Source organism: Bos indicus, chromosome 2 (genome assembly GCF_029378745.1).
Source record: "Bos indicus isolate NIAB-ARS_2022 breed Sahiwal x Tharparkar chromosome 2, NIAB-ARS_B.indTharparkar_mat_pri_1.0, whole genome shotgun sequence".
Lineage (NCBI taxonomy): Eukaryota > Metazoa > Chordata > Mammalia > Artiodactyla > Bovidae > Bos > Bos indicus.
In genome coordinates this window covers 89,758,036-89,881,217 of record NC_091761.1, presented here as the reverse complement: position 1 = coordinate 89,881,217, position 123,182 = coordinate 89,758,036, and the positions used below count along the sequence as shown (strand labels likewise).

Below are 123,182 nucleotides of genomic sequence, written 5' to 3'. Positions count from 1 at the left end.
GACTGGTTCCAAATGTGGAAAGCAGTACGTCAAGGCTGTATGTTGTCACCCTGCATATTTAACTTCTATGCAGAGTACATCATGAGAAACGCTAGGCTGGATGAAGCGCAAGCTGGAATCAAGATTGTTGGGAGAAATATCAATAACCTCAGATATGCAGATGACACCACCCTTATGGCAGAAAGTGAAGAAAAACTAAAGAGCCTCTTGATGAAAGTGAAAGAAGTGAGTGGAAAAACCAGGCTTAAAGCTCAACATTCAGAAAACTAAGATCATGGCATCTGGTCCCATCATTGCATGGCAAATAGATGGTGAAACAATGGAAACAGTGAAAGACTTTATTTTCTGGTGCTTCAAAATCTCTGCAGAGGGTGACTGCATGTGTGAAATTAAAAGACGCTTGCTCCTTGAAAGAAAAGCTATGACCAACCTAGACAGTATATTATAGGGCAGAGAGATTACTTTGCTGACAAAGTTCCTTCTAGTCAAAGCTATAGTTTTTCCAGTAGTCATGTATGGATGTGAGTTTGGACTATAAAGAAAGCTGAGTGCCGAAGAATTGATGCTTTTGAACTGTGGTGTTGGAGAAGACTCTTGAGAGTCCCTTGGACAGCAAGGAGATCCAACCAGTCCATCCTAAAGGTAATCAGTCCTGAATATTCATTGGAAGGACTGATGTTGAAGCTGAAACTTTGGCTACCTGATGCAAAGAACTGACTCATTGGAAAAGTCCCTGATGCTGGGAAAGATTGAAGGCAGGAGAAGAAGGGGACGACAGAGGACGGGATGGTTGGATGGCATCACCGACTCGATAGACATGAATTTAAGCAAGCTCCAGGAGTTGGTGATGGACAGGGAAGCCTGGCATGCTGTAGTCCATGGGGTCGCAAAGAGTCGGACACTACTGAGTGACTGAACTGAACTGAACTGATGGAGTAGAATGAATGGATGAACTTATAGCAACGTTTTAAAAGCTTTGGCGTATGACTCATCAGCAAATCATGAAATCAATAAGGTGGATTTATAATCAGCTTTCATTTTAACTAGAAGAATTGTTAAAAATAGTTAAAAGAAGGAATAGATTGGGAGTTTGGTCTTAACATGTACACACTACTGCATTTAAAATAGACAACAAGGACCTACTGTATAACGCAGGGAGCTCTGCTCAATATTCTGTAGTAACATAAATAGGAAAAGAATTTGAAAAAGAATAGACATATGTATATGTATAACTAAATTACTTTGCTCTACACCTGAAACTAACACAACATTCTTAATTCTGCTCCAACATAAAATAAATTTTTAAAATAATTTTTAAACATAAGTAAAAATTTTAAATTATTTTAAAAAGAAAGATAAAATAGTATGTAATAAGGGTATTATTTCATGCAATTTTTTAAATAAAATGTGTAAAATACAGTGAGGTGCAGTAGAATAAAAATAAAAGCTACTGGTCTTTGATAAACAAGCTTCTTTTTTTGTGTAATGAGTAAAAGCAGTTTTCTTTCCGGGAAAAAATCTGAGCTTCTTGGTAACTGAAAAGGTCTCCTGCCCCGGAGGACTGGCGCTTTAACAGATTTCAAAGCCTGAAATTCAAGGAAGAAAGTGCCTGCTTTAGAGTTTTAGGTTTCTGTGAGCAAATGATAAGAATCTAAAACCCATCACAGATCCTGCCACAGCCTACTAAGCCTAGGAGTGCTACTTAATTCTGTTTCCTCTGGTAGTATGTCTTAATCATATCTTGTCTCACGTCTTGGAGAATTTTTTAATGGCTGCTTCTCCAGCCTTCTCTCTTAAGAGCTGAGGGCCTGAGCCAATGAGATGCTGCCGTTCTGTTTCCATAGCAATAAAAGAAACAAACCTTCCCCCACCATCTGCTAAGGAAAAATCTCACAACTCTAACTCTCACAAGAGAGTCTCAGTGAAGGGGTGACTCTCTCCTCTAGTTTGACTTACATTGCAACACTAAAAGACTCAAACTGGGCTGTCTTCAGAAGGGAAATTCATGCTTATGCCAGGTCAGCCTTTGTGAAAGACTTTGACTGGATTCCCTGGAAAACTGTGGATTTTCTGCTCTGGCATTTCAATCACTTGGAATGACCACTACAGTCTCGCATCCTGGAACCCTCCAGAGTTGACCTAAAATTAATTTTGATTTTGCATTGATGAAAAGAGTTTATCTAACCTTATGGTGACTTTAAGCCTCTTGAATTGAAAAGAAACTACATGGGGAAAACAAATCTTTGGGAAGTCCAAGGTAAGCTCTTTGGAAAGATGTTTCATAAAAATTTTTTTCTTCTGATTGTTAATGCTAACCAGTGACCTTTCTGGAGGCTCAGCTGCTCACTGGTGACTACAGGGTCACCAACTGGCACATTCGGTCCACTAAGTCTTGGGTAAAATCATCAGAAAGAGATATAGGAAAGGAAAAGAATGAGGAGCAAGATTCTAAAACACACACACACACACCCCTATAGTCTTAGAGCCATAAAATGCACATCTAGCCACTGTGTATGCATTAGATCTATCCATGTTGATATGGAAATATCTATTAGATATCCTGTTGTTTAGTTGCCAAGTCATGTCCAACTGTTTTGTGACCCCTTGGATTTGTAGCTTGCCAAGCTCGTCTGTCCATGGGATTTCCCAGGCAAGAATACTAGAGTGGGTCGCCATTTCCTTCTCCAGGGGATCTTCCTAACCCGGGGATCAAACTTGAGTTTCCTGCCTGGCAGACAGATTCTTTACCACTGAGCCGCCTGGAAAGTCCAGATATACATACACCAAAAAAGGCAAGGCATGGTGTAGTGTGTAAAGTGTGTTCTTGTTTATGTAAAAACTTTTTAAATATTATAGAATATTTCTGGAAAGATACCCAAAAAGCTGTTAACAGTGATTCCCTCTTGGGGGAATATGAAGGCAGAGGGCTGACATTTAGCTTGTATGCACAGTTATTGAAATATAAAAATACTGCCATACTGGCTGTGCATATACATTGTTCAAGCCCCTCAAATGTCATGCCTGCCTCCTTGGTTACCTCCACAATTCTCCTGGCACCCCCAGACTTCCTCAGGATTCAGTGAGTGGTTACTACCTGGTGTGGGGATGGGAGTGGGGTCCTCTATCACCCTGTTCCACCCCATAACCCTCAACTATTCTGCTTGTTCCATAGCCTTGTCTTACTGGTTGTTAATAATTTGGAGTATCATTCCCATGGGTATTTGGAGGCCTTTACTTTTTAAGAGCAAAAGAATATGCACCAAGTCATTGCTCATCATCGTGAAAAAAGGAAACAAGCAAATGTTTATTAATACAAAACTAGCTAAAAATACAAATGGGTACATTCATAAAAGAGAAATTTACAAAGTCATGATAATATAGAAACAAATTTCAGGCTTTTGTTTGTTTGTTTGTTTTTGGTTCGCTTGAGTCTTTGTTGCTGACGTGGGCTTTCTCGAGCTGCAGTGAGCGGGGGCTGCTCTCCTGCTGTGCAGCGTGGGTCCCAGGGTGTGAGGGCTCAGTAGTTGTGGCACGTGGGCTCAGTTGCCCTGCAGCACGTGGAATCTTCCTGGACCAGGGATGAAACCTGTGTCCCCTGCTTTGGCAGGCAGATTCTTAACCATTGGACCACCAAGGAAGTCCTCAGCCTTGTTTAAAAGGTTTGTTTTAAATAATTAAAAGTATAGATTTGCTTTAAATTTGCTCTAAAATAATCTAGTGTTAGAAAAGTGGGTTAACTCAGTTCAGTGCTCTGTGATGACCTGGGGGGGGGGCGCTGGGGGAGGGGAGGGAGTCTCAAGAGGGAGGGTGATTCACATTGTACAGCAGAAACCAGCACAATGTTGTAAAGCTATTATTCTCCAATTTTTAAAAAGGTGAGCTAAGATGGAAGAGACTAGCCATAAATTGCTAGTTATTGTAGCTAGGTGACAATACGTGTGAGCTCACTGTACTCTTTTGTCTACTTCTGTACATTTTAAAAATTTCTCCACATTAAACTTAAGTTTAAAAATAATTCTATGACTGTATATGTATATAGTTACCGACTATGTGTTTAAAAAGGCATATCTAGGATGTAAGTAGAATTTGCTTTCATTTATGGAAAATTATGCATCTGTTTCTCTAGGCTAGAGAGAATTCTAGAGGGCACTCACCAAAATATTTTCAGTGGTCATCTCTAGATGCTAGTATTTTGGGTTATTTTTACTTAGTTAGGCTTTTCTGTGTTATTTTCTTTACAATGAACATAATTTAATTTAACACATATTTTTTTAAAAAGACTATTCTCCCACAAATTTAGAAATAAAAGCTTCTGTAAACAGAATACCTTTTTCATAATGTTCCTAAACTCAGTTTCCAGTTTTTGAAACCCTAATGTATGCAAGGCAGTGTGCTGAGAACTTTCCTGACATGGTCTCATTTCACGTGTCTGAGAGCCCAGTGAGGAGGCATGAATTTTTTCCCCATTTTGCAGATGAGGAAGCTTTCACTCATACAAGTGAAAGTACATTTATTGGGGTCCCACAGATGATAAGCAGATTTCCTGTGCAAAATCAGACCCAACTGATTCCAAAACCCAAGGGAAATTTTAGTAAAGAATGTTGTGAAGAGGGATATAATGGAATATTACTGAGTCACAAAAAAGAATGAAATCTTGCCATTTGCAATACTATGAATGGACCTAGAGACTGTTACGCCAAGTGAAATAAGTCAGAGAAAAGCAGTATGATTTCCCTTATATGTGGAATCTAAAAAACAAAGCACCCTTTTTCATTTTTGCAAACATTCCAGTATATTCTAGTATATCTTTAGTATAAAATTTCTAATTTTAATATAACATTTTAAAATATTTTAGTTATTTACACTCTCTTAAAACTCAGTTTCCTTTCAACTTTTTAACCAGCCAATCAACTCTGATTTACTGTATTCTGATAACACACCATATTGGCCTTTCCTTTTGAATGTGAGTTATTTTCAACAAAAACCTTAATAATGACTTTTTAAAATTAAAAAAAAAAAAAGCAAATGAACAAACAAGACAAAACAGAAACAGATTCATAGATACAGAGAACAAAGTGGTTGCCAGAGAAGGGTAAAAACTTGGGCAAAATATGTGAAGAGGATCAAGAGGTACAAATTTCCAGTTATAAAATAACTATCATATGTATAGAACAGTCTTATGGACTCTGTGGGAGAGGGAGAGGGTGGGAAGATTTGGGAGAATGGCAATGAAACATGTAAAATATCATGTAGGAAACGAGTTGCCAGTCCAGGTTCGATGCATGATGCTGGATGCTTGGGGCTGGTGCACTGGGACGGCCCAGAGGGATGGTATGGGGAGGGAGGAGGGAGGAGGGTTCGGGATGGGGAACACATGTATACCTGTGGCGGATTCATTTTGATATTTGGCAAAACTAATACAATTATGTAAAGTTTAAAAATAAAATAAAATTGGAAGAATAAAAAAAAAAATAACTATCATAGAGATATAATGTATAGCATAGGGAATATTCTCAATAACATTGTAATAACTTTGCATGTGACAAATGGTTACTAGATTTTTATTAGCTTATAATGTATATAAATGTCAAATCACTGTGTTGTATACTGGAAAGTAAAATATTGTATCCCTTAGAAGAAATGGAGTAGCCATCACAGTCAACAAAAGAGTCCAAAATGCAGTACTTGGAAGTAATCTCAATAATGACAGAATGATCTCTGTTCATTTCCAAGGCAAACCATTCAATATCACATTAATCCATGTCTATGCCCCAACCAGTAATGCTGAAGAAGCTGAACAGTTCTATGAAGACCTACAAGAACTTCTAGAACTAACACACACAAAAAAGATGTCCTCATCATTATAAGGGACAGGAATGCAAAAGTAGAAAGTCAAGAAATACTTGGAATAACAGGCAAATTTGGCCTTGGAGTACAGAATGAAGCAGGACAAAGGCTAACAGAGTTTTGCCAAAAGAATGCACTGGTCATAGCAAACACCCTCATCCAACAACACAAGAGAAGACTCTACATATGCACATCACCAGATGGTCAATACCAAAATCAGATTGATTATATTCTTTGCAGCCAAAGATGGAGAAGCTCTATATAGTCAGCAAAAACAAGACCAGGAGCTGACTGTGGCTCAGATAATGAATTCCTTATTGCCAAATTCAGAATTAAATTGAGGAAAGTAGGGGAAAACTACTAGACCATGCAGGTATGACCTAAATCAAATCCCTTACAATTATACAGTGGAACTGAGAAATAGATTCAAGGGATTAGATTTGACAGACAGAGTGCCTGAAGAACTATGGATGGAGGTTCATGATTTTGTACAGGAGGCAGTAATCAAGACCATCCCCAAGAAAAAGAAATGCAAAAAAGCAAAACAGTTGTCTCAGGAGGCCTTACAAATAGCTGAGAAAAGAAGAGAAGCTAAATGCAAAGGAGAAAAGGAAAGATATAAACATCTGAATACAGAGTTCCAAAGAATAGCAAGGAGAGATAAGAAAGCCTTCCTCAGTGATCAATGCAAAGAAATAGAGGAAAACAATAGAATGGGAAAGACTAGAGATCTCTTCAAGAAAATGAGAGATACCAAAGGAACATTTCATGCAAAGACGGGCACAATAAACACAGAAATGGTATGGACCTAACAGAAGCAAAAGATATTAAGAAGAGGAAGCAAGAATGCACAGAAGGACAATACAAAAAAGATCTTCACGACCCAGATAATCACGATGGGATGATCACTCACCTAGAGCCAGACGTCCTGGAATGAGTAGTCAAGTGGGCCTTAGGAAGCATCACTACAAACAAAGCTAGTGGAGGTGATGGAATTCCAGTTGAGCTATTTCAAATCCTAAAAGATGATGCTGTGAAAGTGCCACACTCAATATGCCAGCAAATTTGGAAAACTTGGCAGTGGCCAAAGAACTGGAAAGGGTTAGTTTTCATTCCAATCCCAAAGAAAGGCAATGCCAAAGAATGCTCAAACTACTGCACAATTGCACTCATCTCACACACTACTAAAGTAATGCTCAAAATTCTCCAAAGCCAGGCTTCAACAGTATGTGAACTGTGTACTTCGAGATGTTCAAGCTGGATTTAGAAAAGACAGGAACCAGAGATCAAATTGCCAACATCTGTTGGATCATGGAAAAAGCAAGAGTGTTACAGAAAAACATCTATTTCTGCTTTATTGACTACGCCAAAGCCTTTGACTGTGTGGATATCAGCAAATTGTGGAAAATTCTGAAAGAGATAGGAATGCCAGACCACCTGACCTGGCTCTTGAGAATTCTGTATGTAGGTCAGAAGGCAACAGTTAGAACTGGACATGGAACAACAGACTGGTTCCAAATAGGAAAAGGAGTACGTCAAAGCTGTATATTGTCACCCTGTTTATTTAACTCATATGCAGAGTACATCGTGAGTAATGCTGGGCTGGATGAAGCACAAGCTGGAATCAAGATTGCCAGGAGAAATATCAATAACCTCAGATATGCAGATGACACCACCCTTATGGCAGAAATTGAGGAAGAACTAAAGAGCCTCTTGATGAAAGTGAAAGAGAAGAGTGAAAAAGTTGACTTAAAACTCAACATTCAGAAAACAAAGATCATGGCATCTGGTCCCATCACTTCATGGCAAATAGACAGTGGGAACAGTGAGAGACTATTTTTTTGGACTCCAAAATCTCTGCAGATGGTGACTGCAGCCATGAAATTAAAAGATGCTTGCTCCTTGGAAGAAAAGCTATGACCAATCTAGACAGCATGTTAAAAAACAGAGACATATCTTTGCCAACAAAGGTCCATCTAGACAAAGCTATGGTTTTTCTAGTAGTCATATATAGATGTGAGCGTTGGACTATAAAGAAAGCTGAGCGCTAAAGAATCTACGCTTTTGAACTGTGGTGTTGGAGAAGACTTGGACTCACTTAAATTTGGACTTGGACGTGCTGCGGTCCATGGGGTCACAAAGAGTCAGACACGACTGAGCAACTGAGCTGAACTGAACTGAATATATTGTATGTGAAATATACTTTAATAAAAAATAAAAACTAGAAGGAAAAAAACTATGGTTGAGGTGAATCCTTAATCACAGCTACAAAGCCCCTTTGGGCATGTAAGGTAACATATTTACTTAGAACGTGGGGCAGGGGAGGAAGGGGAAGGAACACTGTTCGACCTATCATGTGCTCCAACAGATGTCGAATACCCATCCGAAGCATCAGATAATCTACCAGTTCCAACCGTGCATCTTGGGGGGCTTTCTCCTGGAAACTGGCTTCCGCTGGTTTGTACGTCCTTTGCAGGCTCATAAGCTGTAGTTTCCTACGGTGTACTAAGTGAGGGAGTCACAGTGCCGAGCCCGTATGGACATCATTGTGCAGTATAATCTCCTCTCTCCTTCTCTCTGTTCTCATGGAATTAAATATCTCTTCATCTGTAGTCTCATTTTAGTGGAATTCTGGAAAAGAAAGAAGATAAACAAGTATGATCAAGCCTCCATGTTTATCTGATAGTTTTTCATGCAAACCTTTGTTACAGAGTTTTTTGTTTTTATGAAGCCAAGAAGGAAGGGTTTTGCCTGTGCAATTCAGGCCGGTGACCAGGAAAGAGAACCTGAAAGGTTCCCTTGCACTGTAATTTGAGTAACAGAGCTGCTTTTCTAGGAAGGGCTACGCATGACCTACCTGTTACAGGCATTTAGTGTGACCTGATGGAAGAGAAAGTGCTCAGGAGTCAGATAGACTTGTGTTTGTTTCCACCTTGCTACCTCCGTTACCTTTCTGAGCCTCACTATCCTCATCTGTAAAGTTGGCATAACAATAACTGATCACTTATTGTGGATCTGGCTCATAGTAAGCACTCAGCAACTCCTTCCCAGGTGGCTCAGTGGTAAAGAACCCGTCTGCCAATGCAGGAGTTGCAGGTTTGATCCTGGGTGAGGAAGATCCCCTGGAGAAGAAAATGACAACCCACTCCAGTATTGTTGTCTGGGAAATCCTGTGGACAGAGGAGCCTGGTAGGCTGCAGTCCATGGGGTTGCAAAGAGTCAGACATGACTGAGCGACTAAACAACAACAACATCAGACGTTAAACAGCTTTCAAGTCAATCTCCTGGGTGGCCAGAGGTGAGGTGTTGTTCTGTGTTTGAGACCCTGTATCACACTGACAGCTTCCAGAATCTGTCATCTGTGCTTTGGGCTTTCCCTGGGTTCTTCCCAATTCATCTCTAAGCGTTGCTGCTCTGACTCTCAACAGTGTAACTCTGCTGCTGTTTTCCCACTTCAGTGGGGGCCTCCTGACCAAGCAGCCAAGACAGCCCCTGACCTGCCATGTACCCCAACCCCCTCGTCTACTGCACCTGCTGGGATCCCTGGAACTTGGGGCCACGAAAGCTAATCAAGACCCCTCAGCCACCAAGCAAGACCTCCTCAGTGAAGCCCAAGTAAGGATTATCCAGGATGGAGTGTGGCCTGAGGGCTTGGGTTCCATGGAGTGGGGCAGCCATCTTTCTCTCACAAGATTTCCAAAACAGTCAGCTTGGCAGCAAAATCCCAAAGCGGCCAGAAAGCCCGGCTTTACTCACCTGTTGGCTGCACAGCACTCTGGACAGGGCAACTGGGGCGGAGTGTGGTTTCAATGAGGAATCTGCAGAGTAAGCACAGGAGGGAAAGGGCCATGGCAGGCCCCCCCCCCACCCCAATACAGGTCAAAGAGCTTCTAGAACTAGAGGACTTCAGCCCAGGAACCCCTGGTCAGTGAACAAGTGCCAGGGTCATTGGCCTGAGGTTCCCCAGACCATCCTGATTATAAAGATTCCCATTGGCAGACCGTGTCTTCCAATTTGGGGTTACTGTGGGGGTCTCCCTTACCTGAGAGTGCCAAAGCAAGTTCCTGAATTTCCAATTTTCTCTTTCTCATGATTTCCTTTTTCACTGTCAGGCTCTCTCCTCTTCCTCCAGCTGGAAAAAAACAAAATTATGCCCAACTGATAACAAAACCTGTTGTCTCCCCAAAGTAAGTATTTTCACGTCCAAGGGACAAGAATGGTTTGAGGTATGTGAATAAAATAATCCCACTTCTAGGCCTTTACAACGTTTCCTGACTTGAGGTAACTGCTCCCAAGTGTGCAAGAGAAATGCCGGAACGCACTGGGATTTCCTCCAAACCTCAGCTCCTACAGGTGGATTCTGTGGCCCTTTGCCCTCACTGCTTTCAAAGTCACTTCCAAGGAATTCTTAGCAGGGTGCCCCAGAGAGCCCCTCCCTGCCCTAAAAGCGTTGAATGCACGTCCTTGACCAAAAGCCTCCCACGGATTTATGGCGTGCACTCATCCTTTTCTTGATTACTTTACTATGTCTAAGGATTTCTGTAGATTGCAGCTCTGTTTTTATTCACCAATTAAAATTTTCATTCACATTTATAAGCTTATCTAGTGTAATTTAGGTTTAGGCCTTTGCATGAAACTTTGTGTTCTATTTACTTATTTATTTGGAAACCATTTACTGAGCACCTACTGTTTGCTTGGAGAAGGAAATGGCAACCCACTCCAGTATTCTTGCCTGGAGAATCCCATGGACAGAGGAGCCTGGCAGGCTACAGTCCACGGGGTCGCAAAGAGTCGGACACGACTGAGCGACTTCACTCACTCACTCACTCACTATTTGCTAGACTTTGAGTCAGGTGCAGGGGGACAGCAATGAACACGGCCAAAGTCTCTGCTCTCCTAGACTTGCATTCTAGTGGGGAGGGCTGGGGAGATGACTATGAACATGTAAATCCTTCCAAAGACTGCAAGCACTATGTGAAAAAACAGTGCAGGCATAGGGAGGAGGGGATGGTGAGGGTGGGGTTGTAATTTTGCACAGAGAGATCAGGGCAATCCCTGGGTAAGAGGTCAGCAGGAACTGCACTGACCATTGGAATCAAGCACTCCTGGCAAAGGGAACAATGAATATAGAGGCCCTGGGTGGGAATTTGCTTGGCACATCTGATGTTTTCCTGGAAAGCAAAGTGTCCCACGTGGGGCTAGTGGAGGAAGGGAGGAGAGAGTGTAGGGAAATGAGCTCAAAGAAGTTGCAGAGATGCTGAATGCAGTCAGTAGAGTAACAATCGCCCCCCTACCTCCCCGAAGAAGTCCATGTCCTAATCCCTGGAAACCATCACTTTGTTCTGTTAATTGCTGAGGGGAAATGAAGGTGGTGGATGGAATTAGGTTGCTCAGCAGCTGATAGATCATGCTGGATTATCCAGGATGTAATGTAAAGGTGGACTTAATATAAAAGGAAAGTTCCTTTCCTGTGAAAGAGGAAGTCAGTGTGTCAGAGAAGGAGACGTAACAACAGAAGCACAGGTTGGAGTGATGACCTTGTTGGCTTTGAAGACAGAGGACGAGGCTACTAGGAGTAGGGGCAGCTTCTAGGATCTGGAAAAGGCAAGGAAATAGATTCTCCCCCAGAGCCTCCAGGAGGAAGACAACCGGACCTCGATTTTAGCCCAGGAAGACCCGTTTCAGACTTTGACTTGAGAACTAAACATAACAAGGTGTTGTTCTAAGCCACTAAATTCATAGTAATTTGTTACAATAACAGTAGGAAACTCACAGGGAAGTGTGCTGGCCACTATAAGGACTTTGATTTTCACTCCAAAAGGGATGGTGTATTCACTGCTGGGGCTACCACAGTGAAAACCACAGACTAAGTGGCTTAAGCAGCGGAAATTTATTGTCCCATAGTTCTGGAAGCTGGAAGTCCAGGATCAAGATGCTGGCAGGGTTGATCTCTGGTGAGGACTCTCTCCCTGGCTTGCAGATGGCTGCCTGCCTGCCGCCCCCTCACCGGGTCTCTCCTTTGTGCGTGCACATCCAGGGTTCTCTCTGTGTGTCCTAATCTCTATTGCAAGAACACCAGGAAAATGGTATTAGCACCCACCTTAATGGCCTCATTTTAACTCAGTCACTTCTTTAAAGTTCGTAAATCCAAATACAGTCACATTCTGGGATGGCAGGTGCTAGGATTTCAATGTGGTGGATTATGGGAGGGACACAATTTAGTGCATAACACATAGGAATCCAGCTGAGGATTCTGAGAAGAGTGACACAATCCAATTTGCGTTGCTGCCACCATAGCAGAAGTTAGTTACTCTTATACGGCTCTTCCAACATCCCTGGTAAGCTCCCCTGTAAATACTCTTACGACACTTGAGTACCTGACCCTCTGCTCATGTTTCTGTATCTGGAAAAAAATATTAATTATAATCAGGGTTAACACCAGGTCTCAGAACAGTAACACTTTGCTTACCCGGAATTTATTTAACCCTGGGCACTTTCAGGTTCCCAGAACACCAATTCCCAGTGCAAACAGGAAGAAAGGCAGTTGTGCAGACACAGCAAGGATGTCACTAAAAAGCATGTGCATTGAAGTTTAGGCACCGGCTCATAGGAGAGTGCTTGGATCTTCATATCAAGTTTCTAGGCCCTTGTTTTCGGAATGGTTCTACTATTAGGCTAGTGATGGATTGATTTCCTACTTTTTTTACTACCCATCATTTCATCGCAATCTGTGTACCAACCTTCCTTTTTACCCAACTGCTTTCTGAGCATGCCCTTCTCTTACAGAATGAAAGTCCATTTAGGAAAACAAGAGGAGAGCAATAAATTACCTAATGTGAGTAAAACTGGGAAGAGGGCAGTGGGGCTAACATGACCTGCTATGTGAAGACATAGATCTTTTACACACACTCACTTCCTTGAATCTGTGCAATGATCCCCTGAGGAGCCTCTATCAAGATCACATTTAATGTGTCGCTGGAGAGGGGTGGAACCAGGACTCGAACTCAGCTCAGCTGGATCCCAGAGAAGGCATTTAATTACCACTTTCTGCTGCCTTGTAGGGTGTAGGGTGAGGCGAGTCTCCCACAGAAACCAGATGGTGGCAATCAGTCCAGGCCAGGGAACAGCTTAAGCCCAGATGCAGGAAACCCTCTGCTGCACTTGGGAACCCACAAAGACAAGGGGACAGACCACTAGGGCACCTGAGAGGAGCCAGGATGGGAGGATGAGAGGAAAGAAGCAGGGACAGGAGGTGCTGGAGAAAGAGACGGGACCAAACCCAGAAGGACATGACACCTGCCTGGGGGTTTAGACCTAGTTCTCTTGGTGTCCGGGAGCCTTTAGGGGTCTGACACAGGTCAGGTTTACATTTTTAGAAAATGCCCTCCCGTGGGGTATTATTGGCCCTTTTTACACTCTCTGCTTATATCTATTTTCCTTGCCTCTCTTCCCCTGCTCCGCCTGTCTTATATGAAGATCACACAGTCTCTTAATGGTCAGGAAAAAAAATAAACCAAAATACAATAGCCCTCTAGGTGGAGAGGATGATGAACTTCAGGGGAGCCAGACTAAAGGCAGAGAGGCCAACTGAGAAGAGATCACCAGAGCCAAGGAGCAAGATGCCAGTGGCCTTGGACCATGAGGGGCAGGCGTGTGGTGAAGACAGGATGAGGTTGAGGTAGAGTTAGCAGATAACAGATGCTACAGGGTGTCCTGCACAACTCAGGACAGTACATCTGGGACTAGCCTGTAGTCCAGTGCTTGAGAATTCGCTTTGCAATGCAGGGGGTGCGGTTCAATCCCTGGTCAGAGAGCTAAGATCCCACATGCCTTGGGGCCAAAAAACCAAAACATAAAACAGAAGCAATATTGTAACACACATTCAATAAATACTTTTTTTTATTAAAAAAAAAATGACCACATCAATAAGTCTTTTTAAAAAAAGACCGTACATCTTATCCTGGTCCACGCTGGTTGGTAGATGAATGATTTGGTGGAACTGACTAGATTTTTGAGGGTTTTGTTTTGTTTTGCTTGCAATTGTGCTAGGTATTTTCTCATGTGTTATTTTGTTTATTCATCAAAAAAGCCCTTTGATGAAGAGTTATTATCTTCATTCTCTGATAAGCAAACTGAAGCTCAGAGATGCTGAATAACTGTGGCTAGTGGCAGAGTAAGGATTTAAACTCAGGCCCACCTAATTCCAAAACCTGAGCAGCATCCACAACGCCCAGCTGCCTCCTGGCATCTGGAAGGAGAATGCAGAGGGGGGAGCAGGGGTCAGCGTTTGGGTTTTGCACATGTTGGATTTGAGAAGCCTATGGGGACACCCAGGGACCAGCTGAGTCATGCAATTTGGTTTCAGGAGAGAGGGAACTGGGGGAGGCTACAGGGGAACACCCCACCTCATGGGTCTAAGATGTGAGTAAGGCCCTAGAGGAATACTGGAGCAATCCCAACACTACAAGTCTGCAATATGACCTCACATTCCACCTTGATGCCCAGGAAGTGATAAACGTGTCACCTGGCTACTGCCTCATTCGGAACAGGGAGCAGATTTCTGTCACCTTGGGAGATGAGATGTTTGATAGGAAAAAACATTCAGAATCGGAGGACGTGGGCAAAGTCAAAATTTCCAGGTAATGCCCTTGAACTCCCTCCAGCTCCCCAGACTTCTCCCCTCCTGTCCCAAGGACAAACCCTCACTTGACGCCGAGTCCACAGTCTCCCTTCGCTCAGCCCTGTGCTGGCGTCTCTCTGCACCCACCTCTCTGCTCAGAGCCCACTGGAGTCAGGAGGATGGACGGACAAGTCAGGCAGCTGATCTGGAAAATGACTGGGTTGGTGTCACTCATCCTAAAGGAGAGTAGTTGTTCCTGAAGGTAATGAGTAGATGAAATACTCATACAATGGTCTGAATTTGAAGAATGAGAACTGAGAGTAAAGTCAGGACTTCTGGGAGGCCCGAGTCTGCATCTTTTTCCTTATGTCCAAAGATAACACTCACTAATGCCTCTGAGAGATGTGGTGTGTAAGACTCTGGCCTGATTCCATTCCAGTTGAGCCTATGCCACCCCCTCTGTCATTCAAGGCTCACCCACTCCCCATCCTCCAGGACCATGTAAAGTCAGTCCCCACATCCTTTTCATTCTACTTCCTGAATCTCTAACTCATATCTCCTCTTTCCCCATCTCCTCCTACATCCTCTCTTCTTTTCTCGACCTGTTGAATTAAGGACCTCATCTCTGCTGCACTGCCTGCCACCCTGTTTACCCCAGCTCAATCAAAGAGAGCTGAATAATCTTACAGATTTCATGGAGGCCCAAGAAACACAAACATCCATAATCTATTCTGAAAGCCACACTCTAAAATCCCTTCTTTGTCCTGTTTTCAGCCCATTGCTTGTCTGTGAAGACCATTCAGGTCTTCCCTTAGTCAGTAAAGAGTCTGCCAGCAATGCAGGAAACCTGGGTTCAATCCCTGAGTCAGGAAGATCCCCTGGAGAAGGGTATGGCAACCCACTCCAGTATCCTTGCCTGGAGAATTCTGTGGACAGAGGAGCCTGGTGGGCTACAATCCATGGGGTCACAAAGAGTTGGACAAAACTGAGTGACTAACATTTTCACTTTCTTCCAGAAACACAAAAATCCATAATCTATTCTGAAAGCCACAATCTTAAATCCCTTCTTTGTCCTGTTTCCAGTACATTCCTTGTCTGTGAGTCACTGTCAGCATCAATTCTATTCTCCTCAACTCATTTCCTAATCCTCTGATCTTCTCCCTCCTCCATTTCAACTATCTTTACTGAGTCAAGGTCAAACCCTAATAGATTTCTGACATCCGGCTCTTTCTCTTCTAATCTAGTGAGTCACCAAATTACCCCTACTCGCTTCTGGCCAGTCTACCCAAAAGGGCTGTGTTTGAGCTCAACAACCCTACTGCCAAATTTCCTTCTCCCAGCCCACCCTCTGCCCCTGCATCCCTACCCCATGATGATGGAGGAAGTGTCCAGAACACAGCCTGGCTCTCACCAGGCCAGCAAGCCATGCTCAGGGAGAGCCCTGGCCGGCACAGCCTGGAAGCTCTGTGGGTGATGGGTTACTTGTTCCGCAGGACTGATATCATTGCTGACCTCAAAGAACAGATCTCAGAGCTGACAGTGATCATAGAGCAAATGAACAGAGACCATCGTTCTGCCCAAAAATTGGTGAGTGGTCCTTGAGTGAGCTATGGGAAAGGGAAAGACCAATAGCTTCAGATCACCTGCTATGTTCCAGGCAAGGGGCCAAGTCCCTGGCTCATGGGAGCCAGGTTGCCCAAGCAACAGCTCTTCAGATAAGACTGTGGTCACCCCGTCGTATTTCTCTGACTCCATCCTCATCCATAACTGCCAAGAACTCAAGTCCTTCCTCTAATTGTTGTTCAGTTGCTCAGTCATGTCCGACTCTTTGCAATCCCATTTATCTGCAGCATATCAGGTTTCCCTGTCTATCACTATCTTCCGGAACTTGCTCAAACTCATGTCCATTGAGTTGATGATGCCACCCAACCATCTCATCCTCTGTCGTCCCCTTCTCATCCTGCTCTCAATCTTTCCCAGCATCAGGGCCTTTTTCAATGAGTTGGCTGTTTGCATCAGGTGACCAAGTTATTGGAGCTTCAGCTTCAGCGTCAGTCCTTACAATAAATATTCAGGGTTGATTTCCTTTCGAGACTAACTGGTTTGATCTTCAGGCCTAAGTCAATTTCCAGGAGCTCCCTGGGCATCTCTGGCATGCTCAATGCCACTATCTTTTCCACTAGGAAAGAAAGAAAGTGAAGTTGCTCAGTGGTGTCCAAGTCTTTACGACCCCATGGACTGTAGCCTACCATGCTCCTCCATCCATGGGATTTTCCAGCCAAGAGTACTGGAGTGGGTTGCTCCACTAGGGGGCACCAACAGTTTCCACCAGAGCCCACTATGCCATATGGTGAGATTAATTTCAGACCTTGCTGAAACTCTTGCTAATGGCACCAGCATGACCAGTACTTTAGTTTTGCTCAAAAACTACCCAGAAGCCTCCAGTCCCACTTCCTGTTGCTGTTGAAACTGCTGAAGCCCACTCTCCTGAATCAGTTGATTTCACTTTGCACTCTTTGTGTCTCCTGGGGATTGTGGTGACACTCCCTTTAGATTTTACCATCTGCTTTACCAAGGACTCTTCTTCCCCACCCCAAGCAGGGGTGCCTGGTGTCCTGAGCTGGAGTGATAAACCAGAGCGACACTTACATCTCTTTCCCATCCGCTCATTCCTCCCCCCACCCCCAGCCTGCGCCATGCTTGCTGTTACTGGAACCCACGTGTGAAGGGTGACTTCCCAGCAGGCAACCCCAGGTGTGTCTGAATCCTATAGAGACCCAGCCTAGGACTCAGGCTGAGACCTTCCCTTCTGGTGATTCATCTCTGTATTTCTCTGAAAACCTTTTTGTGGTTTTGTTTTTGTGGTCACCTTCTACAGAGAGGAAATTGAGACTCAGGAAGTTAAATAATTTGCGTGAGATCACTCAACTCAACCTTGGTGGTTTATTGGGCAAAACACAAGCTTTCAAAACACTGGCCCTACTGAAGACATATTTAGAGATTATTTCGATGGAGAGACTTCACATTGTAATTCTCACATTCCTCCTGTCACCCCACATTGTTGTGTGACTGCACAGAGGGGAGAAGTCCTGGCCCCCCAACCCTTATCCCAGCTGGCAGTGTCCATTCCTCCTGAGACACCAGCCAGAGGACCCAATGTGTTAGAACAGAGGGTCACCTACAACTGAGCACTCCTTGCCTCTGGAAACACAGTCATTCTGCCAAGGACTTATTAACATGGTCTTTAAGTTCATCGAAGACAGGGCCTGAGTCTTAGGCCTGTTTGATGTTTCCAGGTCAAGCCTTTTGCACAATAAATGATTGCTCGATTGAGTTACATATCCCCAGATCCAAAGGCCATGACCTTATAGAGATTCGGTTCAGTTCAGTTCAGTCGCTCAGTCCTGTCCGACTCTTTGCGACCCCATGAATCGCAGCACGCCAGGCCTCCCTGTCCATCACCTACTCCCGGAGTTCACTCAGACTCACGTCCATCGAGTCAGTGATGCCATCCAGCCATCTCATTCTCTGTCGTCCCCTTCTCCTCCTGCCCCCAATCCCTCCCAGCATCAGAGTGTTTTCTAATGAGTCAACTCTTTGCATGAGGTGGCCAAAGTACTGGAGTTTCAGCTTCAGCATCATTCCTTCCAAAGAAATCCCAGGGCTGATTTCCTTCAGAATGGACTGGTTGGATCTCCTTGCAGTCCAAGGGACTCTCAAGAGTCTTATAGAGATTACATCCAGTCAAAGAGAAAAAAAAAAACAGCTAAAGGAATGGTTTCCATGCAACCAACTGACATAGAGGCAAGAATTGTTTCATTCCTTCAGTAACTATGTGGGAGAGATCAAGGGAGTGGGGGGTGGGTACCCCATGAATGAGAAGGCTTCTCAGAAGTTGCAAGTTGAAGTGGGAGGGGGGTCCTCATTCCTGTCTTGTTAATACTGGCCTGGCCTCATTTCCAGCTCTCTAATGAAATGGATCTCCGCTGTGCCGAGATGCAGAAGAACTTTGAAAGCAAGACAAGGTATGCTCTCTGGCACAAGTTCCTGTATACTGCAGGTCCTAAGGTTCCTGCATCCTTGCGAGATTTCAGTTCACTGGGATTTCAGACAGTGGGGTGGCAAGTGGGGGTGGGAGATAAGAGACATGTCTTTGGAGAGCAGGATGATTCGATCTGAGGCCACTGAAACAGCACAGAGGTTATTCCTGACTTTGTACTTTATCATCCAGTTATTTCAGTTATAATCTCCCTTTCAGTTGATTGCTAAGAAGAAACAATTTGCAGTTCTCTATGAGATTTCCGTGGTAAACTACTATTGTTCTCAGCCCAGTCTCTCCCTGCCCCCCTCTTCTTCCTCCCCTCTCCTCTAACCGTCTTGGCTGCTAGCTCAAGGCTGGACAAAATGGGAAGAAAGTATGGGAGGGCAGGAGCCAGAGCTGCAGAGACAAACCAAGGGGAAGAAAAAGGAAATGTGTTGTCTGTGTGAAAGCGAAGACCCACAAAGTCCCTTTCTTAGTCCTGCTGGAGAGAAGTCCTCATAAGTGTTGCAAACTTGCTTTTAATTTTTTAAAATTAATGACTTAACTTACTTATTAATAGACTATTTTTTAGATTCACAGTAAAACATAAAGGACAGAGAATTTCCACATACCCCCTGGCCCCACACCTGCACAGCCTTCGTCATCATTGACGTCCTGCCCCACCACCAAGGGGTATTTGTTACAATCAATGAGCCTGCTCCCAAAGTCGTAGTTTCTGTTAGGGTTCACTCCTTTTTTTTTTTTTTCTTTTGGCTGTGCTGGGTTTTCATTGCTGCATGCAGGCTTTCTCTAGTTGCAGTGAAAGAGCCTCTCTAGTTGTGGTACTCGGCCTTGATTTCCCCAAAACATGGGGGATCTTAGTTCCCTGACCAAGGATTGAACCCGTGTCCCCTGCTTTGGAGGCAGGTTCCCAACCATTGGATCATCAGGGAAGTCACTCTTGATACTGCAGATTCTATGGGTTTTGATAAATGTTTAATGTCATGTATCCACCATTACAATATCATACAGAATAATCTCACTGCCCTAAAAATCCTCTGGGCTCTGCCTGTTCATTGCTGTCTCCCCACTAATCTCTGGAAACCACTGATCTTTTGACCACTTCTATAGATGTGACTTTTCCAGAATCTCATATAGTTGGAATCATACAGCCTGTAGGCTTTTCAGACTGACTTCTTGTACTTACCAGTATGCATTTAAGGTTCCTCCAGGTCTTTTCTTGGCTTGACAGCTCCTACAGCCCTGTGTTTTAATGCCTTTCTTGAACACTGCCAACATCTGCCTCCTGGAATGGAGCCTGGCAAGAACTTAGGCTCTAAAATTATCCTGGGTGTTAATCAGCTCACAGTTTCTTTGCTGTAAGCAAAGACCCTGTTGTTGGGGGTAGTCTATGGCCCCCCGATGACTCCATTCAAAATAGTGGATGGTGAAAACAGAGGTCTCCTCAATCGTTTCTGGATGGACGCCAGAAGAATGTGTCAGGAAGTGAGGGCCCCACTGCCTGCCCACCAGCTGCCTGCATGAGGAGGGGAGCTGAGATCAGGTGAACCTTCCGCAGGTGACTGTGGCCTTCTCCTGGGGCCCCACAGGGAGCTCGAGGAAGCTCACGCAGCACAACTCAGGGAGTTGGAGAAAAACTACAAAGCAGCCTTGAAGGCAGAAAAGTTGGCTGCCCAGGACAAACTAGGTAAGGTTTTGGGAGATGACCCTGGTAAGGGGGCAGAGGCTGACCATGCAGATCCAGGGCAAAGGAATTCCCGTGGCCATGGCTGCACTCTGGGTAGACTTTTGAAGTTTGCTTCTAAAGCCCAGGAAGAGGGAGTGATTGAGAATGAAACTGAAAAAAGGCAAACCATATCAACAAACAACCTCTCTACCCCAAGAAGTTAGAAGGATCTACAGCCAAGTTTTGGGGTTTGAACAAGTCCCTTCACCTCATTGAGTCTCAGTATCCCCACCTAGGAATTGAGGACAATAATACCTGCCTTTATCACAGTGGTAAGAATATGAAAGCACTTTTTAAAATATATTTAAAAGTTCTACAAATATAATACTGTTCCAATTCAGCAAGTTTCCTCACTGGTAAAATAATGGTGCTTCATCAAATGCTAACAGGCACACTGTGATTTGTATGACTTTATAACCTATAAGGGTTGTGCGGGCCACTTATCCCACTGTTTATGCTGCCCTTGGGAAGGGCAAAGTGTGCATCATTCAGAATTCTGAGTTTATAGAGTAATCTCTACAGGGAGAAGGAGAAATTTTTCCCTTTTTATGTTATATTTTTAAAAGATGATATTAGTCATAAAAGAAATGAATCACCAGTCCAGGTTCGATGCAGGATACAGGATGCTCAGGGCTGGTGCACTGGGATGACCCAAAGGGATGGTACGGGGAGGGAGGTGGGAGGGGGGTTGAGGATTGGGAACACGTGAACACCCGTGGCAGATTCATGTTGATGTATGGCAAAACCAATACAATATTGTAAAGTAATTAGCCTCCAATTAAAAAAAATGATATTAGTATTAATACCTTGCCAGTTTTCCAATTTTCTAAAGAAAAGATTTTTGTCTTAAATAAAAGATAATTGTTTTCAAAACCAGGATACACTAGGAAAGTTATTTTAAAATGACAGAAGGTTTTGCTTCTCTTTTACCTTCAGTTGTAGGTTTGCCCCCAGGGATTAGTTCTCAGATTTGGGGGTGCCTCAGAATCACCTGACATCATATTATCAACAGATACTGAGCCTTGCCTCTGAGACCTTGACTCAGTGGGTTCAGGGTGGGGTCCAGGCATCTGATTTCTGATAAGCTTCCAGTATGCCTGCTGAGGCAGCACCATGGTTTCACCACTGATGGGATGAGTTCAAGGTGTGGATTGTGTGCAGGAGGGCTCTCACATGAATTTGAAATCATGTATTTCAGAGGAATAATGATGACTCGACTCTGTTGTTTTCCTTTTGTTCTCAGAGGAGATGGGAAAAGAATATAAATATTTGAAGAATATGTTTCATATATATCAGGTGAGATTCAGAGCTCCTTGGTGGATTATGAGAGAGAAGCAAGGCTCCTTCTTGGCTGATGATGTTGAGATGAATTTAGAGTGCTTGCCCGGAAAATAATTTCCTGAAATCCCCAGTCTCCTTGAACCTAAGTGGCCCTCACTGCACCCAGGGAGAAAAGTGAACCTACGGACTTTTATGGCATCCTTGCAGGACAGTTTGGCCTCTGGACCCTAAAAGAGTCCATTGATGAATATGTTTGTCATGAACAAAGTAATACCTGCTTGTTGTGTTTTTTTTTAAGAAATTCAAAAATCAACAACACCAACAGCCAAAAGAACTATCACCACTCTAAAGAAAACCACTTTTTAAGATCTGTACTTTGTAATATCTTTAATTTTAGCAGAACACTGGGTCAAAAGGAAGAAACATTTGAAAGGTCTTCGACGCATTTGACCAAATTGCCATCCAAAAAGGCTGTATCACTCTGCACTAACTTCAGCAAGTGGAGCAGGGGGCACCCCACAACACAGCCCATCCATTTGTCAGCTAGTTTGATGGGAGCCCAGGAAGCCAGAATTAGGGCACAGTTTCATTCTAGGGGGATGAGAGAGTAGGAAACGGGAAGTGGACGAGGGAGGGCTGGGGCAGCAAGCCCCTACTATGGGTCCTGGGTGGCCAGGGACTTCCCAATGTTCAGCCTTGATAGTCTGGAGTCCCAGGAAACAGCTCAGTCCCAGGCAAACAAGGACAGTTGATTTAAAAAATTAGCATCTTGATATTTCCCTTGTTTCCTACTGTGCTATTGATGAGTAATTCATGATTCAGAGGGAGCTGGCATGAACACATGCAGTGTGCTCAACTGCCTGTCTTCAAAGGAAGCCCCGTTCCAATAGGGCAAACACCACACAGAGTCTGCTTTGATCTTTAGGGTCTTGGGTCCCAGGGCTGGAATCAAAGCCCACCAGTTAATGTATGGAGGCCCACAGCCAGGGCTGCGGTAAGGGAAGCTGCAGAGAGCTCAGTACTGGGCCTCAGGCTGGGGTGCAGCCTTTCAGGATGCTTTTCTTCATGGTACCTTTGTCCCCTCAATAGGACAGCATTTATGATGAAATGGAGGACAAGTGGTCAAAGAAGAAGGCAGAGTGGGAGAAGGATGAGAAGTTGGAACGGGAAAGGATACTGTTACAGCAAAGTGAGTTCAGAAACTTTGGACTTTTTGATGACAGATGCCCCAAGAAACTGGCATTAATGTTGATCTCGACTTGAGAAAGGTGGCCTTGGAGTCTTGAAAGATGATGTGCTGCAGGGCTGGACTCCTGAATGGAAAGTGTCTGGAGACTTCAAGTGCAACAGGATGGAGTCTTTTAGAGTGTTTAACCACCCAAGGGACTAAACTGTACCATCCAGAACTCTCTGGTTGCAAGTTTGGCAATCATGAGCTGGACTGAGCTTGGGGACATCTGTAGGATTGCAGACTTGTCTGAAGTTCCAGGAAAAAAAAAAAAAAAAAAGGCTCCTGAATTAGTTCCAAATACTCACTTTTTGGGAGAGGGGCAACATGATCCATTACATGCAGAGTCTTTATACTGCCATGTCCCCTCCAAAGGAAGCCATGTTTGATGTATTTTTCAATTGAGGTATTTTTTTGAGATTAAGTGTACAGCATGTTGATTTGATATATTCATATATTGCTGTGTATTCTTAACATTTCCAACACTTAGTACAGAGCCTGGATCACACAAAGTGCCCTATAGGAGACTCTCCTACCTGCACTGAGCTTTTTCATAAATGGAAAAAGGAGAGGGAAATCTCTGAAGTTTCTGCTTCCTGACCTAGAGGACTAGTTGAGGCAGAAGTGGGGCCTCTATAAACTTATTCCACATCCTAGCCCAACTCAATTCAGATCTGATTTAGCTGACTAGTGAACCGCTCATTAAATGCAAATACTCCCTGGGAAAGCTCATCCTCAAGTCCCTTCCCTCCCTGGATAACCAGGAGATAGCTTGAAGACCCTGGAGTCAAGGCTGGGAAATGGGGCATGGGGGCTGCTCCTGCTTGAGGCTTTCCTGGAATCTTGGTGTAGACCAGGTCGTTGGAGAAGGCAATGGCACCCCACTCCAGTACTCTTGCTTGGAAAATCCCATGGAGGGAGGAGTCTGGTAAGCTGAAGTCCATGGGGTCACTAAGAGTAGGACACAACTGAGCGACTTCACTTTCCCTTTACCCTTTCGTGCATTGGAGAAGCAAATGGCAACCCACTCCAGTGTTCTTGCCTGGAGAATCCCAGGGATGGGTGAGCCCAGTGGGCTGCCATCTATGGGGTCACACAGAGTTGGACACGACTGATAAGATGCAGCAGCAGCAGCAGCAGCAGCCCAGGTCATTGCCCAGACTCCCAGCTACTCATACTACAACTATGCCATGTTGTCAAAGTCTGTGCTAAGATGCTACAGCTGGTTTTGGAAGACCAGACATTAGCTGCTCACAGTGTACTTTAGTCCAGACTTATCTTGTGATCCCATGGTTTGCCTCCCTACCCAACCCCAGCACCACGATGCTGAAGAAGAGATTTGTGTGAGACCTTCACCTGTCCATCATCCTGTTTAGTATTACAGTTCTATTGGCAGCTCTTCCAGCCCCTCAAAATGATTAAGCCTAGCTCTGCCTCAGGGCTAAGTACAGAATACATTTTATTGCTGGAAAAGTCATGTTACCCAAGAACTGTATTTTAGGATTCGCGTATCCAAGAAAACATAGTGATTAATTCAGCAGAGGCAACGTTTAAAATAATAAATAACAGATCCAAAATAAACTACACAAAAAGAACCAGAGGTATTAGAAATAAGGGGCTTCCCAGGTGGCTCTAAGGGTAAAGAACCCACCTGCTGATGGAGGAGACATAAGACACAGGTTTGATCCCTGGGTGGGGAAGATCCCCTAGAAGAGGGCATGGCAACCCACTCCAGTATTCTATTCTTGCCTGGAGAATCCCATGGACAGAGGAACTTGGAGGACTACAGTCCATACAGTCACAAAGAGTCAGAAAAAACTGAAGCAACTTAGCACACATGCATGCACTAGAAGTGCATGCGGCTGATGTGATGGAGAACCATCGCCATATCCACCTCATTCTCAGGCATCTCCAGGTGAGTGTCAGAGGTTAAACACCAGGCTGAAAGGACCTGGATCACACAAAGACCCAGTCTGGAATTTCTACTATCTTCAGATATTCTGGTTTTCTTTGTGTGTTTATTTTTCCCACATTTACCCATATATATCATTTCCTCATCTCCACAGAACATAAGATAACCAGAAAGTTTGAGTTAGAATCAGAAGAAGAAAGGAAGAAAATAAACGAGTCCTACACAGCTATCTTTGAGAACTTCAATCAGGAGAAGGAGGTAACTCAGTGCAAATACATCAGTGGTTGAATGTGCAGTCTGGGTGGGATGTCCAGTTCCCAGGGGTGCCTCTGTAATGAGGTAAACTCTTTGTTTTTGGGTGGGGTATGGTCCTACTTTTCCAGCTTCCCTGGAAACTTCTGCAAGCAGACTGTCATTATGTGGTTCTTTATCTAGACAGTCTTACCACAGGATTATTGGAATGAAAATTGTAATTTATAGGAAATAATAGAATGCTAAACCATATACAAAGCCCACAGTTCCCTATTTGCCAAAATCTCAGTTTCTGAATGATCTTCTCATCCTTGACTGTAACTGAAGAGAAATGGCAGTGTTGCAAACTAAACTGAGCAAGTCTGGACACGTACAACTCATGTTTGGTGAGTTTTGACAAACATGTTCATCCATGTAGTGAAGTCAAGTGTTAGTTGCTCAGGCGTGTTCAGCTCTTTGCGACCCCATGGAATGTAGCCCACCAAGCTCTTCTGACCATGGAATTCTCCAGGCAAGACTACTGGAGGGGGTAACCACTCCCTTCTCCAGGGGATCTTCCCGACCCAGGGATGGAATCCAGGTCTCCTGTATTGCAGGCAGATTCTTTACCATCTGAGCCACCAGGAAAGCCCCATGTAACCAACATCCAAATCAAGACCTAGAACATTTCATCAACCCAGAAAGCATGCCTGTGCCCCTTCGCAGCTAACCCCTATCTACCTCAAAACCTGCCCCAAGACAACCACTCTTTTTATTCATATAACTATAGATTTAGTTCAGTCTAGTTCAATTGCTCAGTCATGTCCAGCTCTTTGCAACCCCATGAACTACAGTACGCCATACTTCCCTGTCCATCACCAACTCCTGGAGCTTTCTTAAACCCATGACCATCGAGGTGGTGATGTCATCCAACCATCTCATCCTCTGCCATCCCCTTCTCCTCCCACCTCCAATCTTCCCCAGCATCAGGGTCTTTTCTAAGGAGTCAGTTCTTTGCATCAGGTGGCCAAAGTGTTGGAGTTTCAGCTTCAGCATCAGTCCTTCCAATGAATATTTAGGACTGATTTCCTTTATGATTGACTGGTTTGGCTCCTTGCAGTCCAATGGACTCTCAAGAGTCTTCTTCAACACCACAGTTCAAAAGCATCAATTCTTCAGCATTCAGCTTTCTTTATGGTCCAACTCTCACATCCACACATGACTACTTGAAAAACCACAACTTTCACTAGATGGGCCTTTGTCAGCAAAGTAACGTCTCTGCTTTTTAATATGCTGTCTAGGTTGGTCATAGCTTTTCTTCCAAGGAGCAAGTGAACAGGCGAAACAACTATGGATTAGTTCCACCTGTTTTTAAACTTCATATAAATGGAATCATACAGTGTATGCGCTTTGTTGCATAGCTTCTTTCCCCTCAATTATTTCTGTGAAATTTATCCATTGTTCGTATCAGTAGTTTTTTCCTTTTATTGCACAGTAGTATTTATTTGTAGGAATATAACACAATGTGTTCACCATTTTTCTGTTTTTGGAGATTTTGATTGGTTCTATTTTTTGATTTTTACAAACAAAGCTTCTATAAATACCATGTGTAACTATTTTTGTAGACTTACTCTCTCCTTTCTCATGAATATATACCTAGATGTGTTATTACTGGACTCTAATGTAGGGATTTATAACAAAGTTCTAAGATATTTTCCACAGAAGTTGTGACATTTTTCTCTTGCACCTCAACTATATGAGAATTCCAGTTGTTCTATATCATCAACAACAATTAATATTACTAATCTTTTCCTTAAGAAGCTTTTTTTTTTTTAATTTTGTTTTTTGGTTGCACCATGGATCTTTGTTCCCTGACCAAGGATTGAACCCAGGCCCTCAGGCCCTCAGTAAGTGTGGAGTCCTAACTACTGGACTGCCAGCGAATTTCTGAGTATTGCTGATCTTTTACTTTTGGCTATTTCAATGCGTATGACCCTGGAAGAGGGCATGGAAACCCACTCCAGTATTCTTGCCTGGAGAATCCCATGGCCAGAGGAGCCTGGCTGGCTACAGTCCATCAGATTACAAAGAGTTGGACACGACAGAAGCTTCTGAGCACAACACAGCACAGCAATAGGTATAACGTGCTATTTCATTATTATTTTAGTTTCCCTGATGACTAATTATGTCAGGCAAATTTTCATATGGTTATTGGACCATTTATATGTCTTCTTTTGTGAAGTTCGGTTCAAGTTTTTTGCCAGTTAAAAAGAAATTGTGTTATTTACCTTTTTATAATTGGTACGTAGGAGTACTTTTTATACTATGAATACAGTTCTTTCTCAGATATACATGCTGTGAATTCTGTGGTTTGCCTTTTCATTTTGCTCACATTGTCTCTCCACATGCAAAAGTTTTACTTTCGATGAAAAGTTGGTTATCGACTTTTTCCTTGTATGGTAATAGCTTTTTGTCACCTCTGAAACTGTTGCCTATTCCAAGAACATGAAGATATTCTAGTTTTTAAAAAGTTTCATAAGTTTAGCATTTATGATTCTGTGATCCATTTTGAATAATGTTTTTTTATATTAAAGGTCTTAGGTCATTTTTTCCATATTTATATTCATTGTTTCAGAATGATTTGGTGAAAAAAATCTCCCTTTCTCCATTAAGTTACCTTGATGTCTTTGTTGTATTTGAGGGAGTAGGGGGCAAACTCTCTCCATTCTGTTCCATTCAACTATCTGTCTATATTTAGGCCAACAAAACAATGTCTTAATTTCTGTAGCTTGAAATCAGGGAGAAAAAAAAATCTTCCAACTTTGCTCTTGCTTTTCAAGGTTATTTTGGTTCTTCTTCAGCCTTTGAATTTCTATATAAATTTTATAATTATCTTGTCAAGAAAGCCTAGTGGTATTTTAAGTGGGATTGCAATGAATGTAAAGCTCGGTCTGTGGAGAATTGGATATTTAACAGCATTAAATCTGTACCCTAACAAAAGAAAACTCTTTAATGAAAATATGATTGCTTTTAATACTTCTTGATACACTAAGGTTGAGAAGGAGTAAGATTTTCATCATTTAACTTCAACATGTCATGTCACTACTTTGTAATGTGTGCTTTATTAAAGCAACATCTGAACTTTTGTGAATATTGCATTCCTGAATCATATTCTGGCTTTCTTAATTTTCTGAAAGAAGTGCCAGAACCCCAGTTGCTGACCTTTTCTAAATAAAATTCTTTTTAGGAGCTCTTAAAACAACATGAAAGGGATACCTTGCAATTAGAGGAGCTTAGAAAGACAAAAGAGGTAAGCTTTTTCATTTTTCCTGTGGAATTAGCCTCTAACAAATACATTGCTAAAATGATACATTCTCAATAAAATGGAATCTATGATAATTTTCCTCAAACCATTGAAAAACAAAAGAGCTAAAGCTGAGTTAGGGCTTCCCCAGTGGCTCAGCAGTAAAGAATCTGCCTGCACTTCAGGAGCCGCAGGAGTCACGGGTTCAATCTCTGGGTCAGGAAGATCCCCTGGAGGAGGAAATGACAACGCACTCCAGTATTCTTGCCTGGAAAATCCCATGGACCGAAGAGCCTGGCCGGCTACAGTCCTTGGGGTCATGAAGAGTCAGACACGACTGAAGCAACTTAGCACACATACACACAAAGCTGAGTTTGCTGGATTCACTGTCAAAAAGGATTTTAGAACTCTCTGAAAAAAGAAAGCCATTGCTGTCTTTTTAGAGCCAGATCTGAACAAATACATGAACAATATACTGTGAGATCTTCAGTGTTAAATGCCTTGCACTTCTCTTAAGGCTCTAACAACAAATGGGCCTTAAACAGTAAAATGCCAGATTCTTCCATTTAGAGACCCTGAAAACTACAATACTGCCTCTTGGGAACTGTGAGTTCAAGTCTTTCCTTAAAACTCTGAGTGTATTTACCTCACCCTTACAGCCTCTCTAGAACTTTTTTTCTGGAACAGATTATAGCGCTTCCATAAAGGAGGTATCAGAAGGGAAATTGTTCAAACCCCCAAACTGCCTTGTGGTTCTTCTTCCACTGTGAATTTAATTTGGATTCAGAATGGACCTGTTTGGGAAAAGATTAGCCATTCTGAAAGCATGGCATGACATCGTAGAGCCCAGGCAAGACATCAGCTTTGTTGGGCAAGCAGTCATAATGTCCTACAAGGTAAACGGGTGGACTTTGGTATGATGTAGACTCAGTGTGTTGTAAGAATGGCTTTAATGAGCTTGACTACTAATTCTATCACTGTGTCATTTCTGGGTCCATTTCAATTAATTTATTTTGCTCCTGATGCATGGTCATATTTTCTTGCTTATTTGCATGTCTGGTGGTTTTTTTATTGGATGCCAGCCTTTGTGACCTTTACCTTACTAGGTGCTGAATACTTTTGTACTTCTTTAAATATCATTAACCTTTGTTCTGGGATTCAGTAAAGTTACTTGGAAATGGGCTTCCCTGGTGGCTCAGTGGTAAAGAATCTGTCTGCCAATGCAGAGGACAGGAGTTCAATCCCTTACCCAGGAAGATCTCACATGCCAAGGGACAACTAAGCCCATGTACCACAACTACTGAGCTTGTGCCCTAGAGCTCAGGAGCCAACAACTACTGAGCCCACATGTCACAACTACTAAAGCCTATGAGCCCCAGAACCCGTGCTCCAAAACAAGAGAAGCCACCGCAATGGGAAGTCCACGCACAGCAGCTAGAGAGGAGCCGCCACTCACTGCAACTAGAGAAAGCCGCCTTGCAGCAACAAAGACCCAGCACAGCTGAATAAACAATAAAAACTAAAAAAAAAAAAAAAACACACACACACACACAAAACCTTTTTTTTGAAAAAAAGAAGTTACTTGGAAACAGTTTGATTTTTCAAGCCTTGGTTTTTAAGCTTTCTTAGGCAAAATTATAGCAGTCTTGATCTAGGGCTAGTTTTCTTCCACTGCTGAGTAATCTCTGTGTATTAACAGGGTTTTTATATTCTGGCTGGAGCGTGGCAGGCTACAGTGTATGGGGTTGCAAAGAGTTGGACACGACTGAAGCGACTAACATACATGCATGGTGGAAACATGAATTTCCCCAGTCCTGTTTTGGGCTAGGGACTGTTCTGCCTGCTGGTGGCTCTTTCCCCTTGCCTCGTTCCCTCTGTTCCTTCTCGCCATCATGTAGCTCCAGTGACACTGGACTGCATACTGTTTCTTAACAGGCCAGATTTCTCCCACTTCAGGGTCTTTGCACTCCGTCTTTTCCCTTCTTAGAAAGCTCTTTACCAGATATCCACACAGCTCACTTCCCTACCTCCTCCCAGTCTTTCTCCAAATGCCAACTTCTCAGAGCCTGCTCTACTTAAAGGCTCAACAACCTGCCTAACACTTTATGTTTCTACACTGACTTATAATCATTCAATCTGATAAGCTCAGTGAAGGGAGGGATTTTTGTCTGCTGCTTTCCTTGCCACTAATCCTCAGTTCCTAGAATGGTGCCTACCATATCACAGACATCCAGTAAACTGCAAATTTTTAAAAGAATAAATAAATTAATTTTGTTCATTTTTAAATAAATACTTCAATGAAAGAATGCCAAATGACCTGGTACAGTGCTTTGCCCAATGCCATTGCAGTAAAAGTGATGGTGCATGCATTCTCAGTCACGTCTGACTCTTTGGGGACCCCGTGGACAGTAGCCCACCAGGCTTCCATTTCCATGGGATTTCCAAGGCAAGAATACTGGAGTGTGTTGTCATTCCTTTTCTAGGGGCTCTTCCTGACCCAGGGATAGAACCCACATCTCCTGCATTGGCAGGCAGATTCTTTACAACTGAGCTACTGGGAAGCTCCTTGATGAATCCATATCAATACATCATTATTAACTAAAATCCAATTTACCTTAGCATTCCTTCTTTGTGTTGTACAGTAAGTCCCTACATATGAATAAGTTCCATTCTGAGAGTATATTCAAAAGTCCAACAAAGTTAACTTAAGTACCCAACTAACACAATCGACTATATAGGACTGTATTCTAATAGGTTTGTAATACCTTTCATACAAATAATATGTGCATAAAAAACAAGCAAACACAAAAAATAAAGAAAACATGTTTAATCTTACAGCACAGTACCTTCAGAAGCATGCAGTACAGTACAGCAGCTGGCATACAGGGTTGGCATGCCTGTTTGCATCCCATAGGTTTTGTCACATGCATCATGCCACGCAGCCTCCACTGCAGCATCATACAGAATGGTGTCTCTGCCCTAAAAATCCTCCATCCTCCTATTCATTCCTTGCTTCCCTTCCTAACTCCTGGCAACCACTGGTCTTTTTACTGTCTCTATGGTTTTGCATTTTCTAGACAGTCATGTAGTTGGAATTCATACTAGATATTTAATAAACCCTTGTTTAATGAATGGATAATTGATAGCTGTTTTGACAACCCATGTGAGCTCTGGTGAGGGCTGTACCAGTGAGGCTGTTGAGAGGGGTATAGACTAGTGAGACATAGAGGGGTAGAATGAACAGGGCATAGTAACAGAGCAGGAGAAGGAGTGGCTAAAGTTGATGCTTTCACATTCTAATCCAAATGTCCTGAACGAGGGGATAAATGCGTAGACATCAGTGCAATGTCCTGAAATAATTTCTTCTTACCCAGGTCATAGAGGAAGAGTTGTATGCTCAAGCTCTTATCCTAGAATCACTTAACACAACCCTCTACCAAACCCAGATGGAACTCCAGAGAGAGGTGAATCTTGGCTGGAGTGGGGATGGGAGCTGGAGGGAGGAACCCCCTGCCATGTAGCTCTGCCCTGGGTGACTCTAATTTAGGAAAGAGGGCTATTAAAATGTACCTGTCTTTCAGAAAGCTGTGGTAGCAACTCTGGAGAAAACACTCCAGATCAAGCTTACTGAAGCTGAAGACAAGTTTAAGTACACCATACACAATCTGACAGAAGAAAACATTCATCTAAGGTATGAATGATGCTGCTCAGAAAGACGTGGCTGAATTATCTTCAGAAAGTGATAACAGGAATTCCCTGGCAGCCCAGTGGTTATGACTCTGTGCTTCCACTGCAGGGGGCCTGGGATCAATCCCTGATCAGGGGACTGTGATTCCACATGTTGTGTGGTGATGGGTGAGGAATGGGGGGAAATGAACCTAGGTATTCCCTCATGAAGTCAAGGCACAGGCACTGTCAGGAGGGGGATATTCGCTGGCCACAGAAATTACCTTCTGAGGTCAACACTTTTAAAGTGATGTTGGGAGACTCCTCTCCCTTTCCTATGTTAGTTTTTAATGCAAAATAATACATGAGGTTTATCTGAGACTCTCTGGGTTTATTCAGTTTTATGACTGAGAATTATTTTTAAATCCGTGGCCTTGAGCCTTGTGATTTTCTATTAAGGGCTTTATGCCTTGAAGGCCTTCTTTACTTATGGGGTATTAATAAATGCTAGAAAGAGGTTCTAGCAGAACCTCTTTCTAGAGAAGGCAATGGCACTCCACTCCAGTACCTTTGCCTGGAGAATCCCATGGACAGAGGAGCCTGGTAGGCTGCAGTCCATGGGGTCGCTGGAGTCGGACACAACTGAGCGACTTCACTTTCACTTTTCACTTTCATGCATTGGAGAGGGAAATGGCAACACACTCCAGTGTTCTTGCCTGGAGAATCCCAGGGACGGGGAAGCCTGGTGGGCTGCCGTCTATGGGGTCGCACAGAGTCGGACACGACTGAAGTGACTTAGCTTAGCAGAAAGAGGTTCTGAGGGATCTATTTGAATATCTTGATGGCAAGTGCACTGTGAATTTTTCCAGTATCAGTTGGAGAGTTTGCCCATAAGGAAGATAGTAGTTGATTCAGGAGGGACAGATGATCAATGTTTCCAGAATAAGTTTTAGGTCCATGACAGATGGAGCAAATAAAAGATGTCACAGGGCCTTTTAATTCACCTAGTTGGTTGTTTTGATGATTGTAGTCAAATTCTAGAATTATTTTATATAGGGAGAAAGAAATTCCAGCAAGAAACTTACCTAAGAAGTCTCAGCTTAATAAATGGGTAGAGATGGGAGAACTAAGGAGAAAGGGATGTGTGTCTCAAAGGACCTAAACAAAAGGAAGTAAGTGCAGAGACAGGACCCTCTTGTGGCTCATTAGAGATCCCCACTCTTTGAAGTGTTTTAGAACTCTGAGGCGAGGGCTGCTTTATTGTAGTGGGGCTGAGCACTGAGAATGTGGCTCTGATGTCTTTTAGGACTGAAAGAGATTCATTCCCAACTTGGAGAAAAGTTTCTTCAAAGCAGTTGGGAGGGAGGATTGGGAAGAGCCCTGGAGTTCCTTGGAGCCCTATCACTGAGAATTGAAAGGATGTTGGAAAGGCTGGTTAAGAGAGCTGAAGCAACCTGAAGTGCTAGACTCTGTAAATCTCTTTTCCAATGTCCTGGCTCTTTGCAATAACAGGAGAAACTAGGAGGATTCTGGTCTGGCTTAGGAAATTTAATTTGTGAAATTGAAGATAAGAATTTTGGTGGTCTTCTTTATGGGTGACTCATCCATGAGTGTCAGAGAGCTGATTTGCCAGATGAACTAAATCTGGAGTGGATGTAAATTTACCATTCTGTTGGGTCCTTTTAGCAGGGGAAGATTTCAGTTCAGCCCATTAATAAGTAGAGTTAAAAGCTTCCTGGGTAGAATCAAACTCTTTAGGAAGACAAGAATTTTCTTTAAAAACAATCTGAAGTCAATTGTAATTTGTCATGAACAGGTTTGTTACATTTTTATGTGCAAGCCTGAATTTTCTTCTAATCAACAGGCTTTGGAAAAGCCCTAGGAATCATGGGATGAAGTCATCTAGCAGTTGCTCAAGCCATATAAGTTAGTAGGTCTCCTGGTTGTAATTTTTGAGATCTGTTAGGATTTTCTTAATTAGCAGGTTTCATCCAATACTGTGACTGGTCTTCACCAACAAGCACATATATGAACTATATAAGTTAGAAAAACAAGGTCAGTAAGTTTGAATGACTATAGTAAACTCCTAAGCAAATCTGTGAAGCTCTTTGGTTACTCTGAATCTTTATGGCTCACAGTTCAGCTTTAGTCCAAGGAGTATGAGAAATTAAGGATTTGGATTCTCAGACTGCTTAATTTTAAAAGGACAGGTTCTGACAAGTTCAGAGGAAGAGGGAGTGGGGAGAATTTCAGAAAGAAGGGAAAGTTCAGTAAAGGAATTACTGTAGGGAAACAAAGGATATAAAAGTAGTGTAAGCAGCATAGGAGGGAAGGAGGGAGATGGTGCCAGAGGCAGTCTGGTCACGAAGAGCCAAAGAAGAGACTCAAGATGGAAACAGAGATGGAGCCTGAGACAAAGAGGCCAAAGAAGACAAGCCAGAAGCTTCAGCAGCCATTTTATCTTTCTTTAATTATTTGCCTCAGTTAACCTTAAAAATCTTATTTCTGCAGAGAGACAATTTTAGAGTCATGACATTCATCAGGTTCAAAATAAGCATTCCACTCAGTTCTGGAAATTTTTGAACTATTGTGGTCTAATTTGGTTTTAAGAAAATTAAGTTTGGAGTTTTCAAAAGCTCCCCATAATGGCCGTTGAGATCCTAACTTGCCTTTGATTTGGACTAGTCCATTTAGCTAGAAATGCACATGAGGAACGACCACAGTTTTTTGTTTTGTTTTGAGGACCACAGTTTCTAAACATAAAACTGGTTGGAATCCCTGGGATTGGGATTTCAAAATATCTAGGTAACAGGGGTCCCCTTTCTCAGAGGTTTCTCTCTGGAATAAAAGAATAATTTTCAAATAACTGACAGCTCAAACAGCTCAATTCAAACAGCTTTCAGCTTAAACAGCCTACCAGCTAATACCAGCCAGTTCTAATGAAACAGCTTGATCCCAAAGTAGCCAGTCCAGAGGGTTTTCAGCCAGTTTCCAGGAAACAGCCCATGTTCCAAAGGAAGGGGCCAACAGCTTCAGCTTCAGTGAAGCAGCTCCTGTTCCCAAAGGAATGGGCTGACAGCTTCTCAGCTAGCTTTAGTTGAAGGAGTATAATCACAAAATCAGACCAAAGTGCCAAATGAGCACTCACAAACAGAACAAGGCCTTAACCAGAAACACAAAACCTTAAAGTAGATTCTGAATAAAGTCAGAGAGCTTCAAGTGCAAAGAGGGCATGGGTTCAGATCCAGGAGAAAGATATACCTTCAAACTCCAGGGTCATTGAGAAAAACAGTGAACTCAGTGGGCTCAATTGTGAGCACCACACCTGTCTGCTCACCAGTCCCAGAGCCATTGAGGATCATCTTTGGTCCTTGTATAGGCCACCAAATGTTGACATAAAACAAATAGACTGCCAGTTATTCTCCAGCAATGATGGGTTTATTTGGAATCACCAAAGAATTTCAATTTGGGGTCTACAAACATGGTCTACACATGGATATCACCAGATGGTCAATACCAAGATCAGACTGATTATATTCTTTGTAGCCAAAGATGGAGAAGCCCTATATAGTCAGCAAAAACAAGACCAGGAGCTGACTGTGGCTCAGATCATAAATTCCTTATTGCCTAATTCAGACTTAAATTGAATAAAATAGGGAAAACCACTAGACCATTCAGGTATGAGCTAAATCAAATTCCTTATGATTATACAGTAGATATGAGAAATAGATTCTAGGGATTGGATCTGATAGACAGAGTGCCTGAAGAACTATGGACAGAGATTTATGATATTGTACAGGAGGCAGTAATCAAGACCATCCCCAAGAAAAAGAAATGCAAAAAGGCAAAATGTTTGTCTGAGGAGACCTTACAAATAGTTGAGAAAAGAAGAGAAGTGAAAGGCAAAGGAGAAAGGGAAAGATATAAACATCTGAATGCAGAGTTCCAAAGAATAGCAAGGAGAGATAAGAAGCCTTCATCAGTGATCAATGCAAAGAAACAGAGGAAAACAATAGAATGGGAAAGACTAGAGATTTCTTTAAAATTAGAGACACCAAGGGAACATTTCAAACAAAGATGGGCACAATAAAGGACAGAAATGGTATGGACCTAACAGAAGCAGAAGATATTAAGAAGAGGTGGCAAGAATACATAGAAGGACTATACAAAAAAGATCTTCATGACCCAGATAACCACGATGGTGTGATCACTCACCTAGAGCCAGACATTCTTGAATGCGAAGTCAAGTGGGCCTTAGGAAGCATCACTATGAACAAAGCTAGTGGAGATAATGGGATTCCAGTTGAGCTATTTCAAATCCTAAAAGTTGATGCTGTAAAGGCGCTGCACTCAATATGACAGCTAATTTGGAAAACTCAGCAGTGGCAATAGGACTGGAAAAGGTCAGTTTTCATTCCAGTCCCAAAGAAAGGAAATGCCAAGCAATGTTCAAACTACCACACAATTGCACTCATCTCACATGCTAGCAAAGTAATGCTCAAAATTCTCCAAGCCAGGCTTCAACAGTCCATGACAACATGTACTGTTCAACAACTGTGAACTTCCAGATGTTCAGGCTGGATTTAGAAAAGACAGAGGAACCAGAGATCAAATTGCCAATATCCACTGAATCACTGAAAAAGCAAGAGCCTAGAAAAACCTCTACTTCTGCTTTATTGACTATGCCAAAGCCTTTGACTATGTGGATCGCAACAAACTGTGGAAAATTCTTCAAGAGGTGGGAATACCAGACCATCTGACCTGCCTCAGATATGCAGACGACACCAGCCTTATGGCAGAAAGTGAAGAACTAAAGAACCTCTTGATGAAAGTGAAAGAGGAGAGTGAAAAAGCTGGCTTACAACTCAACATTCAGAAAACTAAGATCATGGCATCTGGTCCCATCACTTCATTGCAAATAGATGGGGAAACAATGGAAACAGTGAGAGACTTTATTTTGGGGGGCTCCAAAATCACTGTGGTTGGCGACAGCAGCCATGAAATTACAAGACGCTTGTTCCTTGGAAGAAAAGCTATGTCCAATCTGCTGCTACTGCTGCTAAGTTGCTTCACAGGTGTCCGACTCTGTGCGACCCCATAGACGGTAGCCTACCAGGCTCCCCCGTCCCTGGGATTCTCCAGGCAAGAACAGTGGAGTGGGTTGCCATTTCCTTCTCCAATGCATGAAAGTGAAAAGTGAAAGTGAAGTCGCTCAGTCGTGTCCGACTCTTAGCAACCCCATGGACTGCAGCCTACCAGGCTCCTCCATCCATGGGATTTTCCAGGCAAGAGTACTGGAGTGGGGTGCCATTGCCTTCTCCTAGACAGCATATTAAAAAGCAGAGACAAGCCTTGTTCCAGGCCCCCTGGTTGTGTGGCTCACAGACCCCCGTGCCGCGAGAGCGATCTGGGCTACCCCGAGCTCCCTGTTAGCCTGGGGAAGCCAAAAGAGACCGGGCAGTGGGGGAGAGCAGCAGAGGGTGGTGGGACCCTCCCTGCACACCCAGGGAGACCAGGGGGATAGAGGGAGCGAGGCTGAGTTAAGCAAGGGTTAGGTGAGCTTGGGTGCAACTTGAGCTCGGGACTGGTGGGCCAGGCTCCCACGCTGGTGTCACACCCGGTCGGTCCGAAGAAGACAGGCGGACTCATGGCCTTGTCATTCCTGCCCTCGGGGGCCACCACGGGCGACAGTGGTGGAGAGCTGAACTCGGGGGATGACTCCAGGGATGTGGAATCCCTCCAGAGCCCAGAGATCGAGGCATCCAGGAGCCTGGCAGAGCTGTTTGAGAAGGCTGCAGCACAGCTCCAAGGCCTGGTGCAAGTGGCTAGCAGGGAGCAGCTCTTGTATCTGTATGCCAGGTACAAGCAGGTACAAGTTGGAAATTGCAATACACCTAAACCAAGCTTCTTTGACTTTGAAGGAAAGCAAAAATGGGAAGCATGGAAAGCGCTTGGTGTTCCAGCCAAGCAATGCAGGAATATATTGCTGTAGTTAAAAAATTAGATCCAAGTTGGAATCCTCAGTCACCAGAGAAGAAAGGAAAATAAGCAAATACGGGTTTTGGTGGGCCAGTTTTTAGTTCTCTGTATCACGAAGAAATCATCAGGGAAGAAGATAAAGACATATTTGATTACTGCAGGGAAAACAACATTGACCATATAACCAAAGTCATCAAAACAAAAAACATGGATGTGAATATGAAAGATGAAGAGGGCAGAACTCTACTCCACTGGTCTTATGATCGAGGACATAAGGAACTAGTCAGTCTTGCTACAATATAGAGCTGATATTAGCTGTCAGGACAATGAAGGTCAAACAGCTCTACATTATGCTGCTGCCTGTAAGTTTTTGGGCATTGTGGAGCTGCTGCTCCAGTCTGGGGCTGACCCCACGCTCCAAGACCAGGATGGCTGCCTGCCAGAGGAGGTGACAGGGTGCAAAGCAGTTACTTTGATGTTACAGCAGCACACGACAGGCAAGGCTTAATCAAAAGACTAGAAAACTATGGTCGACAACAGCACAGGGCTCCAGTGGTGAAAGAAAACTGCAAAAATGACACATCTTTTGCCGCCCATCTTTGGTATATGTTGGCTAATAAAATCAGTTGTGAGGAACTGGAAAAAAAAAAAAAAAAAGCAGAGACATTACTTTGCCAACAAAGGTCCGTCTAGTCAAAGCTATGTTTTTTCCAGTAGTCGTGTATGGATGTGAGAGGTGGACTATAGAGAAAGATGAGAGCTGAAGAGTTGATGCTTTTGAACTGTGGTGTTGGAGAAGACTCTTGAAATGCCCTTGGACTGCAAGGAGATCCAACCAGTCAGTCAATCCTAAAGGAAATCAGTCCTGAATATTCATTGGAAGGACTGATGCTGACACTGAAAGTCCAATACTTTGGCCACCTGATGTGAAGAACTGACTCATTGGAAAAGACCCCGATGCTGGGAAAGATTGAAGGTGGGAGGAGGAGGGGATGACAGAGGATGAGATGGTTGGATGGCATCACGGACTCGATGGACATGAGTTTGAGTAAGCTCTGGGAGTTGGTGATGGACAGGGAAGCCTGGAGTGCTGCAGTCCATGGATCACAAAGAGTCAGATATGAATGAGCAACTGAAGTGAACTGAACGGAAATATGGCAAGCCATGTGCAAGGTCCCACATAGCAAGGGAAGAAGAATGCTTTTATAGAGGGGAAAAAGTAATAGGGGAGGGCTATAGCAAACACATGGAGAAGGCAATGGCACTCCACTCCAGTGTTCTTGCCTGGAGAATCCTGGGGACGGGGGAGCCTGGTGGGCTGCCGTCTGTGGGGTCGCACAGAGTCAGACATGACTGAAGCGACTTAGCAGCAGCAGCAGCAGCAGCAGCATAGTAAACAGAGTCCATGACTTTTCTTTGCCTGAGTTCTTCCTAGGAAACAAGAGGAGTCTTTCTTCCTTTGGGGCTCTGCTACCATCTCAGGGCATGAGAGCTCCCCCTTCTGGCGTCTCTACTCTATTTAATGAAGAAGAATAAAGTCGCTCAGTCGTGTCTGACTCGTTATGACCCCATGGACTGTACAGTCCATGGAATTCTCCAGGCTAGAATACTGGAGTGGGTAGCCTTTCCTTTCTCCAGGGGATCTTCCCAACCCAGTGATTGAACTCAGGTCTCCCACATTACCGGTGGATTCTTTACCAACTGAGCTATCATGGAAGCCCATTAAAGAGTCTTCTGTTGGTGTCTTTTTTTTTACATGGGACTCAGGTGTCAATAATTTACCTTTAGATGCAGCCACATTTGGTTCCTGTGAAAATCAACCTCAGGTCAGAAATTATACTGTTACCTGAAGATACATCTTAAATCACTGAAGTAACTTTTGGTCAATACTTAACAAAGGGAAATTGTTCACTGTGTTAATTTTGTCATAAATTCTTCATATGGGAATTTGGTAATCCAAATTTCATGTCTCCCTAAATTCAAAATCACTGCAAATATTGAAAGAGACCACTCCCAACTAGTGAAGGAACAAAACTACATTTCTCTGCTTCCCAAATGTCTTGTATCCCTTTCTACCCTTTACCTCTATAAATCTTCTCTTTATAGGCAAAAGATAATTGCCAAAAATGAAGAAATTTATGATGAACGGTTTGGGAGATCTACCTCTGTTACTGTTTATGAGCATAATTCTGACACTTTAGAAGATGGTGGCAACGAAACACAAGAATGATGAGAAGAAGAGTTGGTCTCTGTGACCAAAGATGTTAGGAACCAAAGATGTTAGAACCATCTTTGGTAGGCTTAAGAACTCCTGTGAGGTTTTCTTGAGAAATGCATATGGTGAGTTTAGCTTTTGGCCTTGCCTTGATTCTACTTGTGACTTTTCACAATTTGTTTTCTCCTGAGTGACTGAGAATGTTTGAATTCTCAACTCAATTACATAGACATTCATGACTCTTCATTGAAAAGTAATTGTCTCTATACCTAGAGCTGAGGGTCTCTAGGCTTTGTACTATTTTCTCTTCCACCTTTACATATTTCATTACCAAAGACACTTACCTGAAGAACTTCTTTCTATTAAAGGTTGACAATATTTTGGGGTGTGCCTTTTGTCCCCCAGACATTTCACTAGCAAGAATGATAATTTGTTGAATTGATCCCCCAAACCTTTTCTCTCTTATATGTGTCTCTACTCCCCTATTTCTCAATATGTTCCCAACTCTATGATTTGGGAAGAATTTCTGATGATTCCTGTCATCGTCTCTAAACTATTCCCAGAATTCAAATGTCTAGAAGGCAGGCAATATAAATAAGGGAAGTGGGCTTAACATAAGAAAAAATAACCACATAAGCACAGTGATAAATGGTAACTGGCAGCAGTCTCAGTGAGGGAATTGGGCAGGATGGTGTGGGGATTGGGGGTATGGGGTAAGGGTTGTGGAAATTCGGTGAACGCATTTCATTGTTGCCAAACAGGAGCATGGTGTAAATGTGGTCAGATACTCTGATCATCAAAAGAAAGTATTCTGGTTTTTATGTGACAGCTTCCAATTTTTAAATATGGAGAAGAAGTGGGGTTTTTTTAGACAAGAAATGTTTAAGAAATACAACTATGTGAACAAATATTGGAAGGCTCAAGGAAAACATATCTATGACCCAAACATTTTCTACCTGTAAGACTAGGTTCCACTGGCAAAAAAAAATGAAAACAATCTCCAAGGAATAGTATGATAAAATTATATTTTGTTCTGTTAAAAATATTTATTACATTACTAATTATTAATTACTAAAGATTTAAGTGAATTGAACATATAAAGAAAGAGCAAATGTATAAAAGGCATACTGCATTGTTAGCAAAAAAGCAAATCATGTTCAGCACTGCAGAAGCATGTATATAAAAGCTGAAAAGGGAGTTTGGAAAGATTCTTAAAAAAACAAAATCATTTGGTATTTTAAAAATCTTTAATATATGAATTTTAAAAAAATTTTTATTTTAAAAAAATCTTGCAAATTAGTATAAAGGATAGCTTGGGAAAAGACCTACTGGAAGTACAAAACAAGTTAATATTAACATCATTTCTCTTAAAAGTAGGTTGAATGCTGAATTTATGAATAATTTTTTTTTTAAAAGGAAAATAATCTCTAAGCTTTTGAAACTGAAGTCTAAAGAGTGGTGGTTTTCAACACTGAAAATCAGGGTCTGCTCATGGCTAAGGAGAGGAGGGTCACATGTTTCCAGGACAGCTTATCATACACACCAGCAGCAATCAGGCTGGATATGGGAACTTTATACCCTGAACCTCAATAGTCAGGATTTTTTAGCTAGGTCAGATCACAAAAATCTCCCTCCATGATCTTTGATATTTCTTTTAAACTTACTGTGCTTTTTGTATCCATTTTAGTTCATTTTTAAACCTTTTCATCAAATTAAAAACACAATTTAAATCAAGCCCACAGCTATGACTGTTACTGTCTACAAAGCCAGAGATTTAGGCTTGAATTTGCATTAAAATTATATTGTCCTGACTCCCATGCTTTCCCAGCTATTTGAAAATAAAAAGAAGAAGAAAGAGAATAAAGTAGCAGCATTTTAACTATTGTTCAGTTGCATAACTATTGTCTAGTTACACAACTAAACAATATCAATTAAGAGGAAAGAAGAGTTTTTTTCGCAGTGTGAAAGTAGGTTGTGGCATCTGTTTGGCCATACGTTGCTTGTCATCCAGTTTGCTTACTTCGAAGTTCACCTTGGTTAGGATGGTCAGAATGTCTTCACCCCTGAAAAATGTAACAGAACCTTGTGACCATCTATGGGAGGAAATCACTATCATCTACTGTGGTTAGTGATAATTATTTCCCTCAAAACATTGGGCATTTGAATTCATATGGTGTTAAACCAAGGCCTACCCCAGCTTTCTAGGTAAAGAAGTTCTCAGAGCTTCATAACTTACCCTTGGTTTATTAGGGATCTTATGACCATCAGAAACCTCAGTGTCAACACTGGATTTGGTTTCTTTCCCTCCTGATCTATTTGTACTTCACTCAACTCCAAGTATGATGTCACTTACCCACTAATCTCCTCAAGGCCCCTCAACATTCTCTGCCTCAAATTGGCATTTCTTCTGTGGATTCACTGATGGCCCCATCAAACTTGAAGCAAGTGGAAATAGAATGTCTCCTGCAGCAACTCCACCCCTTTCTCACCAGCACCTCTTATAAGTTTAGTTGGGCAACCTGTTCATTCAATTCTGTAGCTAGTCCCCTGGAACCTTGCAGGTTCATTCACTAAGTTACAAAATGAAAATGTAGCCTGGATGTTATGGTTCCCTCTCAGTCCTTTCTCTGCCATGGACAATTCTTGCTCTTCACACACTTAAAACATAATGAGACACAAAACTAGAAGCAACTTGGAGAGGAGTTCTTGCTATTTATTTGCTGGTTGTATGTACATTAGGTGAACTAAGCCATACTATCATTTAATTAATGGAAACATAAGATAATAAATGAGGAAAAGATACTTCCCCATATTTTGTGAGCTTCAAAGAAGTCAAATTATTGGGAATATAAAAGGTTTCTACTCTTTGGCTCTTAACTCCCACAAGAGGGTTTGAGGTTGGTAAGATATTATAGAAGGCTTCCCTGGTGGCTCAGATGGTTTAAAAAAAAAAAAAAATCCACCTGCAATGCAGGAGACCTGGGTTCACTCCCGAGTTGGGGAGATACCCTGGAGGAGGAAATGGCAACCCACACCAGTATTCTTGCCTGGGAAATTGCATGGACAAAGGAGCCTGGTGGGCTACAATCTATGGGGTCATAAAGAGTCAGACACAACTGAGAGACTAACACTTTCACTTTTGACACAGTAAGAGAATGTTAAACATTGAAATTCCAAACTTGTTGAGTGGGTTCAGTCATGTTTCTGCCTAAAAACAGAGCTGTACTATATGATTTTGCCATCTCTCCAGCTCTATGATATACTGATTGTCCTTTGAAGTGCTAAATAAAAGAAAATCCTCTGTAAACATCTCAGGTTTTTCCATCTGTGAACTAAAGATCTTAACACTTGCTGTCTCTTTCACTCTGCAACTGACCTGAGAATCAGCTATGTGATCCACAATTAGATATTTGGAGATGAATGTAGGATTGAATAAGTAAAAATTACCTAGGACATCTTTCTCTCAGATTCTGGCAAAGTGACTGGATATACCAGGCCCCATTCCAGATGTTTCGGTAGGAAACATAGTTTTTCACAGTGGCCATCCCCAGCAGAAAGTCAGCCTCATCTGGGATATATCTCTTCTGAGGTGATGAGTCCACCTCTAAATAGGCTTCCATCTGTTCTGAGTCGGTCTCAACGGCTACACCTTTCTGGTACTTGTCCCCTTGGCAAGCCTGAATAAAAAAGATTTTGGGTTTGCCAATAAGGGAAGGGCACTTTAAGCCAGTGAAGTAAGAGGTCAGCTCATAGATGGAGGCTTCTTGCCCATCGGAGCCATAGATGATGCCCTTGTTTCCGTGGGTGAGGATGCAGCAGATGAAGCAGTCTTTGTTTTTGTGGTCCTTCTTCTGGTAGGATTCTAGAACCTCACAGATTCCCTTTGCTGTTAGGTCTTTGTAGTGCACTATCTCAAAATGAAGTTCACGAAAGGTCTTATCCAAAGCGTCTGAAAAGTGAAATAAGAAAAGTCATATTGGACCTCCTTGGTGGTCCAGTGGTTAAGAATCTGCCTGCCACTGCAGAGGGTATGGGTTAGATCCTGGTCCAGGAAGGTTCCACATTCCTTGGAGCAACTAAGCCCAGGGCATACCAACAAACTGAAGCCTGCATACTCTAGTGCCCACGCTCTGCAAGAAGAGAAGCCACCACGATGAGACGCCTCCACACCACACAGAGAGTAGCCCCGACTCACTGCAACTAGAGAAAGTCCACACACAGAAATGAAGACCCAATGCAGCCAAAAATAAATACACTTATTGAAAACAAAAGAAAGGAAAGTCAATAGTATATGGCAGTAACTCCTAGACCACAACCTAGAACTAGAGAGAACATTGATCAGATAAGAATTTGAACCAGAATTTAAGAACAAGACCCACTATGTTAGTGGCTGGATTCCACAGGCTTCTAATATTTACTGCCACTAGCTGCAAACATTTCCCAGTTCTCAGGCAAATGAGAAAGGGGAGACTGCTATTGTCTTTTCTCAACTAGTCTACAAGATGGGTAAGCTATTTTTAAGGCTTACTACCGAACCAGTCTAAAAACTAACTGTACTACTTACATAACCAGAAAGAAAGCAAAACAAATTTTTAATACAAAATCCATACTTATTTTATCCTATATCTTCTCAGAGCTGTTTATCAAAATACAAGATATGAATGTTTAAAAAGTCAAGTAGAACTAAAAGACTTATAAGTTACCCCTTCTCTACTCTTTCCTACTACCCAGTTATATTCTGTCCAGCCACTTCTGTGAAGGCAACCACTTTCAACTTTTAACTATTTGGGGGAGGCGGTATAAGCCTCCATTTTGTAATGAATTTGGGTACATTTCTACTTATTTATTTATAAATTTTAGACTTTTGTATTGAGTTCCTATTGTGGATGATGAGCACTTGGTGTTCTTAAACATTTATAACATTTAGTTGAAGCAGCAGAAATCTATATATTACCAGTACTATGTAAATATAATATTCTTTAATATGCTTCCTTTCTTATTAAAATAAACCAAGATATATGATGATAAATGATGTAGCCAGTGAACTTAAGCTCTATGGCTATTTAAAAACCTTAGAATAGACTTGCTTGAAAAAACAAATGTTAACAGAAAACATTCACAGATTCCTGATGATTAAAATCAACCTATCTAAAAAATAAAATAAAATCAACCTATCTTAATTTTCTAAGCACTACTCTATTTAAAAGAAATAAGTCATTACCTGATGTTATGACTCATAAACATCATTTTCAAAAATTCTTTTATCAAGTTGAAATTCTTAATATCACTATGGATTGGGTTGGATTATTTCTTTTATTGGTTTTAGTTGTCGTCATATCTACATTTACATGATGCAAATTATTTTTCATTCAACCTATAAGATCTCAATCTTAGCCAGAAAAGACTGAGCCAAAGAATTTCTGGCTAGTTTAACATTTGAAAATGCTATTTATGTTAAGAACTCAATTTCTGCTGCACTCAGAGCCCAACTTCTGTAAATGGTTTATACAAAAGCAATGTTTTCACTCAACACCTAATACACTCTCCAGAAGCTCTATGCATTTAGTTGAATTAAAAATGAAGTTTAGGGACTTCCCTGGTGGTCCAGTGGATAAGAATCCACCTGCCAATGCAGGGGACCCAAGTTTGTCCCCTGGTCCAGGAACTAGAATCCCACATGCCACTGGACAACTAAGCTCATGAACCACAACTGCTAAGCCTGCACTCTAGAGTCCTCAAGCCACAACAGGAGAACCCACCACAGCAAGAAGCCCAGTAGCTGCAACTAGAGAAGCCTGCATGCAGCAACGAAGACCTAGTGTAGCCAAAAATAAATAAAAACAAAATTTATTGTTGCTTGTAGCCTTTTAGTAAGATTTAATATTTTATCTTTATAAATATATTTATTTGATTTTAAAAATTAATTTAAAAAAAACAAAAGCAGAAAACTAGCAAATATATAAGAATGTTCTTTGTGTCCACAGGGAAATATGGTTAGATCCACCTTTTTGAAACATGTGGCCCTGTTGATACAGCTTTTGTTCTCCCTTTTCAACAAAAACATAGGTATTAGAAATATTTCTTTTCTGTTCTACTGTACCTGCATCAAAGTCTGTTCCAGTCCTATCCTTAAGGTCGTGAAGTTCAGGCACCTGCTTCCGTGCTATGCTAAAATCATAATTGTTAAAGATCAAACAGTATCCCCGAGGTTTGCTTGTCATTCGGTAAACTGTGTCAGATGTCTGGAAAACAAAAATCCAACCCAGGAGCTGACTCTCTGGGTCAGCTTTGGTTAGGCATCACCCAAGCCCAACTGGGATGCGAATGCATTTTCCATGGCCCCACCCCAACCTGGCACTGCTCCCCTAAGCAACTAGTTTCCATTCATTCCCCTGACAAAGGATCCCCAGACTTCTTCCCCACAGTTTAGTATGTAAAGTCAGTGTCCCAATATTTGGGTCTCCTGAGCATTTGTACTTATATTAATACTGTTGTCGTCATATTGTATTAGTATTACTTATTCTCATCTCTGCTCAAGGCACAGAACATCTGTGTCAGGGACTAGGATTTATTATTCATTTGAGAGAGCTCAGTCAGGAGTTGCTGGACTAAGGACTATTGTAGTACCGTCTTTAGGTTGCCCCTTTGTGACCTTGTGATTCCCTTGGCTCTCTGATCATCTCATCCATGCTTTGGGCTAACAGCTGAGGACCTATCCATCACACAACACAGCATGGTCCCAGGATTTTTAAAGCTGATGGCTTAACTTGGCTCTGAGGACCACAGTGACTGGAGGAGACAGACGGGTTATGCTATGGGTTACACTATCCAGGTTCTAGTACTTGACAGTGACCCTGTGACCTCCTGATTTCCCCAGGGCTGTTTTAGTGCTGAGATATTTAGCATTTATTGGGAAATCCATGCAATTCCTCAAGGTAGATGAAAGGGCCCCAGACTAGGGGGCTAAATTCCTGGCTCAATACCCTCAAACCTGGAACAAGTTATTGAATCTCTCTTGCCCTTGGTGTCATTAGCTGATGGGTGGGGATGATGTCAGCAAAATGCTTTACTGATTATAAAGTGCCACGTGACTTTGGCTAATCCTTGATGCCCGTACCAAGAGAGGTCTGGTAATTTGCTCTGGAGTCCACTAGTGAGTGGTCTCTCCTAAGCTTAATTTCAAGTTTTTTTCAATAGACTTTTGGCTTATAGCAATTCCTCTGCTTCCCTGGGAAGAGTGAATGGGCTGATGACTAAGAAGGTGGTCAAGTGTTGAAGGCTACAGAAACAGAAATGATACCAGGAAAGGCAATTCTTGGGCCTGCTCAATGGGAGGAGAACATAGAGATGACTAGATCGTGAACATTTGCTGCTTACGCCTAATTACAAAGGAGAAACAGTTTTGAAATGCCAAGCTAAACGAAGACTTTGCTTCTTCCAGTCCTGTTTGACTCTCCCCCCAAAAGCCCCCTCCCATTTAGGCTGAGGCAGCTGCTAAAGGGATCAGGTTAGAGGCTCCCTACTCCTCTGTCCTCCAACTCTTCCAACATCTTTGGTTTTAAAATAGACATTTAACACACGGGAAACCAAAGAGATCGCCTTTACCAAATTCCAAAGTCACATTTTAAACTTGTGCTTTTGTGGAATTTTTCTATAGTTCTCAACACTTTTCACTATGTTTCTGTCCCTTATAAGTTTATTTGGGGGAAAAAAAAAAAAAGCTCAGGAACACAATAACTAGAATCTGCAGCACAAAAGGGGAAAGAATGGGAATTTCCTGGTACCTGCAACTCACTGTCCTGTTCTGGAGAGTCTGACATGGCCGGCATCTTAGAGTAGCCCTCCTCTGGAAGCGATTGTGACATATCTGGAATGAAATGTGACAGGGACGATATTGGTTAGTAAAGAGGTGGCACCCAGGACAACATAAGGTCCCTTTTAAAATGTAAATTCACTGACTGCCTTGAACATAATATACTTGCAGTCCACAGAATAAGGGAGAATCTTACTGCTGACTCATTCTGCCTGTTATTTCAAACTTGCCAGCCTGAGGCTACAGGGTCTCTGCCTTTTGACAACTCCTTTTACATCTTCCAAGGTGCAGAGGTGACTAGTAATCGCTGCTATTAGGAAAGCAGGTCCATTAAGATGCAGATGTGGTAAAGGTTGTAGAGAGGAGACAATGAGGCTTGTAGTTTAGTCATTGTCCGACTCTGAGAGGCCATGGACTGTAGCCTGCCAAGCTCCTCGGTCCATGGGATTTTCCAGGTAAGAATACTGGAGTGGGTTGCCATTTCCTTCTCCATGGGATCTTCCCGACCCAGACATTGAACCCGCATCTCTTGCATCTCCTCCATTGGCAGGCGGCTTATTTACCACTAGAGCCACCTGGGAAGTAAATTAACTAAATAGACCTTGAAAACATATCTGCAAGTATTACCATTTGAAAATGCATATGGATCTCTTTCAAGGCTCATTCTTCTCTCTGAATTTTAAAAGAAACATACACATATTTGATTAGAAACAGTTATGACATAGAAGCATCTGTCAATTTAAGACTACATTTTGCTGATTCACAGCTCTCAGGTTATTTATACCTTTTCTTAATTCTTCATAATCATAGATTTTCTTCAGCAAGCTCTTGTTGACCTGCTCACAGATTCTTTTCAGGGTGTCCAAGTTCTCTTCCCCTAGGATGGTCCTCTTCTCCATCTCCACGAAAATATCAAGCAAAGTCTAGAGGGATGAGAAGTCAAGTTAGAAAACAGGATGGAGTTTTACTGACTTTTAGATTATTATTTTTTTATTTCCACTTTCTCCAAATTAGACACCCACCTAGCTTCCCAAGCTGATCCTCTTAAGAGGACATCCTGGTCTTATAAAGCCAATCAATAAACTATCAGGGAGGGAATTCATGTTTTCTGGCCCCAAAAGACAGAAATAACACAGAGAAGAAGTCACCTCAGATGTCACCCAGTCTCTAGGCCCAACCATCTATGGACACTTTTATGTGAAGACAGTGAAGCAGCCCAGGTACATGGCTGAGATGCAGCTGCCCAGTCCCCATGGCAACAGCCCTGGGAACTGCCTCACACCCTACATTGCCTCTGGCACCCACTCACCTCCAGGCTGAGGGTCCTTAACAACAGTGCAGTGACCAGGGCACTGCAACACACACACACAGACAAACACACACATACAGCATTACATCACACCACAGACACACATACGTATAGACACACCATACCACACACACACACACACACATACAGCATTACATCACAGTACAGACACATATATGTATAGACACACCATACCATACACACACACACACACACACACACACACACACACACAGAGTTCCAGGTCCCAGGTTTTTCAGAGACTGCAGAAGTGGGGAAATGGTCTCAGGCCCACCAGGCTCTCCTGGCTCTACAGGCCCCCACACTGACCTAGGCTCCCACAACCAGCCTTCTCCCTTTGTTCCTCACTCTGTCTTGTCCCTGATAATTAATGTGAGCAGCACCTTATATTATACAAAGGCATCATATCTACAGCACTCATTTCAGACGGCATTCTTCTCCCTTGGTTAAAAAGTGAGAATTCAGGTTGCTTTTACTGACAAGAGCTCTCTTTAGTCTCAGTAATCCCCACCAGCTGACTCACCCTCAGGGCTACACCTCGGGTGAGACACCAGGTCTTACCATGTCATCATCCAGCTTACATTTGGCAATCTCCTGGCTCAAAAAAAACTTAAAGTCCTTCAATTCTACTTTGTTCACATCTTCTGAAATCTGGAAAAGCAGAATCCTATAGGGGGAAACAGAAACACTTTAACTTTCTTAAGTTATTTCCCATCTGATATATGGAATCGCGTGGACTTGATCCTCTGGCCTCCCTTTAAAATAAAACCAGCTAATGACATGATTTATGAGTTGAGTTCTTGGAAAGGGGCTGGTGTTGTGACACTGAAGACTCATGGCTCATGCTCAACTATCCCACTCTTAATGGAATTTAAATTCCCCAGGGACTTCACTGGTGGTTTAGTGGTTAAGAATCCACTTGCTCATGCAGGGGACACAGGTTCAGTTTCTGGTCCAGGAAGATCCCCCATGCTCCAGGGTAACTAAGTCCATGTGCCACAATTACTGAGCCCATGCTGTAGGGCCCAAGAGTTGCAACTACTGAAGCCCACAAGCCCCAGATTGAGCATACCATAATGAAGAGTAGCCTCTGCTCTCTGCAACTAGAGAAAGCCTGCATGCAGCAATGAAGACCCAGCACAGCCAAAATAACTAAATAAATATTTTTAATTTAATTAAAAATTTTAAAAGTTCCCCAATTTTAACTTTCAGTTAATATCAGTTGAGTCAATTGTGTTTTCCCCTTGTCCTTCACTATAAGATCAAGATCTTGTTGCAAAGAAAGAACAAAAAAAAAGCTTGATTTTGGATATTATTCTTTTCAAAACACAGATCAGTTTAACCCTAATTCTTCAATTAAAACTAGTCAATGTTCTCCCAGCCACTCCCTTCAATAGGAAGCCCAAACACCTCCTCTTGGAACACAGGCTTTTGTGAACTGAGCCTAGTCTGCCTCTTCATCTCTGGCCATGCCTTACCACCATCTCCTCATTCCTCTCCGAACATACCCAGTTGCCCTGCTCCTCACCCTTTGATGTTGGGCCCCTCATACCCCCATTACCTTGTCCATCTGTAGACTGGATTAAGATGGTCCTAACCCGATGGCTGGTGTCTTTAAAAGAAGAGGGAACTTTAGACACAGACACAAAGGAGAGAAAACAAGGTAAAGAGAGAGGCAAGATTGGAGTGATGCATCTGAAAGCAGGACACCAAGGGCTGCCTGCGACTGCCTGAAGCCAGGAGAGGAGCATGAATTAGGTTCTCCCTTAGAGCCTCCAAAAGAGAGCCCGTCATCTTAACGCCTCAATTTCAGGCCCATAGGCTCCAGAACAATTAGAAAAATAATTTCTCTACTGTGTTAAACCTTTGGCAGGACAGACAGCCCAAGCCACTGCCGTTCTTCTGACAGCATCTGGAGTCATGGGGATTAAGCAGTCATTGGGTGTTGCAGACTGGCTTATGAAGTGAGATTGTGGAAGCTGTTTAACCTTTAGGATGATTGGTTATTACAGTGGGTGTTTCCAGTGTATGGCCAGGGATAGAGTACAAGTGATTATCTTAAGACTTCTCTGGTGGTACAGTGGGTAAGAATCCACCTGCCAATGCAGGGGACACGAGTTCTATCCCTGGTTGGGGAAGATTCCATTTGCTCTGGAGCAACTAAGCATGTGCAGTGAAACAACCAAGCCGGAGTCCTGCAACAACTGAAGCCCACGCGCCTAGAGCCTGTGTTCCACAACAAGAGAAACTACCACCATAAGAAGTCAATGCACTGCACAAAGAGTAACCCCTACTCGCCACAGCTAGAGAAAGCCCAGGTGCAGAACTGAAGACCCAGCACAACCGTTAGTAAGTTAATAAATGAATCATTTTTTTTAATGGTTATCTTATACCATTAAAAAAAAAAAAACAATTATTGTGGGGGTCCAGTCTGGCCAATCCAGAATGACTGACAGCACACACCTCACTGAAGAACTTGGTAACACAAGCCTTAAAGTGTGTAATAAAAGCCTAAAACCCTGTGGAGAATTTCATAGTCATCCACAAGTAGATGGGACAGGTTCTCGAGTGGGAAGCTATAATGCTTTATTTAATAATAGGCAAAGTTAAGTGCACGGTGTGAACACCAGCAAAGCAGAGGCATCGAGATAACAGGCATGTAACAGAGAGGAGAGTTAGAATGGTTGAAGCATGGCTACTTGAATTTCAGTGGGTTCCCAGGTGGTGCCAGTGGTAAAGGACCCGCCTGCCAACGCAGGAGACGTAAGAGACGCAGGTTCGATCCTTGCGTTGGGAAGATTCCTTGGAGGAGGAAATGACAACCCACTCCAGTATTCTTGCCTGGAGAATCCCCATGGACAGAAGAGCCTGGAGGACTACAGTCCATGGAGTCACAAAGAGTCAGACACGACTGAAGCAATTAGCACATGTACCTATTGGTAATGTTTCACTATGTAAAGAAAGTTTTACTTTATTGGTTTTAGTATTTTTTTTCTCTGAATTCTACATTAAGTCTCTACATTTCTTAATCTGGCCATGGTGAAACTTCTTACCAGAGCCTCCAAAGTCACTCCACACAGACAACCTACATACAATGTCAGCCCTGCCCATAAAGATGTATCCATTCAAACCCACAGCTCCCAGGTCCACCCCGTGGAGGTTCTCCCCACCTGTAGGCAGAGATCTGGGCCCTGCCGGGTATCTGAAGCTCCCTCTTCATCTCCTCCTCGCTGGTATACAAGTAGTTAAGCAGCAGATCCAGTCTATTCACTCGGAAAAGCAGCTCCTTCAAGAAGGACAGATTGTTTTCCTCCAACATTCTCTTTTCTTGGAGCCTCTGGAATAGCATCAAGGCATCCTTGATGGGTTCCTGCTTCCTATATGGGATGTGGTCCCGGCTTAGGAACTTGAGGGCAGCCAGGTCGTCACTGCCCAGCTGCTCCCCAATATTATAGAGACATTGGGTGAGCGCCATGCTTTTCAAGTGTTAGGAGAATGTAGTTGTTACCTAGGTTAAAACACAATGTTATTTTCAGATGAGAAAGAAAACTACCACTTACTGGTTTGTTCCATCATCAAATGCTATTACATCTATTATATGCCAGACATTATGCTAAAGATACAGGGAAGAAGAAAAACAAAATGAAAAAAAAAAAAAACCCCACAAACAAATAGGTTCCCACTCGTTATCATTTTGGAACATAACATTGTTTTGGAAAATAGATTTACAAACTAATCAGTGGTCAGAGAGTTGTAACCAGAGCACAGGAGAAATATAGAGCCTTAACTCAACCTGGGAGAAGGGCTTCCTGGAGAGAAGTCACCTTTGGGGAAAAGATGGTGAAGGACAATTCTTAAAGGAAATAATGTGTGCAAAAGATGGAGGCAAGAATGTTCAAGTCAGTTCAGACAGGCATGGGGAGCTCAAAAAGTAACCGTGAAGAGTCTGAAAGAGGGAATGGTGAGACAAAGGGATGGAACTGTGACCAGGAACCATTATGAAGGGCGCAGACCATGGGTCAAGGGGGTCAGGCTCTGTCCTGGAGGTAATGGGAAACTAAGAAAGCGTTGTAAGCACGACAATGATGTCATCCAATTTAGTATTAACATTTAAAGTGTGGGGGACATACATATATGTGTAACTGAATCATGTTGCTGTACATCTGAAACTAACACAAAATTGTAAATCAACTAGACTCCAGTATAAAAGAAAAATTATACTTAAAAAATAAAATGAAGTGTGGAGGACAGATTGGAAGGGTTGGAGGTGGGAAAAGTGATATGATCTGGCAGAAACAATGGTGGTGGGAGGACACTGTTGTCCTCCAAGGGCCTCAAGACTGGCTCTCTCAGCTGGTCAAGAACCCAAGACTGGAAACAGAACCCAGAAGAACTTGGTCAGCCTTTCAACTCAAATTATGGGATATTTTCACATATTGCTGTTGTATAGTCGATAAGTCATGTCTGACTCTTTTTTGACCCCATGGACCGTAGCCCTTCAGGCTCCTCTGTTCATAGGATTTCCCAGACAAGAATACTGAAGTGGATTGCCATTTCCTTTTCCAGGGAATCTTTCTGACCCAGTGATCAAACCCACGTCTCCTGCATTGGCAGGCAGATTTGTTACCACTGAGACACCAGGGAAGCCCTATTTCCACATACTTACTTGTTTGAGTGGGCTTCCCTGGTAGCTCAGATGATAAAGAGTCCACCTGCAATGCAGGAGACCTGGGTTTGACCCCTGGGTCAGGAAGATCCCCTGGAGAAGGGAATAGCTACCCACTCCAGTATTCTGGCCTGGAGAATTCCATGGACAGAGGAGCCTCGCAGGCTACAGTCCATGGGGTCTCCTAGAGGCAGATACAACTGAGCAACTAACACACACACATTTGAGCAGGTAAGAAAAGGAGAGGGTAGTGTTTCAGGAAACCACAGACAAGCTTCACACAAGTAGCCCCAAATCTGGAGTTTTCCCCCTTGAGCCCCTTGAGTCACCATGGATTTCTCCTTCACCTTTCCTGCTCTGATAGGCCTATATTCTAGGCACAAGGAGCCCTTGGAGCAGGGTTCATGTCAGACACAGCATAGTAACGAGACTGGGACATGACTACTCGAGACAGGCTACATGGTCACTGTCAAAGCCAGGAATCTCACCAGCAGCTGAGTGTCTAGGCAGTGGGGCTGTGGGGTCAGACAGAACTTAGAACAGAACCCAGGGTGGGCCTGGCCCAGGCCTGGGCACTTCAGAGCCTCTCAGGGTGAGATTCTCCTCGGTAAGGTGAGATCAAAAGAATAACCTCTCCTGCAGTGTTGTGAGTATGAAAGTGAAAGTGATAGTCGCTCAGACACGTCTGTCTCTTTGCCACTCCATGGACTGTAGCCCTCCAGGTTCCTCTGTCCATGGGATTTCCAGGCAAGAATACTGGAGTGGGTAGCCATTCCCTTCTCCAGGGGATCTTCCCAAACAAGAGATCGAACCCAAGTCTCCTGTACTGCAGATAGGTTCTTTACCTTCAGAGCAACCAGGGAAGCCCCACTTTGAGTATGTAACACCTATAATGTTTGCAGAGTAACGACCAACAACTAATGAATAAAGGCGTGTTCACCTGAAAGAAAGGAAACACCTTGGCTGTGGGGCTGGACACCACCGGCCCCACAGCAGGTGGTTATATGAACACTTACGTGAACACTTGTTCATGTAACCTGAACACTTCTCTTACCCTCCTAATTTTCCTGCTTCCTCACTGGAAACTTCAGCTGGAAGCAGCAATTTTCAACCTCTTCATAGTTGAAGAACTTTTCCTTGAAGGCTTACTCAAATGCTGCCTTACCTCAGGGCTACTGTCTGCGAACCTTGAACTAGAAAACCTTTAACCTCAGCTCCATCACTTGCTTGTTCCCACAGACTCTGTGCCTCTGGGCATTTTGCTTGACATCAAATAATCTTCACCTGTTTGGATCTCTTTCCTCCCTGAAACAAGGCTCCTGAATTCTTGGATGAAGCCATGAATCCTGACTATCACTTGAGGGGTGATAGAGTGAATCAGGACCTGTGTATTTTGTACATCAGATGTTAAAATAGAAACATTAAGGTAAATTTTAGTATTTTTTAAAAGTGGCCCACAGAAAAATAACTTGTTTTAAAGTAATCCAAAAGATTTTGAAGCTTTTTAGCTTTTCTTTTTCCAACCTCCCAATGCTGATTATAGAACAGTGGGGTTTTTTTGAGGGGGAAGGGTAAAAATTGAAAATACAATAAATTATAACATCGTCACAGTGGTCATTATCGTACATCACATACACATAAAGATACATTTATATAAAAAACAAATATGTACACCTGGGTTTTTTTTTTTACCCACTCAATAATTAGAACGAACATTTACCCTTACCATAAACATTCTTCTTTGGCATATTTTTAATATTTCTTGAATTCCAGCATGTGAAAATAAAATTGATTTTAAGCAATTTTCTGGTTTTTTACTGTTAAAATAATATTGCATTGAGGGACTTTTTCATATATCCTGGGCATATCTCTGATTATTTCCTTTTTTAGAATTGGAATCATGGCAAAATTTTTTGGCAAAACTTTTTTTCACACTTTTGGTCTAGAGCTGGCATTACTGTTTAGACAAAGCGTTTTCTTGATTAGGGAACTGTAGGGACAGTTTCTTGGGAAGATGCATTTTGTTTTACATTGGAGTCACAAAGACTGCAGAGCCTAGATCATTCACTGCAAAAGCAATCAATTATTATAAAAATATTTGATATCTTAAATATTTGGCCAGCACCTAAAAGCATAAGTTCAAAGTTCAACAAACAAAGCTGCTGGACATTCCAGGAAACAGACTAGTGAGTTCATTTCTTAAATCACACTCTATAGGAGCACATATGCTCTACAGGGTTTGTACATATCACGACAGCATGATATGTAAGCTTAAATAACTAGAAACATCCCAAAAGTCCTCCAATAAAGGAGTGGTTAAGTCAACTACTGGTGGCTCAGAGGTTAAAGTGTCTGTCTGCAATGCGGGATACCTGGGTTCGATCCCTGGGTCGGGAAGATCCCTGGAGAAGGAAATGGCAACCCACTCCAGTATTCTTGCCTGGAGAATTCTATGGACGGAGGAGCCTGGTGGGCTACAGTCCACGGGGTTGCAAAAAGTCAGACACAACTGAGCAGCTTCACTTACTTCACTCAAGTCAACTACAGTATAGTCATACACTGAAAGTTGTGCAGCACTTAAGAAGATGTCCTCCACCTTCTAAAATTAAAATGCATAGATATTCAAGATGTGTTATGTCAGTGAAGATATAATAACCAAGAATCATATAGCTACTTTTCAGAAACACTCAAACAACACAATTAGATTTTCAGTGATTATAGACATAAAAGCAGAAAAAAAAAAAGATACAGAAATTCTGGAAAGTGACATACCAAACTCATAAAGTGCCTAGTTTTTGTATTCACAGATCTTTGAAGAAAATACATTGGTTGCCTGAGAGGAGAGGAACTAGAGGTCTGGGGGTGGGGGAGGCCCGGGTGTGGACCGGAAGTGACTTGCTCTACATTCTGCACCCTTTGCACAGTGTGAATCTTTACCATTTGCGTGTATTACTTATGCTAAATGTACATGAACTTAAATTAAAAGCTCTACTTAAAGTCCTATTTTTATTCCAGTATATGAATCTGGAAAGGATCTGAACTGGGTCCAGTTCTGTTTAGTACCATTAAGTCCAGTGTCCTTAGATCTTTTAACAGTTCTAACCATTGCTAAAATATCATTTTACAGAATAAAATCAACCAAAGAATCAAATGAAAGCAGAATCTCCTTATTTCCCCCTTTGCAGTTGTTTTCTGATAGTATAACAATTATTTTCTGATATGATTTTCTGACTCTGATAACAATGCTTTTTGTATTCATTTTAGAAAATACAGGAAAGATAAAAGAATAAAAATACCTATAATTCTATCATCCAAAGTTAAAAGCCCTAATCAAAACATTCCAGACATAAATTGTACCAATGTTTTCAGTCTCCCAAGGCAATAGAAACAAAACCAAAAATTAACAAATGGGACCTAATGAAGCTTACAAACTTTTGTACAGCAAAGGAAACCAAAAACAAAATGATGGAGAAGGAAACGGCAACCCACTCCAGTATACTTGCCTGGAGAATCCCATGGGCAGAAGAGCCTGGCCAGGCTACAGTTCATGGGGTCACAAAGAGTAGGACATAACTAAACCAACTGAGCAGGCACACAGCCTTTGTTACATGTAAAATGAATACATTTACTTAACACTAATTTACTGAGACCTATATGTATCAAGCAAAGAAGTGAAGAAAACAAATAAAAATCCTTCCCTTCAAAAAAAAAACAAAAAAAACAAAAAAACAAAATGAAAAATCTACAGAATAGGAGAAAATATTTACCAATGATGTAACTGACAAGGGCTTAATTTCCAAAATATACAGTTTATACAGTTCAACAACAACAAAAAAACCCAACTATAAAATGGGCAGAAGACCCAGAGAGACATTTCTCCAAAGGAGAATATAAATGGCCAATGCTGCTGCTACTGCTGCTAAGTCACTTCAGTCATGTCTGACTCTGTGCGACCCCATAGATGGCAGCCCACCAGGCTTCCCTGTCCCTGGGGTTCTCCAGGCAAGAACACTGGAGTGGGTTGCCATTTCCTTCTCCAATGCATGAAAGTGAAAAGTGAAAGTGAAGTCACTCAGTCGACTCTTAGAGACCCCATGGACTGCAGCCCACCAGGCTCCTCCGTCCATGGGATTTTCCAGGCAAGAGTACTGGAGTGGGGTGCCATTGCCTTCTCTGAATGTAAGTTGGTACAGCCACTATGGAAAATAGTATGGCAGTTCCTCAGAAAACTAAAAATAGAATTACCATATAATCTAGCAATCCCACTCCTGGGCATATATCCAGACAAAACCTCTAATCCAAAAGGATACATTCACTCCTATGTTCATAGCAGCACTATTCACAATAGCCAACACATGGAAGCCACCTAAGTGTCCATCAACAGATGAACAAATAAAGAAGATCTGGTATATATATACACAATGAAATATCACTCAGCTATAAAAAATAACGAAATAATATAATTTGCAGCAATCAGGCATTGTCGTACTAAATGAAGTAAATCAGAAAGAGAATGATGAATACGATATGATACCACGTATCTATGGAATCTAAAATAGGACAAATGAAACCTATCTACGAAACAGAAACAGATGTGTGGTTGCCAAGGGAGAGGGCGTAGGGGCAGAGATGAAGTGGCAGGTTGCAGTTCACAGATGTAAGCTCCTATAAATGGAATGGATAAACAACAAGGTCCTGCCATACAGCACTGAGAACTATATTCAGTATCCTATGATAAACCATAATGGAAAAGGATATTGAAAAAAATAATGTATATGTATACGTGTGTGTGTGTGCACGCGCATGTGTGCTTGTGACTGAGTCACTTGACTCTGCAGCAGAAATGAACACAATATTGAAAATCAACTATACTTCAATTTTAAAAAAAACTTAAAAAACAAAGCTAGGACTTCTCTGGTGGTACAGTAGATAAGAATCTGCCTGCCAGTGCAGAGGACACAGGTTCCATCCCTGGTCCAGGAAGACTCCGCATGCCTCAGAGCAACTGAGCCCATGCGCCACAACTCCTAGCCCGCGTACCTAGAGCCCGTGCCCTGCAATAGCAATGAGAAGCCAGTGCACTGCAACTAGAGAGTAGCCCCCACTCGCCGCAACTAGAGAAAGCCCAAGGCAGCAGTGAAGACCCAGTGCGACCAAAAATAAACAAATAAATAATTTAAAAAAAGATAACTACCTAATAAAATTTTACTGTCTTTCCTACCAAATATTTTAGTACTGTTTATGTATTTTCCCTCCTATCTGAACACACTGTATTTCTGAGGTGTATTTTTCCACTGATAATATTATAAGTACAACTCGATGTCTTTTTTTTTCTACAACATGGATTTGAAAATCTGTAAGTTATATAATCATACAAATGGGCAATAATTTAACCAGTCTCTGATGACATTTTTTGTTGTTGTTCAGTTGCTTAGTCGTGTCTGGCTCTTTGCAACCCCATGGACTGCAGCATGCCAGGCTTCCCCGTCCTTCACATCTCCTGGAACTTGCTCAAACTCATGTCCATTGAGTCAGTGATGACATTTAGGATGATCTTACAATGCAAATCTCCAATGCAACTCTGATTATTTTATTAGAATAATTTCTTAGAAATAGCATTATTGAGATGAAAGATATAAAGCTTTTTAAGGCTTTTGTTACATGTTCAACAGCATTTCCTGATGTATAAAAAAATCCAATCCAAAGCCAGAATGACATGAGTTTGAATATAACATGATTGGCTCCCATCCTCTATAACCAGGTCATTTCATTTTCTTTGCAATAGCCTGGCAGTGCTTTCTAAGTGATTTTTACATCGCATCCCTACTACTTTCACTTAGTAGAGAAAGTACTGGCGAGGCTTCTTTCCTGACCCAGATTTTCCAAAACACGTTGTGGTTTAATATTGTCTTTGTTTAGGTCACCCATCTCTCTGCTCGTAGTACCTGGGAAGCACTATTACCTGCTCTAGATTTTATACCATTAACCACGGGCCACCTCTAGATTAGGCTTTATAGGAAGAGGAACTAAAAGGCACTTCTTTTTTTATGGGATCTGGGTTTATTGCACGAGCTCATAAGCCACAAACTTTATTAGAGTAATATTTTAAAAAGAATATTCATTGCTCTATTTTTCTCATCCTAAAATAGTAAAAGTAACACTTGTTCCTTAGAGAACTTTTAAAAGAAAAATACCACTTGGAAAAATTTAGAAGTAATTTTGGGGTCACATTTGTGGGGTTTTTCCCAATTTTATTCACATATATGCATATATAATGTATGCATATACATATGTAGAATATATCAATTTGAATATATTGATGTATATTGCATGCAAGATAGAGGAGAGGGGTGGAAATGGAAAGGCCTTCAGAAGTTTTCTTTTACTTTCAATTATACAATATCTAAGTAATAAGCCCACATACATATACTTGTATTATATGATATGTAACTATATCTATTATTTTTATAATGTGTGCTCCAAAGTGTTTTTATATAGCCAAATGTTTGTATTATGATATATAAATGTTTATAACATATAACCATATAAACATAAAAATATTTTTCTTGTCTCATTTACTGCAATCCTCTCTAGAAATTGCTATTATCATCTTCACTTTATTACCATGAAAAATCAGTTCAGAAATAAACTAGTGAGAGGTATCAGGCCCAGATTTGAGCATCTCAAGAGGCTCAGTGACAGGCCCTGCAAAGATTTAGATTTCATTCTAATTGCAGTTGGAAGCCAGTGAAGAAATTTAATAAAGACACATAATCAAAATATTTTTAAAGATTATGAATTACTTAAAATTTTAAAAGACTAAGTGAAGTGAAGTGAAAGTCACTCAGTCATGTCCAACTCTTTGTGAACCCATGGACTATACAGTCTTTGGAATTCTTAAAGAAACTCCCAAAAGAAACAACAAACAAAAATTCTTAACAAATCCACTAAAGCAGAGAGAAGGTCAGAACCTTACAACCAAGCTGGTATGTGCTGGAGCCTGGGTTTAAATCTCAGCACCTCATCCCAGAGTCCCAAATTAGCACTGCCTGTTACACCACAATTAAATTGCAAATAAATCTCATCTAATCACAAACAATCCTTCTAACAACATACTAGCAGCATCTTAGCTCTCTCAGTCTTATGGAAAACTATCTCAAAGCTGGAGAAAGTTTTACCCAAAATTTGCATTCCTCTTCTGAGACAAAAATCTGTGTCTCATTCAAAGTTCAAGAGTACTGGAAAGTTAGTCTCAGACCTGAAAGCCCTAGGTAATAGGATGGCCATTCCCTCCAGTCCAGGAGGATCACTCTGAATTGGGGTTCCCACTCCAAATTGGGATTCCCCCAGAACCTGCCGGAGGCCCACACAAGCTCTGTTCACTGCAGGGCCCCAGCCAGCACTATCACACAGCCCAGGAAAGGTATCCACATTCCAACCAAATTCAGAACCTACCAAACTGAACAAATGTATAACTTCACCTGTAAATGCTTAATCTCACATTTCCAAACCAATGTTGGAATGAAATTCATAATTCCACCTATGAACGCTTAACTCCACAAATACTGATTATCAATCTACTGCCATTATATTATGCCCGGTACTGTTCCTTACCCTTTTAATACCCCCACCCCCACCCCGGAAAGAGAAATAAATAAATAATTGAGTGCTTAGCCCTGTGTGTGTGTTTCTGTGTGTGTCTGTTTAGGGGTGTGTGTGTTTATGTTGGTGGTCTGTGGGTCGGCAGATGGGTAGCTACAGCAGCAAAGTCAGTTGAGATTTGAATTTTGGTTTCTGTTCTTTGATAAGTCTGGCTGGCATAAGGGTGAGGCCTCTGTAAAGATGAATATACTTGGAGTATTCTCCCTCTAAAACCCAGGAATGCATCATCTACCGAAGCTGGAGGGACACAGACATCTGGGATCTCTGGACCCTCACCATGGCCTTCAGAGGCATGGCTAACTCTCCAAGTTTCTCCATCTACACTCAAATACAAGGATTACCCTATGGGCCCCGAAGCTGCCAGATCCCATTCTCGGTAGCCTAGAGAGTTCTAGAATCAAAGGCCTTCCCTCTCCAAAGTCCCATCAGATCTTACCAGAGGCGGATCCTGGAACCTTCACAGCAGCAGCCACTTCACGGGCCTCTTCTCTCAGTAGATCTAAGACAGGAATTAGAGTCAAATGAAGAACCAACAGCGTAGCTCGCTTACTTCCTGTTTTCAAAACTCCTGAGTCACCATAGGCTGAGTGAGGCAGGCCAGCCTCCAGGCAGCAACCCCGTCTCCATCTCCAAGAAGGAGCCCGTGGAATAAGAGGTAGGTGCTGGGTGGGGACCTGGCCATCTGAGACCTGCCTCTGGCTATGTGACTTTGGGCAGGTCATTTTCTCTTTGGGGCTTCTGTACCACATTCCAAAGGAAAAAATTGAACTGAATGATAGCTAAGAACCCTTTCTTTTCCTTTTCAGAAATGTACAGATTTTTATGGGTTCATTATTAAGACTTCAGTGATTTCCTTCAATAATACTCACTGAGCACTCCTGAGTGATCTTGAGTTCTGGAAACTATGGGGCCCTCAGTATGGTTCAGAGGGTCTACTGACCCCCACAGAAACTCCCATGGTTTCCGCCATCTACATTTGCGTACAAGATCACCTCCATGACCCCAAGGCCACCAGATCTCACCCTCAGCAGTCTAGGTCTAGAAAACTATAGAATCATAGTGTTTCCTCCCAAAAGGCCCAGCCAAACTCACCAAAGGAAAAATAAAATCCCAGGGCCCTCACCATGGACTGGGACCTAGAGATAAAACAGACAACAAAACTCACTTTAGCCTTGCCTTTGGCTCTCATCAGTTGTTTTCTGATGATTAAAGCAGAGAAAGAATAAGAAAAAAAAAAAAAAAAAACCCTCTCTTCTTTGAAACTACATGTTCTCTTTCCCCAAATGGAGTATTAGCTTTCAGAGGGCAAATTTCACAGCCGAGTGGATTAACGCGATAGCTGAAAATACCCCTCCACCTGCACAGGGCTAGGTAAGAGTGCTGTGTTCCTTTTGTGCCCTTAACTTCCTTTGACTCTGCCCTGAGAACTCCGAGCGAGAAGGTAGCCACAGAAGGAAAACCTATTAGTGGCTAAATCCTAGCCCAGGAAGTCCCCCCTTGCTCTTTTCTTGCGACCTCCTGAATATCCACCCAATATCTGTCCTGCTGTTTTATGGGTGGTTCCTGTCCTAGGCTGTGATCTTCACAAAGGCAGGGACCACATCTTTCTTGTCCATGTTCCCAGGTTGTGCCCCAGGAGTAGAAATATCTTGAATACAAAGGTCTCCTGCAAATCAACAAGGAAAAGAAACCCTGACGAAAGACAGTGGATCTGATTATAGAGTTCCTTGACAGAGATACTCAGATGGCCAAAGTGTGCAAATGATACTCAAACTCATGACTAAGCTGGGGACTACAAAGTAGGTATGAGCTACCTACTTTGTACCTATCAGAATGGCAAAGGTTTGCAAGCTGGATCCAGCTAAGTTCTTGGTGGGCCAGTTCTTCTATAGTCCTTATATAAGTTGTAGAAACTGTCCGTCATGGAATAATAAGCAGCGGTTATAAAGTGGGACCAGGCAAAACACTTAAAGAACAGAACTCTGTACTTTAACTTAAAGTTCTATTAAAATACAGAGTGCTTACTTGCAAATAAAATAAAAAGTCAAAAACAGAACAAGCAAAATACAATATGAATACTAATACATAACATGTAATAATAATTGCTAACACTTACTGGGTACAGAGCAACACCAGTCAGTAAGTGGCTAAAGCTGTTATTGTCAAATAAATCCTCACAGCTACCTGTTGAGGGAGTGTTAATCCCACTAATGATGAGGAAACAGAGGTACAGAGAAATTACTTTCTTGCTCTGGTCACACAGTTTAAGACGTAGTGTACACACACAAAACAATGGTACATTTCACAAAGATACAGAGCAATTAAGGCTATATATCATAAGATGTGGAGGTGGCTCAGTGGGAAAGAATCCACATGCCAATGCAGGAGACGCAGTTTCGATCCCTGGATTGGGAAGATCCCCGGGAGATGGGAGTGGCAACCCATTCCAATATGTTTGCCTGGAAAATCCCATAGGCAAAAGAGCCTGGCGGGTACAGTTTCTAGGGTCGCAAAGAGTCGGACATGACTGAGCGACTAGCAAACACACACACTTTGGGAGCCAGCGAGGAGGATAGGAGATAGGTTGGGAGTGGGGAGATTCAAGAAAATGGGTAAAGCAGGGCGGAGGTGGAGGGAGGGGCCGTGGGTCCCCAAGACCAAAGGCTTATAGGGAATCGGGACCTGACTGAGTGATCAATTCAACCCTCTGCCCCAGGACAAGCGATAAAGAAAATAAACATTAGAAGGTAAATAAAGCCTTGTGGGAAATCTAAAGTAAACCAGCAGGAGACAGACAGTGTACCTATACTCGAGGCAGCAAAGGAACTGGAGAGTCCTCAGATTAAAAAGTAGCAAAGCCAGGGGCTGTGGTTCAGATAGGAGCCCACTCAGAACCTGGCACCCTGGCAGGACTCTTCCCTGGGCAGCAGAGGAACTGGAGAGTCCTCAGATTAAAAAGTAGCAAAGCCAGGGGCTGTGGTTCAGATAGGAACCCACTCAGAACCTGGCACCCTGGCAGGTAACTTCCCCAAGGAAGTCCTTGAGTGAGAAAGGCGGCATCCAGAAGCCAGCTGGGCACCAGGCACTCACCTGCTCCACACAGTCCTGGCAACATCCCAGCCACCAAACTCCCAACGACAAGACCCCACACTGCCTAACTTCACACGTCGGATTGCTGAGGCTGGTTCTTACAACCAAGCTGGAGAAAAATCCCTGGAAATGAGACAAGCGGGAGGGGGAGACAAGAAGTGGGGTTGGAAACGCCTCCAGGAAGAAGTTTACTTTTACTTTCGATGCCTCCACCAGGCTTTTATGCCTGCCCCTGGAAGACTCACTTCCTGGTTCTCTCCTCTCTATGTTCAGAATTTGCTACCAAATTCAGCAGGGCTTAAAAAAATCTTGAGATAAAAGAAAGAGAACCTGTGAAACCATTGCCTTCCAGTAGAAGGGCAAACTCTGGTCTTCAGGAAGAGAGAAAGAAAATTCCTGAACAGAAAGAACTAGAAAATAAACTTGATTTTGAAAGCTGGAAAACCGAGGTGACTCACTTGAACAGAAAAATGTTTCTTATTTAAAGGAACCGTGCCCAATTTCCCTACATTCAGAGGTGACCACAGACAATTTGTCAACATGCAAACTAAAAACCAGGAAGCTGGACATGTTTTATTGGAAAGCATTTTTAATCACTACATTTAGTGTTTATCAGCTCTCTAATTTTTAAAGACAGACTTGAGACTGCCTGTGACCAGTAAAATGTCATTCTCGCTTGAAAGGGGTCTGCGGAGAAAAATGCTTCCTCTGTTCTGTGGCCTGAATCTTAACACTGCAGCCGTGGACAAGCTCCCCGATCATCTGGCGAGAGCTCTTCCTGGGTCCAAACAGATCTCTAGCTGAGTTGTGAGGAAATTCAGCACCAAATGGGGGTGGGGTCCTGCCCAGCCCTAAGCAGAGGTAACCATCCTTGTCCAGTGCTGACCCCTAGTGGGGAAGGGGGTGTTGGGGGGAGGGGACAGTGATGTGAAGACCTCTCCTCTGGGAGTCTGAACCTCCGCAGCTTTTCTTCATCCTCCACCTTCTCCCCACCCTCTGCCTCTGTTTCCTGTTTGAATTTTTTAAAGAGCTTTCTGCCTTTTTGTTTTCACATCTTGTAGATTTTAAAACTACACCAATAATAATGCAATACCTGTACGTTGTACCTTTACATCAATCATTTCTCATTCTCCCAACAATGTAGAGGATCCCCCATGTCATGGAGGAGGAAATGGAGGCTCAAATGAATATACAAATTCGAACTCAGTCCAGCTGGATCCAAAACAAGGATTTTTCCACCATAACACATTATCCCCTCCCCCAAAACTTAGGATTTGAAATGAACCATGTGGATGGAAAGTGCTAAATTTAAACTAACATGATGACCTAGGCGCAGAGGTCAGAAGGTCACCTAAGAAAAAGGAGTTGGCCTACAGGCACCAGCTAACATTATAAAGATTTTGTGTGTGCCACATGTATAACCACCCAAACTGGTTCATTTCACCTTCTGAGTAATTCTCAGAAGTGGATGCTATTTTTGCTCTCATTTGAGCAAGAAAAATGAGGTTTGGAGAGGTAAAAGACTCAGACAAGTATCTTCAGCTAGTGAGTGGCAGGATGAGGTTTTTGTGTCTCTCTAAAACCCCAAGAGGTTAATCAGTGTCTGAACATTAGTACACATCCATGGTTCTCAACTTGATTGATCTGAGGGTTAACTGAGTAGGTTTCTAAATTGCCAGTCTTCAGGCCCCAGCTCTGAAGTTCCTATCTGAGCAGAATTACAGGAGATAAAACAGATTGAGCACTTAAAGGAATGCCTGGACCTCCTGGAGTTCTCGGTAAATAATCAGTACCACTGTTACATAATCTCACATCTGTACAATGGCTACGAATTACTAGACATATAGTGCAGTTGAGGAAACTAAGTTCAGTGTCAATCAACTGACAAACTGCATGGCCAGCACATGATCCCAAGATTGTCGCAGTTGAGCGTTTACACCCATCTCCCAATCCCTAGCTTGGATGAAATGGATGAGCCACTGCAGGCATCTACGGAGCCATCCTGAAGATGGATTGGGGAGGTTCAGGGCTTCAACCTGTCATTTGTAAGGCACTGATCCTACGCTTTCTTAGTCTTATATCTGTTTTTAAAAGGAAAACCTATAAGGACTTCCCTTGCAGTCCCATGGATAAGACTTCCTGCTTCGAATGTAGGAGGCACGGGTTTGATCCAGGTCAGAGAACTAAGATCCCACATACCTTGGAACATGGTCAGAAAAACTAAAATAAAATATTTTTTTAATGAATAAAAGAAGACAAATAATTAACATGTAAATTGTAACCCTCAAGTTGGTTAAATTCCTTTTGTGATCTTCTAGGATCAGTATTAATTTACTTGCTCTAACCAGATTCTTAAAACTCAACATTCAGAAAACTAAGATAATGGCATCCAGTCCCATCACTTCATGGCAAATAGATGGGGAAACAATGAGAGACTTTATTTTGGGGGGCTCCAAAATCACTGCAGATGGTGACTGTAGCCTTGAAATTGAAAGACACTTACTCCTTGGAAGAAAAGCTATGACCAACCTAGACAGCATATTAAAAACCAGAGACATTACTTTGCCAACAAAGGTCCATCTAGTCAAAGCTAAAGTTTTTCCAGTAGTCATGTATGGATGTGAGAGGTGGACTATAAAAGAAAGCTGAGCACTGAAGAATTGATGCTTTTAAACTGTAGTGTTGGAGAAGACTCTTAAGAGTCCCTTGGACTGCGAGGAGATCCAACCAGTCCATCTTAAAGGAAATCAGTCATGAATATTCATTGGAAGGACTGATGCTGAAGCTGAAACTCCAATACTCTGGCCACCTGATATGAAGAACTGACTCATTGGAAAAGATCCTGATGCTGGGAAAGATTGAAGGCAGGAGGAGAAGGGGACAACAGAGGATGAGATGGTTGGATGGCACCATAGACTCCATGGACATGAGTTTGAGTAAGCTCCAAGAGTTGGTGATGGACAGGGAAGCCTGGTGTGCTGCAGTCCATGGGGTCACAAAGAGTTGGACATGACTGAATGACTGAGAGGCTGAACTGAACTGAACGAGTTTTCTTGTCTCCACCTTGAGCTATGCATCTGTGTGATTTTTACATCAAAATGAACAGTGTACTTGGTTGCTATTCCTGAGGAAGCTGGAAAGCCTGGATGTGTTGCAGTTCGGCATGACACGGGGGAGCTGGTCCCTGCCCAGCACAGGCAGAGGACACCCTAGTTTGACTTAAACGCCAAGAGGTTTCCACTTTCCTGAATCACAGCTCCCATTGACAGCCTGCTCCAGAGACTCCTGGCTACTAACCAGCAAAAAACAGATTTGAATCTGAAAATTTTCATAAGAAAGCTGGGAATGACTAACCCTCCTACCCACCAACTGCAGTACACTAATCTGGACTAACCTCAGGACATTAGTCAAGGACAAATACTGACAGTGAAACAAAAATCCCCTGAACAAGCATGTTCTGTGGTTGGTTACTTCTCTATTGAATTATGTACAACTGATCCACAGGCCAGGTGGCTGCAGGCCAGGTAGTCTGCTGTGTGGATTCGACAGGGCCACTCCTGCCCCTTTCTCAAGTTGGCCTTGGCTCTGGCCCTAGAGTCTTGAAGAGAGTGGTGGGGGAAAAAAAGGTTGCATTCCAATCCAGCTGTTTCATCTCTTCCAGGCCATGTAGGGAGAGACTCAGCCAATTCTCTAATAAAAGTTTTTAATGGCTGGGGTTTTATTAATAAGTTTTTGATTTTTGTTTTGGTACTGAGATAACTAGACAGTCATGAGCAGGTAGAAGGGCTTATATCAACTGGCCCTGGAGTGTCTATTGCAAAATTTACTGGGTCATGGTACTTGCCCCCTCTACTTCCACAAAAGTAACTACTGCAAACCAGAACCCATTCCACTGATCTAGAAAGGAAGAAATTGAAGTAACTATTGGACTGCGATGCCAATATTCATGTCGCCAACCTAGCTTTTTAAATATTTTCTTGAAGATATGAGTGCAATCAAGGTGAAAGTCCTTCAAGTTCCTGCTTCACCCTATGCCCATCCCCAGGAACCATTTTTTGGGAACCATTCTTTTGGTATCTCTTGTTATTGTCCACTTGCTCAATCATGTCCGACTCTTTGTGACCCCATGGACTGCAGCATGCCAGTCTTCCCTGTCCTTCACCTTCTCCCAGAGTCTGCTCAATCTCTTGTCCATTGAGTCGGTGATGCTTTCCAACCGTCTCATCCTTTCTTGTCCCCTTCTCCTCCTGCCTTCAATCTTTTCCAGCATCAGTGTCTTTTCCAATGAGTTGGCTCTTCCCATCAGATGGCTAAAGTATTGGAGCTTCAGTTTTAGTCCCTCCACTGAATATTCAGGACTGAGTTCCTTTAGGATTGACTGGTTTGGTCTCTTTGCTGTCCAAGGGACTCTCAAGAGTCTTCTCCAGCACCACAGTTCAAAAGCATCAGTTTTTCAGCATGCAGCCTTCTTTATGGTCCAACTCTCACATCTGTACATGACTACTAGAAAAGCCATAGCTTTGAATATATGAACCTTTGTCAGCAATGTGATGTCTCTACTTTTTAATACACTGTCTAGGTCTGTGATAGCTTTTCTTCCAAGGAGCAAGGATCTTTTAAATTCATAGCTGCAGGGTGTCTCATACCCTAAGAACAAATGTCAAGAGCCATTAAAATTTTTTTATTAAGAAAAGATATACATAACATAAAATTTACCATCCCAACCATATTCAGCTGGACAGTTTAGTGGCATTAACTACTTTCAAACTGTTGTGCTACCATCCTTACTATCTAAGAGCCACTGTATTTTTTAAATTGAAGTAAAATTGGTTTACAGTGTTGTGTCAGTTTCTGGTGTATATAACTCATATATATGTGTGTGTGTGTATATATATATATATATATATATATATATATATATCCTTTCATATTCTTTTCCATTATGCTTTGTCACAGGATATTGAATACATTTCCCTGTGCTATACAGTAGAGCCTTATTGTTTATCTATTTTATATATAGTAGAGTGTAGCATGAGGCAGTTTTAAAGAGTTCTCCCTACTTTATCTCATTTATCTCATTGGCAAACACATTTTTTAGTCTAGGGCAGGCACAGCAGGTGTTATGAAGACATTTAGGACAGCAAAGTTAAGAAAGGTGAAGTGTCTGAGCTAGGACTACCCAGCTACTGTATCTGCATGCAACACTAGTAATTCCTTCTTTTAAAAAACATCAGAAGATGGGAGGATTACTTTTTCCTCCCATCAGATATTTTTTCCCTTCTAAAAGAAGTCAATCCTCACTTTCTTCAAGGGAAATTCATTCCCCCCGCCCCTCAGTGCAAAAAGGATTTCAAGAATGTCCACGGTAGTAACAGTTACACACTTTCATTTAAAAAATTTGGCAATGACTTTTTTCCTCAAAGCTATTTGTAAACGTAATTACAATATACCCATTCTCAGTAGGACAGCCAGTGTGCAGACACAGATAAGCCCAGGTGAGACAGCCAAGCAGGCAAAGAGTGCATTTGGTGTCTTCCCTGCATAGGACATTGTCTCTTCCTCCAGAAGTGTCCTCAAAGGCTCACTTGGATTCCTCCAGAATCCAGTTCTCAACAGACCCTGAAGCAAAATGAAATATTAGGAGGGTTAACACAGGGTTACCTTTCTTGTGATATTCTATACAAAAGGAAAAGCAAACATGTATTTGCACTGACTTTAATTTTTGTACAAATGATTTGTATCTTTGTATACACATTTGTATATGTGTATACATTTGTGTGTGTTCTATAATTTTTCATCTAACTTTATCATATAGCTATTTCTATATCAGTAACTTATGAACTGCCTCTGTCCTCTATTATTACTCAATGCCTCTAAGCTAGAGTTTAACACTGCCTGGGACACAGTGCATTTTACCCAGTGTTTCTGCAAACATACTGGGATTTCTCAGAAGAAGAATTTGAAAAGAAAAATGGCATGTTGAACCTGAGCTTGACCCTGAGAGCCAGGCTATTTGATACACCCAATAGGCAGGGACAGTTAGCTAGTGAGAAAAAGGCCAGATTTTAGGAATAGGTCTCCTGCCACAGGGGTTAGGCATGTTATAAACTCTCCAAATCAGACTTTTTTTTTTTTTCTACTGCCTCTCTAAAAATATTCAAAAGGAGATTAAGTCAAAGAGCCCAGATAACAGTCATTCCAACAAACAGCTTGAAGTGAAGTGAAAGTCACTCAGTCGTGTCCGACTGTTTGTAACCCCATGGACTATACAGTCCATGGAATTCTCCAGGCCATAATATTGGAATGGGTAGCTGTTCCCTTTTCCAGGGTATCTTCCCAACTGAGGGGTTGAACCCAGGTCTCCAGAATTGCAGGCAGATTCTTTACTAGCTGAGCCACCAGGGAAGTCCAAGAGTGGATAGCCTGTCCCTTCCCCAGGGGATCTTCCCAACCCAGGAATCAAACCAGGGTTTCCTGAATTGCAGGTGTATTCTTTACCAACTGAGCCACCAGAGAAGCCCTTAGAGGTGTTGATAAAATCTATATTCATTCATATTAAACATTAATAAATTGCCCAATGATTAGGTTTCACAGAACAAAAAGAGAGGGTTATGAGGAGACACCAAAGCTGGGTTATATAATTAACTTTTTGGTGATTTACATTATGATACAAACTTTCAGTTTCTGAGAGAATGAGTCACTCTTCATCTGACACAACATGTTGTCAGCGCTCTGAATATGCCAACTCAAAATATTCCACTTTGTCCTACGGATTATTTTGAGTTGGATGCAAATGAGGATTAGCAGATACAAAAAGAAGCCTTTTGTGGTGTCCCTTACCTGACTTAAAGTAGAAACTTCTGAGAAATGAAGATTGCCATGAATCCCTTTCCTGGGAAAGTCTATGACCATGAAAAAGACAAAAAATCTGCACCAACATGGACCTGCATGAACAAATTAGAGATGGGAAAGACTAGAAATCTCTTCAAGAAAATTAGAGATACCAAGGGAACATTTCATGCAAAGATGGGTACAATTAAAGGCAGAAACGGTATGGACCCAACAGGAGCAGAAGATATTAAGAAGACGTGGCAAGAATACACAGAAGAACTATACAAAAAAATCTTAATGACACAGATAACCACAATGGTGTGATCACTCACCTAGAGCCAGATATCCTGGAGTCCCAAGTCAAGTGGGCCTTAGGAAGAATCACTATGAACAAAGCTAGTGGAGGTGACGGAATTCCAGTTGAGCTATTTCAAATCCTGAAAGATGATGCTGTGAAAGTGCTGCACTCAATATGCCAGCAAATTTGGAAAACTCAGCAGTGGCCACAGGACTGGAAAAAGTCAATTTTCATTCCAATCCCAAAGAAAGTCAATGCCAAACAATGTTCAAACTACCGCACAATTGCACTCATCTCACAGGCTAGCAAATTAATGCTCAAAATTCTCCAAGCCAGGCTTTGACAGTATGTGAACCAAGAACTTCCAGATGTACAAGCTGGATTTAGAAAAGACAGAGGAACCAGAGATCAAATTGCCAATATCCATTGAATCATGGAAAAAGCAGGAGAGTTCCAGAAAAACATCTAATTCTGCTTCACTGACTACGCTAAAGCCTTTGACTGGGTGGATCACAGCAAACTGTGGAAAATTCTTCAAGAGATGGGAATACCAGACCACCTGACCTGCCTCCTGAGAACTCTGTAGACAGGTCAAGAAGCAACAGCTGAACCTAGACATCGAACAACAGACTGCTGAAAGGAGTACGTTAAGATTGTATATTGTCACTTGCTTATTTAACTTATATGCAGAGTACATCATGCAAAATACCAAACTAGATGAAGCACAAGCTGGAATCAAGATTCCTAGGAGAAATATCAGTAACCTGATATGCAGATGACACTACCCTTATGTCAGAAAGCAAAGAAAAAATAAAGAGCCTCTTGTTGAAAGTGAAAAAGGAGAGTGAAAACACTGGCTTAAAACTCAACATTCAGAAAATTAAGATCATGGCATCTGGTCCCATCACTTCATGGCAAATAGATGGGGAAACAATGGAAACAGTGACAGACTTTATTTTGGGGGGGTCCAAAATCACTACCGATGGTGACTGCAACCATGAAATTAAAAGATGATTGCTCCTTGGAAGAAAAGCTATAACTAACCTAGACAGCATATTAAAAAGTAGAGACATTGCTTTACCAACAAAGGTCCATCTAGTCAAAGCTATGGTTTTTCCAGTAGTCATGTATGGACGTGAGAACTGGACCATAAAGAAAGCTGAGGGCTGAAGAATTGATGCTTTTGAACTGTGGTGTTGGAGAAGACTCTTGAGAGTCCCTTGGACTGTGAGAAGATCCAACCAATCCAGCCAAAAGGAAATCAGTCCTGAATATTCATTGGAAGGACTGATGCTGAAGCTGAAACTCCAATACTTTGGTCACCTGATGCAAAGAACTGACTCATTGGAGAAGACTCTGATGCTAGAAAAGACTGAAGGCAGGAGGAGAAGGGGACAACAAAGGATGAGATGGTTGGATGGCATCACCGACTGTAAAGACATAAGTTTGAGCAAGCTCCAGGAGTTGGTGATGAACATGGAAGCCTGGCGTGCTGCAGTCCATGGGGTCACAAAGAGTCAGACATGACTAAGCGACTGAACTGAACTGAAATTTTATCACGCTTGGAAACCTAAAGCCCTTTAGGGTTGTAACTTCTGTGCATATTTATTGTTCCTTGATAAGATCCTATACAAACTCAAATTCTAACCATCCTTTCAGTGCCCCATCCTGAGAGTTCTCGCACTTGATGTGGTTTCCATGCATGATAAACTGTTTTTCTCTTGTATATCTGTCTTTTGTCAGTCTAATTTTCAGGGTCTCAGGCAAAGAGCTTAATGGGGTAGAGAGAAAAAGGTTTTCTTCCTCTACAGAGCCAAGGGTCATTCCAATGACAGAGCAGAGGAGGGGCAAATTATTGCCAGGTCCATGGTCTCTTCTCATTTCTCATTCTCTTTTGTGCAAGTGTGATGAATGAACTTTTCCTGGTGGCTCAGAATTTCAGCTAAATCTCCACAGTTAGGACAACTGTATCCCCATATACTAAAGAGGAAAGGCTAGCCACATTCTGGTGGGAGTAATAAAAGACAGTGTATTAATCACAGTTTTTACTTTGTATTTTTTGATGCTTTGATGTTTTGAGGCCTTGCTCATCCCGAGAGGCTGCCCTTCCCAGGGGTCTCATTCCTAGAAAGAACAAACACAGTGCTTGCTAGCGAGCCTTTCATATGCAAATCAACCCATCCAGAGTCCCTACTCCCAGCTGCCTTCTTCATCAAGACTTGATGCATTGGCCCACTATACCCCTGCCCCAATCAGTCTAGAGACAGGTGCCAGACAACTAGGGGCACCCCCTACATCCCAGAGCCCATTGAAATGATGCAGACTAACTCAGCATAAGCCTGATTACCATGCCTGGTCGATTCCTTACCATAGAAACTACCATGGTATCTCTTGCCCATATTTCCCCTTCACATCATCTGCCTCCTAATTAAATAAATGGTTTCTCCCTTGTGGTCCTGCTTCATGTGCCCCTCCTCCTGGATCTGTGAGTATAAACTTCCTCAAGACGGTCATTTTCATGTCTGTATGTATCACTAACCAGTGAATTTGCTCAGTTGTGTCCAACTCTTTGCGATCCCATGGACTGTAGCCTACCAGGCTCTTCCATCCATGGAATTCTCCAGGCAAGAATACTGGAGTGGGTTGCCATTTCCTTCTCCAGGGCATCTTCCCAACCCAGGGATTGAACCCAGGTCTCCCACATTGCAGGCAGACGCTTTTACCATCTGAGCCATCAGGAAAGCCCTATTTATCACTATACCTGCCTAAAGCAAATCCCAGGAAACCTGACAATAGAGAGCCACACCTGTTTTTTGTTTTTTGGGGTTTTTTTTGACACTTTCCACCCCATCCTGCGTAGCCTACAAGAACAGAAGATGGAGTTCCTTGAGAGAACCGGGGCAGAAGGAGAACTGAAATTTAAGTGAGACCGGGTGGTGGCAGAGAAAGCATAGGCATGCTTATCTACAGTGCCCTAGTGAGGAGGGAAAAGAGAAAACACACCTATTGCAAAGTTTTGGAACTAAACACTTAACCTGTGGAATCTGATGCGATCTCCAGGTAGGTGGTGTCAGAAGTGAATTAAACAGTAAGACACCTGGTCAGTGTTCGTGGAGAACTGAGTTAATTGCTAATTGGTGCTGTGAGAATAAAATACACAACAGAGTTAGAGAACGGTCTACAAGCCACTGTCACTTCTGACATCAACTACAAGCTCAAGCCCAAACACCCTGAGATTTGATAACTGAAGGCTGTTACACTCATAATTGGGAGCTTCCCAGGTGGCCCTAGTGGTAAAGAACTCACCTGCCAATGCAGGAGATGGAAGAGACACAGGTTCAATCCCTGGGTTGGGAAAAACCCCTGGAGGAGGGCATGGCAACCCACTCCAGTAATCTTGCCTGAAGACTCCCATGGACAGAGGAGTTTGGTGGGCTTCAGTCTGTCTATTGGCAAAGAGTCACCACTGAAGCGACTTAGCAGGCACACACACACACACACACACACACACACACACTCATAGTTATTATAGGGGAAAGATACAGATTAAAGTTATTACAGGGAAAAGATACATATTAAATAAGCCAAGGGAAGAGACAAGTTGGGCAGAGTTCAGGAAGGTAGCAAAGCTGAGCTTCCAGTTGTCCTCTCCCCATCGAGTCATGGAGGGCAATTTTCCATCCCAGCAATGAGGTGTGATGATACACACTAAGTACTGCCAGTGAGGAAATCTCATGGAAGCCTTGGTGTCTGGTCTTTACTGAGGTTCTGTGCCAGTTGCCTGCATGCTGACCTCAGTTTCTAGCCCCTGTGGAGGTTGAGCTGTTACCCTGTGTCCTAAATCCCCCAACATAAACCACATGTTAATACTTTCTGGGGAGGAACTTCCCTGGTGGTCCAATGGCTAACATCCCAGTGTTCCAATGCAAGGGGCCTGGGATTCAATCCCTGATTAGGGAACTAGATCCCATATGCCGCAACTGAGAGCTCACATGCTCCAACTAAAGATCTCACAAACTGAGGGTTCACACACCACAATGAAGATGGAAGATCCCATGTGCCTCAAATAAGACCTGGTACAGCCAAATAAATAAATATACATACATATATATATCTATATATATGTATGTATATACACAGTAGATTATATGAGAAAACAATACAATTCTGAAGAGAGAAATCAAAGGTCTAAATAAATGGAGAAATGTCCCATGTTCATGCATAAGAAGACTCAGTTTTGTTAAGATGTCAGTTCTTCTTAAACTGATCTATAGATTCAACAGAATCCTAATCAAAATCCCAGCAAGATACTTTGTGGATATTTACAAACTGATATTAAAGTTTGTATGGAAAAGCAAAGACCCAGAATAGTCAGCACAAAACGGAAAAAGAACAAAGTTGGAAGACTGGTATTACACAGCTTCCAGACTTATCATAAGGCTACAGTAGACAGTGTGTTACTGGTGAAAGAATTGACTAATGAAACAGAATAAGGGGGCCAGAAATAGAGCCACACAGATATAGACAACAGATCATTGACAGAGAAAAAAAGACAATCAAATGGAGAAAGGATAGTTTTTCATCAAATTAAAACTGGCACAATAACATCCACATGAAAAAAAGAAAAAACCCTAGATTTTGACCTTACACTTTTCACAAAAATTAACTCAGAATGGATCTAGATATAAATGTAAAACACAAATTTCTATAACTTTTAAGAGGTAGCATAGAAAAAACTTGGATAACCCTGGGCTTGGTGATGAATTTTTAGATAGAACAACAAAAGTGTAATCCATGAAAGAAATAATTGACAAATTGGATTTCATTAAAATGAAGAACTCTGTTCTTCAAAAGAGAATGAAGACTTATAAAATAAACAACCCAATTATAACGTGGGCAAAAAAACACCTCACCAAAAAAGATACACCAGTGGCAAATTAGCAAATGAAAAGATGTCCAACATTGTATGTCATTAGCAAATTTCAAATTAAAACAACAGTGAAATACTACTATATGCCTTCTAGAATCAACAAAATCCAAAACATTGACAACACCAGATACTGGTGAGAATGTGGAGTGACAGGAATTCTTATTCATTGCTGGTAGGAATGAAAAGTGGTACACTTTAGAAAACAGTTTGGTAATTTCTCCCTAAACTAAACATACTCTTGCCACACAATTCAGTAATTAAGCTCATAGGTATTTGCCCAAAGGAGTTAAAAACTTATGTCCACACACAAAAGCCTGCATATGAATATTTATATAAACTTTATTCATAATTCATAACTGCCAAAACTTGGAAGCAACCAATCTGTCCTTCATCTTGGTGCATGGATAAACCAAGTGTGGTGCATCCGTATCATGGAATATTTGGGCTTCCCAGGTAGCACAGAGGTGAAGAATCTGCCAATGCAAGAGACACAAGAAAGGCAGGTTCAATCCCTAGGTTGGGAAGACCCCTGGAGAAGAGAATGGCAACCCATTTCAGTATTCTTGCCTATAAAATCCTATGGACAGAGGAGCCTGGTGGGTTACACTCCATGGAATATTCTTTAGCAATAAAAAGGAATGAACTATCAAGCCATGAAATTACATGGAGGAACCTTAAGTGTACATTATTAAATGAAAGAGACCAGTCTGAGAAGACTACATACTGTTTGATTCCAAAAATATGACATCCTGGAAAAGGCAAAACTAGAGAGACAGGAAAAAGAACAGTGGTTGCCAGAGGTTAGGAGAGGGAGAGTGAATAGATGGAGCCCAGGGGCTTCTGCACCACAATGTAATGTCATGGAGGATACATGACAGTTTACATCTGGCAAAACCAATAGGAAGAACAACAACAAACAATAGAATATGTACAACCCAAAGAGTGGACCCTAGTGTAAACTATGGATTTTAGTTAACACAATAATGTACCAATATTGGTTCATCAATTGTAACAAATGTACCACACTAATGCAAAATGTTAATAATAGAGGAAAATGTGTGGGGAGAGGAAGGATGGGGGAGAGGCATATGGGTACTCTGTACTTTCTGCTCAGTTTTTTTGTAAACCTAAAGCTAGTCTAAAAAATAGCCTATTATTTTTTTAAGAAAGTCTCACACATATAAGACCATGTGGTTAATAAAGATGACACTGCAGTGAAGTGAGGAAAGAATGGTCTTTACATGAACAATGACAGATCAGTTGGATAGCCATTTACAAATGAATCTTTCTCTCCTACCTGTAGAAAATTCAAATCTAGAGGATCGTAAATCTAAATATGAAAAGCAAAGCAACCAAGCTATAATAAGAAACCCTAAGAGAATGTCTTCATGAGGTTGGACTCTTATCTAGGACACAAAAACTGCTAATCCTAAACAGGGGAAAGGTCTACTGGACTGTTAGAATTGGGGATTTCTGTTCAAAAGAGAAGGAAATGGCAACCCACTACAGTATTCTTGCCTAGAGAATCCTGTGGACAGAGGAGCCTGGTGGGCTGCTGTCCATAGGGTTGCACAGAGTCAGACACAACTGAAGCGACTTAGCCTGCATGCATGCATTGGAGAAGGAAATGGCAACCCACTCCAGTATTCTTGCCTGGAGATTCCCAGGGACAGAGGAGCCTGGTGGGCTGCCGTCTATGGGGCCGCACAGAGTCGGACATAACTGAAGCAACTTAGCAGCAGCAGTTCAAAAGAGAAAGCCATTAAAAGAGTAAAACGGCAATCCAGAGAACAGGAGGAGAAGTTATGATCTGAAGCAATCTCTAAAATGTGCTAGTAAGTATTGTAGAACAGTATGACTAGGATGATAAATAGATGCGCCAGGGCCACCACTAGACATCACAATGACACCTCCTCTGCATTTCAGCCTCTTCAGTATCATGGATCAACACCTCACAAGTGAAAGTCCTTCAAATCACTTTCTGAAGGAAAATTTTCATCTTGTTTTGAAATGAGTACTAACTGAAAGACTTACTAAGACTGAGTACTCAGTTCAGTTCAGTTCAGTTCAGTCGCTCAGTTGTGTCCGACTCTTTGCGACACCATGAATCGCAGCATGCCAGGCCTCCCTGTCCATCACCAACTCCTGGAGTTCACTCAGACTCCCGTCCACCGAGTCCATGATGCCATCCAGCCATATCATCCTCTGTCGTTCCCTTCTCCTCCTGCCCCCAATCCCTCCCAGCATCACAGTCTTTTCCAAAGAGTCAACTCTTTGCATGAGGTGGCCGAAGTCCTGGAGTTTCAGCTTAAGCATCATTCTTTCCAAAGAAATCCCAGGGCTAATTTCCTTCAGAATGGACTGGTTGGATCTCCTTGCAGTCCAAGGGACTCTAAAGAGTCTTCTCCAACACCACAGTTCAAAAGCATCAATTCTTTGGCGCTCAGCCTTCTTCACAGTCCAACTCTCACATCCATACATGACCACAGGAAAAACTATAGCCTTGACTAGATGGACCTGTGTTGGCAAAGTAATATCTCTGCTTTTGAATATGCTATCTCGGTTGGTCATAACTTTCCTTCCAAGGAGTAAGCGTCTTTTAATTTCATGGCTGCAGTCACCATCTGCAGTGATTTTGGAGCCCAAAAAAATAAAGTCTGACCCTGTTTCCATTGTTTCTCCATCTATTTCCCATGAAGTGCCCAAAAACCTAAATCAGTCATGTGGCCACCCACGATCATCCACTCGGGATGGTTCAGTCAGCTGTGTCCCCACCAGACCCAGTTGGACTTTCATTAAGTGCATGAGCCGGCTATGTACACACCAGGATTCCTTAAGCCCACCTTCATTGTTGTTGTTCAGTCGCTAAATCGTGTCTGACTCTTTGCGACCCCATGGACTGCAGCACGCCAGGCCTCTCTGTCCTTCACTATCTCCTGGGGTTTGCTCAAGTTCATGTCCATTGAATCAGTGATGCTATCCAACTATCCCATCCTCTGCCACCCTCTTCTCCTTCTGCCTTCAATCTTTTCCAGCCATCAGAGTCTTTTCCAATGAGTCAGCTGTTCACATCAGGTGGGCAAGTATTGGCGCTTCAACTTCAGCTTCATGAATCACTGCCTTCATGAATCACCCAAAATGGTCAGGTAATAGTGGAGAGTTCTGATAAAATGTGGTCTACTTGAGGAGGGAATGAAAAAAACACTCCAGTATTTTGACTGGAGAACCCCATGAACAGTATTAAAAAAGACCCTCATACAACTTGACAATTCCTAACTACCCCTGCATTTGGTCAGCCCATGGGGTAAGGTTCCTCATGATTTCCCTACATCTCCCATTATATATATTTTTTGTCTTGTTAATTATCTAAGCAGTGGGGAAAGAGAGAATTAATCACCATGACTAAGGAAGTTGGGTGTTTGGATCTCAAAAACTGAAGATGCTGTTCATTAACAGATTGGGCCAAGGAAATTCTAAGAAATCCAGCAACTTCTGGTACAAAGCAGAGCTGAGAGGAAAGGACAGAGCCAGGAAAAAAGGATGTCCAACCGGAAAGCTACAAGGACCCAAATGGGCTCTTTGTTGATTTCAGAAGAAAGTTGTCATTTTATATACATTTGATTAGAAGAATGTAGCACCTGGACATGCCTGGGGCCACGAGCCTAGACAACTCCAGCGACAAATCAGTTCCTTCTTATTAATAAAATTCCAGATAAATCTTACCAGAAGGACAATAAAATGCTTCTTCAGGGGATGTGTTCTTGCCAAGAGACACCCCCAAAATATAACGAAAGTCAAATAAGGAACACATTGCTAGTGCTCCTGTGAACACAACAGCTGGAGTTTCCACAGGCAGAGCAAACTCAGCAAATCAGTGTGAGAGTGTGGGGGTGTCAGCAGCAAATGAGACATACCCTCCTTGGTGTCTTGGCTGCATGATTGCTCATGTTGCAGATAGGAAAGAGAACTAGCTGGGAAGTGAGGTCAGACTGGTGATTAAGCCCTCAGTCCAGTTTCTACATTCCAAAAGAAGGGAGTTAGGCTGGACAATCTCTAAGAATACTTTCAGTTCAAGCACTTAACCAGTACATTTAATATGTTCTTTCCTTCGTACAAGTTCTCAACTATTTTTCTCCTAGGATTCTGGTTAATTAGAACATTCATTCATTTAAATATATAGAGAGTGTATATATGTGTGTGTGTGTGTATATACACATATACATATATGTATATATAGAGAGAGAGACAGGGAGAGAGAGCGACTCTAATTTGAGCTAGATACTGTTATGGCATAAAGCAGTAAAAGAAACAGAAAAAGTTCTTGCCCTCGTGATGTGATTCAGTTTGAATTTTTTCTTATATTAAAATGAAGGGGAGTGACGGCAACAGGCACATGAAAAGATGTTCAACATCACTAATTGGGATTTCCTTGGTAGCCCAGTGGTTAAGAATCCACCTGCCAATGCAGGGGATATGGGTGTGATCCCTGGTCCAGGAAGATTCCACATGCCTCACAGCAACTACTGGGCCTGGATGCAGCAGCTATTGAAGTCTGCACGCCCTAGAGTCCATGCCCTGCAACACGAGAAGCGGCCACAAGGAGAAGCCTGTACACTGCAACCAGAGAGTAATCCCAGCTTGCCGCAACTAGAGAAAGCCCGCATGCAGTGATGAAGACTCAGTGCAACCAAAAATAAACAAATGGAAAAAAACCTTTAATCCTTTTAAAAAATCACTAATTATTAGAGAAATGCACATGAAAACTACAATGAGGTACCATCTCACACCAGTAGGTGCGACCACCATCAAAATGTCTACAAACAACAAATGCTAGAGAAGGTGTGGAGTGAAGGGAACCCTCCTGCAGTGTTGGTGGGAAAGTAAGTTGGCAAAACCATTATAGAGAATAGTATGGAGGTTCCTCAGAAGATGAAAATAGAGCGACCATTTGATCCAGCAATCCCAATTCTGGGCATATGGTTTGAAATGATAAAAACCATGAAAACCATGGTTTGAAATGATGCATGCACCCCATGTTCATCGCAGCACTGGTTACAATAGCCAAGACATGGAAGCAACCTAAATGTCCATCAACAGATGAATGGATAAAGAAGATGGGGGTACATATAAATGTTGAAATATCACTCAGCCATTAAAAAGAATGAAATAATGCCATTTGCCATAACATTGATGGACCTGGAGATTATTATACTAAGTTGAAGTAAATCAGGCATGGAAAGACAAATATATATTATTGATTACAGGTGGAACCTAAAAAAAACAATACAAATGAACATATTTACAAAACAGAAACAGACTCACAGACTTAGAGAATGAATTTATGGTTACCGGGGGGAAGAGCGGGAGGGAGGGACAGACTGGCAATTTGAGATTGACACGTACAGACAGGGAGGCCTGGTATACTGCGGTTCATGGGTTGCAGAGTCAGACATGACTGAGCAACTAAACTAAACTGAACTGTACAGACTACTATATTTAAAATAGATAAGCCACAAAGAGGGCTTCCCTGGTGGCTCAGTGGTAAAGAATCCACCTGCCAATGCAGGAGACGTGGCTTCAATCCCTGAGTCAGGAAGCTCCCCCTGGGGAAGGAAATGGCAACATATGCCAGTACGCTGGCCTGGGAAATCCCATGGACAGAAGAGTCTTGCAAGCTACAGTCCATGGGGTTGCAAAAGAATCAGACATGACTTAATGACTAAACAATAACAACAACAGGCAAGAAGGACCTACTGTATAACACAGGGAACTCTGCTCAATATGCTATAATAACCTAAATGAGAAAATAATTTGAAGAAAAAATAGATATATGTATGTGTGTGTGTATTAAGGTGCTTCAGTCGTATTCAACTCTTTACAACCCTGTGGACTGTAGCCCACCAGGCTCCTCTGTCCATGGGGCTTCTCCAGGCAAGAATACTGGAGTGGGTTGTCATTTCATCCTCCAGAGAATCTTCCTGACACAGGGATGGAACCCACATCTCCTGCATTGTAAGGTGGGTTCTTTACAACTAGAGCCACCTGGGAAGTGATGGACTATCAGTTCAGTTCAGTCACTCAGTCGTGTCCAACTCTTTGCGACCCCATGAATCGCAGCACGCCAGGCCTCCCTGTCCATCATCAACTCCTGGAGTTCACCCAGACTCACGTCCATCGAGTCAGTGATGCCATCCAGCTATCTCATCCTCTGTTGTCCCCTTCTCCTCCTGCCCCCAATCCCTCCCAGCGTCAGAGTCTTTTCCAATGAGTCAACTCTTCGCATGAGGTGGCCAAAGTCCTGGAGATTCAGCTTCAGCATCATTCCTTCCAAAGAAATCCCAGGGCTGATCTCCTTCAGAATGGACTGGTTGGATCTCCTTGCAGTCCAAGGGACTCTAAAGAGTCTTCTCCAACACCACAGTTCAAAAGCATCAATTCTTCTGCGCTCAGCCTTCTTCACAGTCCAATTCTCACATCCATACATGACCACAGGAAAAACCATAGCCTTGATCAGACGGACCTTTGTTGGCAAAGTAATGTCTCTGCTTTTGAATATGCTATCTCGGTTGGTCATAACTTTCCTTCCAAGGAGTAAGCGTCTTTTAATTTCATGGCTGCAGTCACCATCTTCAGTGATTTTGGAGCCCCCAAAAATAAAGTCTGACACTGTTTCCACTGTTTCCCCATCTATTTCCCATGAAGTGATGGGACTGGATGCCATGATCTTCATTTTCTGAATGTTGAGCTTTAAGCCAACTTTTTCACTCTCCACTTTCACTTTCATCAAGAGGCTTTTGAGTTCCTCTTCACTTTCTGCCATAAGGGTGGTGTCATCTGCATATCTGAGGTTATTGATATTTCTCCCGGCAATCTTGATTCCAGCTTGTGCTTCTTCCAGCCCAGCGTTTCTAATGATCTACTCTGCATAGAAGTTAAATAAGCAGGGTGACAATATACAGACTTGACGTACTCCTTTTCCTATTTGGAACCAGTCTGTTGTTCCATGTCCAGTTCTAACTGTTTCTTCCTGACCTGCATACAAATTTCTCAAGAGGCAGGACAGGTGGTCTGGTATTCCCATCTATTGAAGAATCTTCCACACTTTACTGTGATCCATACAGTCAAAGGCTTTGGCATAGTCAATAAAGCAAAAATAGATGTTTTTCTGGAACTCTCTTGCTTTTTCCATGATCCAGCAGACGTTGGCAATTTGATCTCTGGTTCCTCTGCCTTTTCTAAAACCAGCTTGAACATCAGGAAGTTCACGGTTCACATATTGCTGAAGCCTGGCTTGGAGAATTTTGAGCATTACTTTACTAGCATGTGAGATGAGTGCAATTGTGTGGTAGTTTGAGCATTCTTTGGCATTGTCTTTCTTTGGGAGTGATGGACTACAGATCACAACTAAATATCCTGAAGGGATTCTCAAGGGTGCCAAGAAGTAGGCAGACTGGGGAGGGATCTGGAGATTTGAGGAAGGACACCCTGTTTTGTCCCCTAGGTTTTCTTTCTATCTCCCATGCCAGGCTGAGAACTAGAAAGGCCTACAGCACAGAGCTGCCAAAAGGTATAGATTAAAAAGAACAAAATAAAGAACAACAACAAGAACAGAAAAGCCTGCTCTCTCTAACTGGGAAGAGAGTGGCCAAGTGGAAGGCTAGCAGGGAAGCTGCCCTTGATTCTCAAGCAATGCAGTGACAGCAAGGAATCCCTCGCCTGAGACCTGGGGCCACTGATGAAACAGCGGGGCCAGCCTGGGACCCATACTTCTCTTCAAACTCGAGGCAGGAGCAGGCTATCCTGGTGGTCCCTTGGGTCTACAGTGAGGAAATATGAACAGTAGATGATGAGATTGTTAACCACATTCAGAATTCCAGGTTTGTTTGTACCCTTCCTGCTGGTTATTCAATGCAAGTAAATTTCCAGAGGTCCAGGGTTTTTTGTGTGTTTGTTTTCAAAATTGGGTCTTTTTTTTTTTTTTAACTATGCTGTGTCTTCATTTCTCTAGTTTTGGAGAGCAGAGGGTGCTGTATAGTTGTGGGGTCCTGGCTTCTCCCTGCAGTGGCTTCACATTGTGGAGTACAGGTTCCAGGGCACCAGGCTTCAGGAGTTGCAGCGCATGAGCTCAGTATTTGTGCCTCCAGGGCTTAGTTGCTCCACAGCATGTGTGATCTTCCCAGGCCAAGGATGGAACTGGTGTCCCCTTCATTGCAAGGTGGAGTCTTAACCACTGGACAACCAGGGAAACCCTAGGTCTGGTTTTTAGCTAACAAATCCCCAGGCATGGAAAAAGTGGTTACCGCCAAGTAGCACAACAGAAAGATCAATAGAAAGTCATAAGGCAAGAATGGTCTCCTGGATGATCAAGCAAGGGCTTTTCCTCTAGAGATCTCTGAGTCCAGTTACTCAAATGAGTAGGTCTCAGAAGAAGAAATCAATGATCAAGCAAGGGCTTTTCCTCTAGAGATCTCTGAGTCCAGTTACTCAAATGAGTAGGTCTCAGAAGAAGAAATCAATGAGGTATCCACCAAGGAACTCATGGCCATGCAAGGCTTGACCAGCATCCTGCTGGGTCTACACAATCTATGACTAATGTTTCTGAAAGATGACTGACCTATGACTAATGCACCTGCTAATCTCTTCACCTCTCCTGACAAACTAGAGATGAATCAGTACCTTGGAAACCTTTACCCAGACCTTTCAACTTTCAAGAGTAAACAAGACTAGGGGTTGGGCTGAGACCTCTCTGTCCCCACTGGGGACTGGAAGCCAGATGCTGAGGTTGGAGTTCAATGGTGGGGGACACTGATACATCTGTGACTATAGTCTTCCAACCCCAGGCTCCAAGATGAACAACAAACGTACAATATGCTCTGTTTGGGGGTTAAGGCCATCTCCCCAGGACCTTTGCCCAAACTTGACTATGGATGGATCCCTCCAAGTCCCTGTAAACCTCTCTTGTTATGGCCCCCACCATAACAAGGGAGGTTTATGGTGTTGATTTGTCTATGTGCAGCCACAATCACCTTCACCTTCTACCTAGGAGCTGCTGTAGTTAGGGTCATCTTACTGGGACACATGGAAGACCGTGTACTTGTCTGACAACCAGTGCTTCGTGCTATTGGATCCCCAAAGAGTATTGGCAGCTTGGAGAAGCAAAAGAAATGTCTGCCCTCACTGCTGAGCCTCAGGAAGCCAAAGTGCTGTGTGAGACTCTATTCAGCAGTCCTGTCTGCCTGTGCACAAAACTTCCAGTACCTGGAAACTTACCATTGATTAGACAGGGCTCAACGTGGTGACACTTCCCTTGTGCCAGCCATACTTGACACTATGACTGTCACAGACACTATTGTCCAAGTCACAGGAACTTGGTATGTGACAGTTAACATTGCAAATGCTTTTTTCAGCATCCTTCTCACCTGATCATAAGGATGTTTCCCTCCATGTGAAATGGGCTACAATGCACCTTCAGCATCCTTCCACAAGGCTACCTAAGTTCCCTGGGCTATCCAACATCAGGTGGATCCTTACTGAGGAAAAGCTCTGCTCCTGGAAGCTTTTAATGCCTCCTCCCGGTAGGCTCAGACCCAGGCACCACCCAGCAAGGACTGGACCTTTTGTTGGCCCACATGCAACAACACAACTAGGCTATTAATGCAGACATGTCAGAGAGTCCTAGTACTCAGCTGAAATCCCCGGACATTACCTGGGTAGGAATGTGGCTTCTCATTCCAGAGGAGACAATTGCCAAACTTTTGGTCCTCTCTGCCTCCAACAAATAGAAAGAAGGCCCAGTGACTGGTGGGACTACTCAGCTACTCACCTGTTCACATTCCCCATGTGGGATCTTGATGGCATGTATCCATCATTTTAAAAGAAAGACTACTACATTTGAGTGAGACTTCCAATCAATGGAATACTCTGGAAACCCTCCAAAGGGTTACTGTGGCAATCCTTCCACATCTGCCATTTGAGTCACAGGTTTCAGCAATCTCCCTGTTTGTAAACTGGAGCTTCTGGCAGAAGTTTAGAGCCCCACGTCATAGGTCCCTGATGGGTTTTTTGACATATAAACTCCTGAAGTCAGCTGGAAAGTACACACCATTTGAGGAAAAACTGTTGGCCTGTTATTGGGCATTGGTGTGTACTAAGTGCATGATTCATGGCTGTGAAGGGAAAACTTAGTCATGTTGTGGATTGAGCAGAGGCCTCGAACTCCTAGGTAAGAGTGACTCAGGATCATCCATGAAAAAATAGAGATACAGAAGTGGGCAGACCCTGCCCAGCTGGGCTCTCACAGCTCCATGAAAAGGTCTCAGGAATACCCCTGTGCCTACCAGGCATCTTGCTGAAGAAGATACCACCTCCACCAGCCCAGGATGGGTATAGATATGAAGACTCCTTGGACCACCTAGTGGCTTGGTTCACAACAGCTCCTCCTCCTTAACTTCTACTTGGCTGGTATCTGATGCACCTGCCATCTAAATGCTCACCAAACTTCGGAGAATAATGGATGAACACAGTGAGAACTTCAAAGAGATAAGATGTATAAGAAAGTACCAAATAGAAATTATAACTGAACTGAAAAATACACTAGAGGGATTCAACAAGAAACTGGATGAGGTAGGAGAAAGAATCAGTAAGCTAACGGAACTCAGAGCAGCAAAACAAAAAAGGAATCTTATAAAGTGAGAATACTTTAGGGAACTCCCTGGCAGTCCAGTGCTTAGGACTCCATGCTTTCTCTGCTGAGGGCACAGGTTCAATCCCTGGTCAGGGAACTGAATCCCACAAGCAGTACAGCGTGACCAAAAAACAAACATATGAAACAGAACAAAAAAACCTTTGAAGACTTCTGGGACAACATTACACAGAATAACATTCACATTTTAGGGGTCCCAGAGGGAGAAGACAGAAAGAAAAGGCCAGAATCAAACTAAAGATTCCGTACAGCAAAGGAAACCATCATCAAAATGAAAAGACAACCTACTGAGTAGGAGATGCCTGCAAACCTTATGTCCAATAGGGAGGTAATATCAAAACTACATAAAGAAGTTATACAGGGACTTCCTTCATGATCCAGTGGCTAAAACTCCTTGCTTCCACTGCAGGGGGCATGGGTTTGATTTATGGCCAGGGAGCTAAGATCCAACAAGCCATGCAGTGTGGCCAAAATGTAATTCATACAAGTCAACAACAACAAAACAACCCTTTTTAAAAATGGACAGAGGCACTAGATAGACATTTTTCCAAAGAAGACCTACAGATGGCAAACAGACACATGAAAAGATGTTCACCCCCACTAATTATTAGGGAAATGCAAATCAAAATCACAATGAGATAGCTCTCACAGCTATCAGAATGGCTAAGACCATAAAGACAAGAAATAGCAAATGCTGAAGAGGATGTGAAGAAAAGGGAATCTTTACACACTATTAGTGGGACAGTAAATTGGTGTAGCCACTATGGAAAAGAGTATGGAGATACCTCAAAAATTTAAGAATAGAATTATTATATGACCCAGCTATTCCACTTCTGGACATTTATCCAAAGAACACAAAAGCATTAATTGATATATATACACTACTATGTATAAAATATATAACTAATGAGAACCTACTTATAGCATAGGAAACTCTACTCAGTGCTCTGTGGTGACCTAAATGGGAAGGAAGTTCAAAAGGGGGATATATAACATGCACAGTTTATTTACTTTTCTGTACAGTAGAAACTATCACAACATTGTAAAGTAACTATCCTCCAATAAAATTTTATTTAAAAAAAAAAGATATATACACTCATATGTTCATTGTAACTTTATTGCTAATACTCAAGGTATGGAATCAACCTATCAACAATGGATGAATGGATAAAGAGAATGAAACACTACTACGCCATATAAAAAAATGAAATCCTGCCTTTTGTAATAACATGCATAGATCTTGAAGGTATTATGTTAAGTGACATAAGTTATGCAGAGAAAGAAAAATACCATGTGATTTCACTTATTTGTGGAATCTAAAAAAAAAAAAGAACAAATAAAACAAAAACAAACTCATAGATAAGGTGACTAGATTAGTGGTTACCAGAAGGGAGGAGAGTCAAGGGGTGAGGGAAGAAAGGGGTCAACTGTAGGGGGATGGATGGTAATTAGATGTGTGGTGGTGGTCACTTTGTAATATATGTGCTATGCTGTGAGTTCAGTCTCTCAGCAAACTAAAATGGACTGGAATGGGTGAATTTAATTCAGATGACTATTATATCTATTACTGTGGGCAAGAATCCCTTAGAAGAAATGGAGTAGCCATCTAGTCAAGAAAAGAGTCTGAAATGCAGTACTTGGATGCAATCTCAATGAGAGAATGATCTTTGTTCATTTCCAAGGCAAACCATTCAATAGTTTGGACAGTATTTTTGGACAAAAACTTGGACAGTAGTCCAAGTCTATGCCCCAACCAGTAATGCTGAAGAAGCTGAAGTTGAATGGTTCTATGAAGACCTACAAGACCTTCTAGAACTAACAGCCAAAAAAGATGTCCTTTTCTTTATAGGGGACTGGAATGCAAAAGAGCAAAGTCAAGAAACACCTGGAATAACTGGCAAATTTGGCCTTGGAGTACAGAATGAAGCAGGGCAAAGGCTAATAGAGTTTTGCCAAGAGAACACACGGGTCATAGCAAACACCATCTTTCAACAACACAAGAGAAGACTCTACACATGGACATCACCAGATGGTCAACACTGAAATCAGATTGATTATATTCTTTGCAGCCAAAGATGGAGAAGCTCTATACAGTCAACAAAAACAAGACCAGGAGATGACCGTGGCTCAGATCATGAACTCCTTATTGCCAAACTCAGACTTAAATTGAAGAAAGTAGGGAAAACCACTAGACCATTCAGGTATGACCTAAATCAAATCCCTTATGATTATACAGTGGAAGTGAGAAATAGATTTAAGGGACTAGATCTGATAGACAGAGTGCCTGATGAACTATGGACAGAGGTTCATGACATTGTACAGGAGACAGGGATGAAGACCATCCCCATGGAAAAGAAATGCAAAAAAGCAAAATGGCTGTCTGAGGAGGCCTTACAAATAGCTGTGAAAAGAAGAGAAGCAAAAAGCAAAGGAGAAAAGGAAAGATATCAGCATCTGAATGCAGAGTTCCAAATAATAGCAAGGAGAGCTAAGAAAGCCTTCCTCAGTGATCAATGCAAAGAAATAGAGGAAAACAATAGAATGGAAAGACCCTTATGGCAGAAAGTAAAGAGGAACTAAAAAGCCTCTTGATGAAAGTGAAAGAGGAGAGTGAAAAAGTTGGCTTAAAGCTCAACATTCAGAAAACGAAGATCATGGCATCTGGTCCCATCACTTCATGGGAAATAGATGGGGAAACAGTGGAAACAGGGTCAGACTTTATTTTTTGGGGCTCCATAATCAGTGCAGATGGTGACTGCAGCCATGAAATTAAGAGATGCTTACTCCCTGGAAGGAAAGTTATGACCAGCCTAGATAGCATATTCAAAAGCAGAGACATTACTTTGCCAACAAAGGTCCATCTAGTCAAGGCTATGGTTTTTCCTGTGGTATGGTATGTATGGATGTGAGAGTTGGACTGTGAAGAAAGCTGAGCGCCGAAGAATTGATGCTTTTGAACTGTGGTGTTGGAGAAGACTCTTGAGAGTCCCTTGGACTGCAGGGAGATCCAACCAGTCCATTCTAAAGGAAATCAGTCCTGGGTGTTCTTTGGAAGGAATGATGCTAAAGCTGAAACTCCAATACTTTGGCCACCTCATGGGAAGAGTTGACTCATTGGAAAAGATTCTGATGCTGGGAGGGATTGGGGGCAGGAGGAGAAGGGGACGACAGAGGATAAGATGGCTGGATGGCATCACCGACTTGATGGGCATGAGTTTGAGTGAACTCTGGGAGTTGGTGATGGACAGGGAGGCCTGCCTTGCTGCAATTCACGGGGTCGCAAAGAGTCAGACATGACTGAGCGACTGAACTGAACTGAACCGAGCAGTCTGTTAATGAAAGAAAGGAATGTCTTAAAACTCAGAATGACACTAGGCACCTCATCCATAAGATGTGTTTTGGGATAATCTTGGCACCAGATGAGTCATCCTGGGCCATAAAACGATTGACTTCAATCTCGTAGAAGGGCACATTACCATACAAATAGTTTTGTTTACATAGATTCGGGGAACAGTGTCTGAGTATAACATACTGGTTTGTCAAGTAGGTTCTGTGCCATTAGGTGGAACCGACCTGAAGATAGAGTGGGGTAAATGCATAGTATATTAGCATAGCTTAAGAGAAACATTTCCATAAGAAAAATGCATTGGTTAACTCAAGGTTTGAGAGGGTAACAGGAAGGAAGGCCAGGGGTCTCCAAACGGAGGAAATAGGCTGCAAGTGTCGCGCCTGGAAGGCTGTAGTCCATGGGGTCTCGAAGAGTCGGACACGACTGAGCGACTTCACTTTCACTTTTCACTTTTCACTTTCATGCATTGGAGAAGGAAATGGCAACCCACTCCAGTGTTCTTGCCTGGAGAATCCCAGGGACAGGGGAGCCTGGTGGGCTGCCGTCTATGGGGTCACACAAGAGTCAGACACGACTGAAGCGACTTAGCGGCAGCAGCAGCAGCAGTCAAACATTTTTATCTCTCTTAAGCAGCAGGAGGAAACAAACTAGTGATATTTTTTTCCCTTCTGTATACAAATTTAAATGGAGAAGGCAATGGCAACCCACTCCAGTACTCTTGCCTGGAAAATCCCATGGACAGAGGAGCCTGGAAGGCTGCAGTCCATGGGGGTGCTGAGGGTCAGACACGACTGAGCGACTTCACTTTCACTTTTCACTTTTCCTGCACTGGAGAAGGAAATGGCAACCCACTCCAGTGTTCTTGCCTGGAGAATCCCAGGAACGGGGGAGCCTAGTGGGCTGCCGTCTATGGGGTCGCACAGAGTCGGACATGACTGAAGCGACTTAGCAGCAGCTCACTATGGTCGTGTCCAACTCTGTGTGACCCCACAGACGGCAGCCCACCGTCCCTGGGATTCTCCAGGCAAGAACACTGGAGTGGGTTGCCATTTCCTTCTCCAGTGCATGAAAGTGAAAAGTGAAAGTGAAGTCGCTCAGTCGTGTCCGACTCTTAGCGACCCCATGGACTACAGCCTTCCAGGCGCGACACTTGCAGCCTATTTCCTCCGTTTGGAGACCCCTGGCCTTCCTTCCTGTTACCCTCTCATTCCCCGCTTTTCTTTTAGGAGAATTATGTTGCCTAGCGAAATGGGGCGTTGTTCTCATTCCATAACTGCTTCCAAGCTCACAAGGGGCATTGTTCCTAAATTGGTGAGGCAACATATTTTCCTAACCGTCATACTGAGGCCTTCTGATCTAGGGGCCCCGAGTAGTAGTTGGAAGAGTCTGCAGCAGTAGCAGGAGTTTGAGTAACCACTTGTAACTTAAAAGCTTTCATGTGACTAGAAACAAATCCAGTTACACAGTTACAGATGCAGGGAGCAAACAGCAAAAACAAAACAACCATAATTATTGTAATTAAGATAGTTTTCCACCATGGGAAACTAGTTAACGTCTCCCAAAGTGAGGCAATTGAGGCTTCAGGAGTATCCATAGCCCCAGAAATCTTGTTCATGTGTTTAGTAAAATGAGTAACATTAGTGCTCATATCAGGTTTATATATTCAGCACTGGGTATGAATAATGGCACAGGTTCCTCCTTGTGCAGCTGTCAGAATATCTAAAGCCAATCTGTTTTGTAAAACCACCTTTCTAATTTGTGCTTGTTCAGCATTAAGAGCTGAAATAGCTTTTTGAGATTCTTGTAATGCCTGTTGAGTAAAATCAGTCAAAGCATCCACTCGTAGCATAACATCTGTAGTTCCCAAAGAGGGGACAAACACTGCAGCCAAATAATCACATCAGTGAAATACAGACCTTGTCCACCGAGTTTTAAGGTGGGATAAATTCACAGGCTTTTCCGGAAGCTCTGAAAATATAAAGCCGTGAGTAAAGGCTAGACCTAGGGTGCATCTCCCTATCCAACCAGGGGGAAGCCATGCCCATAGGTAAGAGCCACATATCCAATAAGTCCCATTTGGAGCAAGCCAGTGTGACTGAGATATCCAGTCCCAATTAGTGCCTGGCCAGACAAAGGGAGGACCTGAACTGGGGTTGGAAAACACGGGAATGATTACGTTGCATATTTCCTGAGGCAAAAATCCCAATTGTTTCCAATCACTGTAATTAAATTGTTGGCTAACTTTTCGGAATAGCTCTGTTTGTTCCCAGCATATAGGGGCAGTAGACATTAGACGTCCTTTTTCAGGAGTTAGCCATATAACCTCATCCCATATTTGATAAAGGTCAGGTAAAAAACCATTAGATCTAGACCCATTTGCCTTATGTGTAGCAAAATAGTCATTAAACCGAGACAATGTATAATCAAAATTAAAAGTCACGTTATGTCCATAGTTAAAGTACAAAGTGTTGCACCAGTCCATTTTAGGGTTGTTAGATGTCATCAGATGAAGAAGAGTCATCACGAATGATTGTCATTGAAGGTATTCTCAGACTTGGAGAAAGTCTTCTTTTTGAAGTGGAGATGTCCACCCCCGGAAGCCTTCCACTGATGAAGAGGGGAGCACTCCACAGACCCAGCAGTTAGACTGATGGTGGAATTCAGCATAGGAATGAGCCCAGGACAGAAAGGCATTGTCTTGAAGATCAAATGGCAGACTCAGGACTTTTGGCATCAGCAGAAGTAGGCTCACATAGATTATCAGGCCCGTCTGAAAAGTACAAAGTCAGAGCATAGAAACTAAAAACATAAAATGAAGTCACTTAGTTCTGGTCAGGGTGCCACCTCTTAACTCAGGTGTTATGTACCCACGAATCAATTCCTGGCACTTTGACAGCTGTGGGAGAAGAAAGAATAACCTGGTGAGGGCTTTCCCAGAGAGGCTCGAGGGATTGGACCCCAGATCCCAATGTTTTTATGAGGACCTCGGTTCCTGGCTCAAATAGAGCCTTGCTTGACTCAGAGGCTGGGTCAGGAGTTGTCTCCTGGAGTTCTGTTAATGCCTGTTGAAAAGCTGAGAGCTGAGTTACATAACTAGTTAATTCCAAGGCTTCAGGGTCTATAATAATGTCTGTGCAAAAGAAAGGCCATCCATAAATACGTTCAAAGGGGGACAGTCCCTCCCGCTTTGGGGGCAGTTTGAGTCCTCATTTAAGCTGTGGGTAGGACTTTAATCCAATTGTCCTGTGTCTCTTGAGTTAATTTGTGCAAATGTCTTTTGATAATGTCATTAGCTTTTTCAAGCTTTCCTGAGGATTGGGGTCTCCAGGAACAGTGTAAGTGATATTCTATTCCTAGCGCTTTAGATACTCCCTGAGTTACCGCAGCTTTAAAGGCGGAGCCATTGTCACTCTGAAGGCTCCGTGGCAGCCCAAACCTGGGGATAATTTCATGGATTGAAATCTCTATAATCTCCTTAGCCTGTTCACTATGACAGGGAAAAGCCTCAATCTGTTAAGGGAAGCACACTGATTGAAACCGCCCACTCTGGCCAGGCACCATAGTAACCATTTGCATGAGTTGTTTCACGACAGGAGGTCCTGGTAAGGAAAAGGGAACTAATAAGCCTCCACCAACCAGAAGAGTTCAGAAAAGGTCAAAAGGAGACACCACCTGTCTGACGACCTCCCAGAATCCTTCTCTCTGGCATCCATCTTGGCTGAACAAGGCGTGCACCACCAGGAAGGACTCTGAGTCAGAATGATTGGCTAAGGACAACCCGGAAACTAATCCCATCACCATAAAACCCAGACTGCAAGCCACATAGCACAGCAGTTCTCCTGGATTCCCTTACCCTACTGCTTTATGCCTGGACGCCCTTTCGCAATAAAATCTCTTGCTTTGTCAGCACATGCGTCTCCTCGGACAATTCGTTTCCGAGTGTTAGACAAGAGCCCAATTTCAGGCCCTGGAAGGGGTCCCCCTTCCTGCAACAAATAGCGACTCTGGTGGGATTCTTTTTTGTTGAGACTGACATCCTGACCACTTGAGGAGACTGACATCCTGACCACTTGAGGTACTCAGGGGCCAGCTTGCCCGCCAATGGACCAGACCCAGCAGCTGCAACTGAGACCCTTTTGTCCCTGGTCTCCTCCTGACGCAGACAACTGGCCAGAGTGCCCTGACCGGTAAGGAACAAGAGACTTTATTGACCTCTCTCCCCTTCCATCTCTCTTTCCTCTCCTTAATCCTTCCCATCCTTCCCCTTTTTTCTAGTCCCCCGGTTCTGGACGAAGGAATCTGGTCAAAGGGCCTCAGCCTGAGCTGAGAATTGGAAACTGATCACCTCCCCTTGGCAGAGAACTCGAATTCTGGTTCTGTTCTGGTCTGATTTCCGGTAGGCCCGAGTTCCAGTCCTCCCTTCTCTGGAGGCCCAGGGTAAAGTGCCATAATGCCTGGGTATCTGCATGTGGCAAGAAACGTCTGTAAGGCCACCCCTTTTGCCCCCCTCTCCCTCCTCCTCCCCCTTCTTCTTTCAACCTGGCTTCCTTTCCTCCCTTTGAAGTCTTTGAAGATCTGAAATATTTTCCTTTACTCTGTTAATACTTGGATCTGAAGTTCTGTGTCTCTATAGGAGGTTTTCTGAGAGACTGTATTCTTGTATTTAAGAGAGTGTCTGATGAGGACTGCCACGTTTGTATGTGTGTGTTTTAACTCTGTTCTGATTTTTGATGGCCATTTTGCTTTTTCTGGCCGCCATTTGGTTTAGACCTGCCGCCATTTTGTTAAACTTGATTTTCTTTCCCTGTACCTTGAGACGAGGGCTCTCAAGAACACTTATCTAGACCATCTCTAACACCTGAGAATGAAAAAAAATGGAAAAAAGCCTTTAAAAATTTTATTTACTCCAACTGTTTTTTATAAACTACTAAATTTTATATTGTAATATCTAATTCATGACTAAGCTTAGAAAATGAAGCTAGATCTTACATTGTGTCTGTCTAAATATGTCTTGGTATGTCTTTGTCTCTGGGTAATATTTTTGAGGTTAATTTGTAAATGAGCTTTATTTAATTGGCTTAAAAAAAGTGCTTACAAATCAAATAATTCTAAAATAAGCAATAAATTCCAGGTTCATGTGAACTAGAAAATATTCAATATTAAATACCTTATATTAATGTTTGTTTGTTGACCTATCTAATATAGACCATGTCTTAGAGTAATTAACATTAAGTAAAATATTTTTATTGTACCTAAAATTAATATAAGTTAAATAGTATCATATCTGTTACAAGTTTGTCAACAAGGAAATTACCTCGAGTGAAGAAACTTCTAAAAAATGTAAATGAGATATGAGCTTTTATATAAACTCTATTAAAAATAATTATTCTTTAGGAATATCTGTCTAAAATAGTCTCTCCAGATTGGCGTAACTTGAATTTCTAAGGGTTGTGCTAAGTGTGCTAAGTGTTAGAAGTCTATTGAATAGTTAGATCATTTCCAAATAAAATAAGATTTTGAAACATTTACTACTAAACACTAATTTCCTTTTACAGAGAAACTAAAAAGACTTGGGACTATAAATGAATAATGTTTGGTACCATCCTAAAATGTTCTAAAAAAACAGGGTTTTAAAAATTATCACTGGTATTTATGCTCACCAATCTATAAAATGCTAATATAAAAGTTAGTTCTTGGTTGCTAAAGGAAAGTAAAAACTATGTTTTCAGTAAAAAAGGTATGAAAAAATACTAAAAAGAGTTATGCATAATCAGGATTTTCTAAAATTGGATTACAAATAGTTAGATAAATGGATTTTGTTAGAAATGACACAGCCATAGAAAAACTGGTTAAAGCCAAAACTGGTTAGGTCCAAGATGGCAGAGTCGACTTGCACTAGACCTTGAGCCTCTGTATATAATATGCCCATCCTGACATATCAACAAGCTAAATGATACACCCATCAACACTGACTAAATCTGACCAAATGTTCTAAACCCTTTTAATTGATTTTTTTGACAAAGTTTCCTAAATCGAATTCTTTTGAAGTTCCTTTGACTTCTAGCTAACTTTAGGGTGCTTCAGAGGGCCCCTGAAACATCCCAAAGAGAGATATTAAGCTGTGTTTATTTGGTTGGTTAAAATACATGAAAAATATTATCAAATGAGTAATAAATCCTCTCATGTTATAATGTAAATATTACTAATACAGATATTCTAGAAATTATATGGTGCTCTTAACCATCTGATATGTCCTGGTATTCTAATGAAAAACCTGATGACTTCACAAAAGTTAACAAAGGACTGAATGAACCAGAAAATATCTTATAACTTTTATGGTTTCTGTCTGAAAAATTACAGGTTTGAATCTTGTGTTTTCTGGGAGTAGAGAAAACCTTCCTCTCAAACTAATTATGAAAATAACTTGGTAAAATTATATGTTATAAACAAAGCAATTATATTTTCTCTCTATCTGACTCCTCCAGAAATTTGAAACTCTTAGGTTTCCAGTAAGTTTATCAAATGAGCTAAGAAGGTTATCTCATTAACAGGTACAAAAATCTCAAGGAGTTTTTGAGACCTTAAAAAAGAAAGAATTCACCTAGATTTGTTAGACAAAATCTGTGATAAGCCTGTGGTGTGAGTTTCCCAGCCCTGTTTTATTTTAAAAGTTCAGTCTGCGACTCTATAAAATTTTTCAGCAAAATAAAAAGTCTATGATCAATTATGGTTATATAAATCATCAGACTAAAATTAGTGAGAACAGACCTATTTTGCAAACAAGCTAAACTTAATTTGGTTATATTTGATAAAAATGAGGGTAATTTTAGGAAGAAAAAGATGTTTCAATATATGTTAAATCCCAGTTTGTTAATGGAGGTCTGCATGTAGTAAGACTCATTTCTTAGATAGATCTTTGCTGTTATGTGATATTAATGTAAAATTTAATTGAATTCTTAAAAAACACCCAAGTTTGTTTCTAAAGCTTGTCTCAGCAATCTATCTTTGGATAAAGATCAGATGCCTCATGACCTGCAGCCAGGACTGAAAAAAGACAATTTAAGAGACTGTCTCCAACCAGGATGAAAGGACTTTTTAATCAGGTACTCTTAACTAGCTTATGCACAATGAAACTGAAGGAAAATTAACTCTTAGATTAATTCCCACTTCCAAAGTCCCCTACACTAGATTGGCCTATAAAAAAGACAGCTGACCTGATCTCACCTTAAAATGATGCTCAAACAGAGAAAAACACTACACTACACCAGGATGAAAAGACGACATCAGAGGTAGACAACTTGCCCAAGATGCTGAAACTGATTCGTATGATCATTTACAATGTTTTCTTGACTTCTTAGACCTTTTCATATAAATCAAATGCTTTTCTATCATAGGCCTGATCCTATGCTAGTTTTAGAAATCAATCCAATTGTTAGGTTTGTGGCCAATTATCTGTGTCTAGTTTTGGGTTCAGTTCAGCTCAGTTCAGTCGCTCAGTCATGTCCAACTCTTTGTGACCCCATGAATCACAGCATGCCAGGCCTCCCTGTCCATCACCAACTCCTGGAGTTCACTCAAACTCATGTCCATCGAGTTGGTGATGCCATCCAGCCATCTCATCCTCTGTCGCCCCCTTCTCCTCCTGCCCTCAATCCCTCCCAGCATCACGGTCTTTTCCAATGAGTCACCTCTTCGCATGAGGTGGCCAAAGTACTGGAGTTTCAGCTTTAGCATCATTCCTTCCAAAGAACACCCAAGACTGATCTCCTTTAGAATGGACTGGTTGGATCTCCCTGCAGTCCAAGGGATTCTCAAGAGTCTTCTCCAACACCACAGTTCAAAAGCATCATTTCTTTTTGAGATTGCAGCCAAGTACTGCATTTTGGACTCTTGTTGACCATGATGGCTACTCCATTTCTTCTAAGGGATTCCTGCCCACAGTAGTAGATATAATGGTCATCTGAGTTAAATTCACCCATTCCAGTCCATTTTAGTTCGCTGATTCCTAGAATGTCGACGTTCACTCCTGCCATCTCCTGTCTGACCACTTCCAATTTGCCTTGATTCATGGACCTAACATTCCAGGTTCCTATGCAATATTGCTCTTTACAGCATCGAACCTTGTTTCTATCACCAGTCACATCCACAGCTGGGTATTGTTTCTGCTTTGGCTCCATCCCTTCATTCTTTCTGGAGTTATTTCTCCACTGATCTCCAGTAGCATATTGGGCACCTACCAACCTGGGGAGTTCCTCTTTCAGTATCTGTTGAGGTCCTTTAATGGACCGGAACTTGGTGGTCCGGAGTCGATGATAAGAAAGTAAAGGAGAGAAAGAGACTGATATTCCTTGGTTTATGCAGAAAGCCAATAAAGCCCCTGACACGGGACTTGCTCTGTTCACGGAGGCCTCAGGCGCCCTCTCGATGGGGTGAAAACGCAGAGCGCCTTCTCAAGAGGGTCTTAGAAGCCCGGGCAGGAAAGTGAACTCAGAGAGCCTCTGTGCTCCAGGGGATCAGCCTGAAAAAGAGAGGGAGCGAGCGAGTGAGCGAGAAAGAAAGAAAGACATGGGGACCAGAGCTCTGATGGAGCAAAGGTGTTTTAATCAACATGGTGTGGGCATATATACTGTCTTACAAGGTAGTTATTCTCAGCAAAGATAAAGATTAAAATTCCAGACTTACAAAACATAGGCGATCCATATTAAAGAGAGAGAGAGTTGTAAACAATCACTATTACCGTATGGTTCACAAGAAGGAAGAGAGTGCTTATCACCATATAGAAGCACTAATGAAGGAAATGCCTGGATTCCTCAGTCCTGGGAGAGGCTTGCCTCTCCTCTTAATTCCTGAATATTCAGGAATTAATAAGGAACAGAGAATTCCTGACAGATCCAAAACAGCACACAGGAAACCTCCTGTTAAATGTTTCCTGACTAGTATCCCATCATTTTGCCTTTTCATACTGTTCATGGGGTTCTCAAGGCAAGAATACTGAAGTGATTTGCCGTTCCCTTCTCAGTGGACCACATTCTGTCAGACCTCTCCACCATGACCCGCCCATCTTGGATGGCCCCACAGGGCATGGCTTAGTTTCATTGAGCTGGAAAAGGCTGTGGTCCTAGTGTGATTATATTGACTAGTTTTCTGTGAGTATGGTTTCAGTGTGTCTGCCCTCTGATGCCTTCTTGCAACACCTACCATCTTACTTGGGTTTCTCTTACCTTGGGTGTGGCAAAGTAATGTCTCTGCTTTTCAATATGGTATCTAGGTTGGTCACAACTTTTCTTCCAAGGAGTTCAGTTCAGTTCAGTCTCTCAGTCGTGTCCAACTCTTTGCGGCCCCATGAATCTCAGCATGCCAGGCCTCCCTGTCCATCACCAACTCCCGGAGTTCACTCAGACTCACGTCCATCGAGTCAGTGATGCCATCCAACTATCTCATCCTCTGTCACCCCCTTCTCCTCCTGCCCCCAATCCCTCCCAGCATCAGAGTTTTTTCCAATGAGTCAACTCTTTGCATGAGATGGCCAAAGTACTGGAGTTTCAGCTTTAGCATCAGTCCTTCCAAAGAACACCCAGGACTGATCTCCTTTAGGATGGACTGGTTGGATCTCCTTGCAGTCCAGGAACTCTCAAGAGTCTTCTCCAATATCATAGTTCAAAAGCATCAATTCTTTGGCACTCAGCTTTCTTCACAGTCCAAATTTCACATCCATACATCATGACCACAGGAAAAACCGTAGCCTTGACTAGACGAATCTTTGTTGGCAAACTAATGTCTCTGCTTTTGAATATGCTATCTAGGTTGGTCATAACTTTCCTTCCAGGGAGTAAGCATCTCTTAATTTCATGGCTGCAGTCACCATCTGCACTGATTATGGAGCCCCAAAAAATAAAGTCTGACCCTGTTTCCACTGTTTCCCCATCTATTTCCCATGAAGTGATGGGACCAGATGCCATGATCTTTGTTTTCTGAATGTTGAGCTTTAAGCCAACTTTTTCACTCTCCACTTTCACTTTCATCAAGAGGCCTTTTAGTTCATCTTCACTTTCTGCCATAAGGATGATGTCATCTAAATATCTGAGGTTATGATATTTCTCCCAGCAATCTTGATTCCAGTTTGTGCTTCTTCCAGCCCAGCATTTTTCTTGATGTACTCTGCATAGAAGTTAAATGAGCAGGGTGACAATATACAGCCTTGACATACTCCTTTTCCTATTTGGAACCAGTCTGTTGTTCCATGTCCAGTTCTAATTGTTGCTTCCTGACCTGCATACAGATTTCTCAAGAGGCAAGTCAGGTGGTCTGGTATTCCCATCTCTTTCAGAATTTTCCACAGTTTCTTGTGATCCACACAGTCAAAGGCTTTGGCATAGTGAATAAAGCAGACATAAATGTTTTTCTGGAACTCTCTTGTTTTTTCTATGATCCAGCAGATGTTGGCAATTTGATTTCTGGTTCCTCTGCCTTTTCTAAAACCAGCTTGAACATCAGGAAGTTCACGGTTCACATATTGCTGAAGCCTGATTTGGAGAATTTTGAGAATTACTTTACTAGCGTGTGAGATGAGTGCAATTGTGCGGTAGTTTGAGCATTCTTTGGCATTGCCTTCTTTGGGACTGGAATGAAAACTGACCTTTTCCAGTCCTGTGGCCACTGCTGAGGTTTCCAGATTTGTTGGCATATTGAGTGCTGCACTTTCACAGCATCATCTTTCAGGATTTGAAATAGCTCAACTGGAATTCCATCACCTCCACTAGCTTTGTTCGTAGTGATGCTTCCTAAGGCCCACTTGACTTCACATTCCAGGATGTCTGGCTCTAGATGAGTGATCACACCATCGTGATTATCTGGGTCATGAAGCTCTTTTTTGTACAGTTCTTCTGTGTATTCTTGCCACTTCTTCTTAATATCTTCTGCCTCTGTTAGGTCCATACCATTTCTGTCCTTTATTGTGCCCATCTTTGCATGAAAGGTTCCCTTGGTATCTCTAATTTTCTTGAAGAGATCTCTAGTCTTTCCCATTCTGTTGTTTTCCTCTATTTCTTTGCATTAATCACTGAGGAAGGCTTTCTTATCTCTTCTTGCTATTCTTTGGAACTCTGCATTCAGATGCTGATATCTTTCCTTTTCTCCTTTGCTTTTCACTTCTCTTCTTTTCACGACTATTTGTAAGGCCTCCCCAGACAGCCATTTTGCTTTTTTGCGTTTCTTTTCCATGGGGATGGTCTTGATCCCTATCTCCTGTACAATGTCATGAACCTCTGTCCATAGTTCATCAGGCACTGTATCTATCAGATCTAGTCCCTTAAATCTATTTCTCACTTCCACTGTATAATCATAAGGGATTTGATTTAGGTCACCATACCTGAATGCTCTAGTGGTTTTCCCTACTTTCTTCAATTTCAGTCTGAATTTGGCAATAAGGAGTTCATGGTCTGAGCCACAGTCAGCTCCCAGTCTTGTTTTTTCTGAGTGTATAGAGCTTCTCCATCTTTGGCTGCAAAGAATATAATCAGTCTGATTTCAGTGTTAACCATCTGGTGATGTCCGTGTGTAGAGTCTTCTCGTGTGGTTGAAAGAGGGTGTTTGCTATGACCCGTGCGTTCTCTCGGCAAAACTCTATTAGCCTTGCCCTGCTTCATTCCGTATTCCTAGGCCAAATTTGCCTGTTACTCCAGGTGTTTCTTGACTTCCCTCTTTTGCATTCCAGTCCCCTATAATGAAAAGGACATCTTTTTTGGGTGTTAGTTCTAAAAGGTCTTAATGTCTTCATAGAACTGTTCAAGTTCAGCTTCTTCAGTGTTATTGGTTGGGGCATAGACTTGGATGACTGTGATATTGAATGGTTTGCCTTGGAAATGAACAGAGATCAGTCTGTTGTTTTTTTTGAGATTGCATCCAAGTACTGCATTTTGAACTCTTTTGTTGACCATGATGGCTAGTCCATTTCTTCTAGCGATTCCTGCCCACAGTAGTAGATATAATGGTCATCTGAGTTAAATTCACCCATTCCAGTCCATTTTAGTTCACTGATTCCTAGAACGTCGTCATTCACTCTCGCCATCTCCTGTTTGACTACTCCCAATTTGCCTTGATTCATGGACCTGACATTCCAGGTTCCTATGCAGTATTGCTCTTTACAGCATCAGACCTTGTTTCTATCACCAGTCACATCCACAACTGGGTATTGTTTTTGCTTTGGCTCCATCCCTTCATTCTTTCTGGAATTATTTCTCCACTGATCTCCAGTAGCATATTGGGCACCTACTGACCTGAGGAGTTCCTCTTTCAGTATCCTATCATTTTGCCTTTTCATATTGTTCACGGGGTTCTCAAGGCAAGAATACTGAAGTGGTTTGCCATTCCCTTCTCCAGATCAGAATATCATCTACATATTGTAACACCACTGCTTCAGAGTTATTAAAGTTTTGTAGATCCTGTGACAAACTTTGTCCAGATGAGTGAGGACTGTCACGAAATCCCTGGGGCAAAACTGTCCAGGTTAACTGAGAAACTGGCTGCGTAGGGTCTTCAAAGGCAAATAAAAATTGACTTTCCTCCACCAAAGGCACTGAATAGAAGGCATCTTTCCAATCAGTTACTGAGAAATATTTGGCCCGTTCAGGAATTTCAGACAGTAGAGTATAAGGATTAGTTACCATGGGTGTGAAGGAACTACAGCCTCATTTATTATTTGTAAATCTTGAACTAGTCTCCATTTACCATTTGATTTCTTTATACCCAAAATAGGAGTGTTGCATGGACTGTTACAGGGAAATAATAGTCCCTGCTCCTTTAAATTTTCGATGATGGGTGTTAACCCTTCCTTAACCTCAGATTTCAGTGGATTCTGCTTCTTATGTAGAAATAAGTGTGGGTCTTTGAGCTTGACAACTACAGGAATAGCATTTTGTGCTCAACCCACAGATTTTCCATCAGCCCATATTCTAGGATTTACATTTTGTTCAATTAAATGGAGAGAAAGGGAGGGCTCCATATTCATAAAAACAGAGGCATGGAATTTGCTCAGTATATCCCTCCCCAATAGGGGTGAGGGAGACTCTGGCATGATCAGAAACTCGTGTGAAAATAGCATGGAATCCCAGTTACAACTTAAAGAATAATTGAAATAATACCTTTTGGCTCATCCAGACAGTCCCATTATGGAAGCGGATCGGGAAGAAAGTGGGCCAGGGGCTTCAGTAAACACAGAGTAAGTTGCCCCTGTATCTAAAAGGAAATCAACGGATTGGCCCCCCACAGTTAATAATACCCGGGGTTCCTCAGGTGTAATTAGGACGGGAGCTTGTGTGGGGACCCCCGGGCACCTTCAGTTCTGATTGCCTTGAGAGTCTGACTCCTGAGACCTACGCCTCTGAGGGCAGTCTCTCTTTCAGTGTGGTCCTTTGCAGACCAGACAGGGAGCCGGGGGCGGCTTAGATTCCTGAGGGCAATCCCACTTGAGGTGCCTCTCCTTTCCACAGTAATAGCAAGCCCATCCCTTTTTACCTGGGTCCCTCTGGGCATTTTTCTCAGGCTGTTTAAGAACGGTTCTCGTAGCCATTGTGAAAGCTTCCACCTGTTCCTTTGTCTTTTTCTGCCTTTCTTTCTTTTCCTCACATTCCCTACCATAATAGACTGTCTGAGCCAGTTGTAACCGATTATCTAAAGACTGATTTGGTCCATATGCCTGTTTTAATAGCTTAAGGCGGATATCTGGAGCCAACTGAGTGAGAAATCTATCCTTTAAGATCACTTTTCCCTCTTCTCTTTCGGGATCAGTCTCAATGAATCTGCAAAGGGCTTCTCTCAGTCTATCTAGGAATTTACCAGGAGCTTCCTTCTCCTCCTGTTCTAAGTTTGCCAATTTGCCATAGTTTAAAGGCTTAGAACACACCTGCCTGAGTCCTTCAAGAATACATCCGACAACATGACTCTTATCCCATCTTCCTTTAGCTGTGTTGTAGTCCCAATCTGGTTCTGTAATTGAGACTGCCTGATTCCCAGTAGGGAGGGTGGTTATCTCATCCTCCTTCTTCCCTACTGATTCATTACCAAGCCATTCATCTCCATAAGCAACCGCTTTTCCCAAAACTCGACTTTTTGAGTTGGGAGTCAGCGTTTGTCCCAAGATATACAACGCATCCTTCCAAGTAAGGTCATAAAGCAGAGCAACACCTTTAAAAGCTTTAATATATTTTTCTGGGTCCTCTAAATAGTCTCCCAGATCCTCATTGATTCTTTTTATTTCTTAGTTATTAACTCTCATAGACTGATTATTTCTCCCGGTGGATGCTTCATGAAGAGGCAAACAGCTTGTGTGGCTGTCCCTCAGCCCCTGTGGCTGCTCTGCGCATATGATCCCAGGGGTAGATTGGAGAAACCTGTTTTTCTTTATCTCTTTGTCTCCTGTCCTCCATCGCATCTCTTACTTCAATGGTCTGAGTCTCTATTGAAACCAGAGTAGTCTGAGGTCGTACTGAGACAGGAGTTGTTTGGACCTCTACTTGGGCCGTTTGAATCTCAGTTTGGGTTTCCACTAAGACCAAGGCAATCCTTCTTGGGGGGGGGGGGGCGGGGGGCGGGTTCTCTCGCTTTCAGTTTGCTCAGTTGGGAGCCCAGGGTATGAGGGCGAAGTAGGAGGACAGGAGGGAGCTGAAGGTGTCACACACAAATCTATATCCTTAGGACACAAGTCTGGCATATTTTGCAGAGAGAAAAAGGGCAACACATATGCTACTTCTACCCATTTCCCTTGTTTTCTACAGAACTGGTCTAATTGTAAAACAGTATTATACTTAAGAGACCCTCCAACTGGCTACCATTCGCTGTCCTCCAGTGGGTACCGTGGCCATACAGTATCACATAGGAAGACCAGGTGTGTCTTCTTTAAGCCCTGGGGATCAAATCTATCCCAGTTTTTCAGGATACAGTTCAAAGGAGTGAGACCAGAATTGTTAGCTCCCATCTGTAAGAAAAAAAAAAAGCGACCAGCGCCATCTTTCTACCAGAGGCATCCCTCCCTGCTCTAGATGGGGGTGTAGACAGACTTCACACCAAAAGCTTTTCTTTCCTAGTTGGACTTAGTCTGTCCCTTACTGATGCAGGCATCATACTCATCCCTCCCGGTTCTACCACCGAGATGGGGTGGGGATGCACCAGGGGTAGACCTGATAGCATCCCTGACTGACATCCAGCTCCTCACCATTAAAATCTTGTTCATCTCTTATGCCAACAGGAGTGCAATCAGAGTAACCTTCCAGAATCCCTCCCAACCTAAGACCACTGGGGGAAACATTCGTTACGCTGAGTATATTCCTGACCACAATAAGACAGATATGAACATAAAACTGTGATGTTCCTTCCAAGTGTCACCACACCAGTATAAGAGCCTCCTCTGGTCCACTAAGAGCCAGCATTACCAAAGGGAAAAACCCATTGTAGTTCCAATCTGAGTAACCTTTAACCTCAGAGATGCTCTTGGAGCTAGAGCTCCATCTAGCTTCTGAACTTACGATTCCTAGCGAGGCTAGGTGCTTCCTGACTACCAATCCAAGTTTGGGACCTAAGTAATAGTACACAGTAACAGCATAGATCACAAGTCCCTTCTAAGTCTATGATCCGATAGGTTAGGTCAGTACTTCTAATTCCCAAGGAGCTATGAAATGGTCAAAGAGACCGAAAAGTTTGACCGAGAAAGGAGAGTTCGGTCCACACTTTTTGCCCATTTCTGGTCGGTCCCCAAAGGAGACGTTGGGTGCCTCTTGGCATTGGCAGATTGGTATAAACCCCCGACAAGTTTCTGCCAAAGCTGTATGAGATCCCTGTGGAACCGCAGAGCAGGGCTCCTCACTTACTTCACACAGGGTGTTTCATTCATTCACACAACCACACCGTAGAGTTAGTAAAGTACAGCAGAAAACGTGTTTGCTAGGAGAACAAAGAACTAGAGCTCCAAGCATCCTTACCTTGTCCTGCAGGATCCTGGATGAGCCCCCAAGATGAAAGGTTGTTGTTGAACCATGAAAAGGCTCCAGGATCCTTGGCCTCCAGAGGAGAAGTATTCAAGCTGGGGCCAGAGACAAAGCTTGATCACTCAGAGCTTTTGTGTAGTCTTCAGCTGGATGTTATATAGTCACTGCTGCTGCTGCTGCTGCTACTGTTGCTGCTGCTAAGTTGCTTCAGTCGTGTCTGACTCTGTGCAACCACATGGACGGCAGCCCACCAGGCTCCCAGTCCCTGGGATTCTCCAGTCAAGAACACTGGAGTGGGTTGCCATTTCCTTCTTCAATGCATGAAAGTGAAAAGTGAAACTGAATCACTCAGTTGTGTCCGACTCTAAGTGACCCCATGGACTGCAGCCTACCAGGCTCTTCCATCCATGGAGTTTTCCAGGCAAGAGTACTGGAGTGGGGTGCCATTTATAGTCACTAGCAGTCTGTTAATGAAAGAAAGGAATTTCTTAAAACTCAGAATGGCACCAGGCCCCTCATCCATAAGATGTATTTTGGGATAATCTTGGCACCAAATGAGTCATCCCGGGCCATAAAACGAATGACTTGAATCTTGTAGAAGGGCACATTACCATACAAATAGTTTCATTTACATAGATTAGGGGAACAGTGTCTGACTATAACATACTGGTTTGTCAAGTAGGTTCTGAGCCATTAGGCAGAACCGACTTGAAGACAGAACCGACTTGAAGACAGAGTCTGGGGTAAATGCATTGTATATTAACATAGCTTAAGACAAACATTTCCATAAGAAAAATGCATTGGTTAACTCAAGGTTTGAGAATAGTAAACTTCAGGTGAAACCAGGTGTCATTATGGCAATACAGTATTTTAAGAGAAACCTCCTTTTAAATTTGTATAGAGAAGGGAAAAAAATATCACTAGTTTGTTTCCTCCTGATGCTTAAGAGAGATAAAAATGTCTGACACTTGCATCCTCCGTTTGGAGACCCCTGGCCTTCTTGCCTGTTACCCTTTCATATGGACAGAGGTTTGTGACATTGTACAGGAGACAGGGATCAAGACCATCCCAAAGAAAAAGAAATGCAATAAAGTTTTCTGAGGAGGTCTTACAAATAGCTGAGAAAAGAAGAGAAGTGAAAAGCAAAGGAGATAAGGAAAGATACACACATTTGATCAGAGTTCCAAAGAATGGCAAGGAGAGATAAGAAAGCCTTCCTCAGTGATTAATGCAAAGAAATAGAGGGAAACAATAGAATGGGAAAGATTAGAGATCTCTTCAAGAAAATGAGAGATACGAAGGGAACATTTCATGCAAAGATGGGCACAATAAAGGACAGAAATGGTATGGACCTAACAGAAGAAGAAGATATTAAGAAGAGGTGGCAAGAATACACAGAAGAACTATACAAAAATGTTCTTCATGACCCAGATAATCACGATGGTGTGATCACTCATCTAGAGCCAGACATCCTGGAATGTGAAGTCAAGTGGGCCTTAGGAAGCATCACTACAAACAAAGCTAGTGGAGGTGATGGAATTTCAGTTGAGCTATCTCAAATCCTAAAAGATGATGCTGTGAAAGTGCAGCACTCAATATGCCAACAAATCTGGAAACCTCAGCAGTGGCCACAGGACTGGAAAAGGTCAATTTTCATTCCAATCCTAAAGAAAGGCAATGCCAGAGAATGCTCAAAGTACCACACAATTGCACTCATCTCACAGGCTAGCAAAGTAAGGCTCAAAATTCTCCAAGCCAGGCTTCAGCAGTACATGAACCATGAACTTCTAGAAGTTCAAGCTGGATTTAGAAAAGGCAGAGGAACCAGAGATCAAATTGCCAACATCCTTTGGGTCATAGAAAAAGCAAGAGAGTTCCAGAATAACATCTATTTCTGCTTTATTGACTATGCCAAAACCTATGACTATGTGGGTCACAACAAATAAACTGTGGAAAATTCTGAAAGAGATGGGAATACCAGACCACCTGACCTACCTCCTGAGAAATCTGTATGCAGGTCAGGAAGCAACAGCTAGAACTGGACATGGAACAACAGACTGGTCCCAAAAATGGAAAGGAGTATGTCAAGGCTGTATATTGCCACCCCGCTTATTTAACTTCTATGCAGAGTACATCATGCAAAATACCAAACTGGATGAAGCACAGCTGGAATCAAGATTCCTGGGGAAAATATCAGTAACCTGATATGCAGATGACACCACCATTATGGCAGAAAGTGAAGAGGAACTGAAGAGCCTCTTGTTGAAAGTGAAAGAGGAGAATAAAAAAGTTGGCCGAAAGCTCGACATTCAGAAAACTAAGATCATGGCATTTGGTCCCATCACTTCATGGCAAATAGATGGGGAAACTGTGGAAACAGTGACAGACTTTATTTTGGGGGGCTCCAAAATCACTGCAGATGGTGACTGCAGCCATGAAATTGAAATTACTCCTTGGAAGAAAAGTTATGACCAATCTAGACAGCATATTAAAAAGCAGAGACATTACTTTGCCAACAAAGGTCCATCTAGTCAAGGCTTTGGTTTTTCCAGTTGTCATGTATGGATGTGAGAGGTGGACTATAAGGAAAGCTGAGCACCAAAGAATTGATGCTTTTAAACTGTGGTGTTGGAGAAGACTCTTGAGAGTCCCTTGGACTGCAAGGAGGTCCAACCAGTCCATCCTAAAAGAAATAAGTCCTGAATATTCATCGGAAAGACTGATGCTGAAGCTGAAACTCCAATACTTTGGCCACCTGATGCAAAGAACTGACTCATTGGAAAAGACCCTGATGCTGGGAAAGATTGAAGGCAGGAGAAGAGGACAACAGAGGATGAGATGGCTGGATGGCATCACTGACTCGATGGACATAAATTGGAGTAAGCTGCAGTCCATGGAGTCAAAAAGAGTCAGACACGACTGAGCGACTGAACTGACTATCTCAGGCCATAACAGCGCTCCCCCTTCTGGGTTCCCTACTCTATTTAATGAAGAATAATAAAGTCACTCAGACATGTCTGACTCTTTGTTACCCCATGGACTGTATAGTCCATGGAATTCTCCAGGCCAGAATACTGAAGTGTGTTGCCATGCCCTCCTCCAGAAGATCTTCCCAACCCAGGGATCGAACCCAGGTCTCCCACATTGCAGGAGGATTCTTTATCAGCAGTATCTTTTGATACTGATTTCTAACATAATTACACAGTGATAAGAGAACATACTCTGTACAATTTCAATATCTTTAGAACATGAAATGTTTGTACCTTGTTTTACATCCTTGGATATGTTCCAGTGTTTTCTAGTTTACAGTCTATGGGAACTTGAATAGAACTGTGTCCTCCTGTTGTGTGAAAATTGTATAAATCTTAATTATGTCGAAAAAAATGTTTACATTTTTAAGAAATGACATTTATTGTCTGTTTTTCTGTTTTTCCTCATAGACCTTGCTAGATGTTTCCATAAAGGTAGAGAAAAGGATCCTGCAGGAGAAAAGAAACTGAGACCTTTTGAAAAGACTCCAAATGGTGAAGAATCTGATGAAGAAAGTCAAAGACTATGAAGATTTAAGTGAAATGTAGCAATAAATGATGCTTTTTTTAGCTCAATTTATTCTTTCATTGAAAAGTCACATCACATCGTTCTTCGGTGTTTGTTTTGTATTGATTTTGTATTTTTTTCCAATTTTTACTTCATTTATTATAATATCTAAGTATTTATATAGAAACATAAAGCTACATACAGATGCATTAGGTTTATAGCTCTTGCACACGGATAAAACCAAAACTTTACAGATCAGACACAAGGAAAACACAAAACTGCACATGAATTATAAAAGCTATGCATATTGTATAAATAAGTACATTAAACAGAGATGGACTACAAATTCTAATTTTAAGAAAAGATTTATAGGACCGGATTTTGTTTAAACAAATAAAAACAAACAAAAAACAAAACTGACAATACACTGCTTATAACAGACAGAGGTTAAATGTAAAGACACTGAAACACTAAAAGTATCAGGATGTAAAACTGGTATCATTATATAACATCAAAGTAAACATAAAGCAAAAGTGATCAGAACTAAAATAAGAAGTAGAAAGTCCACAGTGGGAGTATGAGATATTTGTGCACCTCTCTGTAACTGACAGGGCAGAGAGAAAAAGCAGTAGGGCGATAGGAGATTCAAATAACACAATTAGTGATCGTGACCTACACGATAAAATTGATTAATTAAAAGACAGACTCTAAGTATGCTGGATATAAATGTGGAGTTAAATACCAGGAGAAACAGCTTTAAATGTCCCAAGGGGTACCGTAGGAAGAAGAACCAGGAAATGGGGGGCTTTGGGATCTCCCACTGGTAAACAAATGTCTCCTTGGCTACCAAACACTTCCTTGCATCCAAAAAGAAAAGTCAGGCTTCCTGTCAACTGGTGGTAGTCTGTTCCCACACATCACAGTTTCCCAGACTGAAAAAGAACATGTGCAGTGAGACTCAGATATAAAAAAAGTCCTATGTTACACCAAAATCACTGATCTCTAACCAAGCCTCATTCCAGAACTTGCCCAAAAGAGTCTGGGCTTCCATAGCTGAATCATCAGCTGGGCCATTTAGGTGCTGCTTCTCAGAGCAGCCTGGCTTCCTCATGAATGGCACCACATTGCCCACTTCAGCCATTCCTGAATGACTTCAACAATTTCTTTCCTATCCCCATTTACTCATTCTTTTATTTATTTAATTTTTACCTGATTCTCTTTCTTTACTTAAATAAAATTTGACCCAAATAAATATTAAAAGGAAATTTTATGTCACTACTGTAAATGTAGAAGCATTACATTTGCTACAGAAAAGGAGCTGTAAAAATAAATAAAATTAAAATGTGACACTGTTTACTAACCTCTAGTTAGATACCATTGCCTAGTTTTTTCCTTGATGAAAAAGAGAAATGAGGGACTTCCCTGGAGGTCCAGGGGTTAAGACTCCATGCTTCCAAAGAAGGGAGCACAGTTTCGATATCTGGTCAGGGAACTTCTGCATGCCGTGTATGCACAAAAAGGAAAAAAAAAAAACAGCAAAGTTTGAGACAAAATAGGTAGATTGGCAGTGACAGTGGGTTTTTGTTTTTTGGGGTTTTTTTGTTTTTGTTTTTGTTTTGACTGCACTGGGTCTTCATTGCAGAGCTGTGTGCACAGGTTTAGTTGCCCCGAAGCATGAGGAACCTTAGTTCACCAACCAGGGATTGAACCCTTGTCCCCTCCATTGGAAGGCAGATTCTTAACCACTGGACCACCTGGGAAGTCCCAACAATGGATTTCTTTCCCTAATGACGTAAGAGAACTATAAAGAGAATAACTTTTCACTTTGTAGTCCCCTGGTTTAATGTATGACTGTGCACCATCCACTATCACTGGTGGTCCCTCCTCTGAGGTTGGCGACCACACTGTAGGTGACTAGGTCCTAGAAGAAGTTGGCTAAACACTACCCTTCCCCATGCATACCCAGCCTGCTGGTAACTAGAGTGGACTAATAACCAAAGGCAAGGTGGTGTTGTTCAGTTACTCAGTCGTGTTTTATTCTTTGCGACCTCATGGAAGGAAACATGCCAGGCTTCCCTGTCCTTCACCATTTCCCACAGTTTGCTCAAACTCATGTCCATTGAGTTGGTGATGCCATCCAACCATCTCATCCTCTGTCGTCCCCTTCTCTTTCTGCCTTTAATCTTTCTCAGCATCAGGGTCTTTTCCAATATGTCGGATGTTTGCATCAGGTGGCCAAAATAATGGAGCTTCAGCTTGAGCATCAGTCCTTCCAATGAATATTCAGTGTTGATTTCCTTTAGGATTGACCGGTTTGATCTTCTTGCTGACCAAGGGACTCTCAAGAGTCTTCTCCAGCACCACAGTTCAAAGGCATCAGTTCTTTGGTGCTCAGTCTTTTTTATTGTCCAGCTGTACATGACTACTGGAAAAATCAGTTTTGATTATACAGACCTTTGTCGGCAAAGAGAGCGTGAGTGGATCCCAATTAGCACCAACTCTAGTCAGTGCATCTGTGTCAGGACTGAGCACTGCAGTGGTGACCGCCACTTCTCTACCCTTGAAGCTTTCTCTGGAAAGTCCAAGCTCACATCCATGTTCCCAAAGTTTAAGTGGCCAGCTCTGCACAGTCTGCCCAGGTCCAACTCCACACAGTCTGAACGTGGACATAGCTCAGGAGCAGCTCCTAGAAGGAAGGACAAATGATGGTTCATTGAAAGCCAATGTCAGCATCTCTGGCCTGGCTCTCCCTCTACTGACACCTTAACCTGCAGCCTTCAATCCCTGGAAGGGGGAGGTGAAGTCGCTCAGTCATGTCCGACTCTTTGCGACCCCGTGGACTGTAGCCTACCAAGCTTCTCTGTCCATGGGATTCTCCAGGCAAGAATACTGGAGTGGGGTGCCGTTTTCTTCTCCAGGGCATCTTCCGGCCCCAGGGATCGAACCCGGGTCTCCCGCATTGGAGGCAGATGCTTTAACCTCTGAGCCACCAGGGAAGCCCCCGGGGAAGGATCTAAATCTGCTGGGTCAGCCACCAGGGTCAGCCTTCCAGAGGCAGGCAGTTGGGGGAAAGAAGCCTAGCCTTTTACTACCTAGAAAGCGGCTGGGTGAGCTTGAACTTTGGAATCAGACGGATCAGCATTCAACTTGGCCTGTCGCTGAGGACCTGGACACCTTTCTTTGCTTCCCAGGCTGGGTCTTTTCATGTGGGAAATAGAGATTAAAATGACGATCTGATAAGGTTGCCCTGCAGAGTGGTGCTTATGGATATTACCTCGCTGAGGACCTGGACACCTTTCTTTGCTTCCCAGGCTGGGTCTTTTCATGTGGGAAATAGAGATTAAAATGACGATCTGATAAGGTTGCCCTGCAGAGTGGTGCTTATGGATATTACCTTACAAGTGCTCCATAAATACGTGTTCCCTCAGGCAACCTACTCTCTGAGGCTGTAGGGCTGGGGACGGTAGGCAAGAAGCCAGGCACAGATTACACCGCACACAATGTGAACCAGCTGCCAGGGCTCATGGTGACTCAAACTCTTCCCATCTGTCCCTCGGGATACTGCCACTCCCTCCCTCACACACTGCCTGCCCTTCTCCTAAGACTGTTCGTTTCTTACTGCCTGGCACGGGGAGTTGTTACTTACTAATTATTTTAGTTACTTCTTGGAAAAATACCACCCTGACCCCTCAGTTCAGTTCAGTCGCTCAGTCGTGTCCGACTCTTTGTGACACCATGAACTGCAGCACGCCAGGCCTCCCTGTCCGTCACCAACTCCCGGAGTTCACCCAGACTCACGTCGTTCGAGTCGGTGATGCCATCCAGCCATCTCATCCTCTGTCGTCCCCTTTTCCTCCCACCCCCTATCCCTCTCAGCATCAGAGTCTTTTCCAATGAGTCAACTCTTCTCATGAGGTGGCCCTCACCGAGATACAAAAACAAAATAATAAAAAAAAAAACAGTCATTTTATCACTGCATTTAGTTATTTAAAGCACCAATAAAAAAGTGAAAACCTCTCCTGTGGCCTTTTTGACGCCACCTTGAGAGGTCACCACTGATAACATCTTGATTCTTTTAGTCTTTTTTCTTTGCTTGTAAAGTCATCGTGATTCTTGATATGCTACTTGCTAGCTGTGTGACCTTGGGCAATGACTGAACAACTTGATGCTTCAGTAGAGATATTAACAACCTTTGTTGGCTCAGACAGTAAAGAATCCACCTGCAATGCAGGAGACCTGGGTTCGATCCCTGGGTTGGGAAGATCCCCTGGAGGAGGGGATGACAACCCACTCCACTATTCTTGCCTGGAGAATCCCCATGGACAGAGGAGCCTGGCGGACTACAGTTCATGGGGTCGCAAAGAGTTGGACTCGACTGAGCAACTAAGCATATACAAATACTTGCAAAATGTTTAGAACAGCTCCTGGCACTCAGAGTAAACACATAATACTTGTGAATAATTATTATTATAGCATCTATATGCATAATATGTCACATATACCATTTTGTTTACAGAAGCAGGATCAGTATATCATGCCAGAAGCAAACAGTCTTTTGCCTCTCAGTTCAAATCCACTCTTATTAGCCTGGCTTGATGATTCTGTAGCTACATGCTGTGAAATACCTTTGCCAGCCGGCACACTCTTAGACTTGTAGGTAGAAGGCGCTGGAGGGACAGGGCAAGCAAAAGCAGAGAGAGAGAAACTTCTCTTCCTAGTGGGGCTGCTCCTCTTCTCCCGACAGGCACAGCTGCCAGAGGCTTGCAGAGGACCTGTGGGACCTGAGAACTGGGTGGGCACCCAGTGGGCAGTCCCCTGCCCGCCAACCCCACTTACCAACTGTAGACAAACTCTGGCTTGTGACACACACACCCCCTCCACCCCTCTATCCCCTCCAGGGAAATACTCTGTCATCCGTGGACACAGCACATCTTCTTCAACCAGTTCTGATTCCCAACCTTGGGGTCACGGGGAGGAGTCTTCCAAATTTCTTTCCTCCTTGGGTACTCACCCTCAGCCCTAGAGGCATTTTACCTTGAGCAGCTAACCTTTTCAGCTAGTTAATCATTCTTCCTATTACATTTTCCCTTTCAAATTAAATTGCAGATGTGGTTTCCATTTCTGACTGGGCTGTAATATATAATGTATATATTATATGTATATTTGTATGATATATGTACAATATATACGTGTATATGCGTGCAAGCTCAGTCATGTCCGACTCTTTGCGACCCCATGGACTGTTGCCCGCCAAGCTCCTCTGTCGCTGGGAATCTCCAGGCAAGGATACTGCATTAGGTTGCCATTTCCTCCTCCAGTGAATCTTCCTGACTCAGGGATTAAACCCGCATCTCCTGCATTGGCAGGCGAGTTCTTTACCACTGTGCCACCAGGGAAGCCCATATATATTTGTATATATATTAACATATAGTAATATTTAATTGGGGCTTCCCAGGAGAAGGAAATGGCAACCCACTCCAGTATTCTTGCCTGGGAAATCCCATGGACAGAGGGCCCTGACAGGGCTACAGTCCATGGGGTTGCAAAGAGTTGGACACAGCTGAGTGACCAAACAACAACAACATTCAGTTGGGGGCTATAATCATACATATTACAGCTTGCTTTCTTTTTACTTATCAAGATATAATGGGCATCATTCCAGGTCTGCACGTAGAATCATAATTCATTCTTTCAATTCATACCTAGCATATCATCATATACATGTAAATTTTACTTAGCCATTCCTCTCTGTAAGGAATAATTTTCAACTTGAGGAGTTTATGGGTAATTTCCAGTTTGGACTACTATACATGGTGCAGTAATGAACATGTGTTTTTGATGAACATGACGGTTTCTGGGGAAAATTCTTGGAAGAGTAATGAATCGTTCTGTCCTAGAATTGTGCAACTTTTGAAAGATGTGGTGAAGTTATTCTCCCTAACAGGTTAAAATTCCTCCTCAGTGTGTTCCTAAAGTATGTTTTGCTTTGCAAATTTTGTTAGAGATTTTCATCCTTAGTTACTTATGTACTGAAAAAAAAACAGAAACAGGACTTTTAAAAGGATGTTTATGATGAAAGGAAAGATAAACACACATGTGTGACAAAAGTAGGAACAATAAGAGAGAGTATAGAAGAGAGATGAGTTGAGAATTCTAAACTCTATGGCTTCAAAATAGAGAAGTGCTACTTGCTGCAAGGGAGTAGCAGCAAGTCCATGGGATTTTCCTGGCAAGGGGCTGGGATGACATCTTGCTTCAGGACATGCTAGCTCTCAAGTACCTTGGTCTTTGGGCAGGACTATTAAACACTGCCCTGCCTGTAACCTGGGAGGCCAGGCATCAGAGTGCTGCAGCAAAAAACAGAAATGAATGAATGGCCTTTGGCATACACCAGCCAAACAGGCCTATAAGAGTTGAACAATCTTGGTTATTCTTTAGCTGTTGCTACTAACAAACACTTGTAGCTAGACTTGTCATTCACAAAGCTAAACAAAACTGCTGCTGCTGCTGCTGCTAAGTCACTTCAGTCATGTCCGACTCTGTGCGACTCCATAGACGGCAGCCCACCAGGCTCCCCTGTCCCTGGGATTCTCCAGGCAAGAACACTGGAGTGGGTTGCCATTTCCTTCTCCAATGCATCAAAGTGAAAAGTGAAAGTGAAGTCGCTCAGTCGTGTCTGACTCTTTGGGACCCTATGGACTGCAGCCCACCAGGCTCCTCTGTCCATGGGATTTCTCAGGCAAGAGTAATGGAGTGGGGAAACAAAGCTAATCAGAGCTAATTACTCTCTGACTTCATATGAGTTGTACTCTGAACCTGGCATTCTTCCCCCCCATACTCTTTTGTACCATTCTGCATTTCAGAAAGAAGGTCATGGGCAGATAACTTCAGGGACACCAGATCTCATTGCTGAGTTGCCTGATGCCAGCTGTGGCCGTTTTGAAAATTTGCGAAAAAAAGAAAGAAAAAATATAGGACCTTCAGGAGGCTATAAAACTTCTCCCTTTTCCTGAGAGAGGAGGAGCATACTTCTTGAGGCGTTAGTCTTCCGTGTTTCCCTTTTGCCTGGTAAAAATAATAAGGCTACTCTTTTCTGTTTCCTCCAAGCTGTTTTCATATTTCTGTTTGGCATCGCTGGGCAGGCAGCCGAGATTTTGGCAACAAGGTGTAGATGGACCCAGAAGGGGTGATTGTTGAAATCTGAGAGCCTGTTCAGTGTTCTTATATGTGTTCTCTTCCGGCTGCTGAATTATTTTCATCAGAAACTTCCTATTGAACACAAAGAGCAAACAAGGGGGAGTGGTTTCATCACCCGCAGGGATGGTAGACCTAAGGAGCCAGTACTAGAGCCTGAGAAGACTGAATCCATCTAACTCTTCTACAGACAGTTGTGCCTCCAGTTACTGGCAGGATGAATCACGTTTCCTATAAATATCAGAACTGTCCTTTTTCATATTCTATCTTTAATCTGGGTGAAGTCATTTCTCACAGGCTTGAAACTGTGGATTAAATTGTCTTGTCCTAGACCATTTCAGGGTGATAACTCAAGTGGAGAGGCCAGCCTTCCATTTCCAAGAACAGAGTTGTTGTTATTGTTGTTTAGTCACTAAGTCATACTGACTCTTTGCAACTGTAGCCCACCAGGCTCTTCTGTCCATGGGATTTCCCAGGCAAGAATACTGGAATGGGTTGCCATGTCCATCTCCAGGGGATCTTTCTGACTCAGGTATCAAATCTGAGACTCCTGCATTGTCAGGCATTGGCAAGCGGATTCTTTACCACTGAGCTACCACGGAAGCTCCCAAGAAACAAGATAGGATGTAAATTACCCAATGCAGGCTTCCGTCCTTCAGGAAATATTTTCACAAAAACAGTGTCTTGCACTCAGAAAGGTCAGGATCATAGACTTGGAGCTGAACTGAATAGAGTTGAAATCTGGTCCTTCCTACTTTCTCACAGTGTGATCTTGTTTATTGCTTAGCATCTCTGAGCCTTGATTTTCTGATCTATAAAATGGGAACAGTAACACCTCTCTATCACTGTTACAGAGTTCTCATTTTTAGCCTCAGCAAGTGGCTAGACCCAAGGCCTGGAGTTGCTAATTTGGCAGCAGCAGCAAGAAGCCCCTAGCCAAAACAAACTCACTATCTCCTGGCAGGGTGGCCGGATCTGGGGTGCTAGGAAGGCATGAGTGAGGATGGGGTGGGGAATGGTGAGGATTCTTTCAAATGATGAAATAAGCAGCAATGCAGAGTGATCAGATACAGTGCTGAGCTTCTGATTGTGCATTTGGGAGCTGGAGAAATAGCAGCAGCCATGGGTGGGAGTAGGGCTCACAGATGCAGAAAATTGGGTCTGCATTTGAACCCCTTGGTTTATGCTAATTTATCAGAACAGGCTTGGGGCACTCAGAGGCATCCCAAGGGAGTTTCCCATCTGCAGACATCTTGTTCCAGGTTATATATCAGAGTGGTTACTTTGCCACAGGATGGCTCAGGACAATAAAAAGTGAGCCAACAAAATTATCTCTGCCTTGGCAATGTTAATTATATCACCAGCCCAGAAGCAACTACCACCGAAACTATAGCAGGTACTGGTTCCATGTATTTCTGTATCCCTTTTCAGATTTATCTATCTATGTAGATAGACAGATATATAGCACATATCATGTCCCAGTTTGTGGTTCATTCTTTAGTTTTTCAACATTGTTTTGATGTGTTTAAAATAGTCTGGAGAAGAGAGTGTTTCTGCTTAGATAAATTCACAAATGATAGATCTAGAGTGGGTTAGTAAAGAAAAGGTAAGGCTTTTTAAAGAAATAGATCTGACCTTTCAGTTTGAGAGCATAGAAAATTCTCCCACAAAATTCTGGGCTTAAGGGAACACTGAGCTAACTCTGTGACATTTTTCATGTTCCTTTGCATATATTAGGGCTTTGGGTCATCTGGAAGGAGCTGAGGGTAGGCAGAAAAGGGGCGGGCTGGGGACCGCAGGGGCAGACATGCTGCACACCACAAAAATAATAAATCCTAACCTGGCCTTTCAAGTCATTCCAAAGAAGCAGCAGGAGAAGAGAATGGTTTATTGGGTATTTATCTTCATACATATGATTTACGGGCCCCAGATTTTACTGTGGCCCAATGCAAACATTGGGCAGACCTGAGGATGTGGGCTCAAGAGGGATGCAGGGGGTGCTGGCAGTGCTCCTCACAGGTCTCCTCTGACCCTCTTTAATCCCCCTGGGCTCCCCACCTTGCCCCCTACCTTCCCCTATCCCCATGAGCTTGCCAGCTGAGAGGCGATGCTTCTAAAGGTTCACATCTTTGTGTGAGGGACTATCTTAGGGACTGCCCTCTACTTGGAAGTTTTAAGTTCCCCAACCTGGGGCAGCTCTTAGCCAAGGATGGGGGGCTGAGAGAAGATGAAAGCCTGGCTCCCTGGCCCCTGGTAGAGTGGGACTCTACGGATGATTTCCAGTCGAGAGTTCTCCAGCCAGACCAGGCTGAGATAACAGAGGCCTGGCCTCAGTTTTACCCGCCTCCTCCGCTTCCCTATCCTGCTCCCCTCTTCCTGCTGGTGCCTCAGGAAGCACTTCCTGAACAAACCTCTGGTGTCTCAGGAAGCACTTCCTGAGCAAACCTCTGGTGTCTCAGAGAGCACTTCCTGAGCAAACCTCTGGTGTTTCAGAGAGCACTTCCTGAGCAAACCTCTGGTGTCTCAGAGAGCACTTCCTGAGCAAACAAGAATCCTCCACTCAGAGTTTACTTCAGAGCCTCCTACAGAAGATAGGCTTTGTGTTGGGGGGGGGGGGGGGGGGCGGCGGCAGGGGGGGGGGTCAGTTTTGTTTTTGTTTTGAAGGAAGGAGAAATTACAGCATGTTTTGTATCCTGAGGGGAATAATCTGGGAAGGACTGGGGGTAATGGAGATAGGAAGGAAGGTGTGGAGTGACAGCTTTGAGTAAGCAGGAAGGCACTGTCCCTATACAAGTCATTAACTCTTGGGAGTAACAAGGGCAGCTCACCCGTTGTTGACGGGAGAGAAATCAGCAAAGGAGGCTTAATGAGCAGGTGGGCAGGGAGACTTGATGGCAGAAGGTAGAAGTCTCTTCCGATCACTTTCCTTAAATTAATGAGACCGTCACATGAACTTGAGGGACGTGAGGATGACAAAGGTCTGAGCAGACCAAAGAAGGTGTAAAATAATCTGAGAAAGCAAAAGCCTGTCAGAACTAGGGAAGTGTCACAGGATTTCCAGGAGACACTGAACATCTCTTTGAGGTTTGTAGTCACTGGCTTTAAATGAGACCAGGTCTGCAATGTTGACCTGGTCTGTGGCTTTTTACACCAGCCACAGCCAAGAATTTTAGGACAAACATGGAGTGAACAGACTTATGGGATCAACCAGAGTCTGGATTCTAGAGTTTAGATTCTAAAGGCAAGGTTGTTGAGGGATGGTGCAAGAAAGTGAGTTTAATGATGACTCCAGAAAAAGAGGGAGAGAGGGAGGGAGGGGCAATGTTGGCATTGGAAAGATGGCAGACAGGGCCAGTGGACTGACTGGAGGCCCTGGTAGCACTGAAGACAGCTAGAGGGAGGGTCCCAGAGGAAGTGAGACCGAATGACTGAACAGGAAGAGGTGGATGTCAGAGAGGGGCACACTTGAAATTGAGACTTGGATGCAAGTACAGATACTGGTAATGACAAAGTGTTGTGGATTCTTGATTGACAGGTCATGGAGGTGAGACTCACTTAAAGGAGATAGGGAAGATCAAGGACAAATGCAGTGTGAAATAAAGGGAAAGTGTATGCCAAAACAAAATTATAAGTGAATGAACTCTCCTTTTTTGTGTGTTCTTGTATTTCCCAAATATTCCACAATGAACATATATCACTATATAAGCAGAAAAAAGTTATTAAGTAAAATCAGATACCACTCGGAAGTAAACAGGGAAAATTTTTCTTTATTTATTGGTAAGGCAATTACTACTATTTACAAGTGGTTGGTTCACAAAGTTCATAAAGTTATTCCCAGTCAAGAATTGTACCAATATGTCCAGGCACCTTAAACAAACATTTTAAATAAGACCACATGAGAGATGTGAGTGTCACAGTGTTGAGTGTATAGTTTAAGAAATGCCTACTGTAAAACGCACCTATATTTGTATTTGTTGTATTTGCATTTGCAATAAGAAACCCTGAAATTATCTATGGGATAAAGAGGAGGGAGAATGGAACGTTCAGTGGACAGAAATGGGGGCAAGACTCTTCTGGAACACTTTTTCATATTTTCGTATCTTTGAACAATGTAAAGATAGCACCTGTTCAAAAATACATTTAAACAGTAAACTGTAATACAATCTAAAATTGTTAATAGAAAAACTTTCTTTTAAAATTTTGTATATGCAAAAGTTATGTTAAATACAATGTTTAAAATGCCAAATGGGTCTTTCTTTAAACAGGAAATTCCCTTAGTGTTTTTTAAAAAGGGTTCTACTTTCAGAAATTTAGTTTCTGCTTAAAGATATAAATATGTCACTTTTACCACACCTTTAAGAGCAAACGTCAGACTTTGGACAAGACTCAGATCCTGCCAGAAAAAAAAGTGAAAAAGAAAAACAACTTATCACATACAACATCTCACCAGAGGTATCCAGTTGAGAGGATGCATTGGAGCAGGTTTGATACAGATTAACCACTGGCCCTGACAATAAACCTGAGAATTCCAAGCCATGGACCCTAATCTTCTACAGGGACCAGGGACCAACCCAGAGGACCCTGGCCGAGAGAGATCCTGTGTGCAGATTTCAGCCTAATTCAGGCCACATTTGAAGGGAGTCTTCCCATTTATGTGTTTTCAGGTGAAAGAAGCAACCAATTTTCTTCTTTGCTTTAGTTGGTTTGGTGTTCTGCGTCTGAAATGTCCTGACCCCAACATGGAATTTAATACAAGATTGTAAGTTTTCTGCTCCCAGAGCAGCTGAATGTGTCTGTCTTCACATTGGGCTGTCATCTCCCAAGAGCCAATCCCGCTCGCGACCCAAGAGAAGCAGCTCCTGCACAAACACCTTCCTCACACCAAACAAGAAATGAGTGTGGCATGGACCAAATTTTAGGGGAGGACAGAGAGAGGGGCAGTGAAACACCATCTCATCATCAACCAATGTCCAAAACAAGCCTGTGCGGAGGGGACACAGAATTATAACAATAGGTGGGCGTATATAAGGGAAACTCAAGCTCAGTCAAAGCCATGGACAGTGGTTCTAAGCTAAAAGGAATCTTAAAATATACCCGGTCTCACCTTTTATTTCACAGATGCCCAAATCGAGGCTAATCTCTTTTTTCTCAGGGTGCACAATTAAATTCAAGACTACACTCCAAGGCTTCAGTAAAGAGAGCTTTTACTATTTAGACTTATCAGAAAGAAAAAAAAAAAAAAAGACAGAATCTGTGTTAGAAAACAGGGCAAGTTTTATTACTAGAATGAACTGCCACTGATTTCTATGATGCCTGGGAGGCTGGAAGCAATGACCAAAGGGTCTTTCAAGTCTAAGATCCAATCAAAACTCTCTTCCATGGTCACCATTTTTTCTGTGGTGCAAGGAACACTGCTTTTTTACGTAGTGTGAAAGCAGCCTGAAGCATCTGGTTTTTAATTTCATTTCTGGAAAACAAAAAAGAAATAAAATTCTTCTCTGATAGTAATATTTGAGAATATGAAAAATTTTATGACTTTCTAACAAACATATTCCTAGTATTGATTGCTTACTCTGTGCCAGACATGCATTTTTAAGGAATTACGTCATTTAATCCTAAAAAAAAAAAAAAATCACAAATCAAGTACAATTATTGTCCTCACTTTACAGATGGGAAAAGTGAGACACAGAGGAGCTGAGGAAAGGGCCTCTGAACCATTAATAAGTGGAATTCTGGCAATCTGACTCCATGC

The 123,182-nt window shown here is 42.6% G+C and overlaps 3 protein-coding genes, 1 long non-coding RNA gene and 1 pseudogene across 7 annotated transcripts in view; 3 read left to right on the top strand and 2 right to left on the bottom strand.

Annotated features, from left to right (window-relative positions):
* Positions 1 to 1,871: 1,871 nt before the first annotated feature.
* On the top strand, positions 1,872 to 40,464 carry FLACC1 (flagellum associated containing coiled-coil domains 1). 2 transcript variants are annotated; one of them, XM_019974987.2, is made up of 15 exons: positions 1,872 to 2,257; positions 9,276 to 9,462; positions 9,960 to 10,034; positions 12,634 to 12,682; positions 14,353 to 14,486; positions 15,961 to 16,054; positions 18,431 to 18,492; positions 20,099 to 20,196; positions 21,479 to 21,531; positions 22,606 to 22,705; positions 24,811 to 24,914; positions 28,135 to 28,197; positions 31,566 to 31,655; positions 31,773 to 31,882; positions 39,943 to 40,464. In XM_019974987.2, exons 2-15 carry the CDS (start codon positions 9,350 to 9,352, stop codon positions 40,064 to 40,066), a joined length of 1,269 nt encoding a protein of 422 aa, XP_019830546.1. In that variant the 5' UTR covers positions 1,872 to 2,257; positions 9,276 to 9,349; the 3' UTR covers positions 40,067 to 40,464. The 2 variants fall into 2 exon arrangements, with proteins under 2 accessions (XP_019830546.1, XP_019830555.1); XM_019974996.2 differs by lacking the exons at positions 9,276 to 9,462; positions 9,960 to 10,034.
* Positions 37,046 to 39,910, top strand: LOC109569545 (acyl-CoA-binding domain-containing protein 6-like; annotated as a pseudogene).
* Positions 40,465 to 41,059: 595 nt separating the features above from the next.
* Positions 41,060 to 64,815, bottom strand: CASP8 (caspase 8). Of its 3 annotated transcripts, XM_019974952.2 has the most exons (11): positions 64,613 to 64,814; positions 62,615 to 62,658; positions 61,959 to 62,021; positions 52,365 to 52,702; positions 49,756 to 49,861; positions 48,649 to 48,787; positions 48,492 to 48,536; positions 47,836 to 47,918; positions 46,152 to 46,293; positions 43,499 to 44,000; positions 41,060 to 42,114 (listed from the first exon to the last, which is right to left on the bottom strand). In XM_019974952.2, exons 4-11 carry the CDS (start codon positions 52,667 to 52,669, stop codon positions 41,979 to 41,981), a joined length of 1,458 nt encoding a protein of 485 aa, XP_019830511.1. In that variant the 5' UTR covers positions 52,670 to 52,702; positions 61,959 to 62,021; positions 62,615 to 62,658; positions 64,613 to 64,814; the 3' UTR covers positions 41,060 to 41,978. The 3 variants fall into 3 exon arrangements, with proteins under 3 accessions (XP_019830511.1, XP_019830504.1, XP_019830532.1); XM_019974945.2 differs by lacking the exon at positions 62,615 to 62,658; XM_019974973.2 differs by lacking the exons at positions 61,959 to 62,021; positions 62,615 to 62,658 and having other exon boundaries at positions 64,613 to 64,815.
* On the top strand, positions 61,739 to 110,323 carry LOC139176857 (uncharacterized). The gene is made up of 2 exons (XR_011561338.1): positions 61,739 to 62,177; positions 110,140 to 110,323. It is a non-coding gene; the product is annotated as an uncharacterized lncRNA (long non-coding RNA).
* Positions 110,324 to 122,389: 12,066 nt separating this feature from the next.
* The window catches only part of LOC109575574 (caspase-10-like), a 5,550-nt gene continuing 4,757 nt past the window's right edge, over positions 122,390 to 123,182 (bottom strand). Inside the window, exon 4 of the mRNA XM_019983803.2 lies at positions 122,390 to 122,411. Coding sequence (XP_019839362.2) covers positions 122,390 to 122,411 — 22 coding nt within the window. The remainder of the gene's footprint in view (positions 122,412 to 123,182) is intronic.

What these genes read in the sequence shown, in the direction of transcription:
- FLACC1 (XM_019974987.2), top strand. Translation starts at nt 9,350, where the DNA reads ATGTACCCCAACCCCCTCGTCTACTGCACCTGCTGGGATCCCTGGAAC. An exon ending in AAACCTGTTGTCTCCCCAAA is followed by an intron (nt 10,035 to 12,633) that starts GTAAGTATTTTC and finishes CTTCTCTTACAG; the next exon opens with AATGAAAGTCCATTTAGGAA. An exon ending in GAAGAAAACATTCATCTAAG is followed by an intron (nt 31,883 to 39,942) that starts GTATGAATGATG and finishes TTCTCTTTATAG; the next exon opens with GCAAAAGATAATTGCCAAAA.
- CASP8 (XM_019974973.2), bottom strand. Translation starts at nt 52,669, where the DNA reads ATGGCGCTCACCCAATGTCTCTATAATATTGGGGAGCAGCTGGGCAGT. An exon ending in TTATGAAGAATTAAGAAAAG is followed by an intron (nt 48,537 to 48,648) that starts GTATAAATAACC and finishes TTTAAAATTCAG; the next exon opens with AGAGAAGAATGAGCCTTGAA. An exon ending in TCCATATGCATTTTCAAATG is followed by an intron (nt 47,919 to 48,491) that starts GTAATACTTGCA and finishes ATTTCATTCCAG; the next exon opens with ATATGTCACAATCGCTTCCA.